Genomic DNA, 133,895 nt, shown 5'->3' with positions numbered 1-133,895 from the left:
GTATAAATATTTTTAAAAAACTTTAAAATTTATTTAGGAGGGGTGTCGAAATGATTTTAATTGATTGTTAATCGTAAAATAATTGTATTTTCATTGATTCTATCATATTAAATACGGTATAACATAATATCATGTCGTTACAGGATGATTTAGAAATTTTCTAGGAAAAATATATTTTCCAATTAATTACATAGATCTCTTTTTAAATCAAAGCATCCATTCCACATATTGACAATGATAATGAAGATAATGATAACGATGATGATAACGACGACGACGATGATGATGATGACAATGACGATGATGATAATAACAATGATAATAATAATAATAATAATGGAAATAATGATAACATCATAACAGTAATAATGAAAACAATGATAACATAATAATTATGACGATGAAAATAATGATAAAATTAACAAAAACAAAAATATAACATTTTGATAATAACCAGGGAATATTTAGTGGTTTTCGATTCTTGAATGTCCATCCAACTTGGAATTAAGTTAATCAAGATATTAAATATCGCATTACCGTCAAAGTCACCTAATCATGCCCCCCTTGTATCATCTCAAAAGCTGGCAGCTAGCCATGTCTCGATGACTCTAAAGAATTCTTATAAGGGTGAAGTGCACTCTCAACTTACCTAACTGACATTCATATTATGAGTTATTAGATCTGAAGTATCTGATGAATCATGATTAAAATTCGAATGAAATAATCAGACTTATTATACTTACTCATATCCTGACAATCACTATAAATTCATGCAGTGCAGACAGTAGTCCTATCATGCAAATGCCTCAACAAAAACCGACAAGGAAAGTAAATTATTTTTGTTTTACATAGAACGCAATCAATACAAAATCTGACACGAAACAAAAAAGAAAAAACAAAAAACAAATCACCAATTTCAAAAGAAAAAGGTTTCAGGCAAAGAAGGGCAGTGCAAATGACACGTAAAATGCAGGTAAATCAAAATTGTAGCTCACATGTATGATCAGTTTAGTTAAAGTGACTATGCTTGAAATTGATATCAAAGTCGCATCAAATGTAACAAATGATCATAATTATTGTGCCCCATACAACTGTTTTCTGTTGAGCAGCATATATATCTGGCATATTGAATTGATGAAAGTACATGTAAGTTAATAAAACCACAGATGATATTTCGTTGTGTGTTTGAGTGAAATAGGGATAACCCAGCAGGTCAGACCTAGAAATAAATTCGCTTCATGACAAAAAAAAAGATTGAATGTTTTGAACGACCAGAGGGCGCCCTATACAAACGTGATCTCTTTGAACAAGAGATCTGTGATATGATCTGACACGATGTTAGGTAAAACCTGGGTCATTCCAAATAACCTACATCCTCCATGTGCTCTGGGCAAACTCCCATCTGGCCTCCAGTCTATCCGCAAAGTAACAGGAAACTTCGAATTCAAGTAGGGAATCGCTTAACCTTAACATTTAGAGCAAGTTTTGGGTTCTAAGAAAGAGATTTGTTTCACCATGGAGATTGATTGGCACACAGGTCTATATTTCCTTGGAAGTAGAAAAACGGTATCTCCCGGGGAATTTTGTCTCAAGGTTTACCCTCTCTTCTACGAACTGGGAGGAGGGGGTGACTAAGTATTTATTAGAACTGAAAAGATATGATAAAGGAGGATTTTGTCTTTCAAATCATGGAGGTTGACATCCATGCTCTCTTCTTCAAGTTAGTTCTTAGGCCCGGAAGACGTGAAATGTAAGCGGTAAACTTTACTGGCGTGTTAACTGAGGGCTTGTGGCACTGGACCCCCACCCATTATCCATTTTTTGAACATTCATTGAATGACTATCAATATCTTTTCAAGGTGTACTATGTCATTCTCATTTTTAAATCAGATTTTATATTCGATGTTTCAATGTTTGTTTCCTATTACAATGACGAAGCAGCTTAGACATGTTAGAAATAACTTTTACTCCTGACTTGCCTTCATCAGGGAATAGATTCTGAATCTCAATTTCCAAGTAATAATGCACCAAGGCAATTATGTCTTCAGACACGTGATATTAATTGGCGAGATGCCATCAAAATTATAATTCTCTTGTTATGCTCTGTCAGAGTCTTATTTAATTTGTAAGCAAGAAAGCGTATTCTGTAACTGATTAAAAGACTGTTGATTATGTACGCCAAGGGACGCCAGCATTTCAGAATATCAAAAACTGATGAAGAACAAAAGGATGTCGTATTTTTAGGATATTACAATTGTGATATCAATGGAAACCCATTGTCTTGTTCTACAAAACGATTACTTGATATGCGAACCAACAAGGGTAACTCTCAATTCATCCATGCTCATTGATTTGATTTATACCTCTAACTGTATGAAAGTTGTCGAAAGTCATGAAAGTGGTGTCCTTCACATAGGAATGAGCGACCACTCACTTGTTTATATTGAATGGGGTAAAATCCGGAAACCATCTCCAAGGCATGTATAGAACCTATAGAACTTATAAGAATTTCGATGAAAATCTTTTCTCCTCTGATCTACAAGCCATCGATTGGCAAAGTGTATATACATGTAGTGATGTTAATCATTCTCTTCATCAATTCCAAACAATATTTTCTTTATTGTGTAATTTTCATGCCCCTGTTAGGGAAAGCCGTATTAAGAAACACCGAAAACCTTGGATAAATGCTGAAATTATTGATCTAATTCGTAAACGAGACCAATTGAAAGATAAATCGACTCGAAAGCGTACGCGCGCAAATTGGAGAGTTTATAGAAAAAGTAGAAATTATGTCACTTACAAAATAAAGCAAAACAAACGTAAAATATTCCAAAAGAAAATTAAAGATTCAAAAGGGAATGTGAAGAACACATGGAAAACCTTAACATATTGATACCACGTAAGAATAAAAATACAAAAATTCAATGCTTAATGGTAGTTGAGAAAGAAATTCATGAATCTAAAAAAAATTCACAGACATTGAATGATTTTTTCGTAAAGGTAGGCCCTAGACTGGCCGATACAATCGACAGCACAGGGTCTGCAAATGAAAATAATAATGCAATGCAATTTCACCCGCACTCATTAGTCCATATCTTCTAGGAACTCAAACTATTCAAAGATGAATCGCTAAATATTACCATTGGTGGAACCCCCTAACAAGAGTTACCCAGTGCAAACATTTAGGGGAAAACACATTCAAAATGTACAGAAGAAATGTAGTAGCGGTTTGTTTATGCTAAAATCGATACGAAGTATGGTTGACAAGGATACAATGATTGCCCTGATTTCATCTCATCTGTCATATTGTGATGTAGTATGGGGAAATTGCGGCAAATGTCTAAAAGATAGCCTCCAAAAGATTCAAAATCGGGCAGCTCGCGTTATCAACAATACCCCCTGGGATTCATCCGGAAACGATAATCTAAATGAACTAAATTGGGATACACTTGAAAAGAAAAGGAAAGAAAGTGTTGCACTAATGATGTTTAACATACTCAATAACTTAGCCCCTTCATAACTAATCAATAGATTTTCCCTTAAAGAAAGATCACATAACACAAGAAGTGGGAATCTCAATTTGGAAATAATGCAAATAAAGACTGAATCTGCAAAGCGCATGTTTATGTACAGAGGCGCCAGTATGTGGAACTCATTGCCATGGGCGGAAATCCCAGGGGGGACAGGGGGGGACGCGTCCCCCCTACTTAAAATAGTAGGGGGGACACAATATCAAATGTCCCCCCTACTATTTTTTGTCTTTTATGATGGTAACAAATACATCATTCTAAATCGAAATAAAACATGTATTTTGGGACGAGTTGGGACGAGATGACCGTACTTTTGGGATGATAACCTTTTTTTTGCTTGTCAAATTTTCCCGCCCCTTGTCCCCATAGGCGGATCCAGGGGGGCCGAGGGCCCCCCCCCCCCTATTGGCGGAGCAAAAAAAGAAAAAAAAGGGAAAGAATGAAGGAAAAAGGAAAAAAGGAGGGAAAAAGATAGGAGAAAAAGAAGAGAAGGACGACCAGTGCATAAAATAAGATGAGTGGAAAACTTGGAAAATAAAAAGAATCTTTCGTGCCACTATATAAAATTTTCGCTCGCGCTTCGCGCTCGCATTGCCTGTTAGGTGATTTACATATCTTGTTCAATATGGAGCTCAAATATCAAGTGTAGAAGTCAATATACGAAACATATTTCACCTCAGAGATCGAACTTTCATTATTTTGTGTGATTTACAAATTGATTTTTAAGTGCTCTGTAAAAATGTCAGTTTTATGGTCTGAATAATTTTATCAACATTTGCTGCTTGCGCTGCGCACTCGCAAATTGTGATTTATCAGGTACCTATTATTTTCGTGTATTCCATAAAGTTTTCAAAATATCCCTTTTCAGGTCTGATTGTCAAGACGTATCAGCTAGCGCTGCACGCTGGCATTTTGATTGGCGAGTTATGTATGTTTTAATATTGATTATACAACAAACTACTTAAAATCCCCTTTTCATGACGGTTTATCAAAAATTTTAGCTCGCGATTTGCGCTCGCATTAATGGTTAAAAATATATTAACTGATGCATCCTATTCATAATTACAAATTAAAATGAAATGTCCAGTTTTTATGCCTTAATATCATCAAATTTCGCGCCCTCATTAGGCGTTAATAAATATGATATTAATTTAATAACTAAATTGTCCCTTTTGTTTCATCTCGCGCTTAGCAAGAGGAATAGGAAGATAGTCATCATTTTCATGACATGTCGTAAGGATGTCCCGGTCCTATGTCAAAACTCAAAGTAATAATAATAACAATTTTAGCTCTTTTTTTTAAGTGCAATCCATATCCACCTTACAATTTTCCTACAAAGTGCTTGAAATATAAAGCTGTAATTGACTCTTTTTTCAGATCGGAATATCAAAGTTTCATGATTTTCATGATTAAAGATGTATTTAGAATGCCTAGATTCTAGGTCTAAATATGAAACACGCGCGCGCATGTTTATTAAAATACCTAACTTGTTCCCTATTTGAATCATTATCCAGTTTCAGATCACAATGTCAAAATTTTTCTGCTCGCGCTTTGTGCTCGCACTATTAATGTAGGAAGACCCCCTATTACTCATCCTTTTCATGATTTACAAAACATTGATTTTGATTGATTTATTTTATTTAAACACGGTAAAAAGCCCTCGATCAGCCTATGGCTGTTTACAAAACATGAACAGGGTGGCCCATTTTTAGGTCTAAATCTCGATTTTTTTTCTGCTCGCGCTTCGCGCTCGCATCAATTGTTGAATTATATAGCTATCCTGTTCACGATTACAAAAATTGATTAAAATTTTCCATTCTTTCTTTAGAAATTTTCAGCTCGCGCTTTGCGATCGCATTTTTTTATTGTTGAAATATGTAACGCCTTCATATACGTATATAAAAATTTTCTGCTCGCGCTATGCGCTCGCATGACTAATACTCATCCTTTTCATGATTTACAAAACATGAATAGAGTGTCTCGTTCAGTAAATATTAAAGGACTAAATCTCGAAATTTTCCGCTCGCGCTTCGCGATCGCATCAATTGTCTACTTATATACCTATTCTGCTTGAGTTACAAAAAGTGCTTAGAATTTCCATTCTTTAGGTGAAAATGTCAAAAAAATCAGCTCGCGCTCGCATTATTTGATTGTTAAATGCTAACTGCACGCAGTCTTTAACAGGTATCTTTTCCATCAGTTCATTTTTGCTCGCGCTTTGCGTTCGTAGTAATTATTAAGTTGCATACAGATTTTTTTCAGGATAACAAACATTGCCCAGAATGTTCAAATTTTAAGAAAAAATACATGAAAATTTCCAAAATATTAGCTCGCGCTTCGCGCTCGCATCATATAATTAAGGATTATGATATTATATATGAATTTATAAGAATAAAGCTTAGAAGTGACTGATGAGGACTACCCCTTCAAAGAAACAAACACAAATCATCTTCGAGCTGCCGATCGGGGAAAATATGGCTGAAACAAATTTCCGCCCCCCCCCCCTATTGGCGAAGGCTGGATCCGCCCCTGTGTCCCCCCTACCTTTTGGGAGAGATTTCCGCCCCTGCTCATTGCCCACAAATATTCAAGCGGCACAAACGAAACACAATTTCAAGACAGGTCTGAAGAGATTATCTTTGTGATGTGGATCACAATGACTACCGGTATTATTCTTTTTAATTGTTTTTATCAAACATCAACAGACAATTTATATTTACTGTTCCAAGTACATGTATTATTTTCCAATCATTTCATATGTTTTGCTTTATATATGGCAAGCTTCAGTATTAACCAAGACTTATTATTTAATGCTTTATAATTATGTTCAGTGCATGTTTAGTTATCATAAATTTTCCAGTCATTATTATGTGTTTAGCTTTTAACATTGATAAATCATGTATTCATTTTCTTGTGCTCTATTGTCCATTATAGAAACATGTATTTACTTTGACATTTTACTTTTTAATGTTCACATTTACTAATACCATGTTTGCACCGCTTTGTTCGAATTACCGATAGATATTTCATGTTTTTTTTTTTTTTTTTGAGAACGGTATATAATTTTTTCGTCTTCTTCTTATTATCATTATTATTCTTTTTTCTTCTTCATTTCTTCTTCTGTTATCTTCTCCGTTGTCCTTTTCTTCTCCTTCTCACTTTTACCTTCTTCTTCTTCCTTTTTTCTTCTCCTCCCCTCCTCTTCACATTTCAATGATTCATTTGTAATATTTCATTGATGCTTCTGTTTAGGTTAACATATTCTTTTCATATATATTGTTCGTTAAGCACTGGTTTTAAAATGTTTACTATGTCAATTGTATATTATGTTCCACACGGCCCCAATGGAAATCAGTCTGTGAACTGTTTGGGCTTTTTAACCGTGTATAAATAAATTCAGTCTTTTCTTATCTTATCTTAATATAATTATTCAAAGGGGTGGCTGTCCTGTCAGAGGTCAATCATTATGATACATATAATATTCCGCCTTTATATATAAATAAAATATACACCGTATAAAGCTATTTCGCTTAAGAGGCCTACATAGGAAAGACTGCCATTTATCAAGAGTGGCGATCCCGGAGGGCGCCCCCTCAAATTTCGAATTTATGCAGGAGCTACCTTTGAATGGGTTATTCCGATAGAGGAACAAAAAATCTCACGAAGTCGTCGTGCATGTTTTAAAGCTTTACAGGTATCAGGATCATCGGATTGATTTTCCTGCACATATCAAAGAAGGTCAATAGGCTCATGCGCTGGAATATTAGTCTTGATAAATATAATTGAAATATTTAAAAATGGTCTCTAGATCGGAGATCGTTTAAAAATAATAGAAGACTATAAGAATTTTACATGGGAGAGGGATGGGTAATAATAATTTTCTTCGTTTTCTTCTTAAATGCATTACACATTTTGTAGAGTTAAGAAACGCTACATCATCCTCTCAGTAAAAAAGAATAAAAATGAAATAAAGTACCAATTTCTAGGCACTGTACTATGACGAAATACATTCATTGATATTAATAATGGCATGCAACGGTAGCGTTTGAACAATGGCAATTATATCTCTATTGTAATTCTTTTTGGGGGGCTGCTTTGGTTTTGGTTTTCATGTTTAGATAGAGTAGCGCATAGACTTTAACAACAATAATGTTCAAAGAAAGTAGAACATTAATTTATTGAACGCCTACATTGTAACTATGGTATATAGTTATTGGTGTCAATCTTAAAATAAATAGTAAGTTTAAGTCAACAGGGCCCAGGCCTGTATTCATTATGAAGAATGAGTATATCATTTTACCTAATTCTTCTTATTTTCCCAAACTGAGAAAGGTGACGGGAGGGAGCATTTGAAAGATTTCACTGTCTCCTGGGAATCGTGCCCAAGGATTTTAGTAACTGTGTAAATGACCCTTAATTGACGATCTTTCCTGATTCATCTATGTATGTAATTAATAATATGTGTTCAGACTTTCCAAGTGTTACGTTCAGGAAACCACCCAGGGACCCTGACCAGCGGTCAATTAAGAGTTTCTTACCCCTAGGGGCTGTATCATTATTGTTACGTCATTACATCACGTCCTTCTTGCCATGACCATGACGACATTGCCTAAACGCTTATATTGATGAGTACAATTTTCAGATTTAATTTGTATTTCGTTTTGAGTATATATTTTGAATATCGCTGTTGTTGTTGTTGTTGTTTTTATTATTATTTTTATTATTACTATTATTATTATTATTATTATTATTAATTATTATTATCATCATCATTATTGTTACTACTATTATTATCACTATTATTACTATGATCATTATTATTGTGATCATCATCATCACCATCATAATCATCATAGATATCATTATTTTACTATCTGCCAGTATTACGAGTACAGTGTAAAACACATCATAATTACTATAACAGTTATAAAAAGAAGAAGAAGAAGAACATCGAGCAAATAAACTGTCAATAACCTCTGATAAGCTGCAAGACTTATTGATTAAAGATAAATCATTAGTAATTGAAGTTGGAGCCTCAAGTTGAAAAGTGGTCGAGCAGTTGGTCACAAAGAGGCCGACTTTATCGTCACTTTGCCAAACGATTTTGTCTCAAGTATAGGTTTCCATCTACGAAGCCCCAAACCGGACATTTTTGACAACCAAAAAAAAAAAATTATCACGTACGTACGTAGTATTATTACGTACGTACGTGATAATTATTACGTACGTACGCAGTATTATTGCGTACGTACGTGATAATTATTACGTACGTACGTGATAATTATTACGTACGTACGTGATAATTATTACGTACGTACGCAGTATTATTACGTACGTACGCAGTATTATTACGTACGTACGTGATAATTATTACGTACGTACGCAGTATTATCACGTACGTACGCAGTATTATTACGTACGTACGTGATAATTATTACGTACGTACGCAGTATTATTACGTACGTACGCAGTATTATTACGTACGTACGTAGTATTCTAATTTTCATTGGTCTATGGAATCCGATATTCGCCGAATGTGGCCGACATCGGCACCCCGCATTGGCCCAACCAACGTCAGCTTGCTAGCTGGGACCATGGTTGGACCATAGTCATGCTGGTGATGATCATGACTTTTCATCGATTATAGGGCCTATATAACAGGGACCTGGGAACGATTTTTTCATTGGGGGTGCTGAAATCTCTCCTCAAAGGTGGGGGGACACAATAATTGAATTTTCCATAATTACACACACACACACACCTCTAAGGGCACCACACACACACCAACCAATCCTCCCCCCACACACATATATATTACATATATATATATATATACATATATATGACAGTCACTTCTTAGCTTTCTTCTTATAAAAGAACATAGATATATAATGAGATAAGTCGAGCGCGATCGAAACGCGAGCTATTTTTTGGGGGGGAAATTCATGTATTTTGTCCTGAAAAATTGAATATTTTGAGCAATGTTTGTGGTCCTGAACAAGATGCGTATGTAACAAATAATAACTGCGAACGTGATCAGTGCGAGCAGATATTTTTTATATACGCTCTGGTCTGATCGAAAGGGAAGTGTTATAAGGAATGTTTGCAGTTACTCATTAAGACGATTCATATATCACCAATCAAATAATGCGAGCGCGAAGCGCGAGCTGAAAAAATTGACATTCCGACCTAAATACTGGACATTCTAAGCACTTTTTGCAATCATGAACAGGATAAGATGCGAGCGCGAAGCGCGAGCGGAAACAAAATTGAGATTTCAGACCAAAAAAACGAGACATTCTAAGCACTTTTCTAATCAAGAACAGGATAGGTATATGAATATACAATTGATGCGAGCGCGAAGCGCGAGCGGAATTAAAAATGAGATTTCAGACCTAAAAACAGGACATCTTAAGCACTTTTCTAATCATGAACAGGATAGGTATATAACTATACAATTGATGCGAGCGCAAAGAGCGAGCGGAAACAAAATTGAGATTTCAGACCTATAATTGGGACATTCTATTCATGTTTTGAAAATCAAGAAAATGATGGGTAATTGGATATATTCTTACATTAATAATGTGAGCGCAAAGCGCGAGCAGAATTTTTTTGATATTCTGATCTGAAACTCCACACTGAATGCAATATGGTTTGAACAGATAAAGAGAAATCAGGCGAACATAAGAATAAAGATTTGATCAAAATCCGACAAGGAATATCAAAGTTATTGCATTTTAAAGATTAGCATTATTCCGGTGAAACAGTTTTAAGCATGTCTTCATTAATATTCAGTGAGCAAACTGATGATGTCATATCCCCAATTGTTCTTTTGTATTTTATTATATAAAATTAGGTTTATTTGATATTTTCCCTTCAAGAACCAAAAAACAGTCGAATTGACAACTAATTTAGTCTATTAGATATTCTTTGCTGCAACTTATTTCATTATAAGGGAGACATATCATTCACACTGGTATGAAAAAATTAAACAATTTTGATTCCATGTAATAACACAAGAAACAGGATAGTGGGGATGTGATATCTTCAACCCGCAAGGGCGGAAATCCCAGAGGGGACAGGGGGACGTGTCCCCCCTACCAAAAATAGTAGGGGGACACAATATCAAATGCCCCCCTACTATTTTTGGTCTTTCATGGAGAAAAATACATCACTTCACAATCGAAATAATAGCTTTTGGACTAAATGACCTTACATTTTGGGTGAAAAACTTTTTTTTCTTTTTTTTATGCTTGTCAAATTTTCCATGCAGGCCCTGGTCCCTCTACCTTTGGGAAGAGATTTCCGCACATGTCAACCCACCTATTTAATATTCATGACGACATGCATATCACCATTTTCATAAACTATTGCTAAACTTTAGAATTAAATAACTTAACTATTTGTTATCAGATTTTCATAAAATTGTATTTGATATAAATATTTTCAGCCCGGAGTAGCCCCAAAACAAGCTGCGTATCTGAATAAACATGCGTGCGCGTGTTTAGAGTTAGCCCTTTAGTATCTGGGCGTTGTAAATACTTTGTTTTTATTATAAAAATCAATAATGCGAGCGCGAAGCACGAGCAGAAAATATTTGATATTCCGATTTGAAAAAGGGTGAATTTAAACACTATTTTAAGTACTGTGTCGGAAAATTCTTAAGGGGGTGGGGGTCTACAAAACGTCGTTCATTTTCATTACATTTCTGTCATTCATCAACTTACCACTAGATTTCAAGGAGGTGTTGCCTATGGAAAATAACACATGCAGCACCCCCACATTTTTGGGTGCTTCACCCCCAGCACCACCGCTTCCCAGGGCCATGGGGCAGGGCGAAAAAGACTGAAATTTGATTTTTATTGTCTGAATTGTAATTCTTTATACAAAACACGGGCGGTCGGGCTCGCCCACACTTGATTCGACATAAAACCCTCTAAGTTTCAAGTCCAACCACACCCTTGTCCCTCCCCGCTATCGAGTAGTCATGGTAGTGTGTAAACTATAATGGTTATCACGTATCGCGCGCGACTACGTCTGTATCGGCGTGCCGGAGCTTGATTGAGTCGCGTTACATGTTATAGGAGGGATGTTATTGGAATATGTGAAAGACGTACTTGTATGATTTGCGATTGTCGGATGTGATAATTATGTACATTATAACATATATAAAAAATACAAAGGGAACCTGATTTCGTGGGGGTGCTGCCTATGGAAAATAATACACGCAGCACCCCCAGGAAAAATTTTGGGGGTGCTTCAGCACCCCCAGCACCCCCGCGAGTTCCCAGGTCCCTGCTATATAACCCACAATATTCATATGATAACCATTTCATTTGTTCTCGTCATCAGGCTGTGTTTTCAATTAAACCATTCCTTTCAGAAACTGCTAGAAACACATTGGGGAAAGGACAATTAAAGGCCTATTATGTTAGTGTTTTGGCGAGACAGTTTTTTTCAAAAATGTACCCACACGCGACACTGGGATGAGCCCCTATTATTTTACCACCCTTTTGAAATTGCTTCGTTCTCTGCTTAAATTTGAATATGATATGGTATTAATTGATGTAAATTAAGTGAAGATGTATAGGTGTTTAAAAAAAGAAAAACTATTTGAAGAGGCTGGTATTTAAAGGGAAATTCTATGCGGGAACAATCAAAGCAGAAGGCCTATTGTAGGCCCACATAAAAATTTAAAGCCTGCGGGCTTCGCGCTAGCGTGATCAGATTTCAGTAACTACCGGTATTTGAATTCATGTATGACCTTTTGGGAGATAACATTACGTACGTACGTAATAAATACTGCGTACGTACGTGATAATACTGCGTACGTACGTAATAATTATCACGTACGTACGTAATAATACTGCGTACGTACGTGATAATACTGCGTACGTACGTGATAATACTGCGTACGTACGTAATAATTATCACGTACGTACGTAATAATACTGCGTACGTACGTAATAATACTGCGTACGTACGTAATAATACTGCGTACGTACGTGATAATACTGCGTACGTACGTAATAATTATCACGTACGTACGTAATAATACTGCGTACGTACGTAATAATACTGCGTACGTACGTAATAATACTGCGTACGTACGTAATAATTATCACGTACGTACGTAATAATTATCACGTACGTACCTAATAATTATCACGTACGTACGTAATTTCAAAATTGCCCCCGAGACCCCCCCCCCCCCCCCCCCCCCCCCCCCAATTCAGCCGTCTCCGCTCTGTGGGATCTTCTAACATCCAAAGGCATCAATATTCAGAAGATAAAGCAGATCCGATGAGTTTTTATTTTTCGCCCTACCCGCGACTGGACGTAATAATACTGCGTACGTACGTGATAATTTTTTTTTTTTTGGATGTCAGAAATGTCCGGTTTGGGGCTTCGTAGGTATCAGTTTCTACGAACATGATAATGTTGAGTAGGATGTTTGGAGAAAGAGGGCAAGGGGAAGGGAGAGGGAGAGAGAGAGAGATGAAAGATAGACGTGGGGGGTGAGAGAGACAGCGGGGGTATAGAGGGAGAAGGGGGGGATATTGTCTAAAGTTGATTTAGATTTAACTTTCGAATTTGCAGCAAATAGGAGAGGATTATAAAAACTATAAAAACCTTAACTAGCGCAATTTACATAAAACAAGTATTTTACAATTACTGTGCATTAAATAGTAAAAAAAAGAAGGAAGTATGTTAGTCGGAATATTAACGCAGTTTCTTAAAGCATCATCATTATTCCAATCATTTTCATCATTATTATTATTATAATTACTATTATTATTATCATTATCATTATCATCATCATCATCATCATCATCATTATTATTTAATTGACCAGCTGCTTGTTGAAAACGTGAAATAAACGCGTTTCCCCCTCTATTTTCATCGTCGAAGCTATTTATTCTCGGTTCAACCTTTTGATGAAATATTGAATCACTTTAACATCAGCTTGATCAAAGAACGAAGTACTCCTTCGATACAAACATTATATTCTGAAAAAGATTCATATACATACAATCCCTTATTTTTCATATTTGCTTTCTTATTGTGTGTGTATATATATATACTAGTTTTATTTCTCGGGAAAATAAAGACATTTACATAATGGGAGATTATAACATTAATCTTATTAATACTGACAATAATTACACTCTAAAATTTATTAGCTCATTGCTTTCATACTCTTTCCACCCGCATATTAGTAATCCGACACGAATATCAAGTACGTCTAAAACCCTCATTGACAATATAATTTCAAATGTAACTAACAAAAACTTCATAAATGGCATAATTTATTCTGACATTTCGGACCATTTACCTATATTTGTTATTTCTAATCAAGCTAAAATTCAACAACATACAAATAAAAACAAAAAAGAAATGCACAGAAAAGAAACCCAACGCAACATCGATGCACTAAAAACTGATTTAGCTGAAGAAGATTGGAATGAAGTATTGAACGAAACTAACGCAGATGTTGCTTATGAAATATTTATTCAAAAACTCTTACATTATTATAACAAAAACATACCTCTTGTAAAAGATAAGGTCCTTAAAAAGAATAAACAACCATGGATCACAAAGGGCATTAAGCGATCAATATCAACACGGAATAAACTCTATAAGCAAGCTCTAAAAACTCAATGTAAGGTAAAATTTGACAAATACAAAAAATATAGAAATAAATTGACATCCATTATTCGTCTATCTCGAAAACTGTACTATTAAAAAAATATAGAGGAAAACGCAAATAATGTTACTTTTTTATGGAAAACTGTCAACGATCTCTTAGGTAAGAAAAAAACATGATATTGCAAATAGTTTTAATGTTGATGGTCAAGAAATTACTAACCCAGAAACAATTTCAAATGCATTCAATGATTATTTCACTAATGTAGGTCCCAATCTGGCCTCAAACATTCATGTAAATGATTCACATTTCACTAAATTCCTATCTCCAGCATGTGAAAACTCACTCTTTTTAAGACCAACTAATGAACTTGAAATAATTAGTATTGTTCAACAACTGAAATCTAGCAAGTCTTGTGGGCATGACGGAATTAGTGTTTATTTGCTTAAACAAATTATTCATTACATTGCTCATCCACTATCCAATATATTTAATCTCTCTCTTTCAACAGGCAAATGCCCGGATTCCCTGAAACTCGCAAAAGTAATACCAATTTATAAAAAAGAAGATTCCTCCTTAATCAGCAATTACAGGCCCATATCTTTACTACCATCAATATCTAAAATTATTGAAAAAATTATTTATAAACGACTCTTTACTTTTCTGAAAAACAATGATAATTTTATTCCTAATCAGTTCGGTTTTAGAGAAGGACACTCAACAGATTATGCCTTATTATATATGTACGACAAAATTATTAAAGCTTTCACCAGAAAGGAACATTTGATTGGAATTTACATGGATCTTTCGAAAGCTTTCGATACAATCGACCACAAAATATTAATTCATAAATTAAAGTCATATGGAACAAGGGGACAAGCACTATCCTGGTTTGAAGACTATTTACATAATCGACAACAATACGTACATTTCCAATCTCAAAACTCACAAAAACAAAATATCAAGTACGGCGTACCACAGGGATCAATTCTGGGACCCCTACTTTTTATCATCTATATTAATGATATCATAAATTCATCCCCAATTCTAAATTTCATAATTTTTGCCGACGATACCAGTATTTTCTATTCCCATGCTAATTTAGATACTCTAACTCATATTCTTAATTCAGAACTCTCTAAAATATCCCAATGGTTTAAAACAAACAAACTTTCACTTACTAGTAACATAAGCAAAACCAATTTTATACACTTTCGAGAAGCTAATCCACACTTACCAGCTCCCAATTTATCAATTGACGGTTTACCTCTTACTGAAAAGCACTATACCAAATTCTTGGGAGTAACAATTGACTCCAATCTAACGTGGAATGAACACATACACAATGTACATACATCTATATCAAGAAACATAGGAATAATTTACAAATTAAAAGACTTTCTTTCTGAAAAATCATTATTGGTTCTATACAACTCCCTAGTACTTTCACATATGATGTATTGCAATATTGTATGGGGTAACTGTAGTATAACGAAAATAAACTCTCTTCTACTTCTCCAAAAACGAGCAATTCGTAACGTTACTCATTCGCATTATATTTCCCACACAGAACCTCTATTTCAGCGTTTAAATGCACTTAAAATACAGAATATTCACACTCTACAAACAGGTATATTTATGTTTAGATACACTTACAATAATCTTCCATCATTATTCCAAAATCTATTCAATTTAAATTCAAATATACATGCATATCCAACCCGCCACTCTTCTGATTATCATCTACACAACCCCAAACTTATTCTTGCTCAAAAATCAGTTCGCCATCATGGACCAGATACCTGGAATTCCTTACCACAATACTTAAAACAATGTCCCTCTCTTAACTCATTCAAATCATCCTTTAAAAAATTTATGACACGCAAATACAATTCTGAATAATTTATGCATATATATAAAAAGAGTTCTACGGGTCTTGGTCAATTTTCAATTTTCTTGGTAAATTTTTAATTTCTATCTGATCTCATAAACTGTTACATCAGAAAATGAAAAAAGTTAAGTCATAGTATCAAACTTTTCTATCATTTTAAGCTGTATCCTGGAACCATTCAATAATTCCTAATTAATACTACCCCCACACCCTCATATACCGACACACATACACGCACATCCACTCTCAACACACACACACACTTATACATACACATACAATTTTAAATATACATTTGCACACGCGCACACGTTTGCACATGCACAAACACATGCAAATACGTCAAATGTGCACATAATATCAGGCATACAAGGTTCTTGCATGTAAATATCGTATTAATAATATCTGTTTATAATTAATTTAAGTCAATGCTTGATTTGTACTTCGTTCTTTTTTGTCTATTTCGCTAATACGTTTTGAGGCCGCTACCCTAGTCAAGCACTGCTTATGGTAGCGGTCTCCAGCATTTTTTTTTTGTCTACTCAACAAAGTACAACTTATAATATTGCAAACTAATACTATCTATATACATTTTTGCAAATGAATGATTATTTGTATTTATTTTTGTAAAAAGAAATGTATCACTATTTTTTTCTTTATGTTGTACATTATGTTTGTTAATTATTTCTGTTGGAAAAATGCTGAAATAAAATAATATCAAATCAAATAAAATCAAATCAAATCATATATATATATATATATATATATATATATATATGTACATAAAGACGATAATATTATTATATGTGTAAGATTTGATCACGTTCCAAGAACTATATGAGACTATGAATGTCAGGGTACCTAATTCAGTTGTTATCTTTCAGCATCCGACTTGGATAAATATCGGCTTAACATGAAATAGAATAATGTGATAGATAAACAGGCTAAATCACCTTAGAGCACCATATACATGTAATGAAATAGAGTTATTTGCTTTTATATGTATAATTTACACAATTCAAAGCAATCCAAGCAAACGAATATTGAAGCATACATTGGCTTTATGGTTCCTTTTTTATCATACAGTACACTGTGTCAACTACCCTGTAAAAGGAGAATGTAAACTATATGCTTGCAGGATCTGACTATCATAAAATCTAATGAAATGTTTATTTTGTATAAAAAAAAAAGGTGTCATTTCTTTGGAATCTAGTTGAAAAATCGTGATCAGTCATGCATGAATCATGTACACGTATGAATCATTCTTTGAAATAAAGCATTTTCAGACCTTGCTGTGATCATCGAAACGTAGCAAGTAAAACTTCTTTGATAATAACTTACGTTCATTTTCCCCCAAGAAAACAGATGATCTGCTTTCATTCGACATGAAACTCTTCAGTTCTTTAATTATTAATGGCTATCACTCATTTTGTAGATGATCTTAACGAATTGATATCCCACTGATGTTAATTGATTCATTAACTCTTGCAATTAGATTATTTTTCATATTACATTTCCTGTAAAATAATTGCTGAAAAAAACAACAAAATGAATCAGAATTTCATATAAACTGAGCGCATATCATCTCACCTCTTGGGAAAAAAATAAGAGAGAAATAAGCCATGACCATTGAAGCATTGCGTATATATACTAAGCATTGCGTACTAAGCTTCGATGATTTTCAATGGATCTCTCACTAAAAAACAAGTCACTGACCTCGAACGAATTAAAAAACGAGTCTGTAGAATTATGCTTGGATCATTGTATACTACATATGCCGATGCTTGCCGAATTTGTAACCTTGATACCTTGGAATCTAGAAGAAAAAAATTATGCACCGAATTTGCCAAATCTCTGGTAGAAAACACCCATTGTTGCACTTGGTTACCACCTAAAAAGATAGTTTACATGACGTTAAGAAACACCCCCAAATTCCAACAATTTAAATGCAAAACAAACCGCTATCGTAATAGTTCCCTGCCCTATCTTATCGATCTACTAAATGAAACTTAAGCAAAACAATTCTTTTTAAATATAATAAAGTAATAATGTACTTCAGTTTTAGCTCACCATATGCCGAGATAAAAATGTAATTTTAATATATGGTTTGTTACTTTTGTTTTGTTTTGTATGCTACTGTATTTAATTTCCTTCCCTGGAATTAAATGATTTTTTTCTTCCATGACCGAATCAATTTACCAAACTTATCATACTTCTCATGATCCTTTTTACTTTACAATCCTATGTTTGCGTGGTTTACAATGTTCATTTGTGTACCTTCACACTGTTTTCCAGTTAGACGAGCAGGCCATTAAATTCCAAGTCCACTTTTGTTTCTTGATATATAATTGTATTCTTATGCTTTGTCCTTTCTCTCTCTGTCTCTCCCCTCCCCCTCTCTATCTTTTTATCTTTACACTCATTTTTGACATGTAACTGTTCTCCATCATATTGTCTGTGCTTCTAATGTTACTTTGCGAGACATTATGTTATTTTGATATTGTGAAATCGAGTTATAACGCAAACGTTTTACATATTATATGAAATGCAATTATTACTTTTCTTTTGGTATATTTCGTTTTCCCACACACATGTGTGCTTCAATTTCTTCTTCGTTTCTTTCTTTCATTTCCCTTACCTTTCTCCGATCACCAAGCTTACTGTTCTTTCTCTGTTAAGCTTTTTCTTCCTTTTGTTGTCTTACCTATTCCCACTTTGTATCTTTCTTCCCATCTCTTCTTTCTGTCAACTCATTCAAGCCTTCTCATTCCCACTTCTCCACCCCATGATTTATCCTTTTCTAAACATCTCTCTCTCTCTCTTACTCTCTCCCTTTTTTCCTTTCTCTTATCCCATATATTTCATCCCTCTCCTTCATTTCTATGTTTCTATCTCTCTTGCTCTCTTTCCTTATGCCATTCTTTCAACCCTTAGCAGGGGCCGCGGAACCGGGGGGGGGGGGGGGGCTGGGGGAGGCTTCAGCCCCCCCCCCCCCACTTCCCCCCCCCCCAACTTTGAAAACCGTTCCGCGGCCCCTGCTTAGTCTCTTAAAAGTTGTACTTAGTCTTAAGATGTAGTTATTTCATATTATTATTTAATTGAATGGTGAAAATAATGTGTAATCAAATTTGTAACATTACAATTGTAAACTTCATGTAATTCAGCCTTTGGGCTGCGATGCGTTGTTTTTGTCAATAAATACTATTTTACTACTACTTACTACTATAAGATTTGGAAATTATCTCAAATGATAATAATAACTCATTTATCTATATGGCTGGTCTGTTGAATTAAAGTTACTATTAAGGGCTATTATTTTCTTCTTTTTTGTACGATATATGTACAATTCATTAGTTCTACATTTCAAGTCCTCATCATCTCCTTTTGTGGGTGTTGTTGAAATGTAAAATGAACAAATAAGTACTTCGGACACTGTTTCCAAGATTATGTAACATGATGTAATAGGCTCAGTTTTAAATTGAATGTTCTCTTTTTGTTGTTATTCTTCTCGGGTTACATGGGCTATCATGGCAAGCCATTTTAATTCTTGATATAATACCTGTATCTGGTATATTCAGGCGCGGATCCATGGGGGGGGCGAGGGGGCCTTGGCCCCCCCCCCCCTTCGGCTAAAAAAAAAAGAAGAGAGGGGAAAAAGAGAAAAAAGAGGGGGAAGAAGGGAAGAAAAAAGAGAGAGGAAAAGGGGGGAAAGAAAAGAGGAAAGGAGAGAGGGAGAGGGGGAAGGAAAAGGAAAAGGAGAAAAAAAGAGAGAGGAAAAAGGAAGAAAGAAGAGAAGAGAGAGAAAGGGGAAAAGAAGAGGGGAAAAGAGAGAGGAAGAGAGAGAGGAAGAGGGGGAAGGAAGAAGAGGAGAAAAAAGAAAGGGGGAAAAAAGAAGGAAAAGGGAAGAGGGGGAGGAAGGGAAGGGAAGGAAAAGGGAGAGGAAAAGGGGGAAAAAGAGAAGGAAAAAGAGAGGGAAAGGAAAAGGAGAAAAAAAAAGAGAGAGAGGGGAAGAGGGGAAAGGAAGAGAAGAAAAAGAGAGGGAGAGAGGAAGAGGGGAAAAGGAGAAAAAAAGGAGAAATAGGAAGAGGGAAGAAAGAAGAGAAGAAAAAAGAGAGAGAAAGAGGGGAAAGGAAAGAAGAAAAGGGGAGCGGAAGAGGGGGAAGGACGAGAAGAAAAAAAGAGGAAGAGGAGGAAAGAAAATGATGTTCGAACCAAAAGGGCGCCGAAATGAGGTTCTAGGACAACTACCCCCTGGACAATCACCCCCCGGACAACTACCCCCCGGACAATTACCCCCCGAGGACAATTACCCCCCGGACAATTACCCCCCGGACAATTACCCCCCGAGGACAACTACCCCCCGAGGACAATTACCCCCCGGACAATTACCCCCCGGACAACTACCCCCCGGACAACTACCCCCCGGACAACTACCCCCCGGACAATTACCCCCGGACAATTACCCCCCGGACAATTACCCCCCGGACAACTACCCCCCGGACAATTACCCCCCAGACAATTACCTTCAGAAAATCCCCCCTTCTCTCCAGGTTTCCGAAATATTTTCTTCTTTATCTTACGTTAATAACTTTTTCTTTCTCTTTTATATTGCTCTTTCTCCTGTTCTCTCACTTTCTTCTTTTTTTCTTTTTTGTTTTTGTTTAGCGGCGCCTTCTGCATCATGAAAAATGGGGGGGGGGGCTTGCACCCGAAACCTCCCGTTCGGCTATGCATATATACATCAGAAAATTTGTAAACTTGCCCTCATTCTAAGTTTTCATAGAACAATTGAACACGATTAGTCATGATAATCACAAATGCTGAATATCTCTGATTCCAACTGATCTGATTTTTTTAAATATTTATTTTGGGTTTAATTTCAGGTAACAAATCAGGCAAATAGATAAAACGTAAAAAAGACACCTTTATAGGTAGAAATAATGAAAGTCGATAACGCGACTATCAACACTAACACTGTCAATTAGACCTATAAATCTGTTAGTTTAAAACAGTTCAACTAACAAGAAGCTAAAAATTATGAAACAATTGGTGCACATTCCAGATTAAGATGTGGCTTTATAACTTTATGCAAAGATAATACACACAAGAACACCTTATAAATTACAAGGTGTTTTTGTGTGTATTATTATTGGGTGAAAGTAATTAAACATTTAAGTAGGTAATTAAGTACCAAATTTACTAAATAGTAAACAATATGACATAATCAAATACAGTGTTTGTTTCTATACAAATTGGCAATCATGATAGTATACAATTCGTTTAAGGTGCATTTTAAGGACGGTTTGTAAGAATTTATAAAGAAGTAGGCCTATGCAAATCAAATAAAGCGACCGAGCACCGCGAGCTGAAAATATTAATATTTAGACCATAAAACGGACATTTTACAAAGCACTTGAAAAATCAATTTGTAAATTTAAAAACAATGAAAGCTCGATATCCGAGATGAAATATGTTTTGTATATTGACTTCGAAACTTGATATTTTAAGCTCCATTTCAGCCTATATTGAGCAAGATATTAATCTCATTGAAAAAGCAATGCGGGCGCGAAGCGCGAGCGAAAAATACTTGATATTCCGGTATGAAAATGGTGAATTTGAGCACTATATAAAGCATTGTGTATGGTAATTGTGAAGTGGATTTGGAAAGCACTTAATAAATGATGCAGATGTGAAGCGCGAGCTGATATCTTCATTATTATTTTGACCTAGGACCTGGACATTCTAGGTCTAAGGACATTTTGTCATCATATGAAAATGATGACAACTTTCTTATTCCTCTTCCTGAGAGCGATATGAAACATATGAAACTGCGATATTGTCGATATTCTTTTCTGAAAAGGGACAATTTAGTCATTAAGAATTCATTAAAATTTTATTATCATATTTATTAATATAATAAGCCTAAATGAGTGAGTAAAATGTGTTGACACTGAGGCCTGAAAACTGGATATTTTAAGCACTTTTGTAATCATGAATAGGATTTGTGAGTTGATATATTTTTAACAAAAATACGAGCGCAAATCGTGAGACGAAATTTTTAGTAAACTGTCATAAAAGGGGGGTTTTAAGTAGTTTGTTATATAATTTGGCAAATCAAATAATGCGAGCGCATAGCGCAAGCTGCAAGTTATATTCACACCATAAAACAGACATTAAACAGAGCACTTAAAAATCAGTTTGTAAATCAAACAAAATTATGAATAATGTCCGAGCTGAAATATGCTTTGTAATATCGACTTCAAAACTTGACATTTTAAGCTACATATCAGCCTATTTAGCAAGATGTGTATCTCATCGAACAGGCTATGCGAGCGCGAAGCGCGAGCGAAAAAATTAATATAGTGACATGAAATATATTTTTTAATCATTTTCCAAGTCATCCCCTGACCTTTTTTTGCACTCGTCTCCCTCCTCTTATTTTTTCTTTTTTTCTTTCTTTCCCCCTTTTTTTCTTCATTTTTTTGCTCTGCCGATAGGGGGGGGGGGGCCGGGCCCCTCGGCCCCCTGGATCCGCCTATGGATGGAGCTCAATTTTACAGCTTTTTTACGGCGTACGTTTGATTCCAAGATACTCGAGAATGCCTTGAGTACTTCGTATGACTCTGTGCACCCCTTTGTCTAGGGGGTAATTGTCCGGGGGTAGTTGTCCGGGTGGTAATTGTACGGGGGGTAGTTGTCCTCGGGGGGTAGTTGTCCTCGGGGGGTAATTGTCCGGGGGGTAATTGTCCGGGGGGTAATTGTCCTCGGGGGGTAATTGTCCGGGGGGTAATTGTCCTCGGGGGGTAATTGTCCGGGGGGTAATTGTCCGGGGGGTAATTGTCCGGGGGGTAATTGTCCGGGGGGTAGTTATCCGGGGGGTAGTTGTCCGGGGGGTAGTTGTCCGGGGGGTAATTGTCCGGGGGGTAATTGTCCTCGGGGGGGTAGTTGTCCTCGGGGGGTAATTGTCCGGGGGGTAATTGTCCGGGGGGTAATTGTCCTCGGGGGGTAATTGTCCGGGGGGTAGTTGTCCGGGGGGTGATTGTCCAGGGGGTAGTTGTCCTGATACCCCGAAATGATGTTCGAATGAATGTCAAAATGATGTTCGAACTGGGGGCCGAATTGATGTTCGAACTAGGGGGGCGCCAAATTGATACTCGAGCTAGGGCGGGCCGAAATGATATTCGAACTAGGGGCGCCAAATTGATGTTGGACCTACATGTAGGGGCGCCGAATTGATATTCGATCTAGGAGGGCGCCAAAATGATGTTCGAAGGGATGTTAAAATGATGTTTGAACTGGGGGCGCCAAATTAATACTCGAACTAGGGGGAGGGGCGAATCGATGTTCGAGCTAAGGGGCGCCAAACTGATACTCAAACTAGGGGGGCGTCGAATTGATGTTCGAACTAGGGGGGCGCCAAATTAATACTCGAGCTAGGGGGGCGAAATGATATTCAAACTAGGGAAGCCAATTTGAGTTCGAAGGGATGCCAAAATGATGTTCGAACTGGGGGTCGAATTGATGTTCGAACGAGGGGGGGGGGGCGAATTGATGATCGACCTACATGTACGGGCGCCGAATTGATACTCGAACTAGGGGGGGGCGCCGAATCGATGTTCGAACTAGGGGTACCACATTGATGTTTGAACTAGGGGGCGCCGAATTGATATTCGAACTAGGGGCGCCAATTTGATGTTCCAACTGGGGGCGCTAAATTGATGTTCGACCTAGGGACGCCAAATAGATGTTCGACGTAGGGAGGGGGGGTTGCGCCGAATTGATGTTCGACGTAGGGGTGCAAAATTTATGTTCGACATCGGGGGGCGCCGATTGAATGTTCGAACTAGGGGCGCCAAATTGATGTTCGAACTAGGGGGCGCCGAATTGCTTTTCGAACTTGGGGCGCCAAATTGATGTTCGAACGAGGGGGGCGCCAAATTGATGTTAGAACTAGGCGGCGCCAAAATGAGGTTCGAACTATGGGGCGCCGAATTGATGTTTGAACAAGGGGGAGGGGGCGAATTAATTTTTAAACTAGATGGGGGCGCCAAATTGATGTTTGAACTGGGAGGGGGGCCAAATTGATGTTCGAACTAGGGGAGCGCTGAATTGATGTTCAAACTAGCGGTGCGCCAAATTGATGTTCGAACTAGGGGAGCGCTAATTTGATATTTGACCATAAGGCGACAAATACATGTTTCAGAAGGGGGAGGGCAAAGTGATATTTCACATGGCGCCAAATTCATGTTCAACCGAGGGCGCCAAATTGACCTTGAACTTAGGGGGCACAATGCAAATTCATGTTCGACCGGGGGCGCAACATTGCTCGTTTTGCCTGTTTAGAGTGAAATTTATTTCCTGCCCAAAAAGGTTAAATCAATGCGGCTGATTTAAAATATCCCGTTTTTACGATAATAGACAAAAATAAATGTGCTCGAGTTTGAAGTTTGTTTGGCGAGATAGGTATCCTGTTCAGGGTCAGAAAAGGGGTTAATATCCAATTTAGCTGGCGCTACACGCTCGCAATATTTGATTAGTGAGGTGTGTATCCTCTCCATCGATCACACGTACATAATTCCTTAACATGTTAGTGTTTTTCAAGTCAATATACATAGGCCGATCCAGGGGCAAAGTTTATGCCCCCCCCCCATGGTGGCGCAAAAAAGGAAAGAAAAAGAAAAAAAGACGAAGAGAAAAAGGTAAAAACTTTTAGAATAGGAATTATACCTTAAAAGAGTCCTTCTTAAGTCAGTATATAAAAAAAATTGAGCTCGCGCTTCGCACTCGCATCACTGTTTAGTTATATACGCATCCCGACCTTACAGGTTTTTTTTATGCGAACGAGAAGCACGAGCTGAAAATATTTTATATTCTAATCTAACAACTGAAAATGTCCTTTTCATTTCATCATTAAAAAAGTTTTCAGCTAGCGCTTCGCGCTCGCATTCATTTCTTAAAGGACAAGTCCACCCCCAAAAAAATGTTGATTTAAAATAAATAGAAAAAAATCAAACAAGCATTATGCTGAAAATTTCATCAAAATCGGATGTAAAATAAGAAAATTATGACATTTTAAAATTTTGCTTATTTTCCACAAAACAGTGATATGCACAACTCAGTGACATGCAAATGAGACAGTCGATGATGTCCCTCACTCACTAATTCCTTTGTTTTTTATTGTTAGAATTATACAATATTTCATGTTTTACAGATTTTATAATATGGACCAACTTGATTGAACCATTTAATATTAAACAATGCTAATTGTTCATGTTCAGGGAGGAATTAATCGTTGTTTCACACGACAACGGAGAAAAATTGAATATTTCATATTTCATATAACTAAAATACAAAAATAAGTAGTGAGTGAGTGATGTCATTTGCATACCGACAAGGATGTGAATATAACTGGTTTGTGAAATTAAGCGAAACTTTAAATTGTTGTAGGCCTACCTATTATCTTTGTGTATTTCATATAAGATTCTCAAAATATTCCTTTTCAGGTGTCACGATTGTCAAAAATGAAGGCCTATGAGCAAGCGCTGTGCGCTCGCATTTCGATTGGTGAGTTCTGTATACATATACAGTGGCGTAACTACCAGGGGACATGGGGGGGGCACGTGCCCCCCCCCAATCGGCTGCCCCCCCCCCCCCAACAAAAAAAAAAAAAAAAAAAAAAAAAAAAAAACGGGGAAAAGGAGAAAAAGAGGGAGAAAGGAAGAGAAATGTAATGGGGAAAGAAGAAATTATTGTTTATTATAATGTTATATTATATCATAATTATGTTACATATTAAGAAGCATTTTTTTTCATGACTTTATGAAACAGTTTGCTCAGGGCCTATGTCTTCATTGTTCCTGGTGCTCGCATAGACTGTTTAACGAGATGTATAATCCTGTTGTACTAAAACCTCCCGTTTTCAAATCAATATACACCAAATATATTTCCTCGCAATTCGAGTTATTATTGTTTTATGAAGTGACATTTGCTTCTTTTTCATGACTACTTAAAGTGATTGCCCAATTTTAAGGTCTTAATATAAAACATTTCCTGTCCGTGCTAACGTTCGCATTAGTTGATTGGTGAGATGTCTGCTCTTCATGAATTCCTTAAATCAGTCCTTAAAATGTCAATTTTTCTGATCTGAATATCAAAAATTTTTAGCTCGCGCTTCGCGCTCGCATCATTTGGTCAGTGAAATACGTAAGGACTTAGTGAATTCCTACAAACAAGCCTTAGAATGCCCCTCTTCAGGTCTGAATTTCATAAATTTTCAGCTCGCGCTTCGCGCTCGCAGTATTTGATAAGTGAGATGCGTATGATAATCATGATTACAATGCAACATATTTTATATACAAATGAAATATTGTTTAAAATTAATTTAGCTCAACAAAAAGAATGTACTTTTTGTAATGTACACCGTGAAACAGTTACTCATCTACTTTGTGAATGTACATGTATTAAACATATATGGGACAGGTTTGAACAATGGATATTTCTTAAAACTGGAAATAGAATTTTTTTATCTAATAAAGAAAAATTATTTGGTTTAAGAGGTTCAAGTAATTATGCATTAAATTGTTTATTGATAGTGATACGACAAATGATCTATACTTCCAGAGTAAAACATAAATTACCTGTTTTTGATAATATCAAATTTGCACTTCAGAATTATTTCAAGAATGAAAAATATATCGCAGAGTCAAATTGTAAAATGGTAAAGTTTACAAAGAAATGGTTTCAATTACGTGCCATGTTTACATGAAGTGATCTGTTCAGTTCCCTTTCCATGTACAATGATACATATGAATATTATTGTTCATTTACTCCTTGCTTGTTCCTTAAATTGTTTACTATTATGTAAACCTGACAGTTCAATTTATATATTTGTTACAATTACTGTTGTATTGTATTTCGTTGTTATTAATTTGATTTGTCATTGAAAAGATATCTTGTTATGTTTTGAATAATAATAAAATCCCTGTGGAGGGGAAACAAATTGAAAAAAAAAAATGATTACAATGACTACAAAAAGTGCTTCATATGTTTGGAGGTAATTCTAACAAAATCAGCAAAGGATGCCACTATCATTAGATGACTGTGCTGAGATATTTATACTCTTAATGGATACCTAAAATATAGTCCTTAAAATGTCCCTGTTTGGGGTCAATATATACAAAAATTTATGCTCGCGCTTCGCGCTCGCATTGTTTGTTTAGCGATACAGGTACATGTACGTATCACGATTACAAAAAAAATTTGATTATAATGTCCCTTTTAGGTCTGAATATCAAAAATTTTCAGCTCGCGCTTCGCGCTCGCATTATTTAATCAGTGAGATACTTATCCGTTTAATGGCATTGCATGTACTTAAAATTTTTCTATTAGGTCAGCATACCTGGCAACTGAGCGCGCTCCCTAAGTGGCACCAAATTTGTGGTGGTGCCAAAGACGTGGTGCCCCCCCCCCCCAATGCCGTGACCCACGGTACGCCACTGTACCTATATATTCTATAACAAACTACTTGAATCCCCCCCCCCCCGTTTAAAAATTTCGGATCGCGATTTGCGCTTGCATTATTTGCTATAAATGTATCAACCCATGAATGCTGTTCATGATTACAAAAAATATGAAATATCCAGTTTTTCCTGCCTCATGCACTGTCAACAAATTTCACACACTCATTATGCTTATTAGATTAATTAATATGAAATTAAAAAAATTATGAATTCATAACTAAATTGTCCCTTTTTCAGAAAAAAAATATCGACAAGTTTTAGGAAGAGGAATAGAAGATAGGCATCATTTTTATATAATGACAAAATGTCCTTAGGCCTAGAATGTCTCGATCCTAGTTTAAAATAATAATAAAATATCAGCTCGCGCTTCGCGCTCGCATCATTTATTAAGTGCTTTCCACATCCACTTCACAATTCCCCTATATACACAGTGCTTTAAATATTGCTTAAATTGACCCATTTCATAACGGAATTTCAAATATTATTTCCAGCTCGCGATCCGCGCTCGCATTATTGATTTTCATGATGAAAAATTAAATGTATTCAGAATGCCCAGATTCTGTCTAACTCTAAACACGTGCACGCATTTTATTGAGATACGCATCTTGATCTTATTAAAAACGTGCTAAAATTATCCAGTTTCAGATCAGAATATCAAAAATTTTCTGCTCGCGCTTTGCGCTCGCATTATTAATGTAGGAAGATACCAAAAACTACCCATCATTTTTCACGAGTGACAAAACATGAATCGAGTGTCCCGTTGGGGGGTTGAAATCTAATTTTTTAGGTTGGAATATCAAAAATGTTCAGCTCGCACTTCGCGCTCGCATTATTAAATCGTTGAAATATGTATCGTCTTAATGGCTAACTGCAAAACTTCCTTAACAGGTCCCTTTTCGACCAGGCCAGAACGCACATTAAAAATTTCTGCTCGCGCTTTGCGCTCGTAGTAATTATCTAGTTACATACGCATCTTGTTTAGGTTCACAAACATTGCCCAGAATGTTCAATTTTCAGGTCAAAATACATGAAATTTAATTATTTTTTTATCTCGCATAGGGCTTATGAGATTATTGTTCATTAATGTTGTTTATAAAGTAAAGCTAGGAAATGACTGTTAGGACATGGGCGTTTTGCCCCCCCCCCCCCACAAAAAAAATCACGACCAAGAAAAAAAAGAGAGAAAAGGAAAGGGATTATGGTGAAATATAATATTATTTTCCAAATATTATGTCAAATATATCGCGCTTCGCGTTATCATTATTTATTTAGGCCTTGTGAGATACCTCAATGTGTTTTTGAGAATAAAATTTCGGAATTTCTTTAACTTATACCCCCCTTTTTATTTTTATTTTTTTATCTTGGTGCCCTCTACAAAAGTTCAACAAGACCCCCCCCCCCCCGTGCAACCCTGCTGAATAAATCACAGCTTCGCCACTGATGAGGCGATTGAGTCGATTGCTTTGAGATTGCATTATTCCCAAGAGGTTATCATTGATATTATTGAAGGCTATTCTAAACAACTAGAAAAGAAACTACAGCTCCCGTTCACACTACTCTGGTGAGAACTTAAACCAAATTGAGACCCCCAAAAATCGCTCGCACTTCGCGCTCCCATTGATATTACTATTATATATTCATGGATTTTTTTTTTTTCAAGAACACATTAAAAAAGTGGTCTTTAATTGCCTTTTTTTATGTGATTATGTAATAAGATCATTAAAAATACATTTAAGGCATTTAAGTAACATTTAAGTTAGCCTGGCCGGGAGGGAGGGGGCGCCATTTTTCGAAAAGTACACATGGGCGCCAAAAATCAGGTCAAATTTGGGCCCCCCCTCCCCACGAAATCTTGGATCCGCGCCTGGGTATATTATACCTGTCAAAAGAAATTAATCAATAAGTACAGAAGACAATGAACGATGTCATCGAACGACGGAGTTATAGGTCCCTGGAAATATTCAGTCCAAAGAACGGGCATATAACATGTGATTTTTCTACGTCCAAAGTCCATATAGGGTTATGCAACTATACGTGTGAAGAAGAGGCACATTTTATAGTCTGCATGGGCAGATAAAATCTGAAGTGAATTATTGAGCAATTTGATGCTTGAAAAATAATCATGCATATATCTATGAATGTTACATAATAATGTTTTTTATTCACGTTTGTTGTCAGAAAAAAACTACCGAATGCTGGTCTGAGATATATGCGGGCTGAGTTTTCTCCACTCGTGGACTGAGCCCGCATAATTATATGCAGGCTGAGAAAATCTAAGAGACGAGGTCAGTTTATTAATACCTCCAATGCATGGATAAACATAAATCCTTGATGATTCGGTTGATCAAACACTTTTGGGGTAGAAAACACAGCTTTTAAAACTTATTTCCAATCGACCTCAAGTCGAAGAGTCCGCATATCAACGTCTCTTTTTCGAGAACTGACTAATCATGCACACCCGAACTTTCTCATTTCCATTTATTTTACGCTCCCCTCGATATCGCACTCGCTCTTTCGCATTTGAACATTCCATGCCAATTCGATCGCGTGCCGGGCTTAGTTTAAGCATGGAGCTATATAGCTCTATGGTTTAAGTTTATGATTTTTTTTACGTCACTGATATACACTCTACGTTGGGTAGGTGTTTCAGGGGGTAATGCATGTGCTTTACCATGATAGGCAATAAAAGAACAATGGGCAAATAAAACACGTTTATGAAACACCCTGATGGATATGAGTTTACTATTTTCCGGTTATCTGTTCAATATCAAATCGCAATCGCAACGTTATAACAGAGTGTCTGCAGTCTCAGACCGGTTAATAAGTAAGCATGGCTGGGTCATGCCCGTTGCACAGGCTATTGTTATCCACATATCTGTACCAGATGATCAAGTGAAATCAAAGGGTACCTTTTCGTCAATCAAAAAGAAGAGGCAGTCTCTCATGATGCTCAAAGCAAGGCAGGTCGAGTCAAAGAGAAAGCACATCGACTACCGTGAGGTAGATGCTGAAGCAGGACACCATGAAACTTTATTGACATGGAGAACCTTAATCAGGAAGGCATACCGTCATCGAGGTATTATCTGGGTCGTCTTGTCCGTATGCATCACGGCAGGCTTCTCTCTATGTATCAAGTTTTTGGAAGGTAGTGTGCCAGCTAGCCAAGGTTTGGTTATCCGAGGATTAGTCCAAGCCATGTTCTCCTTACCTTATCTGGTATTTCACAAGGTATCATTGCGATTCCCTCTCAGGGTGTTCTTGTTGATCATCTTACGAGGTCTCGTCGGATCTCTCTGTTTCTTCTTGAACTACTTCGCGATACAGTCTCTCTCCGTTGGAACAGCGAAAGCACTGGCGTACAGTTCTCCCCTCTTTACAGGCATCTTCGGTCGTGCATGTCTAGGTGAACGGTGTTCGGTTCCAATAGTCTTCTTCGCTTTCCTCACGGTAATCGCTGTCACCCTTGTGGTCCAACCACCGTTCATATTCGGAGCCGACGTCGAGAGTTACAACGCCATTGGTCTGATATGCGCGATCATAGGAGCTGTCGTTCTGGCCGCTAACACAATCGTCCTGAGATTTACCCAGATATTTCGCGTTGACGTCCATGCAGTTATAGTTGTATATGGTATCATATCTGCTCTTTGTGGCGCCACCACGGCAACGGTCGTCGGGGACTGGACGAACCCTCAGTGTGGACTAGACCGTACGTTGGTTATCGGAATGGCAGTGACTGGATTCTTTGAACAGTTGACAGTTACTCTTGCTCTAAAGACAGAAACTGCGTTAGTTGTATCAATCATCAGAACTAATGAAGTATTCCTATGCTTTGCCCTCGATGTCTTTATTTTTGGCATCGTACCCAACGTATGGACCATTGTTGGAGCGATTCTGGTCGTTGGGAGTTCTATTGGTATGACAATATCGGCCCATCAAATGAACAAGCGACGGCTCAAGGAGAGGGATGTGAATGTTTCTTTTGAAGAAAAGGAAATGGATCATGAAAACTGATGCTTGACCTTAGACGATTACAAGCAGTAACAATATTTAAATCCTAATGCTGTTATAGAATGTTTTACTCGTTAACACTGGTTATGATTTGTTGTTTTCTTCTTGAATGTACTTCCCGTGCGAAGTTTTTTTAATCATGCATTCATAAATGATTTTTGTTTAAACAAATTCATCCAGTCGTTCTCGATTCAGTCTTTGCGTAGTTTTGATGAAAATCATAGACAAGATTCTGGGGGATTTACCAACTTTAACTAGTTTGGAATGGTTGCAAAAACTGTTACGTTCAAGTCTATACTTAGTGGTATCTATACGATACGAATTCTGCTTTTGCAAAATGTTATAATGTCCATATACAGAACACATATATCTATCTATACAGACAAATATATGCATCAATTTACGAAAAAAAATATCCAATTGCATTTATTGCACATGTATGTACATAAACTTCATGCGGAACTTCCTTTCATATCACTGGCGTACAGATGGGGAAGCTTATTAGGGGATATTGGACCCCCATTTTTCACGGCAAATGACATGAAAAGGAAAAGGGTTGAAATCATGATATACTTATCTAAGTATGTATTTTGTCACGTCGAAATCAAAATTATTAAATTAAAATTATTACGAAATTAAAATTTTGCATTAAAAAGTTACATTTTTTGCTCGCTCACTTCGCCCGCTCGCAGCTTTTCAGATTTTTTTTCCCCCAATACGCCATATGTGGCTCCTCATTTTTTTATTATACCCTTGTTCAAAGAGTATTAAACAGAGGTTTACAAAAATCCATGTATTGTGGATTTCTAAAGTTTAGATTTTGTGATAAAGTTTGAGAAATTCTGAAGTAGCATGGGCCCCATTGCGGAAAACTATTGCCGGAGAAAACTCTTGCTATCTCCCCCCCCCCCAAAAAAAAAAACCCCAGCCCTAATCGCCCTTTTATGTCGGCGTTTTCTGAAAGAACAAGATTCGAGAATGCGAGACATGATACATAGAACAGCAGATACAAATGTATTTTTATTGATTATGTGATGCATGTATCAACAGTGAATCATTATAGAATATAGGAACTAGTGTGAAAACAAATATCTAACAAAATAAACAAATGAACAGAAACATTAATACTAACTCCATTCGTCTCAAATACCCCCGCCTTCACAATCAAATCAGATATAGTTTAGGAGGGCGGGGGTCGTCGATCGCCTGAGCGCTGAAAATAGGTATGCGATTCGCTCGTCATGTAATACTGAATCGGTATTTTTTCCGAAATAATTTCCTTTATATATTTACGCTTGAAATCAGACGTTTTGTTATGAATTAGCAAATACGGTTCAAATATGTTAATTTTCGGTCTACATTATTTGCAGTATCTTCAACAAATCAATGTCCTTACAAAACTATCACTGGTATTCATGGTATTAATTTTGAATTATTTTGTATTAATTTGTTTTTTATAGCATTCTAATGGGTATTTGTGGTTAAAATCGCATGTGTGATTATGATAAAAATGTATGAGCTCATATCAAGCTACTAACCACTTGCCTGGTAAAAAGTCACAATACAAATTATTAGGAAAATATCATTTACTTTTCATAAATATTTTGATGAAGCTAAAATGTCGTACTGAGTTGGAAATTTGAGGGGTTTTTCAAGATACAAGCATGGCCGTATGCAAAGAAAACCCTTCATTGCAAAATTTTCATAAACACTTTGTGTGCTATTCTGTTATTTAACCAGAATAATTATGTAATTCAGGGTTGCAATTAGACGTTTGTTCATTACGAAATGTACTCATTATCCAGTGTTTTACTCAAGTTGAGCCGCTTTGGGTCGTGCTATATGTACAATAATAAATTTCAGATGAGAAGGGTAGTGTATAAAATTAGTCAATTTCACTATTCAAGCCACTTATCTGGATATTCTTTGTTCACGTCACTTATAGAACGAAATATAGACTTGCTCATATAGCGCTTCACACTATAATTATCAGAAATATCTAACCTCTCTTCAACAATGTAGCATCATTAGATTCCCGATTTGCACCACTTAAGGAGGCCTTTTTTATTATTTCAAGCAATTTAGGGTGAAAAATTTGGTATACATTAATCAGTTAAAAGTGCATTAAACTGAGGTTATATTGGACATGAAGGATTGATAGCACTGAATACCATGTGGAGATGCATGGACCACCCACCCCCGCCTCCCCCGTCTGGCGAAGGCTGTGACTAAATCAGCATAAAATGTGCGGATACATGGTATAGGCCTACATACAAATTCAAGGTTTATAAACAGAAATAAGAAATATTTAAAGGCAAGAGAATGAGATAAATGGCCATCAAATCACTTCTTTTGTCAGAGACTCTATTTGCTTACAACAAATATCACATGCTGTATTCAGTACTGCTTAAAATGGATAAAAATGCAAGTCTTTTGTATGATGAGTTTATAAAATACCTTTATCGAACGTTAATTTTTCCTAAAATGCACAGAGTACTCACCCCCCCCCCCCCCTCCCTTGATTACATGATGAGCAGACATGACAATGCGCTTCGTAACAACCACACCAAGATAGCTACATACATGCACAATATTTGCTGGAATATACTGTGCGTATCAAATAAAAGTTCACACTCAAAAATAATCCTGTAAAAATTACATATCAAATCCTGAAGCCTCTCCCACATTATTGGTACAGACCTCTATAAGCAAATGACGATATAAATATTGAAAAATCTTTCCGCTTGAGTGAGCAACACTCAGTTTTGAAAAGTTCGTGAGAAATGATTTGCGCAGAACTTGGAAATAGTTATATGAATAAAAGTAGACGTTAATCATGAAGGACACATTGACTTTAGCTAGGAAGATTGATTTGAAGATATATTTTACCTTTTTAATTTGTTTCCTTGCCCACAACACTTCATAGAGCGCCATTGCACCCCCTCTCCCCACGCACCGAGGCCATCGTCGTGATATATGCTTTACACGGAGCTGTGATTCACATGAAATGACTTAGGCTTGAATTTCGTTTTGTTATCACTGTCAAGCTTGGAAAGAGTATTAAATGAAATATGAAATGTGGTCCCACTTTAAATGATAAAAACTTAGTGAAAGAATGCTGGAGATGTCTTAAATAAACTTTTGTTTCCATTCAGTTATGTCCTTAGATCCAGCTGGCCCCCCCAAAAGATAATGTCGTGATTACCTATAGGGTTAAAATGTTAATTTGGGTGACAAAGACGTTACAAAATATATCTGTTTTATTTTAATTTGCTAGAATTTTGTCACCTGCAGTTTTCTTTTCATTTTCCCGGTCATTTCCACTCATTTTCATTTACTAGTAATTATGAATTCATTTCATGAATGCGCATTTATTTATATTGTTTTTGGTTTTTAGGATTTTTTTTACTCAATCTCTAATTGCATAATGTTTCAACTTTTGGGTTTCTGTATCCCTCTTGAATTTAAAATTTGTGTTCTTAACCGTAGAGGGGGTACGTTTATCACTTATATTTGTCCATAATTCGTCCATATAGTTTATATATATATAGTTCTATATATATCACACATTCATACCGCATACTACACCCCTTACATAACGAGTACTTTATTATTGTTTATTTATTAACATATATTGTAAATCAACCATTGGAATTGGGACAGGATTCTTTATGCCACAGTAATTCAGTTAACCTTTTCTGTCCCTGGCGTTCCAATTGTTGATATTTTTTGTTTTGTATTGTTTATACTGTAATGTATTTTTGTATTATTTGCCGAATAAATAATAATATTATAATAAAAATGCAAAAGAAATGTATGAGAAATGTACCGCACGTTCAGTTTGTTTTAGCCTTTTTTCCTTGACTTAGCGTGAAAATGAGTATTTCTGCGCAAACCGATTTCTGCGAGTTTTACAAAAATGGACAGTGCTCACTCAAGTGTAACATTCTGTCAAAATTTTTACTCATTTGATAGATGAAACACAAACCCAAGAATATATGGGAAATAATGTCCCAATGTTTTTTTTCAATTCCCAGGACTTTTTCAAAGTGTAAACTTTTTATTGATACGCACTGTATAGACAAAATAATGTACCTCTAACGCCCCTATTTCTCCGCGCTATATTCCCCTTCTTCCCCTACCCCCGCCTCTCTCTCTCTCTCTCGTCTTTCTCCCACTTTTCAATGAAGTTGAAAATAACATAGCAATTAGCAATATGGTAAACAATATAGTAACATAAAAAAAACAAGTGGAGCGCCTCTGGCAGTCTCGCCTACATTACACCATTCAATAGAGCAGCAGTGATGACTTTGAAGAAAAAAAAAACTACTAATAGTTATCTAAAAAAAACACAATTCATATGAAAATAAAATACTACGTTCATTGACCCTAGATGACCTTTGACATTGGTCATGTGACCTGAATCTCGAGCAGGATGTTTAATGATACTATATTACTCTAATGTCTAAGTTTCATGAACTAGATCTATAAAAGTTACGTGTATAATGGCAATTCAGCAAATACCTCCAACATGCCTGGCCAAATTTTGTTGACCCTAAATGACCTTTGACCTTGGTCATGTGACCTGGAAACTTGCACAGGATGTTTGCTGATACTTGATTGCTCTTATATCCAAGTTTCATTAACTAGATATATATAACTTTCAAAGTTATGATGTCAATTGAACAAATACCCCCAACAAAATCTAAGTTCATTGACCCTATATGACATTTTACCTGAAACTCACAAAGGATGTTCAGTGATACTTGAATACACTAATGTCCAAGTTTCATGAACCAGATCCATAAACTTTCAGAGTTATGATGGAAATCAACAAATACCCCCAACATGACCAAAGTTCGTTGACCCTAAATGATATTTGACCTTGGTTATGTGACTTAAAGCTCAGGCAGGGTGTTCAATAATATTTGATTACTTTTATGTCCAAGTTTCATAAAATACGCCCATATACTTTCTAAGTTATGATGACATTTCAATAACTTAACCTTCGGTTAAGATTTTGATGTTGATTTCCCCAACATGATCTAAATTAATTGACATTAAATGACCTTTGGCCTTGGTCATGTGACATCAAACTCTGGCAGGATGTTCATTAATACTTGATAACCATTATTTCCAAAAGTTCATGAACTAGGCCCATACACTTTCTAAGATATGATGACATTTCAAAAACTTAACCTTCGGTTAAGATTTGGTGTTGACGACGATGCCGTCGTCGCCGCCGGAAAAGCGGCGCCAATAGTCTCGTTCTGCTTTTCAGGCGAGACAAAAAACCAAGCCGTATTTAGTTTTGTGTATCCTAAGAAAGGGTACCTGCTAATTGGGTTCTTTCATATGTAATTACGTCAAACTTTGAAAAATAAAAACCGACTGGTTCAAGAAACATGGCATGACAAGAGATCATTTCAGGCACAGTAGGTTCCTTGGGTGAACGTGCGAGAGTTCGCCTTCCTTTCCTCTCTCGCCCTTCTGGCCTTATGGCAATAAACTCTACACCCTTTCAGATTCGTGAGAGGCCATGAAATACAGGCTCTGCTGCGATCCGTCTCTCCTCGTTTCCTCCAGTTTGTGCAGTCTCTCATACACCAGTCGTTTGTTTCGAATCAACGTGTAAGCTTTTAGCCAGCGATTTCGCACTCTCCTCGAGAGAATTGCACTGGCTGAACCCAATGGGGAGACCACATCTGTGAGTGAATGAGATGATTTCGAATTATCATAAATATGATTCAAATTCAAACGCATTCAACAAACACAATCACGGGCGTCAATCCGAGCGGGAACCTATTGATCGGGGGGGGGGGGCTGATCTATTGTTTCACCCCCCCCCCCCACTTGAATAGCTTGACGTCATGGATTTACGCCAATGAACACAATGCAGAGTCATTTCATAGCATATTTACAAGAAAGACGAATTTTCATCTTAAGTAGTCTTTGGCGGTATAACTTCTATTCTGGCTCAAAGAAGAAAACAATTAAGCCCCTCCCCCCGGCCCGAAAAGGAGGAAATACTTCTGATTGTAAGACATTACACGTCATTTTATATCCTGATCAAATAAGTCAATGGTAAAAACCAATCAGGATTTATGATACCCTGGCCTGCTTCTGTCTAAAATCAGATTACGGGGGGAATAAAACTCCTTAATAAAAGTCCTTAATTAAGTTTATGACAAGTTATGTAAGATAGGGTCCTACTTGTATAAAGCCAAACGGTTGAAACATGATATAATTTCACAGGGGTCGAGGTCTTGTTTTGAAGGAGGGGAGCTGAGCCAAACGTGTGTACTTGTGTGAGGAGGGGTCTGAGTGTGTGTGTGTGGGGGGGGGGGGGTGCTGACAATGTACAACATGACAATCATATTGACATTTTAACAGGTCTGTACAAATTTATTGAGAAAAATAGGGGCTGAACCCCCCCCCCCCCCCCCCCCCCGTTTCCATGGCTCCTGCATATTTGCAATATTCTTACCCTCAATGGCGACATCGTCACAGACATGTGCGTCGTCATCGTGTCCCCTCTCGACATCGGTCTCTCCACTTAGTGAACGTCCCTTTCTTCGTGATCGGTTCAATAAATGACAGAATGTGACGACTACTGGATGTGTAAGGCTCACCTCCAACTGAAGAAATGACCGATATGCTTTGAAACCTGAAATAAATTCATTTCAAAATGCACAATCAATAACCAGGGACGGACCCACTATCCTGCCTTCACCAATTTAACATATTTTCATCCGCATTTAAACAAATTTGATTTTCCGACCCGAAAACTGGACACTATATTCAGCACGTTTTGTAATCATGAACAGAATGGATGCCAGCGCGAAGCGCGGCTTATTTTCGGACCTGAAAAACAGGACAGTGTAATAGAGAACATGTATCTCAATAAACAACCAGTGCAAGCGCGAAGGGGTTTCTGCGGTTTAGTACTAATTACGGGACAATCTAATCAATATTGTAATCATGAATACACAGGATACGTAATAACTATCAGAATAGAATGAGAACATTATGAGAATGCAAATTAAATCACAGGGTGACAGTATTTGATATACTGGCCAGAAAAAGAGAAAATGAAGGACTGTTTGTATAGGAATTCATATAAGAGGAGCTGTCTAGCGGAAACAACATCCTGAAAACTCGAGTCGCGAGCAGAATAATTTTTGAAAATTGACTTGAAATAGGGATATTTTAATCCCCATGTTCATCTTGAGCAGGTCAATATCTCAATCAACAGGCAACGCGAGCGCGAAACCTTGCAAATGAAATATTTAGTTTTATATAATGACCTGAAGGTTTAGGGTGGTTTTGGGGTTGTATTTTCCAATTAACTTCTTCCCTTGCTTCATTCACTTTTCTTCATCCTGAAAATTAATAATTCTCCTCCCACCCCCGATCCTTATCAGGTGGTGCCACTTTTCCGATCCTTCTCCTTTTCCTCTTTCAACTTCTTTTCCTGCTTACTCTCCCCAATCTTGTTCTTCTCCTCCTTGCTCCCCTTGTTCTTCTTCCTCTATTTCTTTTTCTCCTACTTCATCATCAACATCATCATAACAATCATCATCATCATCATGATTACAATACAATCATCATCATCATCACCATCATCATCACTACCATTATCACCATCATCAGCCAATCATCATCATCATTATAGCTGTCCCCATTATTGTTGTTGTTATGATTTCTATACTCATTATTTTCCTTGATCGTACTCATTGTTCTTCTTCTTCTCTTCATTCTTTTTCATCTCAGAACAGGACGACTGTTTGGACATTATTCCTTCCTGCCTAACTAAAATCAGAAATCAATTCTCCCTCAAGAACTGGTTACTTGTTACAGTGGCAAATGCACATTTTTTATAACAAAATTCTTCCAAACCAATCAGATTGAAGGATTTCAGTAACTTTAAACTGTTATTGCAAATTTGTTATAATAAGTTTTATGAAACTGGCAACAGATCACTACTAGAAGTTTTCGCACCGCGATACAAACGTTTTCAAGAACACAGAAAATGTATTGTCTAATGCCCTTCATAACAATGAGCAACCAAGAAGTCTTTGTCGAAAATTGGTGAATCAATACAGCAGTTTCGTCCTAGAAACTGGACATACGACATAATTAGGAATTTTTTATCAGCTCCGAAACTTCTAGGATGAAACTGCTGTTCCGGTTCACCAACTTTCGACAAATACCTCCCAGCTGTTCATTGTCATTTGCCGGGCATTTTTCAATACATTTACTGTGTTCTTGAACCGACGCACAGTGGGCCGGGGTGAAACAAAAGTGCGCCAAAAGTCATTTTGGGCAATTTCAGATTTTTAATTTTTGTCATGCCCAGCTGAAAGACAACACTTTGAAGAATGCTTCAGCAAAATATTTCATTCTGGAATTTGCATAAAGGTTGTTAATTTCCTACCTCAAATCGTAAAATGTGACATTTTGCGAAATGTCGCGTATATGACAACCTAGTTGAAAAACAGGCCATTTTCACAGGAGGTTTTTCATGTAGGAATCTGAAAGGGCTCCCACATAATCCTGATATATTCATTTTTAGTGTGAAAGGGTTCAAAGTAGATAAAAGATACCTTTCAGGTGGTTAATAGGATGATTATTCCTCGAAATAGGCTGAAAATCCATGTTTTTTGCATTTACATTAGAAACGTTTAGATTTCCGTGGATTTCCGTCTAAATTCTGTAAGCATCATTTTTCCGATGTCTAAGCTTTAAATCGATACCAAATTTAGCTGCCCGTTTTTGCCCGTTTTCATATTAGAGCCGATTTTACTTGACACAACACCCCAAAAACCTGTTAAAAAACGGTCATTTTTATACCGCGCAGTCATCGTAGCGCACCGTATGGGTGTACATTGCCGTACGGTCTTGCACGGCTAGGACGATTCCCCTTCCATTCCATGAAAATGACATGAATTCCGGGCATAATGTAAACAAAATAAAGGTTGCTAACGCAAATAAGGGCTATATCCACAACTCTCCCAGAGATAAAACTTACTTGTAGAATAATTTCAGCCAAAAACACTCCTCATAGTGATACATTCGTGGTGTTATATACTCTGTGTTTTTCACAAGTCAACACAGCTCGATAAAGCACGGTTGATATTTTCAGATTTTAAAGTTTTTTTTTTATATAAATCTAATTAATTATCCTTTTGATGCCATAAAATTATTTTCGGCATCTCATACACACTTTTTAGGAATGTGAGAAGCATGAACCAACATTCACTCTGGTCAATCTTAAAGTAGCACATAAGACAAAGTTTATATACTACACATTGTTTAGCGTAATTTGTCTTTTCACAGCTAGGTTTTAGTAGCCAATCAAAATTTGGTATCAAGGTGACGTCATATCGGCTTTAAATTATGTTCAGTCGATTCTACGCCCCAAATTACCCATATTCAACATGTTAAAGTAAAAATCTAATACGGAATAATATTTTGGCGCACTTTCAACTCATTCTGGCCCACTGTGCGACGTGTGTCTCAAAGCGAAACCAAACTCCTCATTATATAAATAAAAGAACATTTGAATCTCACCCTTGTCTGCCCATTCAAAACCACGAGGCGCCAAACACAAGTCGACTCGACCGATCAGCAGAATACCAATGAAGGTGACTTTGATTATGCGGAGGATACTCCCCAATAGACCCACGATGATGTTGAGAAAGAAGAAGAAATGGACGACGATGTGAAAGAGGTGCCTATGAAGAGATAAGAACAGAGAGGAATAAAGAGATGGAGAGGGGGGTCAATGTACTACATGACCCCCAAAATGACGAAAGGTGGCGTGCTTAGGGACGCACCATTAGATATCCGGGGGGGGGGCTGGAAGTTCCCCCTCCCCCCCCCCAAAAAAAAAAAAAAACGTGGACTATGAGCAAAAAAACAAAACAACTTGACTCACCATCAGAGAAAAAAAAATTGGTCCACTGACAAATCATCTGAAGGTGCAGAAAAGAAACATTGTCTCAATGGAATAAGAAAAAAAGAACTTTACTCAAAGAAGAAAGGGAAAAAATAATTTTGCACCATCCCAAACTTCCAGCCACCCCCCCCCCCCCGCCACCAAGGTATCTAATAGTGCGTCCCCTAAACTTCTCGATATGTATATTTTACATATTTTTTTGTTCTCTTTATTTTTTTAACTTAAAAAAAAGAAATCAATCTCCTTTACAGTGGGGGCGCTGCTAAGTTGTACACACATCAACTACATATTTGTTTTGGTTTATGACTTATGACTGTTTTAGGGACTTACATTTGATTTGGAATGGAACCTAAAGTTTGTGCAAGACCCAAGTTGACTTCACTGTGGTACTTCCCATCGGCCCTACATACATCTATGGGTCGATTTTATAATTTGATGCAGATTGTAATCTAATTGGTCAACTGATACGAAAATGTTGCAAGTATTCTTATAATGGCTGGTGTATTTACCTGCATGCGCTTTATAATCAATTATCGACTACTATCTGTAAAAACAAGTACAACGACAAACCTGTTATCTATGACCAATGCTCCGTTTGTGTTCCGTTTGAGAAGAACGAACCGAGCGAGAAGTTGTTGTATCACCACGATAAGAAGGATTACAAAGATATGTGACCTGAAGTTTAAAAAGAAATAAAAAAGAATGAAAGGCTCTATTTTATATTCATTGATACATCTCTCATCAAAATACAGAAGTGTGATTAGCATAGTTTATATTAATAATTAAATTAATAATAAATAATAATTCAAAACCGCTTGAGTTATTAATGTTAAAGACTGTAAGCCTTAACTCACCAATAATCACGCAGTAGCTCTATCAATAGATTGTTTTCAATAATGATTACCACAAAAGACATGATTGCCCACAGGACCACTTGAAGCACAAGAAAACCTAAAAAGAAAACATATAAAGACCATGAATTATCCAAAATAAACTTCTAATTAAACTAATTTTCAAACAAAACAGTTTAAATCTTCCTTACCCGATCAAAACAATACACTATATCATATTTGAATGGAAGGGACAAGTTTCATATAGTTTTTTTTTCGCAAGTTACTGATATATTTGCGAACGAATGGTTGTTACCTATAAGAAACCCTCATTTTCCTTTTAGGATTTAACATCATCACATGCACTGCATTCTTTACACAACCCCAATCCAATTTCGACAAAATAGAACGTTACTTTGAAATACTTGTTAACATAAAGAATTTTGATATACAACGACCATACATTCAAATTTTATCTAGCCTCTACAATTGAGATAAAATTCCTTATAAGGTGATAACCTTTATATACTGGTTAAAACAAAAATGTCAATTTACCATAGAATGTGTAAGCAACGCTGAGACTGGAAAATTTTAAGCAAGAGACCTGGTGAAAAATATTGTGAAATAGAATGTGAATATTTATAATTAAAAGAAAGGAAATTTCCAAAATATGATAATCCGAATTACAACTTTCTTCACAATAAATGAGACAGAACTTTTTTTAAACACAAAAATGAGATAGGCTTGTTTTTTTGTGTGTGTGATATAGCGTAGCAACGACCGATATAATAATAATAATTGGGCCTTTGTTAATGGCCTCATTTGCGTGTAACAATGATTGCAGGTAAATATTAATATAAACATGATCAAAATCAATCATTTTTTCATAAAAGAATCTTGAGACGATGATGTCAAGTTCGTTCATTATATTATGTTAATTAGACACATCCGAATTAAAACGTTTGATCGCGCATGAAAACTCCATGTTAAATCAACCAATCTATATCAGTGCTGTCCATTATTACTCATGAAAATAATGATAGCGTAAACTTACGATGATAGAATGTGGTGATCGAGCTCGGGTTTGGAATCGAGTTCGGTTGCCCATCCACAAATCTCTAGTATTCTCTCTGTAGATTGATGAAAAAAATATAATTGCGATGTCATCCCAAAATGACGAAATAAAAGATGTAATACTATGAGACCTAATCCATGTGATCGTGGTGAGCAGAGAGGAATGGTATGCGATATTGCAAACAAATGCAATAATCTTGGACAAAATGATCGCATTATGGTATAAATAATTAGTATCAATACAAAATAATCAATCAAGACTGCTAAGATGTTCATTTAATACACCAAGATGGAAAGGTTAAACGGTTTTTTTTAGATAAGAACAATACTCTATCTTTTTAATGAAGACTTAATTCTAACAAAGCTAATATAAAGATCGTATCTTTCGTGTGACTCTGTAATAATTACAAGAACCCTTTTAAAAGAAAAGAAATTTATGTTCCGATGTTTCGGCAGAAATGTACCTGTCGTCATTAGTTCCTGTAGTCAGCTTAGTCTGCATACTTTTTTAAAAATAGATTTTCTTCCCTTTCAAGAAATAATTACATTTTCTTTTATAAAACTGCATGGCCCGGGAAGCGGGGTTGCTGGGGTTGCTGAAGCACCCCAATATTGCTGCGTGTATTATTCTCCATGGGCAGCACCCCCTGGAATTCTGATGGGCGTGAAAAATCGGAAAATGTAACCAAACCTACCTAAATGTTTTTTGTCAAGTTCTCGGGACACAAACCCCGTTTTTTGCTTGTCAAATTTCTCGGGACCAAAATGACCTTCATTTTTAGTGACCCCCCCCCCTTTTTTTTTTTTGCTTGTCAAATTTAAATCAGCACCCCTGTAAAGAAATCGTTCCCCAGTGCCCTGTAATACTGTTCATAATAAAATTAGAAATAAAATACCAACCTGTAATTTTGTAAGAGAAGAAGACAGTTGATGAGCGATATGCATATTGCAGGATAGCTTGATAGATGAAATGCGACTGGAGGTTAAAACGATGAGAAATTGAAAATTGATTATTCAAACATGTTTGGGCTTCTGTCGCTATTTTCATGCAATTTAATCGGAAGTCATCCGCCCCATTAACCCCAACTTACCTGGACTATTTTGCGAGCGGGGACCTTTCAGCCCCCCCCCCCCCCACGATCTCGGCCGCGATCGTGACATAAATTTGCAGGAAGGTAAGGAATGACATAATCTACGCCGCGGCGCGCCGGTGCACATGCAGGTAAATTGCACAAAATTCATATATTTTCTATATGAATTAATTATGGTAATTTATTCATAATTTTTGCTCTAATTCACTAAAATAAGTTCCTAGAAAACTTATTTGTAGAGAAAATATTCTTAATGGCGTTCCTAACAATTTCTTTTAAGGAAAAAAATCTGGTACCAAATCAATTTTTTATGTATCTTATTGGTTTTTTTTTTATTTCTTATGTGTTTCTTTCTTTGTTTTTGTTTTTTTTTATTGTTATTTTTTTCGGCATCATCGTTTTTCATTCATAAATGATATCAAATTAAATTACTATTTTCAATAAAAGTGAGAATAATCACTCATTTATGATTTTTAGATGAAAAAGATTTTGTATTGACTTTGTACAGGATATATACCTTTTTTGATTAGTTCTCGTTTGACATACACTTACATAATGTTTAATAATTTCGTAACCGCGTGGCTGGGCATCACAAAATTTGGTCTCAAAAGTTGCGCGAGACTTGAAAGTATAAATCTAGCCAGCGGCGCGGTCAAGAAATTTCGCATAGCGAAAAATGTCAAGGGTGGGCTGAAAAGCCCCCACCCCCTCCCCTGGTAAGTTAGGGCTAAATCCTTTGGCGCCTTTTTTAGATATATATCATTTCCCAATTTCCCAATGTAAAAGAGATGGCTCTCGACAGGTTTATACAAATTTTCAAAACCACATTTTGCCGTTTATTCTTAAGCAAGCATCACGTATGAATATCTTTACAATCTCCCAATATCCGTAACAATAATAAATATTACACATGTATAATATAATATAATTAATATTATATAATTCCTCAATTCTTTATATTTCCAAGCGTAATTCCCATTGTTATTTAGTTCACTTACGCTCAATCATTTGGAAGAACTCTCCTAGACCGGAACTGGAAGCGAAGAAATCAAGAACTAACTCTTGAACTAACTTCAAAGTTTGAGTGATGTAAATCAAGCTCATCTGAACAGTGGTAGAAAAGAAAATTGAAAATGGCACACAATAAATATCGTCAGCAAGATTTGTTTTAAATCAATTACATAATATACCCTTGCGGTATTCCACATTATTTTTAAATAATATTACTCTATAACTTTACTTTTCCTATAATATCGTAAACTTAAGTTTTGTAGTATTTAATAATATTATGATGAATATGCACCAGTATACGATTCATTATGTAAACATGTGTCCGGCCGTTTGGGCGATTCCATGCTCTTTCGTACTGGACATTTTGACAACATTTTACATATTTTTCTTAAAATGAAAATAAAAGAATCTTTTATCGATTGATGGCGATTCTCAATTACTACAGAGGGTGATTAAGAACCAAAACTTAACTGGATTAAGTATCCTATACAATTGAAATTTAAAAAAAAAAGTACCGTGTCTAAAATGACACAGAAACGTTGAAAAGAGTATGATATACGCATGAGAGACGGCAATTTAGGTGAACAATGACAATTTATGCAAACATGTTTGAATGACACCGCGCTTGCGAACACAAACTGCCCATGAACTATCCCTTCTTGTTCCCAAAAAATGGAGGATATATTATGTATATAATGTCAAGTCAATTCAGTTCAAGAAAACGTTTATTTCTTTCTTCAAATTTACATTTCTTCAATTGTTTTTAAATAAAGTAAACAAATGAATAATAGTACAAAACATGTATTATTATTATTATCATAATTATTATTGTTGTTGTTGTTATCATATTGAACTATTATTATCATCATTATTATTATTATTGTTATTATTATCATTATTATTATCCTCATCATCATTATCATCATCATCATCTTCATCATTATGATGTGTATGGAAGAATACGTTAAACCATGAAGACGGCATGCGCTTATAAAAAAAATGTTCCCCAATACGGGACGCAGAGGGACTGTTCGTTCGGAATCATATTGCTGTTTGTGCATCTTTCTGAAATCTCCATATGTTTCATACAATCTCGGGAACATATCTGCCTTCGTTGAAAGTTTTGGGGACCAAAAAATGTTGCACATAGGCGTAATTCGAATTATTAGACAAATTTCTCCGAGTTTGTCGATTATTCGACTAACGTACAGACTCACCTGATAAAGCACAATAAGGGAAAGTCCAACTGTACACAAGATTCGAGTGGAATATCTGAAGCCTGAATAAGGATACATGGAAAATAATGAAGATAATAACTTGCTATCAAATTGGATTTAATATGTGATTTGGAAGAAAATATTTTCTTCTCTTCTCGTAGACGATTAGTGGCAAGCTATTGCAGTTTATTCTTTGGTATAAAAAGACAAACATTAAAGAAATATGATTAACGGCAAGTTATAAAGTTTACATTATAAAAATGTGGTAGCTTCCACAAAACCTTCACTCCTTTTTTTTCTGAGCCATGTAACATTATTATCAAATCCAATTATGGAAAACCACGAACAAAATTTAAATGGATGGTAAATACAGCTTGCACCTGATGACATTGTGAATTTTAAAAGATGCCTTGAATCATGAAGCTATTAATAGCTTCATGCTTGAATCATTAAATGAGATTTTATATGACCTATTCAACTGTCTTGCGTATTAATGTAAAACATCTAACTACAAACGTACAGGATGGTCTATAAAAGCTTATATTTTGAAAAAACATTTCACACTTTGGCATCTTGAGAGTAGAAATTCTCACCTTTAAAGCTTGGATAGATCCGTTGCATAAGTCTCGCGAATTTCCCTCCACTTTTCACGTTCCTTAAATTTAAAAGTAAAATATGCAATATGAAACTTTAAAACAAATCTTGTCACCAATGTTAATATTATTAAAATAGAGGAAGATGTGGAGGAGAAGGATGAGGAGGAGGATACTGATACCAATAACAATCAACAACGCAATTCTACTACGCATAATAAAGCAAATATTACTATTAAAGATTTAAATAAGTTGTAATAATAATCGTATGATTTACAATTAGAACAATAATGATGATGATGATGACGATGATTATGATGATGTTGATGATGATGATGATGATGATGATGATGATGGTGATGATGATCATGATGATGGTGATGATGGTGATGATGATGGTGATGATGAAGATGATGATGGTGATGGTGATGATGATGGTGATGATGATGATGATGATGATGATGATGGTGATGATGATGATGATGATGATGATGATGATGATGATGATGGTGATGATGGTGATGATGATGATGATGGTGATGATGGTGATGATGATGATGATGATGGTGATGATGATTGTGATGATGATGATGATGATGATGATGATGGTGATGATGATGATGGTGATGATGATGGTGATGATGGTGATGATGATGATGGTGATGATGGTGATGATGATGATGATGGTGATGATGATGATGATTATGGTGATGATGATGGTGATGATGATGATGATTATGATGATGATGATGATGATGATGATGATGGTGATGATGATGATGATGATGATGATGATGGTGATGATGGTGATGATGATGGTGATAATGGTGATGATGATGATGGTGATGATAGTGATGATGATTATGATGGTGATGATGATGATGATTATGGTGATGATGGTGATGATGATGATGATGATGATGATGATGATGGTGATGATGATGATGATTATGGTGATGATGGTGATGATGATGATGGTGATGATGGTGATGATGATGGTGATGATGATGATGATGATGATGATGGTGATGATGATGATGATGGTGATGATGATGATGATGATGATGGTGATGATGATGATGATGATGATGATGGTGATGATGATGATGATGATGATGATGATGATGGTGATGATGGTGATGATGATGATGATGGTGATGATGATGATGGTGATGATGATGATGATGGTGATGATGGTGATGATGATGATGATGATGATGGTGATGATGATGATGATGATGATGGTGATGATGATGATGATGATGATGATGGTGATGATGATGATGATGATGGTGATGATGATGATGGTGATGATGATGATGGTGATGATGGTGATGATGATGATGATGATGATGGTGATGATGGTGATGATGATGATGATGATGGTGATGATGATTGTGATGATGATCATGATGATGGTGATGATGATGGTGATGATGGTGATGATGATGGTGATGATGGTGATGATGATGATGGTGATGATGGTGATGATGATGGTGATGATGATGATGATTATGGTGATGATGATGGTGATGATGATGATGATTATGATGATGATGGTGATGATGATGATGATGATGATGATGATGATGGTGATGATGATGATGATGATGATGATGATGGTGATGATGATGGTGATGATGGTGATGATGATGGTGATAATGGTGATGATGATGATGGTGATGATAGTGATGATGGTGATGATGATGGTGATAATGGTGATGATGATGATGGTGATGATAGTGATGATGGTGATGATGGTGATGGTGATGATGATGATGGTCAGGATGATGGTGATGATGATGATAATTAGCAATATATCAATTTATTACAATAATAATAATTATAATACAACAACAAAAACGGGAAAGCTCATTTTTCCTACCCATGTCGTTCATGGTTGGGTCGCAGTAGGTATTTCACACGTTCTAAATAGTGGCTTTGATTCCAGTCATCATCATTGCCATTGCTAAGAAGATTGAAATTCTTTTGAGAAGAAAATAAAAGAACAAAATTATCATAAGACGAATATATATAATTGGCATATGTTTATCGAACGTCAGGATAGATTACATGACCTTGCAGTGAAAACGCAAAAGCAATGAATTTCATTGGCCCGGTTTGCATCCATGGCATAGTATATAAATATATTTTGGGGTATGAAAAGCGGAATTATTTTGAGAAAAAAATTAATTAATTTAATTTCTCTAGTTTAACCCTAACTAGGCCGGGCTTTTTTGGCTGTTCTGTGGCCGGGGGGGGGGGGGGGGGGGTTGATTCAACCCCCCCCCCCCCCTGAGATCTCGGCCGCCGATCGCACGAGCGCCGCAAAAATTTGCACGCTGGTAGTGTGCGATGTAATCTACAAGGCTGTATGGTAAAATTTTCCAAAATAATGAGATTTTATATGAATTAATTATGCTAATTTATGCATAAATCATACTTTTTGCTCTAATTCACTAAATAAAGCTCCTAGAATGCTAATTTTTGGTAAAAATATTCTTTGTAGCATTCTCAATAATGGCAATTGAAAAAAACTTAGGTTTGGAAATCAATTTCTTATGTATTTTATTGTTTTATGAATTTCTTATGCATTTCTTTGTTTTTCAACCTTTTGTTTTTCTTTGTTTTTTTCACCAGATTTATTGCACAACCTTTTTGAAGCATAATTATGCTAAAATCAATTGCTTTCAGCTGTTTAAAGTAAAAATAATCATATCTTTATGAATAAGATGAGAAAACTCAATTTGCATTGACTTTGTACACAAAATCACGTTTTGGAACTATTTTTGGTCTGACATGCACTTACAAAATGTTGCTTAATTTTGGAACCACATACCCGGGCATCGTAAATTTGGTCTTAAAAGATGCGCGAGACTTAAAAGTATAAACTCTGCGAGTGACGCGGTCAAAAAAATATGCGCGGCGGAATGATCGCAGAAAATGTTGAGGGGGTTGATTCAACCCCCCCCCCGGCCATTTTAGGGTTAAGAACAGAATTAGGCCTACCGTCTACTTGATAAAACTGGATATCAATTGACATTTAGCCTACGTATTATTAATTTTACTCATTGTGGTACTGACCAAAAAAATACATATACTCTCATTATATTGCATTAAAAACATACAAAAAAATAAATCAAATCTTATCCGAGTGTGAATCTTTGAATCCCCTGAGTGTCAAATTGGCAATTTGCAATAATACAGTCTGAAAAATAGGTATCACCCCCTAAAAAATCGATTAGACATTTCTTAGATAATTATGAACAGCATCGTTGTTTTCCTTGTTGTTTAGAAAACTAATCTCTTGAGACTTACCTTGTTCTTCCATTTAGTGCATGTTCTCTTCAAACGCCTGATAATCCTCCAGAGAAAATAGCTAGCCAAGCCAAAGCATGAAATCAGAGCAGGCATGTAACGAAAGCCATTCAGAATCCCTTCTCTTGACTGTTAGAATAAATGTTATGTACATTCAATTAATGAGTGTTAAGGTTACAAATGAGATGGGGAAGACCTATGAAAGTTGTCAATACGGACTAAATTGTCAGCTTTGATTATTTCAGTGAAATCCTTGATGTTAATTGGCTAAGAATCACTGATCTCTCACTGTAACTACCAGTACTGACCAGCTTTATAAAATTATGCCTCGAAGTGCATGTAAATGCTACAGGGCGCTGGCTGTTCATTTGTTTTTTTATACGCCCCCATCCCCCCCCCCCCCCAAAAAAAAAAAAAAAAGTTAGAAAACACTCCGGGAAGGATGACTCCGAAATTTATCAAAAGTCACGATTAGGCGATATATTTTAAATAATCGAACATCGAAACGTACAGATAGAATACATACTTATCATCAGACTTCAGCGTCTGCGGAATACCTGGAATTATCATGCACTGGACCCCTCCCCCACCACTGCCCAAATAAGAAAAAGAAATGTGCTTCCAAATCCATCCTCTTGTGGTTAGACAAATATTCACCCCTCCTAGCTGAAATAAAAGGAAACTTTAGTGTCACTTACCCCAACAGGACAGACGGTGTAAATATAGATATACATAGAAAACCTGCGAGATAATAATAAAAAAATCAATTTATTATTATCATAATTATCAAAGCCCTTTCTTTTATAATGAATGCCATCTAATGCCCCGTTGGAGATTCTGAATCTGCTGAAAAGTGAAATGCTACTTTTCTGCCTCCATATAAAAACTGATCTGATGTGAGTTTGTGTCTGAGGGCGTACGTGATGTTTTATGAATATTTGTGGTGTGTAATAAGTGTAATTGCACTATTCATGTTCATTATGTATAATTTATAATTTATGCGTTATATTTTATTATGTTTTTTGGCCCCGCCACAAGCTATGGATTTAAAGAGTAACCTAAATATATTGTTTGATGATTGATGCATTACATTTTGTTATATTCCATTGCATTTTATGGTTAAATAAATTGAAATAGAATTGAATTGAAAATTTGATTGAACTGCCTTTTCAACAAACATTCAAAACAAACATTCAAATAGACACAAAAGGTTATATTGGAAACATAAATATTTTAGTTGAGACTCTCTCTTAAATTCTTACCAGTTACAAGTAAACAAGAGCCCGATGACGTCAGTCATGAAGTTACTATACGTGATGCAAACTAGTAGAGGGTAAAAGACTAGTCCTGCGATGACGATGCACATATACTTGATGAGGGCCCAAACAAGGACTAGACAAGATGAATGAAATGAAATACACTATATTTTCTCCACTTTCTGTAAAGATTGGGAATGCTCTGTATTATGATCATGCCAAGAGAGTATAAAACAGTTTGAAAGCTAAACGGATAGACATAGTGGTATCCCCTCCCTTCCCTCCGCCTCTATACCCCCCCCCCCTCCTCTCTCTCTACCTATCCCCCCCCCCCTCTCTCTCTTCTGGTAAGCTTCTTCTTTGTTTCTTTTTCACATAGTCCCAAAATTCAAATGAGCCTTCGCAACGCTTAATTTGTGCGACCCCCACCCCCACACTCACACATGTCCAATGGAAAAATGGGACCGACAAAGCTGTTGTTGACCGAAAAAAAATTATGGGTGACGTGATACGGTTTTAAGCCTAACTTTGCCAGTAATTATTCAAATCCATTCCTCCTTTATTTAACACATTTTGTCTAAAATAAGTAATATCCCAGAGAAATTAATATAGAAGATGAGATGATATAGGAGATGGTAGATGACTGACTCACATCGCATGGCTTCTGAAAGCTGACTGATATCAACCCATCCCTGGTTGTCAGCATTGAGCTGGAGCAGGACAATGACGACATTACTTGTGACCAGGAAAGCGAAGACATAGGGTAGCCGATTCGAGTAGCCATCAAGAAGGTTCACTGGACTGTTAACGTGAAAGGATGATCAAGAAATGATAGAATGTGAGGTAACTGTAAATTATGTAAAATAATTAGGAGCAGTGTGAAGTTAGAAACGCGTCTACATTGTCACATTGATCAAAGTTTAATCAGGGTTTGTGGCTGTAGGCTAGGCTAATGATGTTGCGTTTAAGCTTTCATAAGTCTATTTCTTGATATTTATTTGTACTTTATACACTTTCCATTTATTGCCTTTTTGTATTATGTAGGTCACATTTAAAAAAGCCTCCAAACTTGAAAGTTTCTTGGATGGAATATTGTGATCTCAAGGGTGTTCTTATTATAAATGTCAAAATATCCATTAAAAATGATCAGAACTTCTGTAACAATTTTAACTATTTTCATCTGTTCCAAGTACTTAAAACCTTCTCTCTGAAACTGAATGAAAATTACTGAAAACAATAGCTCTTTAAAGGGGTGAATAAATATAAATCATTAAGTTAGGGACTTAGGATAAATCTATATTGAGAGTGATTACAATTTACCTTCTTTACGTAACATTTCTAATAAATTCTTTCTCCAAATCATACGTCCTGAAAGCAAGTCAGAACACCTTTCTACTCATATTGAGTATTATTGCAATGCAAACTGACAGATTTGGCTCAAATACTGCTGATGCCAATGATAGCATAATACTTCATGCACGTACTTCCTGTTAGTTCCAAATAAATATACAGGGTGAAGGTGCAAGTAAGTTTTATGTTCATTTCTTAATTTATTTAAGGGTGTTCCACAGTTAAAACGAAATCCACGTCATTTTCAACAAATTTTAGACAGTACTATTACTTCAGATGCAAAAAATAACATGGGTTCATGTGCTTGATTTTTTTTTGCTAGCGGGCTTTGAAGTTCACCCAATTTGAAGTTCTCGAGAAATGCGAATTTAAAGGGATGATGCGGGCTGAAAATATTTATATCTAAATAAATAGAGTAAAATTCACAGAGCAAAATGCTGAAATTGTCATCAAAATCGGATAACAAATAACGAAGTTATTGAATTCTAAAGTTTATCAATATTTTGTGAAAACAGTTATATGCACATCGACATGAATATTCATATAGGCGGGCTGATGATGTCACATTCCCACTTTCCTTTTTCTTATGATATTACATGAAATCATAAATGTTTCATTATTTCATACATGTGTAAATGATGTGTCTCCATTATGATGAAATAAGTTGATGCAATAAATAACTAATGTACTTAATCAGTTGCCAATCCAATTGATTTAGTTCTTGGTAGAAATTTTTTTGAATGAACCTAATTTCATGTAATAAAATATAAAAGAACAATTGGGGATATGACATCATCAGCCCACCTAATGAATATTCATAAAGACATGCCTAGAACTGTTTCACCGGAATAATGCAAATCTTTAAAATTCAATAACTTCGTCATTTGTTATCTGATTTTGAACAAATTTTCAGCATTTTGCTTTGTAAATTTTACTCTATTTATTGAGATATAAATATCTCCAGCCTGGACCATCCCTTCAACAGGTTTGGGCATTTTTAGACCTCATTGGATTACCACGTTGAGTTTAAACAATTATTACTCAGTCAAAATCCGTGTAAAATTAAATCAAATTTCACAGTATAATTCATAATTGTATACTTGAGATGGATAATCCATTCATATTGCTATTCGTTTGCCCTTTTAATACTAGCAGCATCTCCAATACTTTAAAATGGTGCCAAAAGGTCACGAAAACATATCTTTAAAATATTTAAATTTTGTAATAAATTTGCGAATGCTGCGCTTTTTTCCAAATCTATGTTATTTTCACCAGAATTTCCGAAGTTGTATAGAGGAAGGGATATTAAGAGATGTAAACATTAAGATACAAGTGTTCATGTGCTTGTTTTGAAACTATCAATACTTTTGTTGGAGGAAATGAGCTTTTGAAAATCGCGCAAAAATGCTTTGTATCTATGTAAGGAAATATCTCAATCTACTCTACCATTTACATGTATTCAAACTCGAGGTCATATTGCAGCAATGCAGAGTAAAGTATTCTGAAATTGTAGAGGTATTTAAAAATGTTCCAATAACGAGCAGATTTTTTGTAAGAATCCAATTTATTGAATTCATACCCCATTAAAATAATGGGGGAGTTTTTCGCTTGTGAGGTAATAAAATTATAACAAATATACCCCTTTACTTATTAAATTATTTGTTTTCAAATGCGTGGATTTTCGTGAACTTGAATTCACGGTGAACCTACTCCCCCCCCCCCCCCCCTTTAATATTCACATTCTTTTTTTACATTTGGTTCGGATTTGATGTTCTTTACTAAAAGCCTTTAGTAAAAAGTTGGAGATTGTACCGATTTTAAAAAGATACTTAAAAAATTGAATTATAGTGCCCTTTTGGAAACAAACTCTGATGTAATACTTACTAGATTAATTTTGGACGGCGGATACACTTGAAGCTGTTTGTTTTGCATCGGCAAAAAGTAGCCAACAGAAGGAGGATAATCTAAAGAAATCAGAAATCAAACAAAAAATTATATCAAATTAAACTGACTAGGAAAATCTTGAACATCGCATAACTTCGAAGACAACTTGAAATTCGGAATCATCCTGATATATGATTTGAATTCCCTGAGCAGCCAGCTCAGCAATTTTCCAAAAGAAACTGAAAGTCTCCAGATCGATAAGCGTATACCCACTCCCACGTACCCCCTCCTAAAAAATATGACAATTGTATTGTATTTGTTTCTCAAGGACATATATCATAAATTCATCGACTTTGAACTCTTTGGGGAAATCCTGATTATAAACCCCGCCCCCCCCCCCCCCCCACTCAGTGTTATTTAGGGTACGCCCATGCTCGTTCCCTCCCTTTGAAAGCACCCCCCTATCGAAGGTCTGCCAAAATTTCTGAACCCCCTTTCGAGGGCTTTTCGCGGGCTTTTTCTGCCTTAGAGACCCCCCCCCCTAAATCCGGAACACTGCTCAATGTACCCCCTATCTCAGGTGAGCTCTCATTCCAACAAAAGGTCCGTACTTTACTTTTCAAAATGAAATAATCCTGAATTCAGGATTATTCAGGCTCATTCGAATAAGCTTTCAAAACTAGCAGGAATTTCAGGAATTTGATCCCGGGATTTGATCAATTTTTCTATGTTATTCAAAATATTTTATAACGCCCTTTTAAAATTTCTCAGGAGTCCTAAAAGAGAGATAAAAAAACACCCCCTTTTTAAAGAAATCTCCGGTGAAAATACAAATACACCCCCCTTTTTTACAATTCGCGGGGCGGACTTGTCCCGCGAAAAAGTACCCCTGACCCGGAGTGAGGGGGCCGGGTTATAAACTGCGTAATCTCAACGAAAATCCTGCTCGTCTCTATACTGCACTGATATTAGTGATACGCGTACTATATTGTCATGAATATCACTGGCGTAAATCCCGGGGGGGGGGGATGGGGGGGATATATCCCCCCCACTTTTCGAGGAGGGGGGATGGCCTATACAAACATCCCCCCCCCCCCACTTTTTACGAAAGAAATGAAGAAAAAAATTACAAGAGATAATTGTTTTATTGGTGAAAATTCTTCCCAAAATACCGCTTAACAAATGAAATAATATAATTGAATCATAAAATGCAAATAAAGAGCCAGTTCACCATTTCCAAACGAAATACTTATGTCCTTATTATAACATTGAAGAGAACCCCCCGTTTCTTCAAATTCATCAATGTTGGGGTCTTTGGGAAGGGATTAAGATGGAATGACAATTTTTTTTTAATGTAATCTCTAATAAAACCATTAAACCATCATGGGGTAAAAAAAGATAATAATATTGGAGGGGTATTTGCCATATGGACATACAGTGGCGTAACTACGGGGGACATGGGGGGCACATCCCCCCCCCCCCCCCCCCCCATCGGCTGACCAAAAAAAAACGGGGAAAGGGGGAAAGGAGAAAAGAGGGAGAAAGGAAGAGAAACGTAGTGGGAAAGAAGAAAATATTATTCATTATAATGTTATATTATAATTATGTTAAGTTACATTACATAAGAAACATTTTTATCATAACTTTATGAAACATAATTTGCCCAGGGCCTACGTCTTCATTGTTCCTGGTGTTCGCATTGTCTGTTTAACGAGATATATAATCATGTTGTACTAAAACATCCCGTTTTCAAGTCAATATAAACCAAATATATTTCCTAGCACTTGAGTTATCATTGTTTTATGTAGTGACATGTGCTTCTTTTTCATGACTCAAAAGTGATTGCCCCATGTTAAGGTCTTCGTATATATGAAACATTTCCTGTCCGTGATTACGTTCGCATTAGTGGATTGGTGAGATATGTCTGCTCTTCATGAATTCCTAAAATCAGTCCTTAAAATGTCCCTTCTTCTGATCTGATTAACAAAAATTTTCAGCTCGCGCTTCGCGCTCGCATCATTTGGTTAATGAAATACGTATGGTCCTAGTTAATTCCTACAAAGAAACCTTAGAATGCCCCACTTCAGGTCTGAATTATCTAAGTTTTCAGCTCGCGCTTCGCGCTCGCATTGTTAAGCGAGACAGGTACCTATCATGATTACACAAATTTGATTATAATGTCCCTTTTTAGCTGTGAATATAAAAAAAATTCAGCTCGCGCTTCGCGCTCGCATTATTTGATCAGTGAGATACATATCCGTTTAATGACATTGTCCTTAAAATGTCTCTATTAGGTCACTCACTCAGTCATTCAAAAATTTTGCTGGTGCCCCCCCCCCCCCCCATGCCGTGACCCACGGTACGCCACTGTGGACATATCAATGACAATTCCTTGCATATCTAAAAACATGATTGCAAAAAAATTCCAAAATATTTCAGTCATCCCCCCACCCATCAACACGGATTTACGCCAGTGGTCATGATTGTATTGATTTGGATTGGATCCGGAAAAAATCAAATATATGCATACAGTTGGCATGGTTGGGGACATGAACATTTGCATCCGTGATGCATGTATATATCCAAAACTTCTTCCTCGCTCCAGCTTCTAAAACAACACAATATTGTATAGTCATACCTGATCTGTTACATTATGATTATTAACATGATTTATATGTCATGTATGTGATGTGAAGCGAAACAAATATATTATCATCACTCGGACCATATAAAAGCATGAGGACTCCTGCATAACCTCGTAGACATATACATAAAAGTTATTTTGATTTATAACATGGAGGTAAGAAATATATATATGTATTCATTCATTTAAACTTACCGAAGGAGCAATATTACATCCAATCCAATAGAACTGAACGAGTGTAGTGTTCATATCACACGTGATTTCTGATCCGTTTGCCATAGAAGTAGTTAGGGGTTCATCCGTATTCAAATCCATGTTGCTTTCTCCAAGGAGCTCCTTGTCCTTGCTTTCTCCTAGCTGCTTGCACTGATATCCAACTATGTTATGATCCACAACTACTGCAGATTGTACAGATAAATAAGTTCTCGTATCGTGCTTGCTACACAGTCCTTCAACATAATGCTTCTGTTTGAAACTCCAGTTGTTAAAACGCACTCGGAAGGAAAACTCCGGGGAAAAACTACGAGTAGAAACACGAAGTGACGAGGTGCAAGGGTGATTTCGAAAGCAGGGAAAGCATGTGTGTTTACCGTCAAAACAAGGAAGTGATTAGAGGTCAAATTAAAACGTGGAGGCGGACGTAGTTTTCTTTGCAAACCTTCACTCGATGAAAGCGGTCTGAATGTCCCTGGTATATAGTGACCTGTGCAGTTTCGACCAGGGTCTGTCCCTGTAGACTATGTTAAACCACTCATCGGAAAGTCCATGATAGAAGAGATACCAGTAAAACTAGCTCCGCCCCTCCGCAGCTCCGCCCTTCCAATCAATCACAACTTCGTGTGCAATCATGGAGGTATATAACTGGTCATTGTTATACCGAGGTTGTTTTACCTGACTGCTAAGAAAGCACGTATGCCTGTGAGCAAGCAACCAGGGGACCAACGGCTTAAGGTCCTCTCCGAGGGACCTGGTAATAAAAATAAATGCCTTACCAAAGGGCACTAGCGCACCACTTGGGAATCGAACCCGGGTCACGGGAATCCGAAACCCCCGCTCTACCGACTGAGCTATCGCGCCTCCCTAAACTTTATAGATGTGATATATATTACATTCATGGGGTAACATTACTTTTAATCCGACCACCATATACGGGCGGCGTCAGAGTAATGGGATGGAGGAGGGGTTAAAGCGTTCGACCAAAGAGGAACATAATTTTTCACCTCTTTTTTGTAAAACAAGCTAGTGTATAACACGACCCGGACCTAACTTTTGTTTTTGCTCATTTCCTTATTTTTTCATCCCTTACCTTCCTTTTCTTTATTTTTTCCACTTTTGTCTAGAACAATCATTATAAGGGCTTTCATCTCCTGCCCCACATAGCGCCGCCTTACTCACATCCAGGCCTTCCAAAAGAGCCTGTCCTTATAGCCAATTTTCATTTCAAATTGTATACAATGTAAAATATGGGAATCATTATTTCGCTTTTATTGTTAGATTGTGTGTAACCGTTATAAAAATCAGAATATAGAAACAAGAAAAATAGTGAAATGGAGATGAAATTACACTGATCCCCCCCTCCCACCCCACTGACTTGCTTCCTCCCCCTCTCCCCCTCTCCCCCTCTCTCTCTCTCTCCCTATTTCTCTCATTCCATCTGAGTGTGCCGCTCAATCAATCTTGCCATTGAATCCCGGATCTATACCAGTCCTGAATCTGCTTTCTATTTTGGTCATCTCTAAAAGAAAAATGCATGTCAAATGGATTGTTTTTTTTTTAATCAACAGTTGGTAGGTTCATTATGTTAACCAACCCTGTAGGTTGGTTAACCTACATGGTAAACATCACGGTATTATAATTCTAACCTTTATTTTCTTTGTTACCCATTGTTAAAAATTTCCCCCGAATGTTAAGAGTCAATTCATCCTACAACATTGTAATTTCCAGAACAAAATACTTCGAGGAATCTATTTCACTGTTTTATGTTCCACTTTCTATTATGAACGACTTAGTGTGGACCACGTGATATAAGTACGAAGAAGCAAATTCAAAGGACAAGTCCACCCCAACAAAAAGTTGATTTGAATAAAAAGAGAAAATTCCAACAAGCACAACACTGAAAAGTTCATCAACATCGGATGTAAAATAAGAAATTGATGACATTTTAAAGTTTCGCTTAATTTCACAAAACAGTCATATGCACATCTGGTATGCAAATGAGGAGACTATGACGTCATCCACTCACTATTTCTTTTGTATTTTTATTATATGAAAAATATGAAATAGTCGAATTTTCTCCTCATTGTCAAGTGATCCAATAATTAATTTCTCCCTGAACATGTGGAATTATCATTGTTTAATACTCTATGGTTCATTCAAGTTGGTCCTTTTGTCAAATCTATAAAAAAATGAAATATTGTATAATCCAAACAATAAAAAACAAAAGAAATAGTGAGTGATGGACATCATCGACTGAGTCAACTAATTGTGCATATCACTGTTTTGTGAAAAATAAGCGAAATTTTTCTTATTTTACATCCGATTTTGATTAAATTTTCAGCATTATGCTAGTTTGATTTTTCTCTATTTATTCAAGTCAGCATTTTCCTGGGGTAGACCTGACCTTTAACACTATGACAGATCAAAGAGTTAAATTCTTATTTCGCAATGGCAGTTTTTAATTTCGGAGTTGAATATTTTGTTTTATTTGTTACTGCAAATTTTAAACGCTACTTATTCACTCAACAAATTGCTGGTTGGAAAATATATAACATAGCATCATTATTAACTAACTGTGTCCGGGCAGTATATCAGACTATCAGATGTTCGATGTGTTTTTTTATTTCAAAACAATCATGCAAATTCTCACCATGATTAGTTAGCTGATGAACTGACTCGGTAGTTCAGTTATATACAGTGCGGAACATGATCTATAGTCCCCCAAATAGTAGAATAGATTAGATTAGATTTATTCATTTCCGTTCAACAATTTTTTCAAAATATAATCAAAGTAACAATACATATTCAATATAATCGATAATACAGACAAATCAATGAAATTTCGTAACAAATGTTGAATATAAATTAAACAAAACTACAATTTGTTGCAGTAATTTGATCAATGAAAAGAAACAAGAAATAAACGGAGGGACTTGCCAAGAAAAGCAAAAGCTTGTAGAGAAGGCAAGCCCCTAAACTTAGTTTCAATACTAATTATAAACAAACTATATATACAACTCTATCATGTCTATACAAAAATCGAGACGGACACAGAAGACAAACTTAAAACAAGTAATCCACAAATATCAAAATAAAACGAATAAGCGACAACAAAAATAAGAGAAAGTAATTCAAATAATCAGGCGCGCCGGAACACTTTCAGTTTTGGGGGGGGCAAAATCCCGAAGGGGGCACAATATTTTTGACAGCGTGAGATACCGAAGCGATCGAGTGGGAGAGGGTGTGGGACCCCCCACGGTAAGGACTTTGTGTAAAAATGGAGTATAAAAGTTGCGTTTCTAAGAGCATTCAAAAATAAATTTCTTGAGAATTATACATAGAATTCACTACGAAAGACTATACTCATAATTTATGAGAACCTGTGAAATCTACGCGCAAAACGATCGCTTCGGAATGTGGTTTTCATGTCTGATCAATAAACTTACGTATTACGCTTATATTGACTCAAAATACCAGAAATTACATTTTTCATGCAATATCCTTTCAGAAACATTTATTTATGTACAATTACATACACGGACGACGCGAGAGAGCACAATCATCATAAGTTTCGAGTAATTCTTGTCAGAACAAGGAGTAAGCAGAAGAAGCGTAACAACAGAAACAAAATAAATTCTAATGAATGTCTTTTCAAATTCAAAATGTCATACTGTTCTGACGTGGCAGACGTCGATAAGCACTTAAGTCCCCATTCTATGCAAATCATTTCTGACATCAGCATTGGAGATAGTCCCTGATTATCCATGCATGATAACATGTCTATATTGAGTTGAAATGACCTTGGTATTTTCTTTAGGGCACTGACTTGTTATCATTGTATTAACTCAATTTATATTTAGTTGAAAATGAAATAATTGAAATAAGTTTTCATGATTTAAATCTATATCTTTATTAATCTATACTTACAATTTCAGGGATGACTTACATAGGCACCAAGTAAATGAGATATTGACGACCTCGAGATGTTATGCATGGTTTCTGGGCTTGACAGCTATGACATAGATTCCATAATAGTTGCTCGAGTAACTATAGCGTTCGAGTAAACGCGCGTTAGTGATATCGGGTCCGGTCTGAGCGTTTCTGGGCGACCGCGCGTTTGTTAGCCGACACAGCCAGCATGCATTGGTGTACAACTTTCAATTTGCCATTCGGTTTTAGTCTGAAATGTATTCATTAAAAGGTTAAACGTTATCACGCTGTAATAAGATGGAAAAGGGGCTTATGAAAGGTATGTTTCACAGAGGGACATGTTCGTCAAAAGACGTGAGGCTTAGTACTATGAAATGTAATTGCCCCGGGGCGAATTTTTTTCATTTTGACAATGGAAATGCCCCCCCCCCCCCGCTTCCGGCGCCCTTGCAAATAATAATAATTACAGTGGTAACACACAAAAAAGTACTTACAAAATCATAATAGGGAGGGAAAAGGGGCAAAGGAAAGAAAGAGGGAGATAAGGGAGATGCAAATAAAAAGTGCAAATGAAAAGAGGAACATGGCAGGTGTACAGGTCGTAATGTATTGTATCATGTTGTAGTGTTGTTGTTGTTTTTTATAAGTAAAGTTTGACAAATTTATTGGTAGTTAAAGGTTAAGTTATTATGTAGTTTTAGTTAGTTTAGGTTATGTGTTAGCTTGACTTGTTGGTGTGGAGTATTGACAAAATAGGTTTTTTGTGCCAGCTGGATATGAGGACATAAAATTTAACAAATCAAAGATTTCATTTCAGACATCTCCAGCACTTTTTCTTTACTTTTACCATTTAAAGGGGTTTTTCCTTTCATACAGGCAGGACAAGAAATAAAAAAATAAAAAAAATCAAGCCTACTATTTCATACAAATCACTGCAAGTAAAACATTTATAACAGCGACGCTCTATGTAGGGCCGTCGAATGAGTGTTTTCGCCAGGAAACAAGTTAGAAAGGAACAAAATATCTTCGAATCCATCTTTTTTAGCACATGGACCAAAGTCCGTGTGTTATTTAAGACTCACGTCTACCTATATCCATATAACATTTTCCAGGTTTTGCGCAAGCCATTTTTACGAACTTTTTAAATGTAAGTGGCACTCACTCATGTTCAAATATTTGTCGACAGCCATAACGTCATTCGCTTGAATAGACTTGTACCAATATGTAAATGTCATGAATGTGGAAAAGCGTTGGGAGATTACAATAATCACATATACATAATTTTAAAGGGTAAACGTTTTGATACACACTGTACATCACTGAAAAACATAAATCAAATGAAACATTGCACAATTAAATAATGAGGGGAAATGAATAGAGTGAATCTTAATATTAGAAGAGTATCATTCTACAAATTGTCAACCTTTTTTGTCTTTCATTGCTGCATTTTTACTGTTTTTTCTTATTCTTTAATATTTCATTTTCAGTAAATTGAAATTGTGTATTGATTACAATAAACAAAGATGTAAACAATTAGGGCAAGCTACAATGAAGTATTACTATTAAATATACATCAATCAAACATCAGTTAAATCTCCATTATCAAACGTAAAGAGGGAGACTGTTCTTCATGTTCTTATTCTTAACAACTCCATATGCTATTTATGCATAATTCATTACACGTCGTTTCGTTTAAAAAAATATTTTAAAAAATATTCTAAAAAATATTTAAAAAAATAAGGACGACAACCCAAAAAAAAATGCAGAGAAGTATACTCCCCTGCCCCCCCCCCCCCCCCCCCCCCATCAACGCCATTTTCTCTTTAAAGAAATAGTTTACCTGATGACCACAGGCCGGATTATCATTCAGATAGGAATCCACCCTCTGCTTACAGACATATTTTAATTATGTTGAAAATGTTGTGTTGTACAATAGAAATTGCAGTTTTTTTTTAATAAATGCATATTCGATGGTACTATAATTATTTTAAACTGTGTTTGTTCTTAAAATGCTACGATGCAGTCATGGCAGTCGAAAAGGGAAATGAACAGGAAAAACATCGAGATGGGCATTCAACGTAATGAGCAGATCGGAGTTCCACAGAAAAAAACACAGTTCTAGTCAATAATTGTATTCATAAAGTCGTTAAACAAGTTCGTGTGCAAATGAGTGTGCCGTGCCTAGTACTCATTATGCATTTTGTATATTTTGTTCCTTGACGATATTAATTATACATGTACCTATATGTTCTCTTTAAAACAACATAGTGCAACAATAACAATTATCTTATGAAAATCAAATCTGTTAAAAAATATTCTTACACAACACTTTACGAGAATAATGATAAGAAGTTGTCAATATATATACAGTATGTAAATGTTGTTTAGGGGTGAAAGTCATTATAAAAAATGTAAATACACCCCCCCCCCCCGCGCCACACACACACCCACACTCAAACCCTCGCACACAAAGTTTCTACGCTTTTGCTTCTGTCAGATGTTGAGGATTTGTAAAAATCAAATCATCATCTCCGATTTCTGAGAGCTCGTGTAATCTTTCGTACACCAGTCGTTTGTTTCGAATCATCGTCAAAGCTTTGAGCCAACGGTTTCGTACTCGTCTGCTTGAATATACCCTGTCTTTTGTACTTTGCGAAGCTGAAATATCTGTAACAAGATGGGAGCATTCAAAATGCAAAAAATATAACTAATTATTTGCACGCTAAATCAATTCCGATGGATAAAAATGACAATTGATTTTCAGATGATGTTTTCGTTGAATATAGATTTCCCTATCGCACCATGATTATACTGATAATCATTTTATAAATGTTACTAAAGAACTAAAGCAATTTATCATGGACCTATCCACGGAGGATTATCTATTGTTACTGGGGGTGATGTGACAATGCTCAGCACCCCCAGTATAATCCTCCCTGGATAGGTCCCTGCAATTTATTTGATTCTCCAGTACAAAGTTAAAGGAGAAAAGTAATTATTACGACTGTTGAATGTAATTGTACAAAATATCTAAAATTGCAACATTAGCGTGCCAAGGTCTTTATTATTTGTATATACATCGCAAAAATCAATTATGAAAAAGTCTTTAAATAATCGAAACCTTCACCATGGGAAACCATCGTCTCATATGAAACAATAATTATTTCTATTCTTTTTCGAAAAAGTTATAATTCAAAATGACTTCCTTTTTTATATAGAACAACTGTAGCTGAAAATAATAAGGTGGGAAATCATCTTTGAAAAAACAAAAAAGTTTGGAAAAACTGGAAATGCTTTAAGGCCACCGCATACCTTACGACTGACCGATTTTGGAACAAATCGCATTTTGCTCATTTTCTGAAAAAGTGAATGGAACATATCATTTTATTTGAGGTTAAAATTAATTGAAAGAATACTAATATAACCATTTTGAAAGATTCCAAGCCTTTATTTTAGAGTAAATGCCAAATTAGTTTCAAATCGTACGACTGATATGACGTCATTACGACTAGATATCAAATTCGCTTTTATTCTAAGAAGGATTATAGCACAGTCACATATTTGAACACAGGTATTCGTACGATGATTTAGAACATTACACAGTAAGATATTCCAAGTCTCAATATTAGCATTAAATTCTACTACATTTTATTCTGAAATCGGGTCGCTGACCAATCGTAAGGTGTGCGGTCGCCTTTAGATACGCAAAGATAAAAGTCACATGCAATATTGACCAATCTACATGTATACCTTTGATAGCGACGTCCCCTTCAAATCCAGCAACTGTATTTTGTCTTTCGACATCGTTGTCCGGTTCGACTACGGCTCTGCTTCTTGGCTGGTTGAGTATATGACAGAATGTGACGACCACAGGATGAGTGAGGCTGACTTCCAACTCAAGAAATGAGCGGTATGCTCCGAAACCTTGTATGGAAAGGACAAAGAAATATTCCACCACAATTTAAAATATATATGCATAGAGGTGACGTAATTTGTGGGGGGGGGGTTAATTCTGAATATTTTTTATATAAAAAAATGTTTTTTACAGGGCCCATATATAAACTCCTCGAAAAAAAACTTTGGAAATCTGACTTTGATCGATAATCCCTCCTCGGTTTTAATGAACATTAATGTGTGATTTATACTAATCTCACAGAACCATCACTACATAAACCACAACAAAACATAAAAAATGAAGAAGCAGGGGCTTGATGTGAATGGATTTTCATTTATTAACACAGACAAAAGAATCATGTTCTTTATTGACCCTTCATGACTATTTCTGCTCGTGTTGCAGATTTTCAATTCAGACATCATCCAACCCTTTTGAATCCTGCATGCTCTTTTCGTGATGACATGATCATAACAAGCATGGTATCATTTTGAAGAGAATTAAATGATCTTTTGAATGATATCAATTATTCATTGTTTAAAACTGGGAGTTGGGAGACATTAATGGCCAAACTCAGATTTCCAAACTTTTTTTGAGGGATTATATATACATATAATCTACTTTCTCATTTAATTTGTTTGTTTTTTTCTTAATCCTTTTTTTTCTTATCTCGTACCCCCATCAAAATACTTCAAATACTTAAAAACAACATACGGGGTGGTCCCCCAAGTCAGAATTTGATATTAAATTAATATTATAAAGATTAAATATTACCTTTATCTGCCCATTCAAAGTCACGAGGTGCCAGACACAGGTCGACTCTGCCGATGACTAGGATACTGATGACAGCGACTTTGATTATGCGAAGAAGACTTCCTACGAGACCGACGATGATGTTCAGGAAAAAGAAGAAATGGATGATGATGTGGAAGAGGTGTCTAGGAAAAAAGAGAAAATAAAAAGAAAGTGATTAATGATGCATGTCGTCTTCATGACGGATCTTGGGTAAGCTTTTAAGGGTATAGAATTTTAAGTGAATTTAATACAAGCTATAAATTGATGCACGGGCTTTAATGAAAATGAATAAACTCATTGATAAGTTGATGAAATTATAAATCAACAATTAAAATACCATACTGCAAATAGAAAAGCAAACCGATCTTTGAGGATTTTTTATTTGTCTAATTGTGTTTTCATTACTTTAAAAAATATGAGATTGAGGTTGTTACATAATGTAACAACCCAACACCCCCATAGAACAATAAATAAATAATTAGATGAAGACAAATTATAAAATTGGGCAAAATTCCCCGACCGCCCCACCCCCTCTTCCCTTCCTCCCCTTCCCGGCATGATCATTATAAAATTTATATAGAGGAGGGGTAGTTCATAATTCATGGAAATGCATTCACTTAGAAATTAGTTCGATATTGAATTCTGATGTGGTGATAATATGTTTATCGAGTCACAAGGGTGGGGGTCTAACAAAAAGTATCAGTTAGTTTACAAACCTGTTATTTATAACCAGTGCACCGTTAGTGTTTCGACGAAGAAAAACAAACCTGGCGAGAATTTGTTGGATCACAATAAACAACACGATACCAAACAGATACATCCTGTATTAATTAATAATAAAGAGATTGATGATCGCCTAAAATTTTGGGTAAAACATAATACTAAGAAATTAATGATATTAAAAAAAAACCAATATTCAACCCCTGTGCCGAATGTCATGGAATATCATGGAAGGAAAGGAAATCAAACGATGATGTCCTGAAACTCATGGATCTCACACGGACGGAACTAAATAAAGGAACGTAAACTCTCATGCTATGGCCATACCAGAAAATAAAAATCTTTGCCAAAGAAAATCATGGAGGGAAAATTTGAAGGAAAAAGAGGAAGGGGACGAAAAAGGAAAAGCTGGCTTGGAAATGTTGAGGAGATGACAGGCAGAAAGATAAAGGAATTCTGTGAGATGGCATTGGACAGAGAAAGATTGACAACCATGACATCCAACTTCATTAATGTAGTGGGCATACTGCCAGAACTTTGCTGGAGCGGTCCTTGAACGGTAGGGAGAGGGGATCGAATTTCGACAACGCTTGACACCGCGCGCAAAATGGGGAAAGATCGAAAACACGGGCGTTGCCTTAGCGGTGCATCGCCGAAGCCGGCGTTGTTTTAGCGTTGGTTTAACGGTAGCGAGCGGTATCGAGCGTTGGTTTAGCGGTGGCACCTCCATACCAACGCCAGACCAAAGTTCATCACCGCAATGGATCGCTGCTTCAACGCCCGACACCGTTCCAGCAATTTCATGTCCGCTCGTAAAACGTTTACAACCGTTTCACCAAATTTTGTGCAACGTTTAATCTCTGCAGCGGTGGTCTAGCTTTGATTTCTGCGTTGGCCTAGCATACCCAAGCGTCCACAAACCCCTTGCGTCTTGCGGTGCCAAACTTTGACTAGGCGTTGTTGGAGCGGTGGTGAACTTTGCTGGAGCGGAAAATTGCCCGCTCCTCACCGCACGCAATATTTTGTGCAGCTCAAAACTTTCGGAGCAGTAGGAGCACTAGCGTACCTACGGGGGGGGCAGGGGGGGCACTCTGCCCCCCCTGACGAGTCACAACCCATGCAAAAACGTATATTTGCCCCCCCTGACGGGCTTGAAAAACCTTTTTTGCCCCCCTGACGTGCTTGAAGACCTTTTTTTTTTTTTTTTTTTTTTTTTTTTTTTTTTTTTTTTTGCTTGTCAAATTTTTTCTGGAACGAAATCCTTTATTTGTGATCGAAGACCTTTTTTATTTTATTTTATTTTTTTTAATTTTTTTTTTTGCTTGTCAAATTTTTGGGCGGACGGTTTTGCCCCCCCTGTGGAAAATCCTAGGTACGCCACTGAGTAGGAGGGACCATCAGCGGTGGCCGAGCGTATATACGCCGTTGCCTTAACCGTGACCAACTTCTATTAAACGATGGTGCGGTAACGAGTGGTGATTTTTTTTTCACCGCTCCAGCAAGGTTCGGGGTTCTGGCGGTGTAACCACCGCATATAACCACCGCTTAAAAGAAGGGTACCCCTTTAGATGTCGCCTATTCGCTCCTGAATTCTTAATTCGCCAAGGACCACAAGCTAGTCTGCTAGTAGGTCCCTACTGGTTCCGGTGGGTAATAAAATGAATAGGCTACAGCTCTGCAGGAAAGTTTAGAAAAAGTACGAAATCATCTCAAATTGATTATCATGTATGCAAAAAAGTATTTTTCTTACAACTGTCTGAAAACATGCATCCCGTATATAACCATGACATTAAATACATGTGGACCCTATCTTCACACTAGGTGTTTGGGATGATGTCAGGCAATGGGTAGTGTATATTTTCATTACCCAACACTTTTAATTCTTTATCTTATTCCTTTTCTTTTTTTCTCTCGCTACTTATTTCATCTTACCATTTCACCATAGGATGTTCGCTATACCCCCTTAACATATTCATTAGCTGTATAAGCATTATGGGACCTCTTATAAAAATATTTCTGTGTGCAATCATTTTTATTGTTATTATTATTCCTTTTTTTTTGAAAAATCAATATAGCAAACTTTATGAAAACGATCAAAGTAAACTTGAATCATTTTAAATCATCGGACAATAGACAATGAAAATATCTCTCCAAAAACACAAACAAAAACAACACGCAGGTTGATACAAGAAAATGGAGCAAAGCATTTAAAATAAAGGTAAAATTGATTTTTCCCCCTTACCAATATTGCTGTATCAGTGCAACAATAAGATTAAATCTGATGATGATGACAATAACGAACATGATTATCCACAATATTATCTGCAACACGAGGAAACCTGCCAGTAAGAAAGGGAATAATGGTAATGATAACTGCAATGACGTTTGATGATGATGATGACGACGACGATGATGATGATGATGATGATGATGATGATGATGATGATGATGATGATAATGGTGATGGCGATGGTGTTGGTGATGGTGATGATGATGATGATGATGATGATGATGATGATGGTGATGATGATGATGATGATGATGATTGATGATGACGGCAATGATGATGATGGCGAGTATGATGATGGTGATGGTGATGATGGCGTAAAGTGACGGTGATGATGATGATGATGAAAATGATAATGATGATGATAGTGATAATGTTGATCATTATGAGCATTTTCAGCATCTAGAAAGCGTAATTCGTATGAATCATAAATAAACATAATGAACTTGGAGTAGAATGTCACATGCGATACGATACTGGGCTATAATTGAATTAAGGTCGATTGTGTGAATTTCTTATAACTGGCTAATTTGACTTACAGTACTTTGTTAAATATTTTCAACTTTCGTAAAGATCAAGTCCACCCTAACCTCGAGTTGGATTGAACATACATGTAAAAATAATAATCAAACCATCATAACGCTAAAAGATAATGTCAATGAAAGAAAGTAGAAATATTAGCGTGTGTTATATATAACCCATTTACACACTGCTGAGCATATTGCCGTTTTGTGAAAAAATTATTTTACGTCCGATCTTCCAGTTTGCTTTTTCCCAGTTTATTAAAATGAATGATGGGGTGGACTTGGCCTTTATTAACCTCCATAATAATAAGTATAGACCAATTTACAATGATTTAGGTCTTATACTGTGGTTATACATACCCCAGAATGTATAAGCGATGCTGAGACTTGAGAAACTCAAACAAGAAATCTGAAAAAGACAGCACGGTTTTTTCTCCTGTTTAGTTAATTTTTAGTTAATCTGATCCTTCTCTGTGCCAAGTACTGCAAGTGCATCCATTGAAAATAACTTGAAACCGGAAATTAATATTTTAGGGACCACGTGACATTATATTATCAACAAAAAATGTTGCAATAATTTCATCTTATTTATCATCGTTTTTCGAACCTGAAAAATGATACAATGATTCAGACAGTCTCAATCAATACAAAAACCGCGTTCATGCTTCTCCACTTTCACATTTATTGTTACCCGTTGCTTACCAGTCATGTGCAGTTAAACAATTTACAATGTTATCAAATAAATTTAATGGACTTAACATAAATCCACATTGGCTGGGGTTATTGTGACCACCGCACACAGGCTTTACTATTTAACCTTAATTTACAGCTTATTAATTTTTTATGGTTCAACTGGACGCCAAATTCATTCATGGATTTATTTCAAACCCCTCTAATATACATATAAATTGTTAATATTGTTCAAACTTACAAGCAAAGAATGCGGTGGAGTAGGCTTATTGCTGAATTTATATCTGTCTCCCTTCCATAATTCTCTTGTGTTTTCTCTAGAAAAGGGAAATTATATAAAAATGCTGTTAACATTTTACAAACTCTTAAATGTGTATCCATACAATTTCTTCTTCTTCTTTCTTCTTCTTCTTCTTCTTCGTCTGTCTTCTCCTTCTTCCACTATTGCCCCTACTTTTTCTTTCATCATATCATTATCTTCTCGATTTCAACTGTTGAGACGTCTGCACCAGTGCTTGCTTGAAGTCCTAACCAAGGGCATGAAGGGTTCCCCATCAGAAATTGACAAATCTCGCCTGGCAGGGCAATCATTAATTTTCTGACGAACGAAAAAAGGGGTCAAAAGTCATCACCATATTTTTGGGGCACTTTCCTGTTCAAAATTTCCTCACAAGCAAAAATTGATACCATTGGTTTCCGAGGCTCTCATTTTGTTCAATTCAATTGGCTTTTATTCAATTTCTTAATTATGTCAGAGGGCACTCTGCTCCTAGTCTGCAGGCGCAGACCCTGATTGAAATTTAGATTGAAAAGTGGGTCTTGATACAAGACTAGCACGAATAATGTTTCAATTTCACAGCCCCTGCCCCCTCCTCCACCCCAAACAAACCTGTAATTCCGCAAGAAGAGAAGACAATTGAAGAACGATATACACATGGCAGGATAACTCGATAGATTAAACGATACTGTGAACAGAAAGGAAAAGGATGAATTAATAACTTCGATGCACGACAGAACTACTATTTTCATTTTCGAGGGCCCAATCTTTCTGTTACCGGACAAAGTCTATTTTTTCTCATACAGGCCTGAGTAGGGACCACTTCGAAATTTTGTTTAATTTTAGAATCACGAAGGTCATGATTAGGAATCTCAAGAATAAAACAAAATTCATTGTTTTTGCATATTGAAGATGCCATTTTAATAAATTAAATATGAGATCAGTTGGTAAACCCTATATTTGATTAGGCCATGGTGATTATGTCCGAGAAAGGGGCGGCTTAATTGTTGATTAAAAAATAATTAATAGGGCTATGATAATCTATCATTTTCGTATGCTGGTTTAGACTACTTGAAATTAAACGTTCACTTTTCTATCAAATACAGTTAAATGTTACTGGGCATAATAGCGTCTAGTTTTTCTTTTCTCTCCTAAGCAGGTATAAGCAATTCATGTAATCACAAATTGTGTAAAATAAAATAAATACTTACGCTCAATAATGTCCTGCAACGGACTGGATACCAGAATTAAAGTTTGAAATATCTGCTGAACAATCACCAGTACATTTGCTATATAAAGAATGCTCATCTATCGGGGCAAAAAAAACAAAAAGGAGAATAGGCTCTTAAACGCGATTCGATATAGCAGCAGTGCTGACTCTGAAAACAGCTATTGAATAAAAATTCACAAAAGAAAACATTCATATATGATCATAAAATACTATGCCCATTGACCCCAAATGACCTATGACCATGAGCATGTGACCTAAGACCTGTGCAAAACACTCATTCATGCTTAATTATTTTTATGGCTATGTTAAATGAACTACGTACATACATGTGTAGATCCATAAACTTTCTAAGTTATGATGCCAATTCAACAACTACCCCTAACACGGCCAAAGTTCATTGAACTTAACTGACCTTTGATCTTGGTCATTGCAAAAGGACGGGTTTGCAATTGATCGCAAATCAACTGTAGATCTAATTTTCGTGATTGATTTCGAATATTGAATGTAGTAATTAGGTTCTTGCAACGCCCCATATGTTATGATATAAATGTATTTCGCACAATGCTGAAAGCGGAAGTGGTTATTATTGGGGTCGGCAGACAAATTGTTTTAAAACGATGAATGTACTTTCCTCGTAATTGTATGATGATATTACTCCTGGAATACTCTTTACAAGCATACCTCCAAACCGAAATTTGAACAGATGAAATGAAATTTAAACGACCAAAATACTGAAAATACCATCGAAATTGAACAAGGAGTAACAAAGTTATGACATTGTTGCATTATTTCGTTGAAACATGCAGTTAGAACTATACACGACATCATGAATATGCAATGAGTATGTTGAACGTCAGAACGGTGATGTTAAATCCCTACTTTATATTCTTTTTGTATTTCATTATGAAAAATTCTCTTTGTTATTTCTGCAAACTCTGTCCTCCAAGAATGTAACAATAAGATTGACTGCTGATCTAATGTGTAAGATAAAAACTTTTTTTTCTTCCACAAGGGAAATACTTTTACGCTTATAATAAAAAACAATGACATAATTTTGATTCCATGTAACGAAATAAGAAATAGGGGAAAGTGTGGACTTAACATGATCAACCCATATATTACCGAACTTAAGAAATCATGAACTTAATTATGTTTTCATAAGATTTTGATGAAAATTTTCACCGATTTGCTCAATGAATTTTACGATTGTTTAGTTCGTATAATTATATGTTCAACCTGGATCACCTCCTTTTAGAATGGGTTCGGTTTGGCAGCCTGACCGGCACACAAACGCCAGGCCCAAATCTTATATCAAAAAAGAAAATCTTGGCCAAGGCGACAAGGAAACAAAATTTGGAGGAAGTAATTAACCCCAATCACAATATAGTCCTTCAGAGGAAAAGGAATATATTTTATGAACCGGGTATGATTATTACAAGTCACATTTTGTATTCATAATCAGATGGTAATTTACAGGGCTGTTTTCTTTATTAGCCAACGGGGGCTAAAAAGCCCTCAGCCCCCGTGTATCCTTGTTCCCTCTCTAATTACTATCATGGTCTCCCCGGGAGACTGAAGCCAGTGCAAGCATTCAAGCATATGCTGTAAAAACGCTAGTCATGTTAATTGGCTAGTTCTGCGTTTCATGAGGCTTGTAAGTACCGACAGTTATTCATTATCTGACAATTGCCATGGTAACCGTCAGAGGCGAGTACTTCCACGCCAATTTCATTACGATTATATTCGTGCCTTTTACACCATCAAAAGGATGAAATTCGCATTTATTTTCATGGACAATATTATTTGCATTGTTTAAAATTCAATATTCATGTTTAAAATCGTACCTGATAAAGAACAATGAGAGAGAGTCCAACTGTACAGACAATTCGCGTTGAATATCGAAATCCTGAACAAGATGAAAAAGAAATATTGGTGGCATTTACTATTTGGCGATTGTTGGTGGTTTATTTGTTGTTTGTTCGTTTTGGTATGTCCTTGTTTGTTGTATTGTTGGCATGTTAAATACATGTATATCGATTCATTCATGATCCAAATAACCCCCCCCAAAAAAAAAAAAAAATAATAATAATAACAATAATAATAATAATAATAACAATGATTATAATAATGAACTATGAACCCGACCGTCCAATAAATGACACAATGCTGGGTGGAAAACACAATCATAATTATACTGTGCAGCTCAATACAATAAATTTCTACAAGAATTATTTACATTGTGCAGGTGTGTGGGATGGTGGAGGGTGCTGCTTCAGGGGAATCTAGGGACAGGAGGCGAATCCCCCCCCCCCCGTGATTTTTTGAAGCAGTGACCCCCCCCCAAAAAAAAAAAAAAAAAAAAAAGATAAAGAAATAGAGAAAGAAAATGGAAGAAATAAAAGTATAACAAGAGAGATCTGGATCGAGCTATTACATTACCCTGTTTATTTGGCTGAAAAAATTACGTCATCACATTCAGGTTAGGTCTTCTCCCCCCCCCCCCTTCCTATCAAGATACATTGCCCCCCCCCCCCCCGCCCCTACGTGTTCTATAATATTCTAGAAAGATATAAAATTATGAATATTCCACAAAGGAATTTAAATGTGACTTTCTTACCAGGAAAGGTGGGCTTTATCAGACGAATCAACTGGTTTAATTTGCCCTTTGGTTCCATATGCCTGAAATGCAAAATATCACGCAGTGTTAAACGTTAATGCGTTTGTATTTATCAACATATTTGTTTAACTAGATGCGGAATACAGAAATACGGTATATTGAAAATAATATACACTATTTCCCATAGTAGGTTTAATATGGATACAAGGAAATTCAATGCTAATGATAGATAAAGGGGAAATATTTGCTTACTTTTATATGCCATGTAGCGTCTGAATGATTCAGATTTATCATATTTTACATTAAAAATAGAATGTATCTTTTCAAACCTTTTTGTTTATATTTCACTCGAATAACGAAATCGATAATCTATTAGACTAAAGCAAACCGTATTACGACATAACCATGAAAAACAACATGTATCTGGTTTAAAATAACGTATGAAATTATGATTAAGGACGTTCTACAGTTATGTTTGTGCGCATCATGACCTGCGCACATTTTACACTCTGCTCGCTCACAATGGATGAACTGGTGATTAAATCAGCTGTAGGTAATGTGAGCCGATTTATCTCCTTATCTGCACTAACTGCAGATCCGATGTGTTATTAATTTATGAAGCCAATAAACTGGAATTATTCCATGGACCATTTTTTTTATTCCTCTACAATTTCAAAATAGTTTCTCTGTAGTGCTGCAAAGTATGATGAATATGACCCCGAGTTTGAATTAAATGGAAAAGTGGTTCGGAATTTTTCTTCACATTGATACAAAGCTTTTGGCGCGTTTTCGGTTGTTTTAAGAAGCAAATTTGCTCTAATAATTAAGAGTGCTGATAGTTTGAAAACAAGCACATGAACCCATATTTTTTTATGTTTGCTATTCTTAGGTATACCTTCCTCTACGACTTTGCAAAGTTTGGTGAAAATAGACATGGGTTTTGAATAAAATGCAGCATTTCTTTTACTACTCAAGTTTGTTATTGAAATTTTTGAGGTTGAGTAACTTTCCCGCAATTTCTAAGAACTGAAATTGTTTGACTTCAATGAGCAAACAATTGACAGCAATATAAATAAATTATCCATCTTACGGATTCAATTACTAATCATATTGCAAAATTTGATGAAATCTTCATGGATTTTGACTGAGTAATAGAGCTTCAAAGGGATGGTCCAGGCTGAATGTATTTATAGCTTAATAGAATTCACTGAGCAAAATGCCGAAAATTTCATCAAAATCGGATAACAAATAACAAAGTTATTGAATTTTAAAGTTTAGCAATATTTTGTGAAAACAGTCGTCATGAATATTCATTAGGTGGGCTGGTGATGTCACATCTCCACTTGTTCTTTTGTATTTTATTATAATGAAATTAGGTTTATTCAATTTTTTTCCACCAAGAACTAGAAAAATTGGATTGACAACTGATTTAGTGCATTAGATATTTATTGCTGCAACTTATTTCATTATAAGGGAGACATATTATTCACACAAGTATGAAATAATGAAAAAATTATGATTTTATATAATAACATAAGAAAACGGAAAGTGGGGATGTGACATCATCAGCCCACCTAATGAATATTCATGATGACTGTTTTCACAAAATATTGCTAAACTTTAAACTTCAATAACTTAATTATTTGTTAACCGATTTTGATGAAATTTTCGGCATTTTGCTCAGTAAATTCTACTCTATGTATTAAGATATAAATATTTTCAGCCCGGACCATCCCTTTAAACTCATTGTTGTCATCTCGTGAGGTCTAAAAATGCCAAATGCTTTTGGATGCGCAATTCTTAAGAACATTTTGGGTTAACTTTGAAGCTCTATAGCAAAAAATCAAGCACATGAAACCATGTTAATTTTTGTATATTTGGAATATTCAGGTGCTCAAGTATCTATATGCAAAATATGATGAAAATGACATTAATTTTCAATGTTTGGGAGCAAGACTACGGAACCATTCGCATTTTAGACGGTATTAACAGACTTTTGCTTGTTTTCGGCGCATTTTGGGCTGTTTCAAGCCAACCCGCAATACTTTGGACACTGATAATTTGAAAACGAGCACATGGACCCTATAGTTTAAATATCTTAACTTCTTCAGAATATATTCCTCTACAAATCTTAGGAGTATGATGAAAATGACATGGATTTTGAATATTTGGGAGCGAAATATGGAAGCATTTGCATTTAGAGGGTATTAAGAGACTTTTGCATGCTTTCAGCGCTTTTAGGCGATTTTCAAGCAAACTTGCAACACTTTGGACACCAATAGTTTAAAAACGAGCACATGGACCCCATATTTTTGATATTTTAATGCCTTTAGAATATATTAATCTACAAATCTAGAGAGTATGATGAAATTGACATGGATTTGTAATGTTAGGGAGCAAAGCTACGGAACCGTTCGCATTTTAGACGGTATTATTAGACTTTGGCACGTTTTGGGCGCATTTTCGGCGATTTTCATGCCAACTAGCATCACTTTGGATACTCATAGTTAAAAAACGAGCACATGGACCCCATATTTTTAACTTCCCTACACCTTTGATATGCATTCCTCTACAAATTAGCAGAACTTGATGAAAATGACATTGATTTTGAAAAAAGTGCAGCTTACAAAATACTTTTTTAATTTTTGAGTAGATTCACGTCTTTGAGGATTTGCTTTTTCCAAGTTTTTGCACCATTCTTGCCAAATGAGGGCGCTACTGACTCCAAATAATTATATAGATATAGTTTTACCAATTAAAAGACTTCTCTTACTTTGGTATACACTTTGTTATATATCTTGAAAATTTGATGAAGTTTGATGCGGTATCCACTGAGTAAAGATGATCTAAACTCATTTGGTGAATTCGCGAGGTCTAAGAGAGGCATAGTTCTCTTGATTGCACAAGATTGCATATCATTCAAATACGGCGACTTTGAAGACCCGTAGAAAAAAAATAAGCACATGAACCTATATTATTTTTTGCATTTTCATAATGCATAGATACCAAAGTAACTCTCCGCAAAATTTTGTGAAAATGACATGGACTTCATTTTAACTGTGGAACGACCTTAAATGAAACTCAAGAATACTACTCTTTTGTGTTCTGCATCAGTATTATTTGCAAATTTGTCATGAAGTGAATACTGTTTCCTTTTGTCAACTTATGTAATGACGTGAAAATGCGCTTCAAAATTGCATTTTTCAAAACTTTTCTTTTCTCTGTTATGTTTGTTGAAGAACACATTTATTCCTGCGTCTTTTCGTATGAAACCATATTCCATATTCAATATCATAAATAATATATACCTTTTCCATGTAATCGCTGGTAATAAGAGAAATTTGACTCGTTCATAGTAGTGAGAATGTTTGAAGTCGTCGCCGCTCATGGAAGGACTGATACTCTGACAATCAAGAAAGATGAATGAACATGTATAACATGTAACTATAGTCTGAATAGCAACGATATACTCAATGGATTATTAGATTGATGAAAATAATCTTCATTTCATTGTTAAAGAAAAATCGCAAGGAAAGCGGGTTCGAGAACACTTATAAGCCTATAATGTAATGTATATTTACCAATTTCTACGAGTCAAAATAATCATCTTCTAGATTTATAATACTTTGAAAAGTTTGTTTAATAATTAGATTTCAGCCCCCCCCCCCCCCCCCCCATTATCACATTATCATCACAACATGGCCCTGGGAAGCGGGGGTATTGGGTCTGTTGACGGTTGGTAAAAGAGTTTGATGAACAAGGGGTGGACCCACTAGCGTACCTACGGGGGGGGGGCAGTCTGCCCCCCCCCTGACGAGTCACAACCCATGCAAAGGACGTATCCCTGCCCCCCCCCCCTGAAGACCTTTTTTGTCCCCCCCCCCTGACGAGCTTGAAGACCTTTTTTGCCCCCCCCCCCCCTGACGAGCTTGAAAACCTTCTTTTTTTTTTTTTTTTTTTTTTGCTTGTCATTTTTTTTTTCTGGTTCGAAATCCTATATTTGTGATTGAAGACCTTCTTTTTTTTTGCTTGTCAATTTTTTTTGGCGGACGGTTTGCCCCCCCCCCCCCCCCCTATGGAAAATCCTAGGTTTCTGTTTCTGTTTGTGGTATCTCCCGTAGGAACTCGGCAGGACAGCATTTTGCTGGTAAACGCCAAGCTGGTATATAACCAATTACCTATGAAACATTTTACGTCTAGGTTAATCAGTCATAGTGGCTGACGTTATAGACGACAGATATCACTCTCGGGCCTTTTTATCAAAGTGGAGACAATGGCAGAGTTGGGATTCGAACTCACAACCTTGCGATTATGAGTCCAATGCTCTAACCACTGGACCACACGACCCGTGCTGGGTGGACCCCTTGGACAAAATGTTGACCACTGGTAGTCATCTATTGATTTGATCAACAGTTGGTCCAAAATTTCGATCAACAATATTAGTCGCCGTAAATTTTGCCCAACTACCAGTTTTTTTTTCTTTGGTATAGTGGATGAATAAATTTCATGTTTCGGATAACAATGAACAGAATCTTTTATGATCTATTTAATCATGATAAATACCTGTGAAACCGATGTATTTCTAAACCGCTTTATAAACCGCCAGATGAAAAAAGCGGATAATCCGGAACATGATACCACAGCCGGGGCGTAACTCAGACCGTTTATAAGACCGACGACGGACTGAAAACGGATAAGGAACATCGATAAAAGTGACAGGATGAGCTATATTGTTACTTTGTGGCGAGCATGCAAAATGAAAGGGATCTAGCAGTATGTCGTTAGGTTCATATAATTCCAACATGAATTATGGAAATAACAGTGCGAGGATTCGAACTAGTCTGTAGGAACAGAACCCTGGTTTTCGCAATTCGCATAGTGATAATATGCAGAGTATTAAGTATTGAGAAGCGATAGCTCAGTCCAGGGGGGGTATTCTGAAAAGTCTCGTAAGTTTCCACTTAAGTTTCCTCATAAGTTACCCATTTAATGGAGCGCTAATGTACCTCCAAATTCGTATTCTGAAAACTCTATTAGCGCTCAATTAACTCCCTTTAGGCCACGCCCCTACTGAGCCGAATTAGCCAATCAAATGCGCTCTTACAACGTAAAATTTTCTCCCAGCGCGTAGTGTCTCTTCACTTTGCTGGCTTGCAGCGCAGCGCCCGGCTGCTGCAGGTGGACTGCACCACGATATTGATACAAATTTTTTTTTGCTGAAAAATAATGCTAAAAGCATTTGCATCGGAGATTAACAGGAGGGTCATTATGTTGTTGAAGCTAACTGTTGTCTTTTCCCTTTCTCTCATTTATTGTACCTTTGTGATTTTCTCTTTTTTTTCGAACGCGTTCTGATTTCACATCCACCTATTGTAGCTTTCTTTGTTTTGTTTTTTTACAATATTTTATTTGCCTCTGTCTCGGGGTCATGATGGGGGGGGTTCTTCTTTAACTTAATTCCTACTTATTTTAAAAATAACATACTTTTCATTTTTATGAGAAATCTTCTTCAACAAAATGCTGATTTGAATAAAATGATTTAAAAAATCAAACTAGCATAATCGTTAAAAAAGCCGAAATTTTATTGAAATTGGATGTACAAATGTTATGATATTTAAGATTTTATAGGTGGGGAAAACGAAGGCATCCCTCACTATTTTTTTTCTTTTGTACCAAAGGGGTCAATGCTTATTTTTTCATTGTCGGAAACAAGGTTTGATTCCCCCCTGAACATTGCTGCATCTATTGTTACTTGGCAATCTCATTATTGTCAAAATAATGTGCAAAAATACTTTATGATGCTTATAATAAAAGAAAATATAGAAAAATAATAGTCATATTTCCCCTATAAGTACACAATTTCTGTTTTCTTTTTCCTTCTTTTCTAATTTCTTTATTACCAAATATAGCCCCCATTCCTTATTTTACTTGTATAAATTGTGAATATTTTTTGAACAAATTTAAGCCTGAAACATATTGTTTAAAAGTCCGCCAAGTTTGGACACCCATATCACCTTCTTTCCCTTTATTCCCTTTTTATACCTTTCTCCTTTATTCTCTTGCTTCCTCCTAAATTTTGTCGCAGTATTAAACCGATTTGATGATATTTATACGAAATGAAAGCCACATTTAGCAAGAGAAAATGAGACTTAATGGACCTCTTATCACCATTATCTTTCCCCACTGGAAAGTCCGCTAATTGAGCGCTAAGAGACTTTTCAGAATACCAAAAGTCTCGTAACTACTCAATTAAGTCTTCGCGCGGTCATAACGCGTACTGTTGCAAGTGCGCGCAACGCAACCCTACCAAATAAGGAAAGGGGCACTTAAGTGACTTTTCAGAATACCAAAATGCTAATTGAGCGCTAATTGACCGCTAATTGAGCTTTCAGAATACCGCCCCAGTGGCGTAACTACGGGGGGGGGGGCATAGGGGGGGGCACGTGCCCCCCCCCCCCCCCCCCCCCCATCGGCTGGCCCCCCAAAAAAAAACGGGGAAGAGGAGAAAAAGAGGGAGAAAGGAAGAGAAACGTAGTGGGAATGAAGAAATTATTGTTCATTATAATGTTATATTATAATTATGTTATGTTATAATATATAAGAAACATTATTTCATAAGTTATTTTGCTCAGGCCTAGATGTCTTCATTGTTCCCGGTACTCGCATTGTCTGTTTAACGTTTTTAAGTCAATATACACCAAATATATTTCCTCGCACTTCGACTTATTATTGTTTTATGTAGTGACATATGGTTCTTTTTCATGACTACTTAAAGTGATTGCCTCATTTTAAGGTGTTAATATAAAACATTTCCTGTCCGTGCTTACGTTAATTCGCACTAGTAAATTGGTGAGATATGTCTGCTCTTCATGAATTCCTAAAAATCAGTCCTTAAAATGTCCCTTTTTCTGATCTGAATATCAAAATTTTTCAGCTCGCGCTTCGCGCTCGCATCATTTGGTTAGTGAAATACGTATCGTATGGTTTTAGTGAATTCTTACAAACAGGCCTTAGAATGTCTCTCTTCAGGTCTGAATATCCTAAATTTTCAGCTCGCGCTTTGCGCTCGCAATATTTGATGAGTGAGATGCGTAGTATCATGATTACAATGACTACAAAAAGTGCTTCATGTGTTTAGATGTAGCAAAATCAGCAAGCGCTTTGTACTCGCATTAGATGACTATGGTGAGATATGTATACTCTTAATGGATTCCTAAAATATAGTCCTTAAAGGGGAATCCAACCCAAATAAAAACTTGTTTTTATAAGGAAAATAAATATCAGATAAGTTGATGGGTGAAAGTTTGAACAATATTGGACAAACAACAAGAAAGTTATGAATTTTTAAAAGTTGTAAATATTGGTAATCACTATACCCATGGAGACTTCAAATTGGCGGCATATGGGATGTCATAGTGATGTAAGGCAAGGACTACTCTTCCATGTATTCCAATACATATTATGGCTAAAATGTCATTTTTCCCAAAAGTTTTATTTCAAATTATATTTTTCTGTTATGAGGACATAACAAAATATACTACCTGGGTTATATTCAGATTAATACCCCAGGGGAATGGGTACTTAGGAGAAAACCACAAATCCTTGATAATAAAGTACATGGCCTATGGGAAAGTTGTCCTTGCCCCTTGTCATAATTTACTTCATAGTTGCCAATTTGAAATCTACATAGTATTAGTGATCTCAATTTTAAAGCAGCTATAACTTTCTAATTGCTTGTCCGATTTCTTTCAAACTTTCACCATTGTGTTTGATTTATTTTTCTCCTTCCCAACACAACATTTTATTGCCAAGGCTTGATTCCCCTTTAACATGCCCTTGTTTGGGGTCAATATTTACAAAAATTTCAGCTCGCGCTTCGCGCTCGCATTGTTTGTTTAGCGAGACAGGTATGTATCATGATTACAAAAATTTACTTATAATGTCCTTTTTTTGGTCTGCATATCAAAAATTTTCAGCTCGCGCTTCGCGCTCGCATTATTTGAGCAGTGACATACATATCCGTTTAATGGCACTGTCTTTAAAATTTCCCTATTAGGTCAGTATACCTGGCAACTGAGCGCGCTTCGCGCGCTCACTAAGTGACTCAAATATTTTGCTGGTGCCCCCCCCCCCCAATGCCGTGACTCACGGTACGCCACTGGCTCAGTCGGTAGAGCGGGGGTTTCGGATTCCGGTGACCCGGGTTCGATTCCCAAATGGTGCGCTAGTGCCCTTTGGTAAGGTATTTATCCTCATTAACAGGTCCCTCGGAGATGACCTTAAGCCGTTGGTCCCCTGGTTGCTTGCTCACAGGCATTCGTGCTTTCTTAGCAGTCAGGTAAAAAACCTCGGTAAAACACGATTATCTGTAGACTGTGGCTGGCTCGACCACACGAACAGAGAGTTTGGCGTCTAGTCTACACCCTAGAAATTATATGCTTGGTTAAAGTCTCAAATATGAGTCTGTGCTTGCAAGTATAACGTAATGAACAAAAAATATGGCATATAGTGCAAAATTTATAAAGGTAAAAAGTTCGACATTTTTTTTTATTACAAAAGTCCAATTATGTTGTAGATTTTGACATCATATTTAGAAAATATTATCATATTTCACCCTTAATTCTCTCTTTTCTCTTCATTCCTTTTCTATTTTTTTTTCTTGGTCGTGAAAAGCAGTGAGGGTGTTCCTGGACTATGGACAAGCTACTCCAATCCCATTTAATCTGTCTCTGGGATTCGAGTTGGTTCGGGAGTTCGGCCGGCCCCGGTATGGCTGCACCCGGTCTGGATTAATTTGAGGTCCATTCAATTTAAAGCGTATAATCATGCTAATATGAGTCCACATACGTCACGGTCTAATTTTTTCAATGTTTGGTTTTTATCCGAAAGGTTTTATTTCATAGGCATATAATTATTTAAATTACAAATTAACTTGATGATTAACGTCTATTACACTTTCACCGAATGTTCCATCTTATTTGGTAGTGTAACTATGGAACTGTAACCTTATGTTAATCTGCCCTGCTTGTGTCAGTAATGTGACCATGTCCTGGGCTCTCTTTTGTTCTGTAAATGTATATGTATTGTCATTCTTACACTGTTCCTTTGTTGCTTTTCGCACAATAAAGTGATGCAATTAAAACAAAACAAGCAAGAAATCAATGACAACTCGTTCTTGCGATGTAACAAGCGCTATAGAAGTGAAAAATTGATATTGATAGCTATGACTTACCCCAACAGGACAGACTGTGTAAATGAATATATACATCGAAAACCTACAGATAAAGTAAAAGGGTAAACGAAATAATTCAACAACATTGTTTACTGAAGAGGGAACGATGTAGAGCCTATACACAGGGACCTAAACACTGGATGCCCTAAGAATTCACAATGTGCTCCAATTATCTTTAAACCGTATACATAATTATTACCTATACAAGGCATTTTAGCAGATAAATAAAAGTCACATTTCGCTCGCTACTTTCAATCCGAGACCAATGAGGTAAACATTTGCCATATTGCCCTCCCCGGGCTTTGCCCATAGGAATCCTGTACAAAACAGAGGACAATATTGGCCATTTTTCTGCTAGTGCGCTTGCGCAGTAGGAGCCGATTCAGCGGTCGCTCATTTCAGTTATTTGGGAAATCTGACTGGAACCAGTTTATGAACCAACGCATTGTAGTTAATGCGCGGCGCGGCCAGTGCATACACACTTACGTAACTCAAGCGCAAGATTTCTACGCGCTGAGTGTATGTGTGCGGCATGCATGATGCGCGCATATGATACGCGACTGGAAGGTAACAATTTAGGTCACGATTGCTTATTATGGGTTCGTGAATAACCTGAAATCGAAAGTAGTGATAAGCAAACAGGCATATAAATTGTTTCAAATAATAGTTTGAATTACACATTCTACAGCTCTAGTATACAAATATTCAATGTTGATGAGTGCGATCGTTCCGAATATTGCATGAGTGTGCAAGTTGAAACTGTCTATTCAACGACGTGAAGCGGAGTTGAATAGACTGTTTCAACTTGCAACGAATGTAATACTAGTATTCGGGACGTCGCACGAATACAACATTGAATATTTGTTTTATACAACACCGATAGCTTAGGAGGTGGCGGATTGCTTTAATGATTATTTTACCAACTCGATCGAAGAACTTGTTGGTGAAATTAATAGTGAAAATGAAATCTCTCAATTTTCTTCGACATCTCAATATGATGTTCGCACTGATGTTTGTAACTCTGTAGACGTAAACGTAGAATATAATGCACCATTGATTACCCACGACTTTGTGGTAAAAATTATAAATAATCTCTCGTGCAAGAAAGCTACTGGACATGATAACTTGTCTGTAAAACTGTTAAAACTTGTAATTACCGTCCCTATCGTTCTGTCCACGCTTGTTTATATCTTGAACCTATCATTAAATGAAGGACTGTTTCCAACCGAATGGAAAACTGCTAGAATTCAACCAATTCCCAAATCAGGTGATAAAGCATTTGTTCAGAATTATAGACCGATAGCTATTTTACCTGTGCTCTCCAAGATCATTGAAAGAGCTGTAAGTTCAAGCCTTCTAAAACATCTTCTTCAACAAGAAATAGTGTCTCCTAATCAGTTTGGCTTTAGGCCTAATCATTCATGCGAGACAGCACTACTTTGTATGGTTGATGATTGGTCGAAGCAAGTAGATGGTGGGAGACTGAACGGTGTTGCATTCATTGACTTACGTCGTGCTTTCGACACAGTAGACCATTCACTTCTCCTCAATAAACTTAAATCATGTGGCTGCTCTCGATCGTGTTTAAAATGGTTTGAATCGTACTTAAAAAACCGCAGACAATTCGTTTCTTTTGGTAATGAAAAGTCTTCTACGAAAGAAATTAATGTAGGTGTCCCTCAGGGCTCAATTCTTGCCCCGGTTCTGTTTTCACTATTTATCAACGACTTATCGAATCATGTTACTAGTGCCTCAGTATATATGTACGCAGATGACACTACTATTTCAGTATCTGGTAAGACTAAAGCAGAGGTCGAAACCAATCTAACCCAGGCACTATACGAGACCTATTCATGGATAAGAAATAACAAACTGATCTTAAACTATAATAAAACAAAAGTAATGCTATTAGGGTCAAAACAAAAACTAAGTACTACTCATGATCAACAAATATCAATAAATATACATGGCTGTACTCTAGAATGTGTAAATGAAGTGAAGTGTTTGGGCGTAACAATTGATAATTGCCTTGACTTTAAGCAACATACCAATTCAATTTCAAACCTTATCAAACGTAAGCTTGGAATTATTCGCAGGAATAAACATTATTTTAATCAATCTCAACTTTCCAAACTTTATTGGGGATATGTCATTCCCCATATCCTTTATTGTTCTAATGTTTGGTTTGGGAGATCAGAAGGAAATTATGACACGCTTAACAGGTTACATAAAAGAGCAGCGTATCTGATATCAAATCGAACATGGATGACACGTTCTGAAATCGTGTTTAAAGAACTAGATTGGCCCTCTCTAAACAAAGTTCTCCATAGAACCTCATGTGTTCTTATGTATAAGTGTGTCAACAAATTATCGCCCGCCATTTTATACGATAGACTTTCATTTGTCGATGATGTCTCTACGAGAACCACACGTAGTTCTGACAAATTGCTCTTGAGATTGCCAAAATGTCGTACGACCTTTTACCAAAAATCTTTTCTGTTTCTAGGCTCTTTCAATTGGAACCAGCTGCCTGACCATACAAGATTTTCAAAATCCGTACATTCTTTCAAATACCAACTTAAACACATATAGACAAATCATATCGTTCATTTTAATCAGTATACAATACACTTATCACCCCCTATTCTCTTGTCCGTGCCGTTCCTAAAGTACTCTTAATCTTGATTGCTGCTCTTTTCTTGTCTTTCTATGTTTCCCACTTATTATTTAGACATTAAAGCGTGTTGTGTTTTGTTTGTTTTGTTTTTCTTTCTTTTTATCTCGATGTATATTAGTGATGAAATTTCCAATGATGCGATATGTCTTCTGCTTGTTTTTTTTTTTTTTTTTTTTTTTTTTTTTTTTTTTAATTCCAAAATTAAATTTATTAGTACTGTGTGATACATTGCCTTATGTTTTAACGATCTTTCATTTTGTTTGTTTTTTAAATATTCATGTATATATATAATCACAGGGCCCTGAGGTAGACCAGCTTTTAATGTTAATATCTTGCGTATTTATAATCTTGCCATCTGTAACTCGTAACATATTTTCGTATTTTACTTTGTATTTGTTTCTTTTTTCTGTATCTCATAATGACCTGTTACTATGTTTTTCGTATATTGTATGTTTTTTAATGCTGATCAGGCCACTCTGTATAAATATTCGAGAATAAATAAAAATAAATAAATAAATAAGTACGTACGCGCACTGTGTTCAGCTTAGCAACGTGTATATATGCGCAGTGCTACGTACATCGGTCAGAGATACGAAAACGTGATTATGCGCGTATACTGCTTATTCACTTAACGTGTACGGGGCATGTCCATGGGTTCAGTGTGCCCAGGGATCTTGCAGTGCTGGCTCATTTACTTCAGCGTGCTATAGTCGACTATAGCACGAGCGTGCAATAGTCGACTATAGCACGGCTAGCATATCTTAGCGTGCTATAGCTGATTCCTCTGTATGTCATGTGACACGCTTTCATCCAATCAGCTGTCAAGGATCTATCCATGTGTTGTATAATTAATAATAATATTGACTGGCTCTTCTTTCGGGAATTAAACATTAAATATATTGCCCTTAAAAGAACCATATTGCCCTCGTCTAAAGACTCGGGCCAATATGATTATGTTGCGGGCGACATATTTGATATTCCCCTCAAGGCCAGTCAATATTATCTAAATATTAGACCTTTACTAAAAATATATATTCTGAAGAGTGCTATAAGCGCTAATTCATGCTCAATAACACATCTCCCATCCCCCCCCCCCCCACACACAGAATAACCATATTTTATGCAACTTCATACAAAATTTTCTAAGCACTGTACAGGGGCGGTGAAACGTATTTTCAAGGGGGGGGGGCAAAAAAGGCACTTCTGTCAAAATTGACATTTTGGTGAAAACTGATATTTTCACTATGAGATATGCGTGAAATAGTTGTGTGTTTTGTAGTAATCAAATTGAGCAAAGCCTTTTTGAAGCGATTTGTGATTGATAAAATATATATTTAGGCTTTTTTTTTTCGCGAGCGAGCAGTTTGGAAAAATTTACATATCTAAAGTTGTGAAACTCGCTTTTTGGTCAACTATGGCGCTAATTACTCTTAAAAGGGCAACCTTGCGATATGTTGCGAGCGCGAATCGCCGAGCTCAAACTTTTGGACATTTTATGTAATAAGACATGAAAATCACACATTGCGAGAAGTTTTTATGAAAAAGATTTGTATGTAACTATAAAGAATTGACGAGAGCGCGAAGAGGAGCTGAAATTTTTAATATTCTGACCAGGAAAGGTACCTGATAAGGACCGCATTTAGTGACTGGTGAATAGGATACATATCTCACCAATCGAATAATGCGAGCGCGAAGCGCGAACTAATAATTTGTGATATTCCAACCTGAAAACTGGACATTCTAAGCACTTTTGGTAACCAAGATCACTAGTATCTTACTAAACAATGATTGATGCGAGCATGAAACGCGAGCCCAAAAAATGTGACTTTCTAACCTAAAATGTATTGTTTTACTTCAAAAAGGGAATTTCATTTTGAAAAAAAGGGCACATAGTTTCATTATGAAAAATGGCACTCTCCATTTTGAAAAAAGGTTTTTTTCGTACAGTTCCGCCGCCCCTGGCTCTGCATGTTAATGAATCTGGATCCTAAAGAAGATCTAAGTTTCGTTCTTACCAGTTGCAGGTAAACAAGAGTCCGATGACGTCTGTCATAAAGTTACTATATGTGATGCATACTAGAAGAGGGTAGAAGACTAGTCCTGCAATGACGATGCACATATACTTGATAAGGGCCCATAGAAAAACTGTGTATTTGAAAAGAAATAGGCGAGCGACATTAAAAAAACAATTACATATTTCTGGGTTTTTTAATAACAAAAATGCATAATAAACTTACGCACGATTTTCCATACGAATTGATTATGCCCCCCCCCCCCCCTAAATGGATCATAAACTTTTTTATCATAAAACATTTGGAAAAAAAGAGAACTTTTTTTGTATGCGTGACGGATCACACTTAACTGTAAAGGAGGAATGAATGTAACGACTTTGATGATTATAAGTTATGATTATGAATATTACCATCAAACTTACATCGAACTGTAGATGAATATTGAACCAGATATTGTTGCACTTCTGGACTTGCCAAATCCAGTTGAAGAAGATTCAGAATGACGTTGCTCGTAACCATGAATGCAAAGACATAGGGCAGTCGATTCGAATATAAATCAATAAAATTCATGGAGCTGGAAAAGGACCAAAAAAAATTGCCGATGTCATATGGCATAAACATAATGCTATCTAACAGCATTGTCTTGTTTTATCATTTATTGGTAATAGGTTGAATGGATGATCTGTTCAAACAATTCCTTTATAATCACAATATATGTAACCCAATTGAAAGGACCGTATATTAACGTAACATACATTTTAGAAAAGCGGAGGTAGGGAAGATCAATCATTGCTGGATTCACCCCCCCCCCCCCCGCCCTTCTCAAGAACTAATACGCCTGTATTGGATTTCTGTTCAATACAGGGCGAATTCCAAAGAATATGATAAAGTTTAGATTATGGGGCCCCGACCAACAGTAGCGGTTAAAATAAACCAAAGATTTATTGGACTTTTTATTCTAACCAAATGATGCACATTTACCAATCTTTTTAAATAGTGTATTAAAACTTTTTTATTACAAAGGAATATCAAGGAGGCGACAAACCCATCCATGTACCACGACATTGACTTCTTTAATTGTTTTTATTTTTCATTAAATCTTTTTTTTTTCTTTTGAGGGATACTTACTACACCAGTTTGGGGAGACCACAGCACTTGAAGGGGTTGAATCGACATCGGCAAAACGTTGCGATCAGAAGTAGAATGATCTGTTAATATTACACACAGAAAAATAATTATTTGCTCTAGGCCAGTTCCCACTGACGGTCCCTCTCTCCCTCAACTTTCCACCGTTTCCTCCTTTATCCGTCTCTCTTATTTTTTTCTCGATATACAGATATATTGCCTATATGTAGTATGCCTAGCAATTGAGTCTTGGAACTCTTGTTGGAATGCTCCCCAGGGAGTGGAGAAGGTGCATACATTGTATGCGGGCATGCAAGGATCCGATGACCGGGGTAATAATATGTATGTAAAGCACTTAGAGACGTCGTTCCGATGTATTAAGCGCTATATAAATGCGGAATATTATTATTATTATTTGTTATATTGCATTTTGAAATAAAAATGCTGAATGAAGGGAATTATTGTCTAGGCCCGTTCCTGTTGGGCGATTCAGAATTAGATTAGATAGAGACAGAGGATTTTGAAGGGGGAATTGTATGCACATCCCATCTTTCCCACAGCCTTAGCTTTCCATCATCTCTTTTATAGAGCTTGAAGACCAAAGTACTATATCAATGAAATAAGAAATATATATGATTTTTATATTTTTCATGTGATTGTGGATGGGCGTTTCATATACTTCTATTCAATATAAGAAATTAATGTCCCCAGAGCTCTGTACCCTTCGCATGTGTATACACTGGAAAAAAATATTGGGTAAAATTTTAACCAGCACGAGGGTAATTTTGTGTCCAACCAATTTTGGGCAGAATTTTACCCAGTGCGGGAAGCATATTGTCAAGTAAGGTTAAAAAAAATCAGCAGTTACTTTAGAATGGGCAAAAAAAATCATCACACTAGATAAATAAAAATGCCCAAAAGAAATGCTCAATGTTGGTTGGATACATAATTACCCTCATGGAGCATTTTTACCCAATATTTTTTTATAGTGTACAGACCGTTGTGCCGTATCTCTGATCAGCCTGGTCGCGGTATGAAAGTATGAAATGCAATATGAATGGAATAATACGAACGGGTGATCTGACTCACAGATGTAAACACAAAAGGCGCACAATACAGAAAAAAAATACGACCATTGTAATTCTGAAATGTCGTCTCGCGTGGGCAATGAGCACTTATAGAAATTCATGTTGGGTAAATAGCGATAAAAAGCTGTATCTTTGTATATTGAATTATTTCACCATGGCATGTATCTGGTTTAAATATCTATTCGTGTAACTGTCTTTGATTAAGAAATATACAATAAATAATATGATAAGCGGGTACATGTAGATCTATACGTACCTTTGTAGAACAGGATCATGATTGCATGTTTGTTATATAAACTGAAATAATATAATCACGAACTTCCCAATTATAATACCTTCTCTCCTAAAAATGTTGGGCAACATACTGTCCACTCAACAATTGGTTACAACTTTATCAAATTCCGGGTAGTTTTAAACCGACAATGTGTGCTTTGGGTGAAAACTACATAGTATTGGTTGAAAACTACCCAGAGTTAGATTTTTTAAAAATTAATCAATTGTTGTGTGGACAGTATGTTGCCCAACATTTTAAGAGTGTTGGCAATTCCTTATCAACCTAAATCTATGAGTTAATACTCGAAAACCATATAGCGTATAGGGCGTCAGCGATATAGTTATCATACATGATGATAAAAACAATATACACTGCATTCGATCACTCGTGCACAATTGATATTAATACAAATGTCATAGCAACTCCGTAGTGTCAGTATATACAGACTATATACAGTATACCAATAAGATGAACATAACATAATTATCAAATATACATATCAATCAAATAAATTTACCGCTACAGGAATGTTGATACCAATCCAAATGGCCTGCACGGTTGTAGTATCACAAGATACTGACATGTTGACGAGTAGATCATTAGAATGATTCGGAGACGCCATGGTCGTGGGCTGTGTAGAAGATTGGGTGTACTGTATATACAATGCAAGGGAATGCTGCCCCTCGTATCATATAGCTTTTATCATGGAGCTTTTTATGTATAACAGATGCTAATTAATGTTTTGCTATTGTTTGATGTTGCTCGAAGATATGTATATGCTGTACGGGTGTATGCTTATAAATAGATCATGCACAATCGGTATGATACCAAGATTGAAAGCAGGGGTGCGGCCCGAGGATATTTTGGTATGGGGGTAAGATGACCTAAATATGACCTCATTTTTTTAAATAATTGAATATCATGAATAAAATGCATGTAGAAGGCGTTTTTTCTCCGCCTATTCCAATAAAACTAAATTTCATAAACATCCAATTTCAAGCTGTTTTTAGAAATACGAATGGCATAAAACCAAGAAAACTTCCGGTTTATAATTTATAGGCATTGAAGGCCTCACCGAGGTGATGTACAAATCAGCATAATTATTTTGCCTAACATAACTGGTAGACTTAAGGCCTACAACTGTGAAAACGCAGTTTAAAATTTTGAAACAACGCCGATTAAGCCGGTCACTCTATAACTATCGTTTAAACTTCTAAACAATAACTGATAATGTGTAAAATTCCTTTTCACATATCCAATATGCTCTTCCGGTTTCTAAAGCTACATTTCCTGTCATTCTACGCCATCTCTAACCTTCTGTCCGATTGCGCACACTATATTCCATTCCTTCCATATTTTTCACTTTCTTTCTTTCTTTCTTCCTTTCTTTTGTATTGTGTAATTTTAGGGCTTATTTGTAGGTTTGTTTATTATGTGTAGCTTGTATACAAGAGAAGTATTGTTTGGCTTGGGATATGAGAATTATTTGGACCATGTGTGCGCTGCCCCCACCCCCCCCCTCTTTCTCATTTGTTCTTTCCCTCTCTTCCCTCTCTCTATTTCCTTCTTTCTTTCTCTTTTATCATTCCTTCCTTCATTTTCTTTCTTTCCTTCTTTCCTCCTCATTTCTTCCTTCCTTCCTTCCTAATTCCATCCATTTGTTCTCATTGCTCTTAAAAATATTCACCTTCTGACAGCATACAAAAAATAAGTCACTGTATCAGAAAATAAGGATGTAACACAATATCTATTAATTACAAAAACTGGCAAAAATATATTGCATAAACAATGAGTTTCAAAATTATAATAAGCAGATGTGTAACTTTTTGTAATTACCATATCACAATATCTTTTCTCAAGTGCTTTCTTGTGGGAAAAAAATATTAAAATAATTACTAAAACAGCCCAAACCTAACGGACATGTAATTCTTTTGTAACATGGACGTAATTTAAAAGTCTCTCACATCCTTGCCTTTGAGTTAATTTCTTGGCATTAAAAAGAAAGTATGAAAAATACTCAGATGGACTGGCAATAATGGAAGATGTGGATAAATACAATTTAAACAAAAAGCAAATAATTTGTTTATAAAAGTCTTACATTAAACAAGGAGAAATGAGTTTAAATAAATAAAACTTTGACAAGGATTCCCACTGTATATATCTTATATATATATATATATATATATACAGTTCCACGTTGATTAACATAAAGCTATGGGATAATATTCAAATAGATGAGACATCAAATAATCATTTTAGTTTTTATTGTATATATATTTTCATAAATATAACAGCCTCCGTAATTAGCTTTGGTTAAAAATATTAATCTTAGGGACAAAGTGATCAATGAACTACCCTGTATCATGTCAAATATGTATACTTGTACAATAATACATAATTCACATTGATGGTCATCGTTTTCTATAAAGAAAGAAGCCAAGAATACCTTTCTCCATAACAAGATTACCCTACTACCAAAGCAGGACATACAACTTCATGAAATTGCACTTCAAAAAGAGAGTTCTTTATCATAAATAGTATTAATATTAAAAAAAAGATCACACAATTACCTCACTGTCAGAAGTGACTGAAAGAAATAATTGTCATTATCAAAGAGATAAATAAAAATATGAATCACAAAACACTAAATTTCCATAGCTTACCATGACCACTGTGAAAGGCATACTATAATGTTGTGTAAAGGTATATTTAATTTGCCATTTTTCATGGCAGTTCAGAAATACAACAAGAGTGTCGCTAAGGCGAGCACATAATACGCCCGCCTGTAAAGCGGAAAATGGAGATATCGTTCAAGCAAGAAAAGTGGAAGGTGGCGACTTCACCTTTGACTGTCTGACCTCAATATCAATAGAATTCCTGAGATCTATGCTAGTATCATACAAACCAAATTATATGAGCCTAGGTTAAGTTCAACTGAAGTTATCACGTTTACAAGGACTGCAGAAGGTTACAATAAAAATACGTCACTGTGACCTTGAACTTTGACCTTTTGACCTCAAAATCGATAGGCTTCCTGAGATCCATGCTCGTATCATACACACCAAATTATATAAGCCTAGGTTAAGTTCAACTTAAGTTATCGCGTTTACAAGGACTGCAGAAGGGTACAATGAAAATACGTCAATGTGACCTTGACCTTTGACCTTTTGACCTCAAAATCGATAGGCTTCCTGGGATCAATGCTAGTGTCATACACACCAAATCTTATGAGCCTAGATTAAGTTCAACTGAAGTTACCACGTTTACAAGGACTGCAGAAGGTTACAATTAAAATACGTCACTGTGACCTTGAACTTTGACCTTTTGACCTCAAAATCAAAAGGCTTCCTGAGATCCATGCTCGTATCATACACACCAAATTATATAAGCCTAGGTTAAGTTTAACTTAAGTTATCGCGTTTACAAGGACTGCAGAAGGGTACAATGAAAATACGTCACTGTGACCTTGACCTTTGAACTTTTGATCTCAAAATCGATAGGCTTCCTGGGATCCATGCTAGTATCATACACACCAAATTATATGAGCCTAGGTTAAGTTCAACTTAAGTTATCGCGTTTACAAGGACTGCAGAAGGGTACAATGAAAATACGTCACTGTGACCTTGACCTTTGACCTTTTGATCTCAAAATCAATAGGCTTCCTGGGATCCATGCTAGTATCATACACACCAAATTATATGAGCCTAGGTTAAGTTCAACTGAAATTATCGCGTTTACAAGGACTGCAGAAGGGTACGATGAAAATACGTCACTGTGACCTTGACCTTTGACCTTTTGACCTCAAAATCGATAGGCTTCCTGGGATCTATGCTAATATCATACACACCAAATTTTATGAGCCTAGAGTAAGTTCAACTGAAGTTATTGGATTTACAAGGACTGCAGAAGGGTACGATGAAAATACATCACTGTGACCTTGACCTTTGACCTTTTGACCTCAAAATCTATAAGCTTCCTGGGATCTAGGCTAGTATCATACACACCAAATTATATGAGCCTAGATTAAGTTCAACTGAAGGTATCGCGTTTACAAGGACTGCAGAAGGGTACGATGAAAATGTTACTGTGACCTTGACCTTTTGACCTCAAAATCAATAGGCTTCTTGGGATCCATGCTAGTATCATACATACCAAATTATATGAGCCTAGGTTAAATTAAACTGAAGTTATCGCGTTTAAAAGGAAAAGTTAACGGACGGACGGACGGACAGACACCGAGCGTGATACCATATAATACGTCCCGTCGAGACGGGCGTATAAAAATGAAAGACATGAGTAGAAAGATATTCAGCTGCATTACATTTCAATCCACATAATTGTAACTCTACAGCATTTAATATTTCTATAAAAAAAGTATGAATTAATTAATTAATTAAAGTGCCAAGTAAATGAAAGACATATGGATAATAGTAACGACTGATATACAAATTACAAATACCCTATTTCATGGTTTAAAACCTAATTTGTGAACATAGCTGAATGTGGTCTAGTAGTATGACTCACCATAATATGAAATGAAAGCATGTCATCTCATCTCTCAGAAAAAAATAAGAAATAAGTCATGATCATTGAAGCATTATGAGTTACGCTTCAATGATCACAAAACATATGAAAATACGCATTATCACAATTTAATGAATTATATATCATTCATGTGTGACCGATTACAATTTGCAACTAGATGGAAGACAAAGACTACACTTTTCTCTTTCATATGATATATAATTCATTACAGTTTATGAAAGCCAGGTTACAATTTTCTACTTTTATCATAGTCCATCCACTCATTTTCCTGTGTTTTTAATGTAGAGTGTACAATAATTCTTGTAGACACTGTATGTGACCAGGCACTCCAAAACCCACAATAAGTCGCCAGAAATTGAGTTCTCAGAAGGGCTACTTAATAAGTAGCCCTTCTGAGAGAGGAGATTCTAGGCTTTATGATATATAACTCATGCACAATGATTGATTCTAACCCACACAAGTAAGAGGAGAATGTTCGCTACCATGGAATGCTCCTTTTGAGAAAAGGGGGGATTAAAAATTACTAGTATATTGAAGAGCACTTACTCTTCCACTATTGTGTATTGCAAGAATAACTCAATTGTAGCATTACTAGGACAGTACTTGAACTGAATGATGATCCTAAGCACTGTTTGAAGACATTGAAATTTGTGAGATATTTCCTATTTTTGAGCAAGCGCCATGAGCGCCCAGCTGGGGCGGATACCGGCGCTATACAAGAACCCATCATCATCATCATCATCATCATATTGTAGACAGAAGGAAGATTAAAATTCAATATAATTTTGATAGAAGGAATTATCAGCTTGCCCCCAAAGTTCACACACTATTAGATACATCCTGTCCATCAGTTTAAACAAGTATCAATGTTAGAATTATCCTGTTTTGAATTTATGGGAGTTCAAAGAGAGAAGAATTTTTAGGTTTTTGTGAAAACATATTAAGATGATTACAATTAACTCAAAAAAGCAAAAGATAGATCTATAAGAAACACACTCAAGAATTACATTTTTCGTTCGATTGGTACAGCCAAATTTTTACAGTAAATAAGGGAGAAAAAAAGGCAGAAAACACCAAAATCTGAAATTAGAACATTCTGACCAAAATACTCTTAATTGGCTCCAATTGAAAATCACACAGAGCGACTTTTTGTGAATTTTGTGGTGCTAGGTCACATTTAGTGCGCCATCGAATAGGCAACTAGATAATGCGCGTCTCATAAATGCTAGACATTATCATTATTCACAATACCATGCAAAAAAAATGTGATTCAAAATTCACAATATCTTACAAATGTAATCTCAAGGACAAGAAAGCATTCTAAGAATTGCACTTTCATATAAAGAATGTATGATTTCAGATATCATACCTGCAAATCCTAGCAGCCAAGAAATAGAAAAAGATGACTAAAATATTCCAGAAATAGGAACATTCTTAAATTAAACACACAAGTTAAATTGGCAATTTTCGTCTCCCAAAAATGGGAATATTCTTATTCAGTAGGAATAGTTGGCAGGTACATGTATGAGAAATTGATACAAGAACAATTTTAAAGCATAGTTTCCCTTTTCTACTGCTGTCCCATGACAAAGGGAAGCAACTCCAATTTTTTTCTAAATTGACTTTTTCTTGGTTTGGAATATTTTCTACATGATGCTAAAGGAATTGGAGTCACAGAACCTAAATTTGTGAAATTTTGATGTTTCAAACACAAGTTACTCTATATATATCTTCACATAAAACAATGACACATTTTCATCATTTACTCAGAAACTCATTCCCAGAGTTGGTTCCTTTTGTTTGTAATTGTACAGCAGAGTAGCAGTAATTGCTTTAGCTGTTCTTTTTTTAAAAATACATTTAAATCCAACAACCAAAGTGCTCCGAAAACGATTGATGGTTCAAGTTGCCAACAAATATCAATAGCTTTATTTCATTTCTGATAGGCTTGGTAAAAAGGATAAATGCATTCAAAAACACACTTGCCAGAATGTGGTTTCAAACATTGGTAACCCACACAACCTAAACCCTGTAACATAAAGCAAAGCGAATTGACTCCGGGGCTTATTTTTTAAGATTGATCATACACAATAATCAATGCAATTAATCCTAGAACTCAGACCCGTGATTAATCGCTGAACATTATAATTCCGGGCACAGGTTTACAAGACAGCTATTAAGCTTCCATGCCTACGTTTTTCATTATGTGAGAATAAATGCATTTTTTTTCTAAAACTGCCTTCTGAATTCAGATATTTCGCTGTTGTGTAGGGAGAAATACATGTACATCTACCCCTTCATTTGGATTCATCCTAATGACTGTCTTTGCTGCTTCTATTCTCATAATACCCGTTATTTGTCCAAATTATTGTCGAGGCACGCTATCTCAGTCAGAAGAGACTGAGGTGGTAACACAATCTGGTGACCCAGGTGCGATTCTCAGTCAGTGCAGTAATGTCATTTAGTAAGACATTTGCCCTCATTACCAGGTCTGTCAGAGAGGACATTAAGCCATCAGTCCTCTAAGTTGCTTACAACCAAGTTTTCATTCTTTCTAAGCAATCGGGTAAAAAAATAACAATTGAGCAATTAAATTCTGAAATCACAAGATTAGAAATGAAAGACACTTAAGAAGAATTTAGCAGTAAGACACTGATTGGCCTTTTGTAAAAGAGACTATGTGGCAATATTTTCCAAACAAGCTTATAGCCAAGAATTTAAATCTTCTGTGTTACCATCTTTATATATGATCACACTGATGCTACCAAGATCTTGACCACCAGGTCCACTCTAGGTTTCTGTGCTGTTCACCTCAGCAATGCTGTCCTTCCTGTAGTCCTAGACCTTAACCACTTGAGCCTGGTATGTTCTCTCCCCATCCTCTACCACAGAGTCCACCCTATCCTCCTGCTTAGCCCTCTTGAGGGTTGACCTTCCTTCATGAAGCAAGTTCTTCCACATCTCTTCCTCCACATAGCTGACAAGATCAACACCTTGCTCTCTGCAGTCTGCAATGTGGCCAGGATCGAGACTGGACTTGAGGAGTTCCTCAAAGCTTTGGTTGCTGAAGACACTGAGCTGACTGCTTTCCAGAAAATCATCCTCCCTCTCTTCATCTTCATCAGATCTGTCTGGCAGAGCTCCGGTTTTCAAGCCTTCATTCTTGTCATTGTTCTGATCAACAGGCAGTTCTGTTGCTTCAGTATGGTCAGACTGATGGTGCAGCCCTGTAACTCGACATGAAGTACCTGTACCAGAGATGTTACTATCAGGTGTCCCAATCCCCTCATCAACTATAATCCTGGATGGCTCATTAACATTTCCTGCATTATTGGGGTTTTCATTGTTAACATTCCCATCATGTGCATCATGGCTTGTACATGGTGAGCTTTGCCCTTGGTCGACAATACTCGCAAGTTGTCCTTTTCCTGAAGATGGCTCTAGATTTCCAGTGGATGCAGGAACAACATTCTCAACATTGTCTCTGGACTCCTTGTGATTCCTTTCTGCAGATGAACAGTCCTGTGGAGAGGCATCATTGCCTTGTGAATTATGGAAGCTTACTTCATCAAGGCAGTCTTTAACCTTCATGGTCACTAAATCTTGACTCGCCTGGTGAAGTCCTCTTGCCATGTTTGGTGCCTTCATCTCAATTGCTTGATACTCTTCTGAGGAACACACTGGACTTGTGGTCCCCTGTAAAACAGAAAAAGAAAGATGCCCCAAATAATGTTGTCAAACATTTAATGGACAAAGTTACACTATTCTCTACTTTATATGAACCGTTGGACAGGTGATCATCAGACTCCTTATTCTCTACATATCAAGAATCAACCAACTCCTTGCTTGAGGGCAAAAGAAGTAGGAAAATTCTTAACTTGAAAAGCATAAAAGATTGCTTCTCTAAATTTCAGCAAAGGGATATAAAATTCAAATAATCTTAAAATGTTAAATAAATATATCAGACTCTGAATCCAACACAATTTCTGACATGTTGAACTTGGTGCCTTAATCACATTTTGCCTTAAAGTCTGAAGGAAGCCCACTTTTGTTGAGTTCAGGGTTCAAATTTTTCTCTCACCGACTGCCTGTACAGGACATTTCCTCAGCCTTTACCCTTATCTAAATCTAACGGGAATCATCTTCAAGCAGAAAACTTTGCCATTGTCTTTGTCTCTTAAGACATCATCTGTGCCTGAGAGGTGTTCTGCAGGCCTCTCAGTCCCTGTGAAGTTGGGGTATGCAATGTGTGTGTGCCACTAAACTGGTGTTTTCCCTTACACTTGCACGGATAGTGCAGTGGGTTCTTAACATACAAAGGTGGTGATTCTCCTCTACACGGGCCTTCATTTAATATCCTATCCAAAAAACAGACTGTTTCTCACTATAACATAACACGTGCCTAAGAAACAGAGAGGGGCGCATTTATTCCTCATCGATAGAGTGGACTGAACCCACACAGGCAGATGATTGAGCAACTGAGTCAACCGCAAATGTTAAATAGGAAGCTCACCTCTATCCTCCCTATCTCAATGGTGAATCCACCATTCTGGTTGCCTATCTCTCGTATTTCTGGAATCCCGATGAGGTTGGACAGTCTATCCTGGAGAAGGACAGGGTTCCTCACAAGGGTGTATCCCAGCTGCCACTTGTTCCGTATCACCTTCCTACGTTTTCTTTCCAATTCCTCTTGTTCTGCAAGACAGCAATGATCGCACAGACAAAGATAAAGACCCGTATTCTGAACTCGGGTTTGATTTAAGCTGGTCTAATATTATTGGTGAAAATGTGGATAGCCAATTGTGACACAAATCAGCACAGGTGCCAATCTATTACTCTAATCTATTAGCGAATCTGTTACTCAGATAATTCATAATTGTCTGAAGAAGATGAAACAGATTTTTTTTCCATAAACCATTTCTCTTTTTTTTTAACTAGGACCATGAGAACCAAACAGGGGCCGCGGAACGGTTTTCAAAGTGGGGGGGCTGACCATGCTAAAAATCACAATCATATGGTCATTTTTACGTTTTTGTACACGGTTTTGGAAAAAAGTGGGGGGGCTGAAGCCCCCCAGCCCCCCCCCCCCCCCCGGTTCCGCGGCCCCTGCCAAAAATTTATCTTCAAATAATGGAAATGATTTAAAAAACATGGTTAAAGGACAAGTCCACCCCAACACAAAGTTGACTTGAAAAAAAAGAGAAAAATCCAACAAGCATAACACTGAAAATTTCATCAAAATCGGATGTAAAATAAGAAAGTCATGACATTTTAAAGTTTCACTTAATTTCACAAAACAGTTATATGCACATCCTGGTCAGTATGCAAATGAGGAGACTGATGACGTCATCCACTCACTATTTATTTTGTATATTATTATATGAAATATTCTAATTTTCTCCTTATTGTCAAGTGAAACAAGGATTAATTCCTCCTGAATGTGTGGAATTAGCATTGTTTAATACTATATGGTTCAGTCAAGTTGGTCCTTATAGTCAAATCTGTAAAAAATGAAATATTGTATAATTCAAACAATAAAAAACAAAAGAAATAGTGAGTGACATCATTGACTCTCTAATTTGCATGTCACTGAGTTGTGCATATCACTGTTTTGTGAATAATACACAAAACTTTAAAATGCCATAACTTTCTTATTTTACATCCGATTTTGATGAAATTTTCAGCATTATGCTAGCGTGATTTCTCTCTATTTATTCAAATCAACATTTTTCTGGGGTGGACTTGACCTTTAATGGAAAAGTCCTTCTACATGTATATTTAGATACATTTCATCAGGGCGAAAGCAAATAGAAGAAATAAACTTTAGAATATAGACAGAATGCATTATATTATATGTTACTTACCATCCCCAGTCTTCTGTAGCCTATCTCTGCGATCTCTCTCTTTATGAGCAACCTGCCAGAGACAATGGCAGAAGGTCACAATGACAGGATGAGTGTGGATCACCTCCAACTCTAAGAATCCAACATAAGATCTGTAACCTAGCAACATAAAGATAAAAAACAAGATGACAATGAGTGATCAGTTTTGATACATGTATGGGACTCATTCATTCAACAGCCAGCTGCGAATAAAGAGCTTTAGACTTCACAACCTAGCGCATTACTGTAGCCTTACTGTGTCAAGGATGGACAATCTAAACGTTCGTATTACAATTTTAGGAACAACCCAGATATTGCTTTAAAGGTCCTATGACACCAATTCCATCTTATTCTAGATACATATCTATTATTAGGTAGTTTTACTTGAAAAATACGAATTTGCCATCGGTTCCTGTGTACGACGAACCGGTGTTGAGTTATTCCATGGAAATGAACTTCAACGGGAACGCCCACTAAAATTTTCGAAAGAGTCCGACCGATCGACCTGTCAATCATTGTGACGTCATCGAAGGAAGGCTTTCCCAGCTGTGCAGCCGGACCCCTAGTTATTGTACACGTTCCTCGTGTAGTTGCTGTTTTGACCGAGCTCATCCTTAACGGATTTTTTAGATTTTTATGAGGTTTTGATCATGGCTGCAGCATCGTCATCAGCTGCGTCTGATTCTTCAGACTTTGAAGATTCAGGTTCTGAATATTATTCCAGCAATTCAATTTATTTACTTTGGATCCACACGTGCAGGCACTTCACGCTCCAAACGTCAACAACACTCAGCAGCTTCCTTCCCTGACGTCATAATTGTCACGTGATATATGAAACCGAATCTGGCTGAATTTTTTGTGGGCGGGGCGAATTTGGCTCAATTTTCAATATAAAACTGCCTTTGAACCTGATGTGGGATGTTTTTCGGGTAAAATTTTGATGGAATCGTAATTAGTAACCACTAAGCTAACGAATAAGTCAGCATCTTTGCTGTATTTCATGGGACCTTTAATAGCAGGAAAATACAACATACTTTTTATAAAGATGCTAAACAGTAGTTTTAATAAAATGAATAATTTCACTGATTAATATCTAATCTTTTGATACAAAGATTAGTTCATTTTATTGGAGAAAATTACACAAAAATGATTACTCACATTTTGTTAAACACAATTTCTTTACTTGATTCTCTCTTAAATTACATTTAGACTTTGTTTTATAATTGTCATATTATATAAGCAACATTTATTATCATTAAAATATCATATCATCATTAACATATCATCATCATCATCATCATCATCACCACCACCACCACCATCACCTTCTCCATTGTCATCATCATCACCATCATCATCATCACAATCATCACCATCATCACCATCATCATCATCACCACCATCTCCTTCAATGTCATCATCATCATCACAATCATCACCATCATCACCGTCCGCATCATCATCATCATCACCATCATCATTCTTATCATTATCATCATCACCATCATCATCACCACCACCACCATATTCTTAATTGCCATCATCATCATCATCACCATCATCATCATCATCAACACCATCATCATTACCATCATCTTCATCATCATTACCATCATCATTACCATCATCATCACCATGACCACCATCTCCTTCAATGTCATCATCATCACCATAATCATCGTAATCTCATCATCATCATCATCATTATTACAGATATTCAGGGGAATGTTTCATGAAAGCCATGACTTCTTTTGAGATCCCCTACCTTTATCAAAGAACTCCAGGCCAGGGTACATGAGGCAGTAGTCCACACGTCCCAACAGGAAGATACCAAACAAAAGAGCTTTGAGTATTCGTAGAAGGCATGATGCAAAGCCAACAAGGACATTCAGAAACAATGTGAAGTACACCATGTTGTGGTAAGAACGCCTATTAAGAAAATGAACAATAATAAACAAGGACATTGAGAAACGATGTGAAGTATACTGTATTGTGGTAAGGACGCCTATAAAGATGAACAAAATTAAATAAGGATATTTAAGCTCTTGGAAATTAATCAGTTGTAATTATCATAAATCGCAAGCAAGGAAAATGGTACCATTTATTATCATAATCATGAAACATAAAATATCATCATTATTAATTTCATTTTTATATTTGATAATCTATGTACTTTTCCCAAGTTTTGCATTCCATATGCTTTCCTGCTTTACCTTTTCTCTTTCTTTTTCTAGGTTTTCTTTGGGGGGGGGGTGGGGTTGTGGTAGTAAGTGGTGGTGATGGTAGTAGTAGTAGTAGTAGTAGTAGTAGAATGATACAGTATTTATTAAAACAAACATATGGCAGCCCAAATGCTGAATTACATGAAGTTTAAATTGATAAAAATGCAAATTGGTTATACAGTGCGTATCAAAAAAAAGTTTACACTTAGAAAAAATCCTGTAAAATTATACATTTGTAATATCCTGAAGATTTTTCCACATTTTAACATTGGTACAGGTCCATTTAAGCAAATGACGATATAAATGTCGAAAAAAAATTTCCGCTTGAGTGAGCACCACTTACTTTTGGAAAGTTAGTGAAAAATCATTTGCGCAGAACTTTGAAATAGTTATGCGAATAAAAGTAGACCCTAATCATGAAGAACACGTGGATTTTAGCTAGTAAAATTGATTTGAAGATATATTTTACCTTTTTAAACTTGTTTCCTTGCCCAAAACACTTCAGAGAGTGCATTGCGCCCCATTCACTACCCCACACACCGAGGCCATCGTGACGATATTTGCCTTACACTGAGCTGGGATTTACATGAAATGGCTTGGGCTTGATTTTTATTTTGTTAATCATTGTCAAGCTTGGGAAAAGTGTGAAGAAACAAGTATTACATTAAAAATGAAATGTAAACCCACTTTAAATGATAAAAAAATAGTGAAAAATGCTGGATATGTCTGCAATTAACTTTTGTTCAGATTCAGTTATGTCCTCAGATCCAGCTTGCACAAAAAGGGTAAGGGTTGTGCTTACTAAGTGTTGAAAGTTCAATTTGGGTGGCAAAATTGTTACAAATTGCTTGAATGTATGATCCGTTTTATGTCAATTGACTAAAAGTGCATGGGAAATGTATAAGAAATGTTTCGCAGGGTAAGTTTGATTTCGTCCTTTCCCCTTGACATAGCGTGAAAACAAGCATTTCTGCGCAAACAGATTTCTGCGAGCTTTACAAAAATGGACAGTGCTTACTCAAGTGTAACATTCTGTCATAACTTATACTTTCATTGGATAGATGAGACCCAAACCCAAGAATATATGTGAAAAAATTACCCACATGTTGTATATTTTTAAATTCCCAGGGCTTTTTCAAAGTGTAAACTTTTTTTTGATACGCACTGTATATTTACATTTGGATAGTCGAAAAACAATTATTGTTAAAATATACACAATTCAGTAATGGACTAGGTACAAGACTTACTCACCTGTTATTGATCCCAAAGTTTTTGCCATATTTCTGCAAGAAAAAGAGTCTAGATACCAAGATTTGGCTGTAGTAAATGACATAGGTGATCACAAAGCCCAACCTGAAATGGAAAACAAAGCGTAGAATAGGAACTTATCAGGTTACATGTAGTGCTTGGAAACTTCCGATAAAGTAAGCCCAAGGTGCTGTTGTCATGAGCAATCATGGTATTCATTCATTGATTTACTGTTAGTAAAACTGAAAAGCCATCAGTTTTTTTTTTGTCCTTGTAATTTTTTCCATTATTATTGTTTATTCATGAATCATGTAGGTGTTCAGCATGATAATTTGGAAGATCATTACCTGTCAAAGAAATCTAAATTATTTTGTCACTTCCCATCCCGGTGGGTGTTTCATAAAGCTGTTCGTAAAGTTACGCACAACTTTGCACATGACTGGAATATGTTCTTAGGTCCTACATCAATTACATAGGGATATCACTAAGCACAAGAAAGGATCACCAGTCGTGCGTGAAGTCATTCATATCTTGCGAACAGTTTTACGAAACACCCACCAGGTGTTACATGGGTGTCCCTTAAAACATGAAGGATGTCAGTAGGAGTATATAGACCAGTGCCATCACACTACAGCTGCAGTGTGATGGCACTGGTCTATATACTCCTACGGAGAGAAAGGTATTCAAGGCCGAGTATTATCCAATAGCATGATGGTGGTCTCCTGTCTTCATAAATATGTTGGAACTTTTTCATTATCACGAAAAAGTTGCACTCCCCCAATCAGTTACATGTTCATAATCAGGAGAGACCTGCCGGTCACAGTGATTCATTTTGCTTTTCGCCTCCCGGGCACAGGTGACTCCAATCAAATGATAATAACAATGAAATTGTACTGCTTGCGTCTTTGATATGTGATTGTTTAATATCAACTCCATTGATCATTATGTATTCATTTGAATTATTGGTACTTGAAAATATATCTACACCAAGTATTATGTCCACTACTGGGTCTTGCAGCATGCAACTGTAATCAACGCTACACTGAGGGAATTAAGTTGCAATTCAATGCAATGGTTTGAGGTTCAAGCCCTGGTCACGTCTTTTGGAGGTCGGTCCCAGACGCAAATATTGATACACGTCTGTAAAAACTCAATCACACATACATACATGTCAATATTCCTCAACTGCTTGAACTTGTGATACAATAAAACTTCTTTAAAGAGTGCAAAACGTACACTGCAAATACAGCGCGTCCCAAAAAAAATGTCCCTCTGACATAGAGATGAATTAATTCTCAAATGTGGTAGTATTCTCAAATAAATGTTCATGAGTAGAAAGGTAATTTCATGATCCAACTTCTATGAAATTTCATTGGTCGCGCTTCAGCGGTTTTGAATACACACTCTGTTACGTAACAGTGGTGCATTTTAGCCCATTCCAAGTTTGCAGCATTGATGCATTTCTGCCTTGTCTGTGGCATATTAACCCCCATTTTCACATCCAGGATCTGAGCAGGGCCAGTTCCCTGATCATATCCAGGCTCATCAAATCATAAACTTGGGGAATAAGGGGAATCAGTGCATCAACTTGGAAAGAAAATGTGAATGATGGATGAGAAAAATAAGCTGAAAAATAAAGGGGAATCCACAAGTTAATCACCCTTTGCGAAAAGGAACTTTACCAGATAAAAATTTGACTTTTCTTTTAAAAAGTTACATTGAATTAACTTGACCACAGTAGCTTATTAACTAAAAAGAAGTAATGACAACAAAACTGCAGTATTAGGCATGAAACAGACATGACCCGTTGTCTTAATCATTGTGCATCTCCTGTTATCAAACATGAAATGAACTGTCAAATATTATTTTTGCCCTTCTGAACATGCTCAAGGTAGTGATTTGATGAGCCTGGTTAGATCAAGGAGATTTCCCTGGTCAGATCAGGGAATTCCTTGGTCAGAATGTTCAAAGGGGGTTCAGTGATATCCCGGGTTGATATGCTAGAAAGTGCAGAACACACAGCAGTGCTGCATGCATGCATGCAAACTTGGAATGGGCTGAAAAGCACCACTGTTACATAATAGGCTGTATATTCAAAACCACTGAAGCGAGACCAATGAAATTTTTATAACAGTTAGAACATGATATGAGCTTCCTAGTTCCATACATTTCATCGAGAATGATTTTTATTTCTTGAAGTAATTTAGCCGCCTATCAGAGGGACATTCTTTTTTGATGCGCTGTATAGCCACAATAGACAGGCTCAAATGGGTCACACAAGATTTGTGGACAATGGCTGTCTGCTGCATGACTCAGCAAATCCTGTAATGTAAGTATGTCTTTGGCTTCGAAAACCAATATTTACATCAAGTCTCAATAACACTGTTGTATTTTTCCAGACACCCATTTCCAGATTTCCCAACCTTTGCAACAGAGAAATAAGGATGAGTTTTCCTTGAAAAAGTAAGAAGCACTTCTTCACACAGGAATGTGTAAATGTTCCAAGAAAAATGGGAGCTTCGTCTGCCTGTTGAAGAAAACACTTGAAATCAAATGCAGCTTGATTTTCAACTGTTTAGAAGTATGTATTATAGCTTTTTTGCTTGATTGCTCCAAGTTGCTTCCAAATATAACTCTTTATGCAAAGGACCCCTTGACACATAAGCCGTATTCTGAAGTCAGGTTTAACTTAAACCATGGTCTAAGTCTGATCTAAAATTATGGGGAGCCAAAAACTCGAAAATTCTGCTTATATTGTATATTTACCATTCTGTTTCTCTTTGCTTTTATAATGAAGAAAATATTTCAGTTATCATTCTGAGACAGTAATAAATGATTTGAGTGTCAGAAGAGTTAATAAATTGAACATCTACTAATAGAGACTTGTGCCCCAATTGGCTCTCCATAGTTAAACTGCAACTTTAAACCAGGGTTTAATTTAAACCCAAGTTCAGAATACGAGCCATGCTATTTAAGGAATGGTCAAAATTCAGATTCTTTAGATAAAATTTAGCACCATTCTTCCAAATTCAGAATGATTGCGAGGTCTACCATTCTACAAAGTATTCATTGGAATATAACTTACCAATAGTCTCGAAGGAGTTGAAGAACGATGTTATCCCTCCTCGTGTTGTTGATCAAGGGACCGAGAATGAAGTACCAGGCAAACACCACTGCCAACCACAGGATGAGATGGAAAAAAATAAATCCTAGACATACATAAAAACATGTAAAAGAGGAAAGTCATTAAAATATTAATAATGGTTAGGTTTTGCCTTGGGACCCAGTAACCTTAAAGGAGCATGAAACCCTTGAAACCAGCTGAATCCATATCAAAGAGAAAAATCAAAAGAAACATATTGTTGAAAGTTTGAGGAAGATTGAATGAACAATAAGAAAGTTATGAGCATTTTGATATTGAGATCACTAATGCCATGTAGATCCTCCCATTGGCAATGCGACCAAGATCTGTGATGTCACACACGTACAACTCCCTCATTACTTTAGTACTTATTTCACTTATATTCTCACTTTTATAGAGTCTTTCACAAGGTGAGGTGTTCTCTTTATGAGAGGACAAGTACAGAGGTTTCACAACATTATATCATTGATGAATCGTTTGTCATATGATTAGAATGAGCAAAAAGATATGATTTGGGGTATATTTTCAGTGTCCAAAAGGGGAGAGTTGTTCATCTGTGATATCATAGATCTTGGTCGCATTGCCAACAGGAGGATCTCCATAGCATTAGTGATCTCGAAATTCTAATGCTCATAACTCTTCTATTGCTAGTCCTATTTTACTCAAACTTTTGTTGATCTTATTCTTTGATTTTTCTGCTTTCACAAAAGCTAACTTGCTCCAAGAGTTTCATTCTCCTTTAATTTTCAAAATTGATGGTGGGCTGATTTTTATGATTGTTCATATGATATCAATGTGATCAATTGTAGAAACCAGGCCCAATATCAATCGCAGGGTTTTACGTTACAGGGCTTAAGGGGGGTGTTTCACAAAGATTTAGGTATGACTTAGAGTGGCACTTAAATGCCAACGCGTATATGATATGCAACGCACGATCTTATTGATCAATACGCAGTAGTGTGCATACTCTTGGCATGATCTGACCAAGGCGGTTAAGCCTTTTATATCACACGCAACTAGGCATTTAAGTGCAACTCTAAGTCATACTTAACTCTTTGTGAAACACCCCCCCCCCCCCCCCCCCCAGGAAATAGACTGCAGTAAAACATCTTCAACATACATGTATCATCACACAAAATTTAAGCTTAACTTATTCCAAATTTTAAAAAACAGAAATGGTTACATTTAAATGCAACTAAAAAAAATCAAACACAAGCACCAAATGGCCCAAAGTGTACTTCTCAAGTTTAGTTTGAGTAATTTTTCATTCTAACTCCTTATGCAATTGGCCCCTGACCAAGTAATTTACATTTTAGAAAGATATCTTCCTAAGCTTTTTAAACTGAACTTTTACATAAATCAAAATGGCTAATAGTTGTGGAATCAGTACTGTGTTAGAACTGTAGGTTAAATAAATTAATGAATAAATAAATAATAATAAATAAATAAATAAATAATAAATAAAACATTAAATAAGTAACGTTGATAAATTTAATTTCAAGTAACTTTCGATCTTTTTACCCTTATTGATAATGCATGCTGATTGAAACCCCCCCCCCCAAAAAAAAAAAAAAAACTCACCCCATATGCAATATGCTATTTGATATCCAGAGTAAGTCAGATTGGCAACCTGAAATAAGATCAATATAAAGAATACAACAGAAAAAATGACATTTGAATTGTGATATTCTGCAACTTCTACAGGGGCCCGTTGCAGAAAAACGCAAGTCAAAAAATCAATCGCAAGTCCCAAATGCGTGCTGTTGATTGGTTGAAAATCAAGTTGCGCAACTCTTTCTACGACGGGCCCCAGGTATGTGCGTTTGATAGTATCAAATTACTGCAAAGAGTCTCATTTTTCACCTTCAGGGTAAATCCTTTAAAAAAAGTATATACAATTTCAACGATTGCACAAATGATTTGAAATTGGCAAATGAACATCATGAAGTCAAGATAAAGCATTGATATTTCTAGTAGTTGAAACTCAGTCATTAGAAAAGTTTGCGCTATTGACCCTATGGCAGCTGTAAACTATAAATGCAGATCTTAAATTATAGATTTTATAGATAAATGAATGTCATAAGACCAAAGGACACATAAATGACTTGCATATCAAAGTACAAACATTGATATTTTCTGATGGTATCGTTTGATAAGCAACTAAAATTTAGAACCAATGAAATGTCCACCACCACAACCGCAACTCCTCCAACACCACCATCATCATCATCATCGTCATCATAAAAAACAACACCATCATCATCATCACCACCATCATCATCATCATATTACAATCATCATCTTTACCATTACCATCTCCTTCATCATTTTCATCATATTCATCATCACCATCATCCTCCTCCTAATCACCATTGTCATTATCACCACCGCCACCATCACCACCGCCACCATCATCACCACCACCATCATCATCACAATCACCATCATCAATCTTTACAACCATATTTAATATCATCACAATGCCATCATCCTGTAATATTAAAGGACAAGTCCACCCCAACAAAAACTTGATTTGAATAAAAAGAGAAAAATTCAACGAGCATAACACTGAAAATTTCATCAAAATCGGATGTAAAATAAGAAAGTTATGACATTTTGAAGTTTCGCTTCATTTCACAAAACAGTTATATGCGCATCCCGGTCGGTATGCAAATGAGGGAACCGATGACATCACTCACTCACTATTTCTTTTGTATTTTATTATATGAAATATGAAATATTTTGATTTTCTCGTCATTGTCATGTGAAATGAAGTTTCATTCCTCCCTGAACATGTAGAATTTCATTATTTTAACATTTTGTGGTTCAGGCAATGAGGTCCTAATCGTCAAATTCGTAAAAATTGAAATATTGTATAATTCAAACAATAAAAAACAAAAGAAATAGTGAGTAAGTGACATCATCGACTCTCTAATTTGGATGTAACTGGCTCGTTCATATAACTATTTTGTTAAAAATAAGCGAAACTTTGAAATGTCATAACTTTCTTATTTTACATCCTATTTTGATGAAATTTTTAGCATTGTGCTTGTCTGATTTTTCTCTATTGATTCAAATCAACATTTTTCTGAGGTGGACTTGACCTTTAAGTACTTTGGCATCAGTATAAATTCCAAATCTACTTACCACTTTTTTAGAGTACGAATATGCTTGAACAGGGAAGGACGACCTGTCTCCTCCCCATATCCTCACTGTATCATCCCTGAATCATAAAGTAGACAGAAACTCTCAACTCAAAATCAGAATTGCCTGATGGCGACTTTCTTAGAATTCCCATCATTCACATGAATGCTGAAGTAATAAATATTGTACAACGCCTACTTAGCTTGTTGTACGCGAGCAAATGGGAGGCTGAATGTCAAATATTCGTACCGTTGCACAAAAGACGTACCATCCAAAATGTACCGTTGCACGGCTTTAGGACGTGACGTCACAATACGATTTAATTCATTGCGCTCAGTAAAAATGAAGGTGCAATACGCGTATAAGCCTGCTGGCTAAATGCGCAATGCTGCCCAGGGTCATATGCGCTTGTGGGATTTTGCTTTTCGCTTTCAGTATTTTTGCTCCCTTTTCATAGATTACTACAGGGATAAACTCTTGTTTTTTCATATTTTCGCTATATTCCGAGGCGTTGTACAACACAAATAGCGAATATTCTTATTCGTGCAATGGTGCGAGATTTCGCATTCGGTGAAAAAAGGAGACGCTCTATTCAACTCGGCTAACGCCTCGTTGAATAGAGCATCTTTCTTTCACCTCATGCGAAATCTCGCACCATCGCACTCATGCCTATTCGCTATTTGTATAATGTCATATTTTACCAGGGTAGCCACTTCGGTTCTGAAAACTGTTCTCCCAGCGGGCCCTGCTTTATACATGATAATGTTATTATTACCCTGACTTAAGCATGGCTACCTTGATCGCTTGCTCGAGCATTAAAGATTCACTTCATTGGGTTGAGAGCAGCATAAAGTTGGTACATTTCTTGTTGAAGGAAAACACACCATGGCTGGGAATCGAACCCACATCCCTCAGATTGCAAGACAAGATATCATAACCACTAGACCACGATGCCCCCAAGTGACAACATTATGGTAAGCTGTGTGGCTACCTTTATACAGACTGCGCATGAGCATACATGCATGAAATACAAGGGAAACAATATGACATCTTCACACTACTTGCTGACTATTTTTTATAAGCTACTGAAATCTTTGCATCTGATTAAAAGCAAATGATAAAAATAATAATAATAACATTAAATGATAATAATTATTGTACATTTATATTGTGCAATTTTTATATGTATATACTCAACTGTGCATTACAATAATTAAAAGGGTGAAATAGTTAACAAAATAAGTAAACAAAAAGTATGATTAAGTTATAATTAAGGGAAAAGGGAAGCCTACTGTCTCTACAAAATATATAACAAAAAGTGACTTATTATAAAAAAGGGAGGTTTTCAGTTTAGTTTTGAACAGGGTAACATATAATGCATTTTTTATTGCAGAAGGGAGGCAAGATCATCTCATGTCATTTTTTTTTTGAAAGGTGGGTGACTGAGGAACATGGTGTCATGAGAACTACAAAGTCTGTAGGACTGGGTGGGTGATTTCAATCACTAACATAAAAACAACGCCAGGAAAGACCTGATTATGCTCATCCCACGACTGCGCGCCCCACCATTCAAAATGGATGTTTTTCGATCGGGAAGATCAGCATAAAATTTTAAACATGTTCAAAATTTTAGCCGTTCTGAATATTAGGCCCGCTGTTACCCCGTCATCACAACGTTATTACGCTGCCCCCGATTTCAACCGATTCCGTCCCGCTTTTTTTTGGGGGGGGGGGCTACTTTGCACAACTTAAGGACGTTCCACAGTTATGTTTGTGCGCATTAGGATCTGCGCATATTCAACACTCTGCGCGCTGACGTCACAATGGATGAACAGGTGATTAATTAACTGTGGGTATGAGCTGATTTTTCTCATCATCTGCACCCTAACTGCAGATCCGATGCGTTATTTTATGAAGCTAAAAAACTGGAATTATTCCATGGATCATTTTAAAAAATATCTCTACAATTTCAAAATACTTTACTCTGCAGTACTGCCAAGAATCACGAATATGACCCCGAGTTTGAATAAATGGTAGAGTGGTTTTGATTTTTCTTCACATAGATACAAAGCATTTGGCGCATTTTTGGTGTTTTAAAAAGCACATTTGCTCTTATAAAAATGCTGATAGTTTGAAAACAAGCACATGAACCCCTATTTTTTAATGTTTGTACCTCTTAGGTATAGCTTCCTCTACAACCTTGCAAATTTTGGTGAAAATGACATGGATTTTGAATAAAGTGCAGCATTAATTGTACTTTTGTAGTCTGTTATTGAAATTTCACATATTTGAGATTGGGTTTTTGTTATCTTTTACGCCATTTTTAAGAACTGACTGTGCTGTTAGACTTAAAGTTGCAAACAAATAGCACCATAAATAGATTCTCCATTCTAACGATACAATTATTAACTCTCTTGCGAAATTTTATGACTTTTTCATGTATTTTGACTGAGTAATAGAGGTTTAAACTCATTGTAGTATTCTTGCGAGGTCTAAAAATGCCAAATTCTTTTGAATGCGCAATTTTCAAGAACATCAATTTGGGTGAACTTTGAAGCTCTACAGCAAAAAATCAAGCACATGGCATGGACCTACATTGTATGTTAATTTTTGCATATTTCGAATATTAAGGTTCTAAAGTATCTATGTGCAAAGTTTGGTGAAAATGACATGGATTTCACTTTAACTGTGGAACGTCCGTAACTGCCTAATAATGCAGAATTGGATAAGCTTTAACACTTGCAATGAATGGGGATTTCCAGGGCGCCTATTGGTTGTTTCCAGGGCGCCTATTTGCCGTTTCCAGGGCTCCTTTGAGCGTTTCAGCGGCCAAATCACCCCCAGCCTCTGCGTATATTTTTCTGTGGCTTACCTATAGTGTAGAAGGGCATGAAAGGTGGACGCTCCCATAAAAATCAAACATATCACAGATGTTGGCATCAAAGTATCTAAAGAGAGAATAAAATCATATCTCATTCAAAATTCAAAATCAAGCATTGTACTAAACCAGAATAGATCATGAAAATGGAATCATCAAGTCTCTCAATAGTAACACGTTTTTAATGGGGTATCCAGAGCTGTAACAATTTTTTTAGAAAACATTTTTCATTAGAAGACAATTTATCTATCTAAGGTTCTAAAAAATGATCATTGCAGACAAATTTTTGAAAGTACATAAGGAAATATATATTTTATTATATCTTTGTAAACATGTGCGCTAGGCAAATAATACATTATGTTTTGTAGTCTATTACACATCGAATGTCATCAATTATTGCTTATGCAAAATTTCCAGTGAACACATTATATTGGCAGATTATTGGGTAAACAATTACCAGGCAACAACAAATTTGACACAATGTTTTACTTGAATTTCATAGATTAATCATTCTTTTAATTCTACTCATGATCATGTATCAATATTTGTTCGCCTATTGGGTATCCGATTTGAGACAATGTTGACAAGCTTTTGAACATGAGATAGTAATAAAGCAATATTTGAACAGAGGGTATGACTTAGAGTCGCACTTAAATGTCTAGTTGTGTGCATTATAAAAGGCATGACCTCATTGGTCAGATCATGCCAAGAGGATGCGCACTACTGCGTATTGATCAATAAGATTGTGCATTGCATATCAGGTATGCGTCAGTATTTAAGTGCAACCCTATTAAAGTCAAACTTAAATCTTTGTGAAACACCCCCAGGTGTATAAAGACTACCTAAAAATTGTGGGTATTGAATAAACTTATTAAAATACTGTATATTCTTACAGGAACTCTGCCATCCTTCAATAAAGAACACGAAAGAAACCTTAATCACATTCACAATCTATAATTTTAATCATATAAGAAAATATAATGATTTAGTCCATCTAATTAAAAAAAAAGTTTTAAAAAGGTGAAAATTAATCATTGATATAAATCTGAAGATTCATTCAAAGAATTCACACCTGCTAGTGTAACTATGAATTCCTTTGTATTGATGTAGGCTGATGATATATTGGCAGCATCAATGGCAAGAAAAAGGGGACCATTTTCATCCAACAAAAAGACATCTTTCAGATCAATCATCAAAGCTGAGAACCCTATGGTGTAAAGCAGGCCAAACTAAAAAAAAATGAAATAAAAATGAAAATATTTAAGGTTAAGAAGTTAAGATGAAAAGTGACATGATTAGAGATTATATTGAATTCTGAATATAAAGACAAAAAGTAAAATGGTTAGAGATTATATCAAAAGTCAATGATAAAGATGAAAAGTGAAATAGTTAGAGACTATATTGAAACTAAAAATATGGCATATTTCAGGGGCGGATCCAGCTCCCGCCAATAGGGGGGCCCGAAATTTTTTTCACCCAAATTCTCCCCAATCGGCCGCTAAAAGTTGATTTTTGTTTGTTTCTTTGAATGGGTTGTCCCGGTGGCGTAAGAGCCAAAAAATTGGAGGGGGCTCGATGTGGCGTATCGCGTAAAATTATTAAGAAGTTGCGAGCGAGCAAACATTTTGACATTTTTATTACAAAAATCAAAGTTTGTGATAGATTTTGACATAACATATGCAAAATAATAGGCCTATATTTCACCCTTATCCCTTTCCTTTTCTCTTTTTTTTTCTTGGTCGTGAATTTTTTTATTTTTTTTTTGGGGGGGGCAAAACGCCGTTGTCCTAACAGTTATTTCTTAGCTTTATTCTTATAAAACAACATTAAAAAGTGTAATAATCTCATTAGCCCTATTCAAATAGTGCAAGCGCGAAGCGCGAGCTAAATTTTTTTGGAATTTCATGTATTTTGTCCTGAAAATTGAATATTCTGGGCAATGTTTGTGAACCTGAACAAGATGCGTATGTAACTAGATAATAACTGCGAGCGCGAGCAGAAAATTTTAATATGGGTTCTGGCTTGATCAGAAAGAGACCTGTTAAGGATGTTTTGCAGTCAGCCATGAAGACGATACATATTTCAACTATTGAATAATGCCAGCGCGAAGCGCGAGCTGAAAATTTTGTTACATTCCGACCTAAAAAATTTACATTCTAAGCACTTTTTGTAATCATTAACGGTATAGATATAAAACCAAACAATTGATGCGAGCGCGAGTAGAAAAAAAATGAGATTTCAGACCTAAGAATGGGACACTCTATTCATGTTTTGTAAATCATGAAAAAGGATAGGTAATTTGGTATCTTTCTACATTAATATTGCGAGCGCAAAGCGCGAGCAGAAAATTTTTGATATTCTCATCTGAAACTTTGATAAATTTAGATAATTATAATTTTAATCTAAAGCACTGTGTAGGGGAATTGTGAAGAGGATGTGGATAGCACTTAATAAATGATGCGAGTGCGAAGCGCAAGCTGATATCATTATTATTATTTTGACCAAGGACCTGGACATTCAAGGCCTAAGGACATTTTGTCATCATATGAAAATGATGACTATCTTCCTATTCCTCTTCCTAATCGCAATATGAAACTTTTCGATATTTTTTTCTGAAAAAGGGACGATTTAGTTATTAGGAATTCATGAAAATTTTATTAATGTAATAAGCCTAATGAGTGAGTGAAATCTGTTGACATTTAGGCTTGAAAACTGGATATTTCAAGCACTTTTGTAATCATGAATAGGATTTATGAGTTGATATCTTTTCAACAATAATGCTAGCGCAAATCGCGAGACAAAATTTTTGATAAACTGTCATAAAAGGGGGATTTTAAGTTGTCTGCTACAGAATTGATATAGAAAGAATCTTATGGAATAAACAAAGACAATATGTAGGCCTACTTGGCAATCAAATAATGCGAGTGCACAATGCAAAAAGCTGCAAATGATATTCACACAATAAAACAGACATTTTACAAAGCACTTTAAAAAATCAATTTGTAAATCAAACAAAATAATGAAAGCTCGATGTCCGAGCTGGAATTGTACATTGACTTCAAAACTTGATATTTTAAGCTACATATCAGCCTATTGAGCAAGATATGTATTTCATTGAACAGGCTATGCGAGCGCGAAGCGCGAGCAAAAATTTGATATAGTGACATGAAATATATTTTTTAATAATTTTCCAAGTCTTCCTCTGACCTTATTTTATTCACTCGTCTCCCTCCTCTTATTTTTCCTCTTCTTTTTTCCTCCTTTCTTTCCCCTACTTTTTCTTTTTTTCTTTCTTTCCCCCTTTTTTTCATTTTTTTGCTCCGCCAATAGGGGGGGCCCAGGCCCCTCGGGCCCCCCCTGGAACCGCCTATATTTGATGGGAAGCATAAAGGATGCATGTACATGTAGAAACAAGATGACAGATGCTACAAATAGTAGAGATGGAATGAAGGTTTAAACAAATGGAAAGATGATTTTTTTTTTAATATCTCACCTCATAAAGGCAGAGTAAACTCAAAGTTATCGTGCAAACAATACGTCGTGAATACTTGAAACCTACAAATAGAAAATATAAATGAATTATCAAAATGACACCACCTCCTAGTTTCTTTAACTACATTATTCAATGAACCCCCAATGAGGATTGCTTTAATGTTCCTGGTTTAACAGAATGTGACTGTTCTCCCCAAAATCTAAAATTAAGCAAAGTAGAAGCAATTACTTCAAAATTTCATTTCATTTCAATTCAATATCTATTTGATAATGATATATTTTAAAAAATACACGTAGACATAAAATATGGGTATCGTAAACCATGTAAATGCATTGTATATTATTATACAAGGAATGCAAAATGTGAAGAATTGCAACTGAATTTATAATATATTTAGTGCAGGTCTTTGGGTTTCAACTTGAATCCTTAAAATAAGCATAATCTTAAGAGCTGCCACATGAAACTCCCATATTATCATGAAGCCATTTTCATAATGTAAATCACAAGTGAATCAATGCCAAAGCAAAACGAAGTATTAATTGGGTGATTTCAAGTACGGTGTTGAAATCTGGTGTTGGTGTTATGACAACACCAACACCAGCCACAACACCGTACTTGAAATCAGGCTGGTGTTGGGATTGACCTCGGAAAATATGACGTATTTCCGGCAGTTCGTGTTGAATGCTGGTGTTGAATGTCGTCTGCTGAACCCAGCACTCCGGCTGGTGTTGACGATCTACGTGCAATTTCCCCATTCACCAACACCAACCCCCAGGGATTGGGAAAATCATGATTTCAAGTTCGGTGTTGGTGTTGGTGTTGGCAATCTCAAGCTCGTGAACGGGCGGCGAACACGATGAAACATCCCCGTAAAATTAGCTTTTACAGTTAAGATGAGTACAAATCATTTGAGCTGTATATATTTTGATGAAGAATAATGTTCACTCTTTCGAATTCTTGAATTAATTAAAACATTGGTATTCTGTACGATGAGAATTTAATGCATTTCTCTCCGATTTCATTTTCGTCGTCGAGACTTCTCGCGTGAAGTTGAGATGATTTAGCAGCGCAGCGCAGAGGCGTGATGTCAAAATGTGAAGAATTGCAACTGAATTTATAATATATTTAGTGCAGGTCTTTGGGTTTCAACTTGAATCCTTAAAATAAGCATAATCTTAAGAGCTGCCACATGAAACTCCCATATTATCATGAAGCCATTTTCATAATGTAAATCACAAGTGAATCAATGCCAAAGCAAAACGAAGTATTAATTGGGTGATTTCAAGTACGGTGTTGAAATCTGGTGTTGGTGTTGTGACAACACCAACACCAGCCACAACACCGTACTTGAAATCAGGCTGGTGTTGGGATTGACCTCGGAAAATATGACGTATTTCCGGCAGTTCGTGTTGAATGCTGGTGTTGAATGTCGTCTGCTGAACCCAGCACTCCGGCTGGTGTTGACGATGTTGACGTGCAATTTCCCCATTCACCAACACCAACCCCCAGGGATTGGGAAAATCATGATTTCAAGTTCGGTGTTGGTGTTGGTGTTGGCAATCTCAAGCTCGTGAACGGGCGGCGAACACGATGAAACATCCCCGTAAAATTAGCTTTTACAGTTAAGATGAGTACAAATCATTTGAGCTGTATATATTTTGATGAAGAATAATGTTCACTCTTTCGAATTCTTGAATTAATTAAAACATTGGTATTCTGTACGATGAGAATTTAATGCATTTCTCTCCGATTTCATTTTCGTCGTCGAGACTTCTCGCGTGAAGTTGAGATGATTTAGCAGCGCAGCGCAGAGGCGTGATGTCATGTGTTATCGATATAGCAATCGGTATCATTCCTCTGAACCCAGCTCGGTGTTGGAGCTCGGTTCAGCGGCCTTTTTACGCTCTCAACACCAACACCAACCCCGAACACCGAACTTGAAATCACCCATTGCCTTATTATGCAAACACTAAATAGCATTTGATGTTCAGGAAGACAAACATTACAAGGTAAAAGACATTATAGAGAGCTTCAAAAATGCAATACGCAGTGGTAATATGAAATCATAACATTTGTCTAACATTTACATTGCCGTCAAGTCCATACATGTACATGGAGCACAGCATTGAATCAGCTCAAATCAAAAACTTTAAATTCTAATAATTTTCTAAATCTTTGATTGATTTTTCTCAAACTTTCACCAATATTTTTTATTATTTTTTTTCTGGTATTTTTACAACAAATTTTTGGTCAGGGTGAACTTCCCCTTCCAGTTTCAAGAAGTTTCATTTAACTTCAGGACATTGTTTCTGATAGCCGCATATGGATGATAAAGAGTTATTTTCTCATTTAGACTGCTTTTCTAAACTTGCTTTTCAAAGCCCATACAAAATATAGAGAACCTTGCATGGCAACTTAATATGGGTTTTGAGTTTGGTGACCACATAAATGCATGCTCACAGGCGACACCAGGTTATTTGTTAGGGGGAGGGGCAAGACATAAAAAGGGTGTCATCATGACTCAGAATATGGGTTTTGAGTTTGGTGACCACATAAATATATGCTCACGGGTGGCACCACGTTATTTTGTCAAACAGGGCAGGCAAGAGAGAAATAAAAGGTGTCATCTTTTGTTGCTCAGTTGAATGATATCAGTAACATAGATTCACATGCCTCAGACATCTAATTTAGATACTGTACACTGTTTCCTTCTCGCTTTCTTTTTTTTCCTTTTCCCCTCCATTCTCCCCTTTTGTTACCTTTCCACAATAAAAAAAAATCACTGCAGGGGGTCATCCTACCCCCTGAAGCACAGCCTTTTGAATGCTTTCCATATTCTTTTGTAAGTATGTTTCACAATACAAAAATTAGATGAGTCTCTCTATTTCATTACTATTATCTCACACTCGTTGCGTTCTTGAGACTGATGTACATGTACTTTATACAAACGATACCTGGATATGAAGGATATAATTTCCTCCAAAGCAGCAGGAAGCGGGATGGATGGAAGCTGATGTGTTGTCATGGTGATGAGAAAATGATTGGCATGCAGGAAGATGGATGGAAGCAGATTTTAATGAGAAAAAAAATGGCTACATGTTAATATACTATCTCTCACTGGCGTTTGGGAATTCATTTTATTCTGACTTCATTTTCATGCAAGCATAACCAAGGCAACGTTTTATTATTTAAAGCAGGTTTAAACATGTAGGGTTGAAGTCTATGTTTCAATTTATGTTACATGGGTTATCAAATTGGCTGATAAAACGATAAATCATATCATAAAGAAACATGGAGTGGAAAAGATGTCTTCTAAAATGTAATATAAACATGGGTTATATAATTTGTAGCTTAGGATTAATAATAACTTGCTGATTTCTTTTTTCTTTTGATGTTGGTATCAAACCAGTTACATTCAAGTTTCTCTACATTGACAATATATCGGGTAATTCAGTTACCTTTCTTGTTTGTGGGAAGGTTGAAGAAGATAAGTGACTCGCTTGTAAAAATGGGTCTTCTCAAAATACATATCCTGCGTTGAGTCCTCCCTATTATTTTTCTGCCAGGGTGTAATATCAAGAATATGATCAAAATTTACATAATACAGGGCAGATGGAATCATAACGGTGACAAATCGCAACAGAACATTACTAAAAGCATCAGATTAATAAATGGTTTACTTGGATCTAATTGAGCAATCAAACATCAATTTATGAATTGTATTGCAAAGTCAGGAGCAATATACATGAATAAAATGAGAGGCTTATCATTCTGCAGAAAAATTAAATGGGCATAAACGATCATGGTTGTATATTAACCTTTATAACCATTTGATGTCAATGTCCTCTGAGAATTCATTTTAAAAGATTCTTTTTTGTCTAGCGATAACATCTGTAATCACAAACTTTTATTTGCACAACACATGCAGTCTGACATAATCCCTTATAGACAGTAAGTTAATAGATCAATAAAATTCTGACTATTTGTATCTGCAAAATCTAGCATTTATTACAATTCAATTGTATTAATCATGGCTACAAATAAAGGTTGATAGGTGGATATCTGCTTTTAATATCAACAAAAACAACTGAAACACATTCTGCAGCTGGCAATAAGGTAGGAGAGTACTGATCTACGGTACTTACATTCTCAAGACATTTCTTGGAGCTTTTCTTACAGATGTGAAGGTAGTAAAAGATACCAAAGAGAAACCTTATGTTTAGATAGACGTAGCAGATGTTGATTGGGAAGATAGCCAGGTTGCGTACAATGTTTTCAGGTGTCAACCAGTCTCCCTAGTAAGTTTATGAAAACAAAAACACTCGGTGTTTGGCAATGGTGAAATACAGCCCTTAAATGACGATGACCTTGACCTTGTCAATAGTGGAGCAGTTTAAAATTAAAGCTTATTCATTGGACTTGAAGTGATGTATAACAAATTTATAAATGTTATAGACACAATGTTTTGAAATCCACCTAAATCCAAACTTAGCCTATAAGCAGTCCTGTAATGTTTGTCACAGTCCAATGATGCAGTCTACTGATAATGATACTGGCTATGTTTATTCATGTTCATGTATTCACTCTTATAAAGCATCTAAAGATACCCTTGACTTGAAAGTCATTTATCATGGCTGAAACTTAAATACAACACTGCAAACAAGGACACAAAGCTTAAAGAATTACCAAATGTCTTCAAACTTACCCCTGATAAACAATCCACAAACCCAATGTAGTAAAAGAAACTCCTGTTATAGAAAGAAAACAATGACAGATGGTAGTCTTGAGCAAATATTTACTCCTTATGATCATACAGCATATTTTTGCTTATTATGATAATCTAGAGCATTCATCCGGCAAGTGAGCATCTGATCCCAACCCTTGAATGGTGATATGCTTCTTATATTTTGCTTGTAAATCTTTTACAAAGAGCAAATTTTTTTTTGAAGTGACAGCCTGCTATTTTCTTTTATTTATCTTTTGTGGAGCTTGTCAAGTTTGTTTGGCTGAATTTATTAGGTAATTAATCTCTAGCAAACAAGAACACTTTTGGTTTGGGGGTGGGGGGGGGTTTCAAGCAGCTCAACTGAAAAAAACGTTTTCCTTAAACAATAACATGAGAATTAAAAATCAGGACTTACCAAAATGCTGAATACAAAAGTCCAACAATGTTGCCATAGAGTTTATGTCGAACAGTTAGACAAAGCAAAAGAGGGTAGTGGATGATTCCAACAATAATCACGTTGACAAAGCCAAAGAGAGTCCATACAGCTCCTGCATAGAATAATATGACATGAGAGGGAAGGGTATTACTGGAAGCAGGGAGACGGGAGTTAGAACTCCCAACTCCTGCTCAAAGTAGTATGGAAAATGTTTCTGACTCAGAATATCAAAGTTGATATTATCTTTATTATCGCATAGTTGTCACCGAAATTGATAGGTCAAATGCATTCGTGAAGTTTTTAAATTCTTTATTTGAATCAATTTTAAAACAAAATATTTTCATCGAGCCAATTTCTAATTCTTTATTCATATGCAATATGAGTTTTGTGAATAATTTATATCAGGACCATTTCAATTCATGAAGAAATCCATGCACAGGGAGCGAAAAATGTGCATTGTGTATGGATAAGATTGACTGAATTCTGCGACTCAGTGGTGAACACAATAATAGCAATGATAATAAACTTGTCAGTGCGATTTAGAGAGATTGAAAGAAAGAGCATAGAAAATTTAAAGATACAAACATTACGTTTGTTGAAAGAGCTAGTATTGTGTAATGTTCTTGCCTACCTTGTACCATACTTGGCAGATGTGTTGTATCAACGCTGAAGTAATAGTTGCCAACAAACAAGTCCAAAATGCTAATACAACATACACAGAATGCCAGGGCAAATGTTGTCCGCTCCGTGTACGTATCCAGCACATCTACAGGACTGGCAAGGGAAAGAAAACAGGGATGGCGTAAACCTCTGAGTTCAATCGTCTAAAAGCAATACTACCATGAAATTATGGATCAGAGCAACAATATTGAACACATTTCACTTTCAAATGTTCAAATCCTGACATACTCCAAACAGAAAGTACAGGTCTGCATTCACAAAAATGTATTCAGGCAAAATTTTATAAACAATCTTAAACAGTATCACAGTTAAAACTTCTCCTCTGTTATACCATGCATACTTCATTTTAAGCTGCAAATTTTATGTAGCCTCTATCTCTCTGTTTCTTGACTAAGTCCTGTGCAACACTATGCTACACAGAAAATCTTTTGTGTAGCAGTCCTTTAAAAAATGTGAAGCCAATTGCAATGTATAGCAAGAAAATCATTGGCTACAAATGCACAAATAAACAAAAAGAAAATGTTCTGATTGATCAGATTTTTTTTTTTTTTTAAAGCAGGTCAAGATGTCTTTGGACCTGACCCATTTCATGTACTTACTATACAGTTCCTGGTCTTCCATACAAACATCCAAGAGCCAACTTCTTTCGCCGTTGCAAAAACGAGAAGAAAATTATGATGACCAACTGTAAGGTAGATAATACAATGAATTATAAATTACAAAATATACTATTCAGAAGGAGTGTCATTTCAGGTGAGCATGCTGCTGCTGCTGCTGCTGCTGCTGCTGCTCATGCTACTCCTGCTACTACTTCTCCTGCTACTACTACTACTAACTGCTGCTGCTGCTGCTACTACTTCTACTACTACTACTACTGCTACTACTATTACTACTACTCTTTACTGCTGCTATGTTTTTAAATGACATTGAAGTTACTACTATGACTACTACTCTTACTGCTACTAAGTTTTTTTTTAATAACAGCATTTAAATTACATTATACTATTCAAATTAGGTGCTTTGATGCCAAATCTTTTGCAAAAATATGTTGTAAAGAATTTCCAACATTACTGTTCACAGAAAATGTCAAACCAGAATTAGCTCTAGTACTGTTATTTATTGTTTTATAAATTCCATATGTATTCTATTTTATTCTGATATGTTTTGTTTGTATGACTGTGTTCTAGAATTTAGTATTTTTAAATATATTTTAAATGGGAAAGAATAATTAACTTGGATAAGGATGTAAAATTTATATTGTTTGTGCAATTTTGACATCACTATTTTTCATTCATTTGTATACACATTGTCGCTCATTTAGCCTGCATGTGGTTACAAAATACCAAAAGATGCGCAAGACTTGAAAGAAATCATGACTACTTCACATCAGACCACAGTAGTAGTAGTAGTGGCTCTGCAACAGCAGTAGTATTGTAGTATTTTTTTTTTTTGGGGGGGGGTTGCACTTGTTGTTCAAGCAGTAGGCATTGCCGCATCCAATGCAGTACAATTCAATTCCTTTCAATTTAGCATTTATTTCCAATTCATAACAACACAATAAGAACAAAATAATATACAAAAAACATTTTAAAAACATTTCAGTGGAACATCAGCAAAAACAAACCAAAAAATAGTAAAATTGGGCATGCACGACAAAGCAATGACAATCAGTTTACAAGCATCTGCATAATCACAGCTAGCAACAGTAGTATAACAAATAATGTAGCAAATTATACTTACAGCAATTGGCAGAGAAATATAGATCCATTCTGATGTCGTGTATCTTGAATTGAGACATGTATTGTTTACGTCAGTCTCTCCGGTAACATTCCTACAGAAATAGAAATGAATGAAACAAAATAAAGTCTAATAAATGCTTACATTGTGCATCATCACGTGCCAAATATTTGAGTGATAAACATTTTGCTAACTAGGCTACAAATTTCCAGAAAATCACTTTTTAAGAACACTGTGTACAAATGTACACTTGTTCTGTTGTTCACACTTATCTGTGACAAAAAATAAATAACGATTTTTGATCATTCTCTTGTATAACTGGCTTAATGATGTAAATGGCAATATTCAAGTCCACTTTATCTGTTGCTATGCAGAGAAATCAAAGAGCTATGAGATGTGGATCAATTTCAAACAGCTACAGATGATATCAAAACCAAATGTGAGCATGTGCAGTATACAGGCCTAATACAATAGCTGAAATATAGCTGAAAAAAATCATAACCAGCATCTGAAAATGAATGATTGCCAGGTTTAAAACTAGACCAAATCCTTCATTCTTGCAGCCTCTTTTGTCATTGGTTGTTCCACTGAGATTATGACAGGGTCCATAAACCAATATCAGATGATGTCTGTTTGGAGGAGTTGTTTTTAATTTTTTTTGTTTTTTCACTTTTGTTCACTTCTGGAGGACAGTGAAGCGAGAAATACAGTAGTCCAGTGGAACAATCAATGAAACATGGACTTAAGTTTGGGAATTAAATTTGGTGTCTAATTAAGAGACAGGTCTAGAGAGGAATAACCATCATTTCTGGGGATTTACTTTAATAACAATTTCTGACATTTTACTATCATCCCCATCTGTATTGGCGAGTGGAGCCAACACGGTTCAGCGGAACAACCAATTCACAGACACTAAAGTCTGTCTGAAAGGGTCTATTGACCTCTATTAATCAAATTGCAATATCCCAGGGGGAGTTATACCCTTTTAATCCAGCGTTTTTTCGGCGCCCAATATTTTAATTTTTGCTAAAGTCAGGATGCTGGTGTCTTACTTTTAGAGAGACAACATCTTGTGTTTATAATTGTCTTGTACTGTCTGGTTCTGTGCTGTATGTGTTGTCTTGTAATGTGTCCCTGTGTTGTGTCATTTTATGTAAATTACAATGTACTTTTTATACCTTTTCATGAAGATCTTTGAAACTATATTGCAAATACGGGCAAAGCTGGCCCGTGCCCCGCCCCCCCTTTTGAGAGGCACAATTAAAAAATTTTATGTAAATTGAAGACCTTTTTGCATGTCAAACTTTTTCGTGGACGAAATGTCCTTAAGTGTTGGTAAAATTTTTTTTTTTTCTTTTAGCTTGTCAAATTTTTTCCTCGGAAAATGTGCCCCCCTTTTTTCCAAAATCCTGGATCCTCCCCTGGTTATATTCAATAAATACAAAAATACAAAAAAAATTACAGAGACTGAAAATTTTGGTCAAAGACAGGTTGATCTAAATCTAATCATTATTTAGACCAACAGTTTCAGACTTACGTATGATGTTGGCAGAACTTTATTTAATGCCACTTTCACTAGCCTAAAGTTTTTAAAAAGTCAAACAAATGTTAAAAACTCAGGAAGAGTTCTTTAAAATTGCGCCCCTATTTCAGGGTTTCGTGAGGCAAACCCCCATCAAAATATAATTTGAGTGCCCCCCCCCCCCGGCCAGGTTAGAACCATCCAACACAACAAGAACACCATGAGCTAGGTTTTTTTTTTTTAATGGTGGCGTGACCTTAATTCGCGCTTTACCTAATTTTGCGCACGGTCGAATATCTCAATTTCTAATTGATATCTTGAAAAACTGATATCATCAACACTTAACAGAAAAAGCAACCCAAAATTACTCAGTTTGGTAATTTTCTTGACTGTAAGGTCTTAACTTGTGAAAATATTGGCAAAAAATTTGCAAATTTTGTTACCTTTTTGTGTCCTCTCCGAGAAAATCTGAACTTCTCGACAAGCATCAAGAAATTGCCAATTTGCAAGCAGAGGTCTCCAAATAATTGTGATACCAACCAAATTTATAGCATTTCAACCTCCATCTGATAACAAATATCTTACTTTGTCTGCTTGATTTCGTTTGCAAAGCTTTGCAAAACGATTTTGCACAAATTAAGGTCACACTTTTTAATGACACTTTTTCAGCCGAGCGTGCACTAGTCGATCGCCATGGAATTTTTAGATCGCGATACCACTTACCAGCGAAACCCTTGACCTACTTTTATATTTCCGTCAAGCGAATTTGACTTATTAGGGATCTTGCCTTCCATCTGGTATTTATGATTTTGATTAATTTTGTGTGAACTGTGAGTTTTGATTGAATATCAGCACTGTCTTCATGATTAGCCTGGAGGCTTCTGGGGAGTAAAAGTCATCTACTATACGTAGGCTTACTCCCGCATAAGCCTACGTATAGTACTTTTAGTAGGACTTTTACTCCCCAGAAATGAGAAGCCTCCAGGCTATTCATGATGACAATTTTTGAAATGTGCACAAATTAATTATGGTCATCCCATAGTAATTGTGTCCAAGAGGCAAGAGCATATTATTTCACACACAAAAATAGTTGGTCTATTTATAATTTACATGTCCCTAAGACCCTAGTTTAAAAACAATCAATGAATAACTTGTCGATCTGTTCATTACCAGTACGATTCAAAGACGTCCATGACCATGCTGCAGAAATCTCCGCCAGAGCACTCGGCAGAATCCTAGACCTAGTCGTGATCGTGGTGTGCTGATGTACGGTACCGGTACCGTGGGAAAAAATGTGTCCACCGATATCGTCACCGGCCAAGCTAAGCTCAATTTGAATCAGAATTCCCTCCCTCTAGTATAATGAGTGATATGGGGGGGTCTGGCTCTATCTCTGAAAGTAGATCAATAAAAACATAGTCAATCTGTTAATGTGACAAAGTCTACTGACTACTCTAAAATCAACATGATCATCCGGAGCATTCACTTTGTCACTGTGGTAACGTAACTAATAAGCTAGCTGATGATGATGTGGGGGGCCGGGCCGGGGGGCGCGGTTGCGTGAGCGCGTGGCCGGCCGGCCACGTACGGTACCGCGGCGGCCGGATTTTGCAGGTGTGTTTGGTTTGATCTTGATCCTGCAAGTACCGGTATATAATGCAAAACGGACATGATGGGCGTTGGTATCAAGCAGGCATTGTATCAAGGATGGTGCCTGGTGGGTAGATGAAGTGGTGGTCATTAAAGGATGGTGAATGGATGAAGCCCGGCCCCCCACTCAGTTTAGGGTACGCCTATGCTCGTTCCCTCCCTTTGAAAACACCCCCTATCGAAGGTCTGCCAAAATTTCTGTACCCCCCTTAGGGCTTTTCGCGGGCCTCTTCTGCCTTGGAGACCCCCCTAAATCCGGAACACTGCTCAATGTACCCCCTATCTCAGGTGAGCTCTCATTCCAACAAAAGGTCCGTACTATACTTTTCAAAATGAAATAATCCTGAATGAGCTTTCAAAACTAGCAGGAATTTGATCCCGGGTTTTAATCAATTTTTCTATGTTATTAAAGATATTTCATAACCCCCTATTAAAATTTCTCAGGAGTCCAAAGAGAGAGATGAAAAAAAACACCCCCTTTTTAAAGAAATTTCCGGGTGAAAATACCAATACATCCCCTTTTTTTTACAATTCGCGGGCCGGACTTGTCCCGCGAAAAAGTACCCCTTTACCGGACATTTTGGGAACACGCATGCGGTCCACCTGATGCGGTCCTTCGACCCCGGAGTCGGGGGGGGGGGGGCGGGGGCATGATGAAGTGATCGATGGTCATACTCTGATTTTCCAATTTAGCTGTTGGGTCTATTTTCATTTCCCGTTCTTTTTGCCTCTTTCTCCCATTTTCCCGCCATCTTATTTGCCCGTGCCATACTATACAGTGCGTATCAAAAAAAACGGGACAGATTTGAAAAGTCTATCAAATTTTTGTTTCAAATAATGATGTCTATATTTTAGTGTTAATAGATCTGCTCTAAGGTCTTATCTTTGAAATGCAATTTAAAAAAATAAATTTTATTCATGCTTGAGCGAACACATGACGTTTTTGTTGGGGGTTCAAAAAGAGGCTTGCGCCAGAATTGCAGAATATGTGTAATACAGTGATCAGACTTTTTGCTAATCAGGAGACTTCCTCTTGACCTTTTCATTATCTGTGCCACAATTTTCAAATTATGCTGTCAAATGTCATTTACAAAGTTATTTATTTAATTGAATTATTTTGTTTTTTCATTTAAACTTCTCTTACCTTTTAATTTTCCTTCATAAGTAACTGAAGAAAGAAGATTTTTTTTGTCAACCCAAGCAAGAAGATTTGAATTATTAATCGGGAAAACTTGTGATTATTCAAATCGTTTTATTATTTGAAACAAATTATGTTATGTACCTTTAAAAGACATGAATCTATTTTTCAATGGGTCATTAATTCCTTGACCAAGTTTAATTGCTTGACAGGAAACACAGGAAGGGATTCATGTCTTTCAATGACCATGATGTATTGAGTGAATTTTGAAGGAGCTAGATATGGCAGATCGAGTAAAATGTATTAAAAAGTTGTGAGCGAGCGAAGTGAGCACGCAAATATTCCCACTTTTTTAAATTACAATATCAAAGTTTGTGATAGATTTTGACATAATATTCAGAAAATAATATCATATTTTACTTTCTATCTTTCCTTTTATTTCCTGTCCACTTTTTTCTTGGTGATGATTTTTTTAATTAAGGGGGGGGGGAGCAACCCGAGCGCCCGCCCATCTGTGTGGCTTTGTTCAAAAGGAACCATAACCTTTGTAGCACATAATGAAAGGATTTGAATAAAAAAATCCATGCTCTCCCATAATTCGGTTGTAAAGAAAAATTTTAGCTTGAAGAAGGAATATTCAAAGCTAACAGAGAGCATATTAAAAAGAAATAACAGAATAATTCAAGCAAATAAATAGATCTGAAAATGAATTTTGACCGCTTGATTTGAAAATTATGGCAAAGATAATGAAAAGGTTAAGAGGAAGTCTGCTAATTAGAAAGAAGTCCGATCATCATATTACTCATATTCTGCAATTCTGGCGCAAGCCTCTTTTTGAACCCCCAACAAAAACGTCCCGTGTTCGCTCAAGCATGAACGAAACTAATTTTTTTTAATAGCATTTGAAAGACAAGACCTTAGAGCACCTATTAACACAAAAATATAGACATAATAATTTGAAACTAAAATTTTATAGACTTTTCAAATCTGTCCCGTTTTTTTTTATACACACTGTAGTGAGTCATAATTATATTGCTAATCATGTTAATGTATAGGATATTTGGTATAGTTTCTCACAAGATCTTTTTTCCTTCCTTTTCCCTATTTTATGTTCTTTCTTTCTGTCCCTTTCATTTCACTTTTTCCCTTTCCTTTTTCCCCTTTTCTCCTTTTTTCTCTTTCTTTTCCTCTCCCTTTCTTTCTTTCTTTCTTTCTCCCTTGTCTCTTTTTCCCGTTTTTTTTATTTTCCCAAAGAAATCCGCGGGTGGGGGGCAGCTTGCCCCCGCCTGTTACGCGACAGAATGGCGGTAAACTGGGAGAAAAAGGAAACGGGAAGTGCAAGTAGAACCAAAAGCTAACTTGGAAAATCAGAATATGAAGAAAAGAAACAAAGAAAAAGAACTTTAATGACAAGTCCACCCCAGCAAAAAGTTGATTTGAATAAAAAGAGAAAAATCCAATAAGCATAACACTGAAAATTTCATCAAAATCGGATGTAAAATAAGAAAGTTATGACATTTTAAAGTTTCGCTTAATTTCACAAAACAGTTATATGCACATCCTGGTCGGTATGCAAATGAGGAGACTGATGACGTCATCCACTCACCATTTCTTTTGTATTTTATTATATGAAATATTCCTCCCTGAACACGTGGAATTCGCATTGTTTAATACTATATGGTTCGATCAAGTTATCCTTATTGCCAAATATGTAAAAAATGAAATATTGTATAATTCAAACAATAAAAGACAAAAGAAATAGTGAGTGATGGACATCATCGACTGACTCATTTGCATGGCACTGAGTTGTGCATATCAATGTTTTGTGAAAAATAAGCGAAAGATTAAAATGCCATAACTTTCTTATTTTACATCCGATTCTGATAAAATTTTCAGCATTATACTCGATGACGTCATCCACTCACCATTTCTTTTGTATTTTATTATATGAAATATTCCTCCCTGAACACGTGGAATTCGCATTGTTTAATACTATATATGGTTCGGTCAAGTTGATCCTTATTGCCAAATATGTAAAAAATGAAATATTGTATAATTCAAACAATAAAAGACAAAAGAAATAGTGAGTGATGGACATCATCGACTGACTCATTTGCATGGCACTGAGTTGTGCATATCAATGTTTTGTGAAAAATAAGCGAAAGATTAAAATGCCATAACTTTCTTATTTTACATCCGATTCTGATAAAATTTTCAACATTATACTCGTTTGATTTTTCTCTATTTAATCAAATCAACATTTTTATGGGGTGGACTTGTCCTTTAAGAACACGATCGGGCTGCCGAGGTTTGAAAAATATAAAGAACGGGAAGGAAGGTGGATGGCGTCTATTATAATTATAGGCTTACTGTTCGCCAATGTCTAGTTATATACCCTTATAATATTATGTCCTATATAGTTACCGAAGTACTGAACTTGACGCTGGCTAGATTTGCCGTAAAAAGCCTCTTAAATGTTTACTTTGGCTAAAAGCTACTATTAATTAGAATTAAATATCAAAATCATTTAAGGTCAAATTTTCTGACTCGCTTCGCTCGCTGGCGACTTTACAAATTTTACCACATTGCCATGTTGTGCTGCCTCAAAATATTTCGTTTATTATCAGCAACTGTGTTGTGTATATGAACCCGCGATTTGATTTTAACCGGGGGACCGCCCCATACCAGTGGCGGCACTAAAGGGGGACACGCCGGAGTAAATGTTGTCATAAACATCCTATACTAAAACTGCAATGTGCTCCAAAACAGCTTTTTCGTTCTTTAAATTTTGAACATTTTTTTCATCCATTGATTGTTAGTTCACAACAATTTTGTCACTAACATAAATCTTTCAGGTCATTATAATTATGACATTGAAAATTTCGTTCGCGCTACGCGCTCGCAGTAACTGACTGAGATAATTAGATTATCTGTTCACATGGGGCTTAAAAATCCAATGTTCAAGTCAATGTGCTTCTCAAGTATTAAGTATTTGTATTCATAATTTTCATAAATCATTTTTTTTAGCTCGCGCTATGCGCTCGCATCAATATTGTTTAATTAGATATTCCAGGCCAGTTTTTATTACAAAAAGTGCTAGAACTTTCAGTTATCATCTCAGGATATCAACGATTTTCAGCTCGCGCTCGCGCTCGCATTATTTATTTGATGAGATATCATCTTCATGACTCAATGCAAACAACTAGTCCTTAATAGGTCCATTTTAAAGTCAGTAGGATCTACATTAAAACAAAAAATATATCGCGCTCTTCGCTTGATTTTGTAAAATAGGCAAAATATTTGTGTCTTGCTCTCCTCAAATGTTCTTTTGCCTTTGGTGCCGCCATTGCCCCAGACCCGATCCGCATAGCACTGGCCCCCAAAAGTTCTACAACCGAGAACAAAAAAGAAAATATGAAAGAAAATGAAAGGAAAGGAAGATGTAAGATATGAAGCTAATTACTGCATACCATGTCAAAATTAATCTCAATGTTAGATTCTCATGAAAAGGTGATTTGTTTATAGCTCGCTTCGCTCGCTCGGGACTTGTAGGCCCTATTAATCAACTTTTTCCGTGCCTGTGCCCCTATTTTTTCTCGCATTGAGCTTCACCCTAAAAAAAATCCTGTTCACACCATTTTTTATGGCCGGGAAATTTGTGCCCCCCCCCCCCCCCCCCGCTGACCACCGATCCCTGTTACGCCCCTGCATATCAGCCTAATGTCGAGTAAGAATCTTATGAATCTCATCATACATGCATTGCGAGCGCGAGCGAAAAGAATTGAAAGATTTATTCTAAATTTCATATTCCAAGTCTTCTCTCACCTTATTTTATTCACTCGTCTTCCTCCTCCTCTTTTTTCCTTTTCTTTTTTCTCCCCCCTTTTTCTTTTTTTCCTTTCCTTTTTTTCTTTTTTTTTGCTCCAAAAAAAAAAGTTCATTTCAAAATGAAGGTCGTGAATTTTGGTGCCAACAAAAATTGACAAGCTGTTTCTCCTTTGGAAAATAATACACGCATCACCCCCTGGGAAAAGCACCC

General features: G+C 36.1%; 4 protein-coding genes across 4 annotated transcripts; 1 reads left to right on the top strand and 3 right to left on the bottom strand.

Moving 5' to 3' along the window:
- The first annotated feature begins 29,250 nt into the window (after positions 1-29,250).
- Positions 29,251-35,422, top strand: LOC129260027 (solute carrier family 35 member G1-like). The gene has a single exon (XM_064114270.1). It carries the CDS (start codon positions 30,316-30,318, stop codon positions 31,597-31,599), a length of 1,284 nt encoding a protein of 427 aa, XP_063970340.1. The 5' UTR covers positions 29,251-30,315; the 3' UTR covers positions 31,600-35,422.
- On the bottom strand, positions 32,590-58,593 carry LOC129261185 (stimulated by retinoic acid gene 6 protein-like). Its single transcript, XM_064114269.1, has 18 exons — positions 58,021-58,593; positions 55,182-55,261; positions 52,600-52,748; positions 51,954-52,083; positions 51,390-51,432; positions 50,692-50,820; positions 49,259-49,359; positions 47,374-47,435; positions 46,781-46,842; positions 45,551-45,656; positions 44,362-44,437; positions 43,442-43,517; positions 42,943-42,991; positions 42,412-42,508; positions 42,128-42,232; positions 41,170-41,333; positions 38,084-38,263; positions 32,590-37,301 (listed from the first exon to the last, which is right to left on the bottom strand). Exons 1-18 carry the CDS (start codon positions 58,138-58,140, stop codon positions 37,108-37,110), a joined length of 1,923 nt encoding a protein of 640 aa, XP_063970339.1. The 5' UTR covers positions 58,141-58,593; the 3' UTR covers positions 32,590-37,107.
- Positions 58,594-64,411: 5,818 nt separating this feature from the next.
- LOC129260029 (stimulated by retinoic acid gene 6 protein-like) lies at positions 64,412-92,107 on the bottom strand. The gene is made up of 18 exons (XM_054898126.2): positions 91,930-92,107; positions 90,054-90,133; positions 89,348-89,499; positions 88,929-89,058; positions 84,237-84,279; positions 79,568-79,687; positions 78,313-78,407; positions 75,005-75,066; positions 74,232-74,293; positions 72,368-72,464; positions 71,769-71,844; positions 71,121-71,196; positions 70,550-70,598; positions 69,621-69,717; positions 67,375-67,479; positions 66,638-66,801; positions 65,722-65,895; positions 64,412-64,638 (listed from the first exon to the last, which is right to left on the bottom strand). Exons 1-18 carry the CDS (start codon positions 92,032-92,034, stop codon positions 64,448-64,450), a joined length of 1,878 nt encoding a protein of 625 aa, XP_054754101.2. The 5' UTR covers positions 92,035-92,107; the 3' UTR covers positions 64,412-64,447.
- A 4,037-nt stretch (positions 92,108-96,144) lies between these two features.
- Positions 96,145-128,600, bottom strand: LOC129261000 (stimulated by retinoic acid gene 6 protein-like). Its single transcript, XM_054899025.2, has 20 exons — positions 128,239-128,600; positions 125,550-125,640; positions 124,409-124,494; positions 123,760-123,902; positions 123,108-123,240; positions 122,672-122,714; positions 122,112-122,261; positions 121,425-121,525; positions 120,921-120,976; positions 117,967-118,028; positions 115,546-115,702; positions 114,468-114,543; positions 111,599-111,674; positions 110,033-110,081; positions 108,395-108,518; positions 105,313-105,414; positions 103,605-103,768; positions 101,822-101,959; positions 100,471-100,652; positions 96,145-99,653 (listed from the first exon to the last, which is right to left on the bottom strand). Exons 1-20 carry the CDS (start codon positions 128,265-128,267, stop codon positions 98,796-98,798), a joined length of 2,820 nt encoding a protein of 939 aa, XP_054755000.2. The 5' UTR covers positions 128,268-128,600; the 3' UTR covers positions 96,145-98,795.
- Between the last annotated feature and the right edge of the window lie 5,295 nt (positions 128,601-133,895).

Source organism: Lytechinus pictus, unplaced genomic scaffold (assembly GCF_037042905.1).
Source record: "Lytechinus pictus isolate F3 Inbred unplaced genomic scaffold, Lp3.0 scaffold_19, whole genome shotgun sequence".
Lineage (NCBI taxonomy): Eukaryota > Metazoa > Echinodermata > Echinoidea > Temnopleuroida > Toxopneustidae > Lytechinus > Lytechinus pictus.
The sequence above is the reverse complement of the archived record's forward strand: the minus strand, read 5'-3'. Positions and strand labels throughout refer to the sequence as shown.

Excerpts from the sequence above, each read along its gene's own strand:
- LOC129260027 (XM_064114270.1), top strand. The coding sequence starts at position 30,316 with ATGGATATGAGTTTACTATTTTCCGGTTATCTGTTCAATATCAAATCG.
- LOC129261185 (XM_064114269.1), bottom strand. The coding sequence starts at position 58,140 with ATGGATTTGAATACGGATGAACCCCTAACTACTTCTATGGCAAACGGA. Across the intron at positions 51,433-51,953 it reads CTCTTGTTTACTTGTAACTG|GTTTTCTATGTATATCTATA; the intron begins GTAAGAATTTAA and ends ATTATCTCGCAG. Across the intron at positions 42,992-43,441 it reads GATCACCACATTCTATCATC|GTCTCTTGCTTAAAATTTTC; the intron begins GTAAGTTTACGC and ends ATTTTTCACCAG.
- LOC129260029 (XM_054898126.2), bottom strand. The coding sequence starts at position 92,034 with ATGGCGTCTCCGAATCATTCTAATGATCTACTCGTCAACATGTCAGTA. Across the intron at positions 89,059-89,347 it reads ATATTCATCTACAGTTCGAT|TTTTTCTATGGGCCCTTATC; the intron begins GTAAGTTTGATG and ends TCAAATACACAG. Across the intron at positions 84,280-88,928 it reads CTCTTGTTTACCTGCAACTG|GTTTTCGATGTATATATTCA; the intron begins GTAAGAACGAAA and ends CTTTATCTGTAG.
- LOC129261000 (XM_054899025.2), bottom strand. The coding sequence starts at position 128,267 with ATGGTCATGGACGTCTTTGAATCGTACTG. Across the intron at positions 123,241-123,759 it reads TCTGCCAAGTATGGTACAAG|GAGCTGTATGGACTCTCTTT; the intron begins GTAGGCAAGAAC and ends TATTCTATGCAG. Across the intron at positions 100,653-101,821 it reads GCTACAGAAGACTGGGGATG|AACAAGAGGAATTGGAAAGA; the intron begins GTAAGTAACATA and ends GCTGTCTTGCAG.